This window comes from Agelaius phoeniceus, chromosome 1, assembly GCF_051311805.1.
Source record: "Agelaius phoeniceus isolate bAgePho1 chromosome 1, bAgePho1.hap1, whole genome shotgun sequence".
NCBI lineage: Eukaryota > Metazoa > Chordata > Aves > Passeriformes > Icteridae > Agelaius > Agelaius phoeniceus.
In genome coordinates this window covers 134,765,551-134,909,729 of record NC_135265.1, presented here as the reverse complement: position 1 = coordinate 134,909,729, position 144,179 = coordinate 134,765,551, and the positions used below count along the sequence as shown (strand labels likewise).

At 40.3% G+C, this 144,179-nt stretch overlaps 2 protein-coding genes and 1 long non-coding RNA gene across 3 annotated transcripts; 1 reads left to right on the top strand and 2 right to left on the bottom strand.

Annotated features, from left to right (window-relative positions):
- Nucleotides 1-39,552: 39,552 nt before the first annotated feature.
- TMEM64 (transmembrane protein 64) lies at nt 39,553-51,747 on the bottom strand. Its single transcript, XM_054632858.2, has 3 exons — nt 50,830-51,747; nt 44,920-45,075; nt 39,553-42,230 (listed from the first exon to the last, which is right to left on the bottom strand). Exons 1-3 carry the CDS (start codon nt 51,595-51,597, stop codon nt 42,036-42,038), a joined length of 1,119 nt encoding a protein of 372 aa, XP_054488833.2. The 5' UTR covers nt 51,598-51,747; the 3' UTR covers nt 39,553-42,035.
- A 4,204-nt stretch (nt 51,748-55,951) lies between these two features.
- Nucleotides 55,952-83,629, bottom strand: LOC143695479 (uncharacterized). Its single transcript, XR_013184699.1, has 3 exons — nt 83,244-83,629; nt 83,046-83,094; nt 55,952-58,313 (listed from the first exon to the last, which is right to left on the bottom strand). It is a non-coding gene; the product is annotated as an uncharacterized LOC143695479 (long non-coding RNA).
- Nucleotides 83,630-84,279: 650 nt separating this feature from the next.
- On the top strand, nt 84,280-138,629 carry NECAB1 (N-terminal EF-hand calcium binding protein 1). The gene is given in 16 exon segments (XM_077172619.1): nt 84,280-84,439; nt 87,798-87,822; nt 97,486-97,594; nt 109,840-109,865; nt 112,221-112,275; nt 112,277-112,316; nt 114,018-114,039; nt 114,999-115,170; nt 123,822-124,062; nt 125,042-125,156; nt 126,787-126,863; nt 130,577-130,630; nt 132,036-132,148; nt 134,152-134,229; nt 135,245-135,336; nt 138,266-138,629. Coding segments are annotated over 16 exon segments (1,287 nt in total). The 5' UTR covers nt 84,280-84,397; the 3' UTR covers nt 138,292-138,629.
- Nucleotides 138,630-144,179: the final 5,550 nt, after the last annotated feature.

Genomic DNA, 144,179 nt, shown 5'->3' with positions numbered 1-144,179 from the left:
TCTATACTGATTTAGGGAGATATGTTTGTACACTAGCAGTTAGGGGATTTTATAGCAGCAGGATTCAACAGCTTAAAGACGTGCAGAGTTTGTGAGCAGTAAGTATCCATTCTTAGGAAATGGCATTAGTGCCCTGAGAACAACACATCCACTGATATTACAATTAGGGCTCATTTGAATGAGTGTCATACTGGGGTCCATGCACAGCTGGATCCCCATTACTGCAGCCCCAGGTAAGCAAACAATATGGAAAATGTCTAAATGAGCCTATGTATAGGAACTGGACTGGTATCACCCACTTGTAGCATAGGAAAAAAAAACCAACAAAAACTCACATGTAGTGGGGAGCAGAGTAAAATAAACAGCAATGTTTCGTCTATTTCACTTCCTAAAACCAGCCAGACTTCAGGAATTTTGCATGAACTTTTGTACCTTCCACATTTTTAACTTCTGTCTTCTTTCTCTCCAGATGACTTTCATACTTTGCATCAAAACACAGGAATCAAACTGAGCCTTGAGAATTCAGAGGTAGATATATGCTCTGTGGACTTGAAACTGGAGTAATGGAAGGGTCAGGCTCCCTGACTGCCACTCTATGCCCATGGGCAGCTAGCTCATACTTAACTGAATTGTTTATTGAAGCTAACAGTAATATCAGTTTCTACCAGGAGAACCCCAAAGAGATCACAGTCCTAGATTTGGCAGAGGTTCCAGCTTTTGAAGGAGTGATTTTACAATACATATACTCTGGAAGGACCTACCACTTTCACTGTACCCACAACACTCAAGGGCAGGAACTCTGTTTCCTGACTTTTTTCGCAGTAACTGTTCCACATAAGTAGACCCCTTTCATATGGGTGATGGTGCAGCACCAAACACCATTACTGAGCAATAATTCACACCCACAGAAAGTCCTACCAATCCAGGAAACATTTCTTTGGAAGTGAGTATTCTATGAACACTTATTTCTGTGTTGACATGTTTGAATTTTTTACATGCCACGCCTAACTGAAGGACAGAGCACTCCTCTTTCTCTTCCCACCCATAGGTGACACCAAGACCCAACTCTTCTACGGCCTCACACTGCTGCTCTTTAGACAAAGGGCTTTATGAAGATTTAGGCTAGATTATTGCTTTTGACAGCAGCGTCAATATCAGATTTCACTTGTTTGACAATTTGGACACCAATTCACTGAAGGATTATAAAACACACAAAATCATCCAGTAACAACACAGCATGGTCTGGGAAAGGTTCTGATGGAGGGTTTCTTAGGCTGCAGCCTCCACAAAGGCTCACAGACACCCATAACCTTGGACTTCTGATCTTCCCTTTCCATTTGTCCCTCCTCCCACTACTTCAGCTGAAATGACTCCATCCCTCCTGATGCAGTCATCTCTCCATGGCTACATCCCCCAGTTTTGCCTTTTGACAACAGCACCTGTGCTCTCCTTAGAGTGCACTCCAAAGTCTTTTCTGCTACTCTTGCTAATTAAGAGGTTTCTAAATTGGAGTGATGGAAGTGGGTGGAACTGTCATGGTTTAACTCCAGCTGGCAAATAAGCACCACCCAGCCACTCACTCACTTTCACCCAGTGGGATGGAGGAGAGAATTGGAAGAGTAATAGTGAGAAAACCTATGGACTGAAATAAAGACAGTTTAATAGGTAAAGCAAAATTTTGGCACACAAGTCAAGTAAAGCAAGGAATTAATTCACTGCTTTTCCACTACAAGACAGGCGTTCAGCTGTCTCTAGGAAAGCAGGGTTCATTACTTGTAACTGGGACTTGGGAAGGCAAAATGCCGCTAACTCTGAATTTCCCTAGCTTTTATTTCTGAGCATGACATCACATGGTCTATGATATCTCTTTGGTCAGTTGTGTCAGCTGTCCCAGCTGTGTCCCCTCCAGCTCCAAGTGCACCCCCAGCCTCCTCAGTGGCAGGGCAATGTAGGAAGGAGAAAAGGCCTTGGCTCTGTGTTAACACTGATCAGCCATAGCTAAAATGTCCATGTATGATAAACACTGTTTCCAAAAAAAAACTCTGAAACTCCATATAAGCTACTATGGAAACAAAGACTATCCCAGACATACCCAGCACATTCTCCACCCCTCATTCCATACCATTTACATGATATTCAGGTCCCACACATCCTCATCAACCACCACTTTCCATCCTTTGATATGATATGCAAAAAACATTGCTTCAGTCTTGTGGCAGTCACATTCTGTGAAAAATCCCTTTGCCCAGGATTTTTCTCCTGGGAAGCTGAGAAGCCTCAGAGAAAAATGAAAACAATTATTATCTCATTTGATTCTCCTGTGTTTTGCTTGTCTGGAATGTGTTTGGAGATTGTTTACCAACAGGTGATTGCTTCACTGGTTTCTGCTGTGAATTGTTTTCACTCATTGGTCAATCAGGGCCAAGTTGTGTCGGGACTCTGGAGAGAGTCACAAGTTTTCATTATTATTTTTTTAGCATTCTGTAAGTATCCTTTCTATATTCTTCAGTATAGTTTAGTTTTAGTATATTAGTATAGTTTAGTATATTATATTAGTTAATAGTATAATATTTAGTATATTATATTAGTTTTTTTAGTATTCTTTAATATAATATAGTATCATTAAATAATAAATTAGCCTTCTGAGAACATGGAGTCAGATTCATCATTCCTTCCTTCGTTGGGGCACTCCATAAATGCAATACAGTCTATTAGTGGACATTTTGCAGGGCCACCTGCAAAATGCCCACTAATATCCACCATGTGCCCATTGAGTTAATTTAGTCCATGACTTCAGGCTCCATATGTTATGGGGGCACTCAGGGCAGGAGAGGTGGTGTGTTACATGGAGTTACTGGGCACCAAAGCAGCTCAGGTCAGGGCACTGCTGCACTTGCACCTCCTTGTAAGATTTGTGCTCCATTGCTTCAGGTGGTTCCTGCCACTGCAAATTCTGCAACATGCAGCTCAGGTGTTTTGAGGTGCTCCAGCCTGGCTTTCTGCATAGGCACTGATGCCTCAAGGTGTGGATAAATCCATGCTGCAGCAGGGTGCTCCAAGGTGTACCTTCCTCAGCATCCACTTATCCTTGGGCCACAATCCCTTTAGAGGTAGACCTGCTGTGACACAAATGCAACAGGTGCTTTGAGATGTTCCTGCTCTGGTGTGGACCTATCCATGACCCCAGATGTAGCCTCTATCCCAGTGACAATCGGCACAAGGAGCCAGAATGTTGTAAGCTACCTAGGGAAAGAAACATGAAAACAAATCTAGACATACATAAAACACTGCAGCTACAAAGTTTCATCAATGCTACGTTCACTATATAACACTAAAAAGAAAAATTTAATTCTGTTGACTCATGACCAAGAAAATAAATAGATTTTCCCCATCTCTCTGTTTATGAGTATTGGTCCCATTACACTGGGATGCTGTCCTCTTCCTCTTGTCATCCTACAACACCAATCACCCTTAGTCCCAACCATTCACGGGCAGGACTCTCATACCAGATCTATGAGAAATTCTGAGCAAAACTAGAAACTTCACTGATGTTCCTTAACAAAAACAAGGCAGAAATATACGGGATGTTTGCTCCTTTTATGGGAGCTAGGACTGCTGTGGAATGTAGACCAATCAGGTGTGCTAATTTGTACTAATATCTTCTCCAAGTGCTTTACCTGGTGCTTCTACCTTGCAAGGATAATGGAGCCAGAGATCCTGAATGTGCACCACTGCATCTTCCTGCAGTTATTTTACCTGACACAGTCTTGGCAGTGTTATTTCTCCTTATTCAGCTTCAAAAACAATCACAGAGAGCAAAGTAGTTGCCTTATATATTTTATTCTTTGCTGGTTTGTGGATTTGGGCTTTTTGGGGTTGTTTGTGGGGGTTTTTTTGTTCTGGTTTTGTTTTGGTTTGGTTTTTTTTTTTGGTTGGTTGGTTGGTGGTTGTTTATGATGTGGTTTCATGCATTTCTTTTGGTTTTGTCATTTTGCTGTTTTGTTTTAATCTGACTGGGTTACACTGCCCTATAAGCTCTCTAATTTGTTTAGGCACCTAAGCACTATTCTCTCTTCCTTTAAAATTAGTTCTGGAGGAGCAAAAGTTAATAAGTGATTTTTATATTTGCTACATTACAAGTTTCAGTTTGGGGTTTTTTTTGTTATTGTTGTTTTTTTGTTTGGTGTATTTTTGAGAAAGGATTATTTTGGCATGTCAAACTGCAAACATTTTAATGGAAAAAGAAATGAAAAACTGTCTGCAAAGGACAGCTGAAGAATTAAAGTTCAACCTGTTAAAAATATATTCTGACAGATATTTTCTGGCTGTTAATACTGACTTGATTTAATAACAACACTCTGTGGGGACCTGACAAAACTGTTGATGGAAAGCAGGCAGGGAGGCTGGTGTGACCTGTCTTACCTTCCAGGCTCCTTAGCTGTAAGGATGGACAGATTTTTGGTTACCAGCCTCATTGGGAAGGGAGCAGTCAAAAGTTCTGACAAGCTGTCTGGCTTCCTGGGCTCCTTCTCTGGCCAAGAGTCAGTTCCCTGCTCACAGAAGTTTTCAAAAATGCTGGTTTACATTAGTTCTCCTAAGGCAAAATGCTAAAACCTTTCTATTCCATAGAATATTCATAATTTTCAAAGTGTTGTTCCAAATCAAAATGTAAATAAATTGAAAATGGAAAAGGTTCTTTGTGTATCTAATCATACACAGTTCCTCAAACTAGTAATCTAAATAAAATTATCATTCAACCACTGAAGTCTGAAAGACACATTATTCCCTGCTCACTGTTCGTGATGCCCTGGGTGGTTAAATTGGGCCATGCTGCAGCTAGTAAGAATGCAAGCACTGGCATTTAATGGGGCTGAGACTTCACTTCTTATGTAGCTAAAACACTGTCTTCATAGCATAGCTCCAGCTACACACAGGCCACTGAAGAGACCATCTGTGTAAGACTGGCCTGTGATTCCCATGCTCAGCCAGTGGCAATTTTTCTAATGATTTCAGTTGAGGATTTCACAAGAAAGAGGAGAAAAATGGTTAAATGTCTGAAAAGACTTACATGGGAAAAGAAGGAAGCTCAAAACGCATACAGCTTAGCTAAGCAGTGACTCAGAGGGATCTGATTGCCATCCTCAGATATTTCAGAGAGGTTAAACACATGGGTGGGGAGGAACTACTCAGGATAACAAGGGAAAGGAAGCAATATGATTGCAGACAATTTAGACTGAGCTGGAGGCATATCTTCTGAATAGTGTGACTGGTTAAACTGTGAAACAATTTGCAAGTGAGACGGTGGTGGTCTCAGCCTTTTGGTCACTTACTGCCAGATGGGGAATCCACCTGCCAATGAATAATCCTATTGTAGAAGTACATAGACTTGGCAGATTTTTTTATGAATTATTTCTACTATGGTTTCAAGTTTCTGGGATCTGAGGATGGAAAATGTAGAAGCAGGTGAAGGTAGAGGCGGGCGCACTTGTACTGCTGATTGTTACTCTAAGTAGTATCTCTATGTAACCAGTTATTGGCTGGGACAACTTCCACTATGAGGCCTGAACAGATTGAGAGCAGCCCTGCTGAGTAGGGCTGGGGGTGCTGGTGTGTGAGAGGCTGGGCATGACCCAGCCATGGGCACTGGCAGCCCAGGAAGGCAATTGTGTCCCAGGCTGCATCCAAAGCAGTGTGGCCAGCAGAGCCAGGGAGGGGATTCTGCCCTCTGCTCTGCTCTGGTGAGACCCCACCTGCAGGGCTGCATCAGCTCTGGGCTCCCAGCACAGGAAGGACAGGGACCTGTTGGAGCAAATACAGAGGGAGCCACCAAGGTGCTTGGAGGAATGGATCAGTTCAGGCCTCATCCTGGAGGTTGTCCCAACCAATAACTGGTTACATAGAGATACTACTTAGAGTAACAAACAGCAGTAAAAGTGCACCCGCCTCTACCTTCTTCACCTGCTTCTACATTTTCCATTCACAGATCCCAAATACAGAGGGAGCCACCAAGGTGATTGGAGGAATGGAGCACCTCTGCTATGAGGAAAGACTGAGAGAATTGGGTTTTTCAGCCTGGAAAGAGAAGTCTTCAGGGAGACCTAATTGCAGCCTTCCAGTACCTGAAGAGAGCCTAGGAGAAAGATGGAGAGTGAGATTTTACAAGGGTGTGTAGTGACAGGACATGGGGGAATGGTTTCAAACTGAAAGAGATTAGGTTTAGATCAGACATTAGGAAAAAAATCTTTACTGTGAGGGTGTTGAGGCAAAGGAACTGCTTTCTCAGAGAAGCTGTGAATATCCCATCCCAAGAAATAGCATCATAGAATCACAGGATCATAGAACCATAGAATATCCTGAGTTGGGAGGGACCCATCAGGTTCATTCCTGGCCCTGTGCAGGACACCCCAAGAGTCACACCATGTGCCCAAGAGCATTGTCCAAACACTTAAACTCTGTCAGGCTTGGTGCTGTGACCACTTCCCTGGGAAGCCTGTTCCAGTGCCCAGCCATCCTCCAGGTGATAAACCTTTTCCTGATATCCAACCTAGACCTCCCCTGACTCAGTGTTGTGCCATCCCCTTAAGTCCTGTCTCTTGTCACAAAAGTGAAGAGAGCCCCCCTCCACTTCCCCTCGTGAGGAGGGGTGTTTAAGACCAGATTGGATGGAGCTCTGAACAACTTGCTCTGGTGAAAGGTTTCTCTCTCCATGGCAGGGGGGTTGGAACTAAATGATCCTGAAGGTCCTTTCCAACCTCAGCCATTCTATGATTCCATTATTTAATTTTTTATTCTGTGTCATTGTTCTTTTAAAATCAACCTATTTATTTCACTCCCTCTAATCCAAAATTTCCTTAAGTTTAATAGCATTCTCCAAATGGAACTAATAGAAGCATAAACCATGTGTATTTGTTCTTGCTTAAAACTAACAACCATTATGCCAAACTGATAATATTTAAATAAGCTTACAGAATGATGTAGTTACACCAGCACTAAAAACTATATATGCACATTTTCATCATGTTCTGTCCTTGGGTAATGACAACATTAATGACTTACATTTATATAGTACTCTTTTGAAAGGAGACCAATTGCTGCACAAACTGGTTTCACAGGCAAAACACAAGTGACATTTTGGCCATAAGTGTTAGGTGGTACCTAAATACTGAAGAGAGAAATAGCATTAGAAGTCTGGATTTATATGGCTTGGAGAGAAAGATGCCTCCAGATGAAATAGCAGCATCATTTAGGCCAGGGCTGATCAGTAATGGTTTTTGGGACCATGAAGAGCAGCACTATCTCAGCCTTGCAGGAACAAATGGGAGATTTTGAACTGCAATGTGCATTATGTTAAATGTATACTTCTTAAAGGAGGAAAGGAAAATACTGCCCCAGCTTAGGATTCAAAAATGTGTCCTTGAAATTGAACTTCAGTTACTGGAATCACACATCTTAAAGAGAGTTTTCTAGGGTATGTGGTGATGCACAGTAAAGGAAGTGATGCTTAGATAGAGACATGATTTATGCCTCAGACAAGATACAGGTCCTGACATATTCATATTACCTAAAACTTTTTCTGACTAATGCAAGCAGAAAGAAAAATCACAATTGCACCGGAGTTTCAACTTTGTGAACCAGCATGTTCCATATGCTCTTCTTTAACTACCCACACCTTTTCTAGCCCCTCATCACCCACATCTAAGCCACAGCAGAGCATAGAAATGTCATGAAGTCAGGGCTAGATTTTAAGAAACTGTAAATTTTACTCATGCACTAGTGTCCCTCTTCAGAAGTCTGATGTCCTTAGTCATGAAAGGTTTTCAAAAGCACCTACTCTGAAGTTTGGAAAAAGTTTGTAAGACAAAGTGTGCTTACAGCTCAGCACTTATGAAAATGTGAGAAAACCAGGGCAAAATCTGTCATTTGTATAATTCATGTTAATTGCAATTCACACTGTTGGATAAGTGCTTGATAGTAAACAACACAACAAAGATAGGTGAGACTAATATAACAGGTTTCCTGGAACAAATAATTCCCCAGCACAACAGTGAAGGAGATATGCTCTGTCCCAGCCTTTTTGTCTCAGCCATCCTGTAGTATAGAACAACACAAAAGAGGTCAAGAAACAGAATGAGGACAGAGGTACTGAAAAAAGCATTGAGCATCCCTGCAAACGTGCAAAAACACAGGGACCAAGTAGTCAGGGGAGAGACAGAAGAGCAGAAATGAGGGAGAGGTGAAGTACAGCTCAGTCAAGTTTCAGCTGAGTGTGCAGATTGCTAATGGAAGTGCAAAGAAAGCAGCCATGGTAAAGAGAGGGTTGTTGTAGTGCGTTTTTATACTTTGTAATACTTTGAAGTAGTTTTGTTGTGTATTCCCGTATTTTTCCCAAATGGTTTATCCCAAATTGTACCCCCCTCCCTTTACCTGTGTTACCCCTCTCCTGGGATGAGATCATCCCCAAACCCCCACCCTGACTCTCTGTCAATCACTCAGCCTCCCATCCCTCCATCCAGAAGTTTTGGTCCAGGTCGTTGAGTGATAACCAGAGGCCAGGGGTCAGCCCCCCAAGCCTTGCCCCATACGCTGTCCTATATGTCTATCCCCCAGTATCCATCCCTTAGGGTCACTCATTGGTTGGTAAAATGTTATCTACTTTTGGTTTCCACCTCCCTTTAAATGTGACCTTGGCACATCTCCCGGGGCTCTCGGCAGGAGGCCGCTGAGGTGCAGGAGCTCCTTTGGGACTCCTAATAAAACCTTGGATTAACCCCTGCTAGGAGTCGGCCCTTTCTCTTCTACCGATGTCTCTGGTGTCTCTTGTGCTGCACAGGCGCCCAGCCCAGGTGCCCTCAGCACCCTCGGGGCACAGAGAGTGTCTCCCTGCCAGCCCAGGTGCCCTCAGCACCCTCGGGGCACACACAGACAGTGTCTCCCTGCCAGCCCAGGTGCCCTCAGCACCCTCGGGGCACACACAGACAGTGTCTCCCCCCAGCCCAGGTGCCCTCAGCACCCTCGGGGCACACACAGAGAGTGTCTCCCCCCAGCCCAGGTGCCCTCAGTACCCTCGGGGCACACACAGAGAGTGTCTCCCCCCAGCCCAGGTGCCCTCAGTACCCTCGGGGCACACACAGAGAGTGTCTCCCTGCCAGCCCAGGTGCCCTCAGCACCCTCGGGGCACACACAGAGAGTGTCTCCCTGCCAGCCCAGGTGCCCTCAGCACCCTCGGGGCACACACAGACAGTGTCTCCCTGCCAGCCCAGGTGCCCTCAGCACCCTCGGGGCACACACAGACAGTGTCTCCCTGCCGCCAGCCCAGGTGCCCTCAGCACCCTCGGGGCACACACAGACAGTGTCTCCCTGCCAGCCCAGGTGCCCTCAGCACCCTGGGGGCACACACAGACAGTGTCTCCCCACTGTCGGGGCTGCCCCCCGGTGTCTGCCGACTCGGGACTGGCCCAGGGCTCCTGAGAGGCTCGCAGAGAGACAGAGACAGAAGGTTACAACAGTTGAACTGAGAGGATGAAAGTCGAGACAAGGATTTTAGAAGTAAACTCAGAAAGATTGCAACTATATTGACCCAAATTCCATGCTTCCTAGGGGAAAAAAAGGACTTAAAAATCATAGAACATCTTGGTAGAAAAGACCTTAAAGATCATCTAGTTTGAACTGTCATGGGCATGGACACTTTGCACTAGACCAGGCTGCTCAGAGCCCCATCCAGCCTTGCCTGGAACACTTCCAGGGACAGCCATGACTTCTTTGGGCAGCCTGTTCCACTGCCTCACCACTCCCACAGTAAAGAATCTCCTTCTAACATCTAATTTAAACCTACTCTCTTCTAAGTTTAAAATAATTCCCCCTTGTCCTTGTAAAAAGCCCCCTCTGCAGATTTCTTATAAGCTGCCTTTTGGATCTGGAAAGCTGCTCTAAGGTCTCCCTGGACTCTCCTTTTCTCCAGGGAGAACAACCCCAGCTCTCTCAGTCTTCTTCAGAAGACAGGTGTTCCAGCCCTCTGAGCACCTCTGTGGCCTTCCTCTGTACCTGCTCCAACAGGTCAATGTCCTTGTTATGTTGGGAGCCCAGAGCTGATGCAGCACTGCAGGTGGGGTCTCACAAAGGCAGAGAGGAGAGGCAGAATCCCCTCCCTCCACCTGCTGGCAGCTCTGCTTCAGATGCAGCCCAGGATACGGTGGGTTTTTGGGATATGAGTGCATATTTCCAGGTTGTGTTGACTTCACTCTTTGTACAATGGGTTAAAACCAAATTTCTGAGTGCTGGGTCCATCAGCCTCTACATGAAGGGAAACTCTTGTTAGGGAAACAATTTACAACCTCATGTTATTGGCAGAAGTGATTTGGAATAACTTATTTACTTCTTTCGTGCCTTGCCCATGGCTCAGGTTCTCCCCACGATGTCTTTTCAGCTGCAGCCACAGCATATTGCTGCCCACATCAGGCAGCAGCACCCTCTGAGGATTTGACTGTCTGGGGGGAGCCAGCCATGCCAGGTTGCCCAACAGGCTTGGCTTTCTAAAGGGCCATGACACAACTGTGCCTGGAGCATCACCAAGATGTAATACTTTTGATATTTTAATATTTCAGAAGATCAGGTCTAGTGATGTTGTAGAAATGTGGAGGGAAAAGCTGAAGTTTGCCACAGAAAACCACAAAGGAACAGGAAAGAGGAGCATCAGCATTGCATCAAACTTTATATTGGCTAAAATCTGCAGTGTGCATTTGGCCCACTGGATAGAAACTGGTCTACCCTCTGATTCTTGTATTTCTACCATGTACTTGGATAAAAGCACCCTGTATAGCTTCCCACCTACTCTTCCTGAGGGAAAGTGTTTTGTTATAGCAGGAGCAACATGACATGGGATATGCTCTGTGCCTCTCACCAACAAAAGCCAAAGACAAATGTGACCCTCTGAGATTTCACACTTTGCAATCAACCAAATGTGGAAAGGGCTGGAAGCCCTCAACCATAAAATGAGCAAGGAAAAACCTATTGACAGATGCCTTTGTTGCATATAGCTTTTCATTTTAGGCTTCCTTTAATCCACTATAGCATCCTATAAAATATATCTCCATTCTACTGTCTCTTTTAAGGGAAGTCTCTTGATGATTTTTTGTTCTCTATTTCTGCTCAATTGGATTGTATCATATTTTTGCTCCTCAAATTTTCTCTCCTCCTCAGGCTTTCAGTCTCATATCTCCTTTATCTATACCCATCAATTTATTTTCTTTTACCTACCCAATGTCTCAAATTCTATCTTTGAAACAAAGAGAGCAATTAAATCTTTTCAAGTCCTTAGGTTTATGAAAATCTGTACAAATTCATTCCCTGACCCTTGGTACCTTTTGTGTTGTCATTCAATTTGCATAAAATTTCAAGATGTATAAAAATTAGTTTAAATGGTAAATATTACTGTGTATTTTTGAAGGTCTAAAGCAAAGCAAGATATGAATGCTAAGAACCCTGAGAAAAATTAAAGACTTATCTTTGGGAGCAGCCCTGTATGGGATTAAAAAGTAGATTTAAGTTAGCAATGTGTGATTGCAACCAAGAAAGCAAATCATACCCTAAGCTGCATCAAAATAAGCAAAGATTTTCCCCCTCTACCTCTCTCTCATGAGAATTTTCTATGATTTCTATGATTCTGTGATTCAAAGTAAAGATATTTGCCAATGGTAGAGTGAACATTATTAAATATCTTAAAGAACAGAGCTTCTGCTACTCCTTTTCTTAAGCTGAGTAGTTGTCTTGTCTTACAAGGTCTAGCTTAGCTCCTTTTGGGGAGTGTCACAATTTATGGAAGATGTGTGTGAGGCAGTGCAGACCAGCAGTGTGTATATAGTAACAACAGCATAGGAAAAAAGCATCTCCACTGTTGTTAAGCTATGTCCCCATTTATCAGCTCTGATTCATGCAGAACTATCAGACATTTAGGGATTCATGGCTGGTATCCGTTTCAAATGCCTGGACCAACTGTTACCTGATTGTCATATAGTTTTCCATCTGAATTCTTATACTAATACAATCAAGGTCAGAAAGTGGCCACTCTAGAGCTTCTGCTTCAGTTAGCAAAACCAGAGAGGCAGTCAGAAAGTGGAACAGAAGTAACAAAAAAAATCCCTAAAACATATAAATAACATAGAAACAAAACCCAACATTTTTTTCAATTTCTTACTGACTCTCATAAGAAAAATGTTGGGTTTTTTGCATCTGAAGTATAACAGGCATTAGCAGTCAAACAGATTCTTTGCATTTAATTAATGAAAAGCCCTACAGTAAAGGAGAATAATTTCCAGTTGACCCAACATAAGAACAGCCTTCTTCATGAGCATTTGATATATAGCCTTGGTGTTGATGCAAATTACTATCTGAATAACAAAAATGTTTAATGCATATGTATGATGGCAATAGCAAACTTCAAAACAAACCTCAAAACAATTTTACTGTGAAGCTGTTACATCTTGTTTTGCATTCACAGAGTTGAAGATTTCCATTAAAGAGCAAGATGCTTCATTCCGCTCTAGCTATCCTGTACACACTGGTTGGGTTGGTTTTGGTTTATTTTTCATTTGCTTTTCTTCTTTTGTTAGAGTTATACCCAAAATCATAACATTTTAATCTCAAAATAAATCTTCAGAAAATGTGTGGGTTTGTTAAAAGCAGTGTCAACATGCCATGTGGGAAAGGATAATCTGTCTCTGTATAAATATTTGCTGTAACACTCCTACATGTGAAGACAAGTGCAACTGGGCAAGGGGAAATGGAGGGGAGGATATATCTAAGAATTTCACTCAGAATCTTCCTTTTTTCCCCCTCTCAAACAGAATGGGAAACAAAGCATTCTGAAATGTAGTGAGAAATGTAGATTTTCAGGTTTCTGAAAGAGCAGAATCATCAGTATCAGATGATGAGGGGCAGCTCTTAAATGCTTTCCAGTCATCCCAAGTGAAAACATTAGAAGTGTGTGCTTTGGAGCAACCTGAGATCATGAGATGTTTCAACATCATTAAGTGTCTGAATTTACCACATATTTTTAAGCTTACTCAAAACATTTTTCCCTTGTGTTGATGAATGTATCCTGTGACACTGAATCCTTCCTCAATAGCTTCAGCTTCTCTGGAGCTGTGACATCTCAGTCCCAAACCATTCTCTACCAGAATAAATGCAGATGGACACCTGGGTTCCACTGAAGAACCTGCCACTGGTTTTGGGCCAAAGCAAAATTAATTGGTGGTTTTTTTGACTCTGTGCTGTAATAATAGAGTATCTGGATTATTTTTCTGCCAAATAGATATGTTAATGCAACAAAATCAAATATCAGAAAACCAAACATCATGATATAAAGACTTCCATCAACTCCTTGGACTGTTTCAAGAACTCATTTCTGAAAATAATTTGTCACTATCTGGATACTCAGAAACACCAAAGATTCTTCATAATAATTTCAGCAATTTTGGATGCATAAAATAGTTTCAGTAGGAGCAAATGAAAAATATTTCTCACCACTACTTCCAACTCCTCTTCACTGATGAGGAACTCAGGCTGTCTGGTTTCATGTGAAGAAGCAAAGGTTTGCTGCAATATAAGGAGGATAAATCTTCCTGGAAAGAAGGACCTGAAAAAACCCCCAAGAAACAAAAACCAAACAAAAAACTCCCCCAAAAACCAAAACCCCAAACAAAGAAACAAAAAACCAAGCACAACAAAATATTCAAGGATTTTCATTGAATGTTTTGAAGGGCTTGTGACAATAACTCCACATATTATGTTCTTAACTGCTTTTTTCTCCATCAAATAGAATCTCTGACCTGAAATATGTAGCTGATTTCAAGACTAACTAAAAAAGAAAAGGTAATATCACCTGCACCTTAAAATGCAAAATAAAAAATATTTGCCTCTGCAAAACATACTTAAAGACTACATTTCAAACTAGTTTCTATGACTACCAACAATGTGCTTCAGGATATTTGCTTTAAAATGTCATCATTCTGCCATCGTGTGCCAATTTGAGGTACTGCTCACTAAGTGTACATTTAATTTTGAAATAATGACTCAGTTTTACAATTTGGACATTCTATCACTATAAAAATGCATGCTGCAATATAAAGATCAGGTTTCAAGGGCTTGCAATTATAAAATTGCTATTAGGCTGAATAAGAATGATTAGTGCACATATAAAAAGTGATACAATGACTGGTTTTGCTTCTTTTACTTCAGAGCCAATGCTGTATAATATAAAACAGCTGGGAAACCAACAGTTAAACTTATTACATTGGTAACATTAGCACTTTACATGAAGAAAAAAGAACAATTTCAGTGTTGGACTTTTCCTGCTTTGTCCTAGACTCATTCAATTCCAAGCTGTGAAGAAAATGGCTCACCTTGCCCCCCACTGCTATATTAAGTCAGCTGTATCAGCTATGCCACATCAGATTACTCAGTTTAGCAGACTCCATACAGCACAAGATGGGAAAATGAGGGAAGTCTGCTCTTCTTTCTGCTTAGGCTGCAGAACCCCAAAACTCTTTCAGTGTCTGGGTGCATAACCAGACAGCTCCCAGCTCTGTACCAGAGGCTGGTGTGTATGCAGAGGTGGGTATGCACCAGCCTCTCTCTCCTCTTCCACAGGGAGGTATTTGAGCACACACCCTTAAATCCCAATAACTAAGCACAGAAACAATGGGGTTTTTTTACTTTTGTAGCACTTAACAGCTGTACAACTTCATCTGTATAAGGTAACAACTCCTCAACTTCTATTCCAGCCTTGAAGTTGAAACCTTTCATGCCACATAAAGAGGCAGCAGCCTCTTTTCTCATCTGCTTCTTTAGTGCTAGACTATGTGGAGTTTGCATGACCCTGATCCCCCTACTGACAGATGCCAGTTTGCTGTGTAAATGCATTGCCAGCATGAAAATGAATTCACACAGCACTGATCTGTACTCCTGAGGGTGCTGGTTTTGGCTAAGATAGAGTTAATTTTATTCACAGTAACAACTACAGGGCTGTGGTTTTGATTTGTGGTGAAAATAGAGTTGACAATGCATGGATGTTTTTGTTATTTCTGAGAAGTGCTTACACAGCAGCAGGGAATTTTCTGTTTCTCACACTGCCTGGGCAGTGAGGAGGCAGGGGGTGCACAAAGACTTGGAGAGGACATAGATGGGACAAATGACCAAAGCCATTTGTCTTCCCAATTCACTGCTGTGTGCAATGGAGCCCTGCTCCACTGGAGATGGCTGACAACTTCTGCCTGCCCATGAAAATGGTGAACAAATTCCCTGTTTTGCTTTGCTTTCATGTGTGGCTTTTATTTCACCTGTTAGACTGCCTTTACCTCAGCCCAGAATTTTTCTCATTTTAGTCTTGGAATTCTTTCCCCATGCCACCAGTGGAAAGGGAGTGAGCTTCGTTGCCAGCTGGGGTTAAACCACTACACCAAGCCACTAAGTACATCACTTTAATGAACAGTGTAGATTTAAAAAAACAAAACCAAAACCAGCACCCCCCAAAAAACCAAACCCACAAAAAACCCAAAAAAAAACCCCACCCAAAGCAAACAAAAACAAAAAACCAAAACCAACCAAACAAAACTTAAAATAAAACAAACAAAATAAAACAAAACAAAAACCAGACCAAAACAAACAAACAAGGTCAAAAATTGTTTAGGACCCTGATGAAAAAGCCCTCATAACTTTCATAAAACCTCAAATTCAGAAGGTATGATTGAAAATAAATCACACAAATTGTCCAGGCAACTGCTACAGATGAAGCAAAACATTCCCTAGAAATTTATTTTAAATCTCCACAAGGAATCTGGACTATCCCTGCTCCAGCTGAGGTGGGTTATAACTGCTGTGTATCCATGTATAACCTTGTCCAATAAAATAATTCAGAAATGGGAAGCTCTGCAGCCTCCAGAGCAGAGCAACTCAATGCTACTCAGGCTGGTAAAATGTTTTACATCTGCTGCCATCCCACCATTGCTCATACTTTGGAGCTTTCTATGGCAGTTAGCCCCTGGTAAGCTCAGTACAAAGTTTTCTCACCAAAATCAGTCATTTCTTCATTTAGTCTTCTGCCCTTATTCCCTTTATGATCAGAAATGAGTTACCATTCATCCCTGGCTCTCTGTTAGGATCATTTAACAAACTTCTTTCAAGATATCAGCAGTAATGACCCTAACTTTTTTAGCAGAATTCCCTCATCCTCTCTGAAACTTCCAATCAAACAACTAAAGAGAAAATACTATATATCTGGACACATAGGGCTAACCCTCAAACAGATCCCAAAGAGATCCACTCAGCACAAACCACTCACAAACAGTCTGATCTAGAGACAGTGTTCTGGACTGAACATAGCCTGGCTTTAGGCCAAGGCATGGCAGAATATCCACCCTCAACCCTGGCATTATCTGAGAGCATTTAGTACTGCTGAGTGTAGGAATTATTGATCAAGAGTTGGGGCAGGAGACTCAGGAAATTCTTTAAAATGCATTCCATTTAGGAATGGAAGGAGCTGAGATCCTCCTCAATGGGGTCCTGGAGAGCTGTGCTGGCAAGCCACAGCTTCATCACCTGACTCAGAGCATTCTCATGAGTATCTAAACACTACAAACAGTAGGGGTACAAACAGCAGCATTTCCAAACTTCTCCTTGTCCTCCACCACATACAACAATCCCCTTCATTGAGTTGATTGGATCAATTAATAGATGATTACCAGCTACCTAAATCCGAGGAAGAGTCAGTAGAGGGAAGGAAGTATAATGAGAAATTTGTAGCTACTGAGTGAAAAAGCCAGTTTTGCTGAAGGTAGAAGCTGACTTTGAGTGTACAGGCCTTTTCCAAAAAAATGTATACCTGAAAAGACAATGTAAAGTTTCCACCACAGCATCCAGGAGTTTTTGGTCAACCCTTCAAAGAAAGAAGAGCTAATCCTCTGCAAGAGTAGATGCTGACCCAGCCCCAAGGCCAGCCTTCAACACTTACTGCCCAGACTGCCCTGGGACAGTAAAATACCCTGAACAATTCCCAGCATGTAACATGCTGCACAATCACAGTGTAACTGGCTGTGAATCATGGGGTGAATGATATTCAGGAAATATATTCTTGTAACTAACACAATCTCCCCCACTCCCAAAGAAAGAAAAAAAAGCCCAACAAATCCCAAATTAGTCTGAAAGCTCTGGAGAGCAATAAAAATGTCTACAATTTTGACATTGTTCTTAATTTCTTCTAAAGAACTGGAAAACAATTTCCTGTAGGCATGGTCCATGATTGAGAAAATAGTTTGAAGGGAATTTTTCTTTCCATTTGACTGGAAATTTTTAAATATCTGTCAGGAAACCAGCCTCAGCTCGGTGGCATCAGTGAGCTGCTTCAACCCCCTACAGTCCAAGCCCTCCTGGTGAGCTTAGCAAGCAACATGAGCTTCTTTCCTTTTGCACCAACACATGCTTACTGCTGGAACTGCAAAACACTTCCGACCTTCAGCCAAATTAAAAACACCCAGATATTTTGATTTTTATCTTGAGGGATAACACAGACAAAAAGTCACCTGAACATTCTGAATTCAAGCTGAAATGTGAAGCTCCTATTTCACATGCAATTAGTGCTGTCTGTAATACACATTAGCTTTCTTTTTGCTTTTGGAGGTCACAGATTATCTTTGTTGCAATTTATCCTTTAGTCCAGAGATATGCTGTTCTGTGAGATAATACACATAAACTTTATTTAATCAGTGGCACAACTCCCACTGTAGCTAAAATTCCACTGAGAAAAACAAAACCAAACCAAAACAAAAACTCAAATCAAAACTGCCTTAGGTCTACAGCATATCATCAACACTTCCCAGTAAAGTGATCAAGGAACAAAAACCATTTGACCTTTGTGGAGGAAAACACCAAACTTTTTGATACTGGCATCACTCTCTGTTTCTCTGCAACTGCTTGAACAATGGTATTCCTACTCTCTGACCTGCTGTCTAAGTCTTATTTTGTTTTCTGCTGGCTCTGTGTTATTTTTCTGTTCTGTGTTAATAGGAAGTTTAAGGTGTTTGTTTCTGGAACCATGTTTAAATGTGGTTTTGTTGGCACTCTTCCCTGCGGCTGATGCATGATGACTGCTACTCTTTGTTGTTTCAACCCCCACAGTACTTCATATTGCTTTAGTTTGTGGGGTGGTTTGACCCTTGCTGGATTGCTGGGTGCCCACCAAGCTACTCTATCACTGCCCTCCTCAGATGGACAGGGAAGAGAATACATAACAAAAGGTTTGTGAGTGGAGAAAAGGGCAGGGAGAGATCACTCACCAGTTACTGTCATGGGCAGAACACACCTGACTTAGGGAAATTGGTCTAATTTATTAATAATCAAAATCAGAATATGATAATGAGAAGTAAAACAGATCTTAAAAGACCTTCCCCATATCCCTTCATCTTTCCTGGGCTAAACTTTATTCCCAGTTCTTTACTTGCTCCCTACCAACAGCGCAGGGAGAGAAGGAATGGGTGTTACAGTCAGTTCATCACATTTTGGTTTTGCCACTGGTTCCTCCTCAGGGAGAGGACTCCTTTTCCTGCTCCAGTATGAGGTCTCTCCAATGGGAGACAGGTCCCCCACAAACTTCTCCACTATGAGTCCTTCCTACAGGCTACAGTTCTTCACAAACTGCCCCCATGTGGGTCCCTTTCCATGGTGTGTAGTCCCTCAAGAACAGCCTGCTCCAAGCCTGGGTCCTGTGGGATCACAAGTCCTGCCAGCAAACCTGCTCTACATGGACTCCTCTCTCAAGGGGTCCACAGATCCTGCCAGAAGCCTTTTCCAGCACAGGCTTCCCACAGGGCCACAGCCACCTTCAGGAATCCACCTGCTGTGGCGTGGGGTCCTCCACAGTCTACAGGTGCATCTTTGCTCCTCTGTGGACCCCCTTGGTTTGAGTACAACCCACATTTGAGACCTAGCACACTGAAAGGCAGAGAGGGAGAGCAATATTTGCACAGTCTGAAATCTGGACAACCAAAGAGAGTTGTACCAGATGCCCACAAGGTGTAAAGCCAGAAGACTTGGTGACAAAGTGGTTACTCCCTGCAGCGACGTTCACTTGAAGCTCAAGAAGAAGAGAAGATGCACATTTGAAGGAATACTGTGATATATGACTTTTTATTCATATTCACTGAGAGAAGATGAATTTAAAGGGAATGTGGAGGCCACAAACCATGGGCAAACAATAAAAACTGCTGAAGTCCTAGGCTTATGGATGTCAGGTAAAACTACACGGTAAAACTGGTCTATTATTGCATATACAGATCTGCAAGAAACCAACTCTCTCTTAGAGAAACCAACTCTTCTGATTTATTCAGGTATTTTTTTTTGGCTGAAAGACTGAATAATGTACTACATATAATTCAAAATCAAACCCAGTGAATGAGCCCACCATACTGCACACTTGAATAAACTGAGCAAGACATGCACAGCAGTACAGAGGAACACAGCCTGGGGCAGCATCAGTGTCCTACTAACTTTTACTACCATGGCATCTCTGGTACGTGGAGTATAACACAGATAACATGCAAAACTTCTCATGCATATTAAGGAAATAAGGATGGAAATTATTGATTTTGTGAAAACACCATTTCCCAGACACTCTATAAGAATTACTGCAAGTGTAGCTTTTCTTGTTGCTGGGATCATTTCTGTTATAGTATTTGACATAAAGAATAATTTATGAGAGTTCTAATATGCATACATGAGTGCAGTTGTATAATAGCATTTGCTGAGCATTTTCCTTTGTTGTGCTAATGGAGTTTTTGGCTTTCTTTTATTTTCATTGTCAAGTCACTCAGCTAAGACAGTCACAGCAGTCATTTACAGGGACTAAGTTTACACAGCATTATGTGTCATGATGCAAGGGATCCTATCTAGTGACAGCTGCAAGGGGAATTTCTGCAAGCAGAATGCAATCAGTGAAGAGAAACATACCCAGCAATTTGAGCAATGATGGTTATGGTTTCCCTGTGATTTACAGTGACCTATTTTATTTCTGATTATAGCTGCTTAGAGCAGCAGTTTCAATGATACAACAGCAGAGATGCTGTCACTGGGTGCTTCTCAGCCTCAGGGTGCTCCTAGAGCACTCCTCACACCAGCACAGAACAGGTCTGCAGATCTCTGTGTGGGTTTTGGGCACATCTCTTGCTTTGTCCTTTGTGGCAAAAAAAAAGCCAGTTTCAACACTAATGCTTCCAGGATAAGCTATGCAAAGATTTGGTGACCATCACAACAGCAGTCTATCTGTGCCTGTGTGAGAGGTGATGACCAGGACATGCTGTCCTGGCTGACTGCTGATGCTCAGTACCTCCTGGCTTCTCTCTCCAAAGTTACTTTGTGTAGACCTCTAAACTCTGCAGTCAGTGGCTGAGTTCTGTTCTGCCAGCAGGAAAATTACTGCAGTACTTAGACTGCTGCACAGTCCAGCGGTGCCAAGGGCCCCACAGTCCTTCTGCCAGGCTGATGGATAATGACAATGCAAGTGAGAGGGAGCCTTGGCACTACTCAGCTTGAGGTAACTCAGAACCTGCTGCCTGCTCCAGGAGGCTGGTCTTCTCCTGATGTTAGTAAAGAGAGGGGCAAATCTTTCCAAAATGCAATCTGGAAGAGGAGCCAAGCTGAAATACATAGAAGTTCTTATGTCCCTACCAGCTGTTCACTTTGGAGAGAAGTCTACAGTATTTTACCTTCACCAGCACCTTTGTGTCTGAGGTAACACTGAGTCATTCTGAGGGAATGATGATGGCCTTTTTTGGGGATGAAATGAGGCCGTTTCTCTAGCAAGCATTGTTATAATAACATTGTGCAATTGCATATTCCCTCCAAAACCAGCCTAATCTGCATCCAAATATCCAAGTCTCCAGATGTAATGCTTCCACTCATATTCTCCAGTACTCATAACTATATATATACATGTGGGATGAATATTCAACACTGTAATCTTGGCATTCCCCAGACTAGTTTAGGGATGACAAATATAACTTTTGATCACACTCTGTTCATGTGGAAAAGTTAGAGCAGCTGCTGCTATTTCAGTTCTCACAGGCATGGGGTTAAATTACCTACAAATAGACACAGCAAGTATAACCCAGAAGGCAGAGAGCCCTGGGAGCTGTGCTGTGCCACCTGCCTCCCTGCAGACACCAGGGCTTGCAAGGGGATACCTGGGAGACGAGCTACAAAGCTGCCCTCTCTAGTGCTCACATTAGGGAAAACACCTCCCTCTCCCCCCTTTAGAGCTGGAACAAAGGTTTCTGGAGCTCCTTCATGCTTTTTGTTTGTTGTTTTGTTTTATGCATCTTTAAGGGCTAAAGAAGTAGAGATGAAAATCTTATCCAAGAACACTATTTGACCATATAAAGAACTCAAGGTCAAAATGGGGTGAAATAGATAAACCTTGCTGTAAAAATTTTGAAATATTATTCATATGGGTTAAAGAATGGGAGAGCAAAACACGTTCATCTTGGCATTTAGAATTTTATTATGTTCCCCACATTTCCTTGACAAATCTCCTGGTCCTACCTCATAAACTGTAAATATTCATCTGCATAACAATAGTAGCTAAACTCCAGCAGCTGGGCAAAGTAAAAATTCTTCCACAGAGTCAGTAAGCTCATTTTTAATGGTATGTGGAATATTTTATTTCTGAAAAAGTAATTTATTTTGTTAGCAAAAATATGAAGATAAGGTCATAGAAAGCACAAAGCTACCTTTTCACTTCTGCCCTTTTTCATTTTCCTACTGGCTTCTCTCCTGGCAGTCAGCAAAAATATCACAGTATTTATACAGCCAACAGCACTATAGGCAATGCAAAATGAATTGCAGTAGACGAAAAGAGAAAATCCTGAAAAAGGAAGTATATAGGACCCTTGGGGAAAAAAATTAAAGCAGAAAACAATTTTAGAAAAGAGCACATTATAAAGAAAATAATACTATTCTGTAAGACAAAAAAAGGACAAGACTTTTTGGAGAATTGAAAGGAAAATTATTTGCTTGACAATAATTTGTGTCTTGAAGAAATTATTAATCATTAATAGACAGTTGGAAAATAAAGAGAGAAGAATTTTAGGAGGTCATCAACTTAGTTCCTTTATTCCCTGGTAGTTTGAAGTGTCTGAGCTCTTTCAGCACAAGAACCACCTTTGAGATGAACTTCTAAGATTTTCTCTGCCAGAGATGATCATGCAACGCATCTGAACAGAATTAAAGAGATATCCAAAACTAAGCTGAAGATTTCTTCCCTGGTGAGATTTAATTTAGAATTGCATGTGTCCTACCAGGCAGGTCAGAAAAAATGTAACAATTAAGCAAAACATTACTCAGTTTTACACCCCAGCTGTAATATTATTGCTCTAATGACTGTCAATTTGTATCATCCTACATGGATTGCGAAAGAGTGACCTTCAGCTTGTCATTTTTGTAGATCACTGGAAGAGCTTGATTGCAAAGGTAAGAAGATGTGTTTCTCACTACACAGCTCCCATTTTCCCATATTTCTTTGAGATGACAGCAGGTAACTCAACCTGGAAAAATGAATAGGAATACAATTCATACAAATGTCAACCAGGTATTGCTTCAGCACATTTCTGCAGCATCAGTGTTAAGAGCCATTCATTGTAAATGTTCTGCAACTCACTGGACTGTGAAACTACTTGGAAAGCAAACCTTGAAATTTTGCTTATGAAACATTTACACTGATAAATTTAATTTAGTATGTCTTTCAGGTAACAAGAAATGTACATTAAAGTTTTGAAACAATGGCAAGTGCAGCAGACATGACAAGATCAACAACATAAATCATATTGACAGTTTCCTATCTGCCCTAATTCTCTGCTCATTTTAGGTCTATTTTTCCGTTTTGTGGAGATTGATATTTAGAAAATAACTTTAAGCTTTAATTCCACAAAATATATAGACAGCACAAACTGTTCTCAGGGATGCAGTTATTCTATCAGGGAAGATATCAGTGGTTGGTTTAAAGTGTTTAAACACTGCCCATTTATTCTTGCAGCAGAGAACAGAATGCAGCAACATAAATACTTGCATAAACATAAATCAGTGGAGACATGAATTATTTTAAAAAGCAATCTTTAGAGGCAGGTAGTATTTTGCTTTACTTGTTGTTTCCCACCCTTTAATCAAAGAATGCATTCCAGAAATCTATATTAGATTCTGATCCTGCAAATATTTGCAATATGTTTAAGGTCAAGCACCTTGTTGCACTGCTTAGTCAATTTAGTTCTGTGTAGAATGAAATTGCACAATGGGAATCCTTCCCAGTGCTCATCTTGCTGTTCTCTCAGGCTTTGATACAGAGATGAGACAAAACCAAGTGCAATACAGCTCCAAGTCAGCATGTTCCCCCTGGAGGTCAAGAAAGAAAAGAATTTTTGTTCTTATGAGTAAAAGCAAAATTAAAAGTACTCTTAAATCATACTACTGTTTTAGACACCTCCCCTAACCAAAGACTAACTACAGAAGATGAGAAGAGAACCTTTTGGGTTTCCTGTTTATCTTGGTGTCCTAAATTGATCACTATCCCCAAAACCATGGAGAAAATTTATAAGAACCTAAAATGTTCTCTTATAGACTGGAAGCACTTTTAAAAGTTGCACAGTCCATAGTTTAAAGAAACTGGACCAGACTGATCAGAGAAAAAAGACATCTATACTAACACCCTGATTGCAGAGGCACCAGAAGGCAATGAGCTGGAACAATGTTTTTGACTCTGTGACATCCAAGTACTCATCTGAAAAATGCATGACATGACCTTTAATTAAGAGAAGGCAAATGGGTTTAAATTTACTACATAATGATCCATAAGTTCTCAGTCTGAAAATCAAAAAATTGAAACTCACTACTCTGGAAGTGTCCAGGCAGAAATACATCAACCACATATTCCAAGTTTGACAGAAACTGTCTGTCCAAATCACTACATGAAAAAAGTTAGAGTTTTGACTTGGACCTCACTCCAAAAATCAATCCAGTGTCCAGATATGAAAACTTCTTTCTCCTAATTTGCCTGACTTACATAGATACAAATATATTTGTCACTGCCTAATTCCCTGCCTGCTTAAATCTACCATGGTTTCCTCTTGGACCTCCTTGGTTTAGACTTTCAAAGGATTATTCTAAGAGGTAATAAAAGAAGATGTCATAAAGAAGATGTCATAAAGAAAATGTCATACTCCCTATCCTTATTTGTTCCCTAGAGGGTGACCCTTACATTATGGCATTGAGAAAACTGTGTAACACCAGAATGCCTTGATCCATAGGCAGAGCTAAAAACTCACTTGAACAATCTTTGCTCTGCATTACTGCTAATGTATAGAATGCATCATGAGCATTCATGCTATTACCTGTGCAGAATATTAAGAAACATTTTACTGGGTTTGGTTTCCCTGGGATGGAAAACCAGCTGGTCTTGGGGCTATGTTTTGGATTTGTGGTAACAGCAGTGTTGGCAGCACACCAGTGCTTTGCCTGTGGCTGAGTGGTGCTTACACAGTGCTGAGGTTTTTCTGCTTCTCATGCTGCCCTGACAGCAAGCAGGCTGGTGGTGGGCACAAGTCTGAGAGAGGACACAGACAGTTCCACTGAGCCTGACTGGCCAAAGGGATATCCCATTCCATATGGGATGTTGTGTGTTTGTCTTCCCAAGTCACCGTTGCGCACGATGGAGCCCTGTGCTCCTGGGGATGGATGAACATCTGAGGGCCCATGGAAGTGGGAAATGAATTCCTTACTTTGCTTTGCTTTTGGGCATAACTTAGCTTTACCTCTTAGTCTGCCCTTATCTGAACTCACACCTTTAAACTCATCTTGAATACTGTGTGTAGTTTTGGTCAACACAATATAAGAAAGACATTAAGTTACTAGAGTGTCCAAAGGAGGAAATAAAGATGGCCTTGAGGGGAGGCTGAATGAAGAGCAGCTGAGGGTCATTTGGTCTGTTCAGCCTGGAGAAGACAAGACTCGGGGGAGACCTCACTGCATTCTGCAACTTCTATGTGAGGGGAAAACAGTACTTTGTTTTGCTGCTTCCTGCAAGAAAATCTTCGACATTTATCCTAACAGGGCTGTAACAGCCTTGCTGAAATCATGCTGACTGGAGAATGCAAGCAGTGAAGCTCTACTGGCTGGAGACTCACAAGAGCTGAACAGAAAAAAGACAATTTTAGAGCTGTATCCTGAAGTGAAATACCAAAGTTACATACTTAAAAACTAAACTTGAGAAAAAAGTTAAATTACTGACATGGAGAACATGTGAAATGGACAAATCAGGACACTGGATTCCTACAGTGTTTAAATTATTAATGTGTAAGGTTTTTCAGAGAGTAAGCATCATGAGTTTGAAATTAGGTTCTGATATATAGAAATATATCAGAAATATATATATAGAAATATATATATATTCTGATATATATATATCTATATATATATTGTTTTATATTGTTATATATATTGTTTACATATATATGTATATATATATGTATCTCTATATATTGTTTTAATCCGCAGTGAAAATTATCTTATGCTTTTCAAAGCCACAAACATAAGTCACATATGTAAAAAAAAAGATAATGAAAAGGCATGATATTGGTTTGACCTACATCACTTTGAATCAGAAGTACTAAAAGTGACTTTAAAAAAGAAACAAACAAAAAAAAAATCAGACAAGTAAACAAAAAACCCAACAACTAACAAAACAAAACCAAAAAACCCCACCCAAACAAACAAAAAATCCAAACCAAACCAAACAAAAGCAGAACAAAACAAAGAAGCAAACACCACAAAAAAACCCCCAAACAAAACCACAAAAACAAAACCAAGAACAAACAAAAACAGCCTAAAGTCAGAAATATTCCCAGATGAGAGCTGGAAAAGGCTCTCACAATACTATCCAAAAAAGTATGCAATATATGGCTGAGTTTAAAAAAAAACAAAAACCAACAAAATCCAGGCAAAATCTAGATACCACCTTGCTAGTGGAAAGAAAAAGTGCTGTAGTTTGAGTAAAAACCCAACAAAACTCACGGTGATAAAAGTTATATGTCTACTGGAAATTATTAAACAGCATCAAGAAAAATTTCAATCTGATGGAATTCAATCTTTTGAATGTTTAAACATTAGGAAAGTTGCAAGCATTATTTTGACTTGGACCAACTAGCACCTTCACAAACAATTTACAGGCACATCTCAGAAGTTAGGTCCTACTATGATTATTCCCTATATGCAGGCAGATTGGATGCAATCATCCCTTTTTTGGAGATTAAACTAGTGTAACAGTTGGACAAGGGCTATTCTGTGCTAGTTGGTCTCAGTGTTGGAGAATATTCCCAGACATGTTTGTTTTGTGAATACCAACATAGCCAAATATTGCAAGTTATGGGTGGCTGAAGCTGAAATTATTACAAGAATGTGACCTGCAGAGATTTAAAAGCAGTTGATAAACAACAGGAGCATATGAACTGATAAGCAGCCCAAGCGATGGAAGACACCCAAGAGAATCTACAAAATGTTTTCTCCTGCAAGAACAACTTCTTGGCAAACCATATATTTAGCTACAACATTGATTTTGTCACTGCAGCTAAAAGGCAACGGATTAGGCTGTATTTGTGGAAATAGAAGAGGAAAATTAAGTCTCCTAATGACCAAAACAGAAATTTTGTATTTATCACATGGAAGGAAGGCATTACAATCTTCTTAAAAATGCTTAGAAAAATACTTTTTTGTTGCTGTTGTTGTTGTTAAATTATTGTATTATTCCTACTCTCCTTTTTACATGTGAGAGCTTTTTTTCCATATGTGCTTAATTCCTGGTAATTTCTATCCTGAGTGACTAGGAAATCTGTGTCTATGAGATTGCATAAACTGCCAAGCAATATATCTGCTTAGTAAAGTTTCAGGACAGCTTGCTCTGTTGGAGACATTGGTTCTATTTAGAGGAGACTAGTGAAACATAAACAGCACAACGTATTTACCTAGAACATCAAAGAGTTCCTGCTTATGATGATGGCAGCCTAACCTTGTCTTTCAGATTGCTGAAAGCTATTGGCAGAAAAGACAGGATTCAGGAATGTAGGTAAAAATTAGTTTGAATCAGTCAGATTAAAGAGGAGACAGGACTGGTTCCATTTCTAGTGGCACATTTACTCTGTGTTTTCAGCAGGTGAGCCCAGAAACAGGATCTCATGTCTTTGATGATGATTAAAAAGTTTACTCTACAGATCTCAAAGCTCCAGACAGCAAATTATGGATTCACTGAATCAGGTGTGAGTTATGTCTAGCACACATCTGGGCCAAGTCACCATAGGATCCTTCCACAGTCCTGCAGAGAGGAGGGAGCTAGGCAGGAACAGCAAGAACAGGTCAGGCACTGCCTCATTACCTCCTCAAGGAAACATCTTTCCTATGATCAGATGAACTGTACTTGAATTTCCACTGCTGGGACTCTGCTGGGAACCAAAACAACCAGACAATTAAAGTTAGGTGAGCTCAACCAGAGCGATGTTCTGGAGGGTCACTGCAGTGCCCAGCTGAGCCCAGGGCAGCAAGTCAGACCCTAGACCATGCTTCATGCTGCCCAGAAACAATAGAAGGTTAGGCACACCCTTCCTTAGCACAGCTCAGTTTAACTAGTACTAAGCTAAAGCTCCTAACCTGCAGCCAGAAAAGTAGACAAATAGACTGAAAATCCTGATCAGTGTGAGCACTGGAAGTTTCAGGCACCTCAAGCAGTTTCAGACATTTGGAAAACAAAAATATTCCTGGCTTTATGAAGGGTATGCGTTTTACATAAGAAATTTCTCATCTATAAGCACAAAGAGACCCTGTTTCTTCAGGCACTGGAGTTTGCAGTGTCTGTACACAACATGCCCAGGTAATACTGTAACAGTGGATCTGACCTCCCACAGTGGTTGCTTCACCTGCATTAAGTCCAGAGATATTTGAAACCAACCAGCATCTTACAGGAACAATTAGTACCATGGCATGTGCAGAAAGGTCAGAAAAGGGCCAGAGAGATAGTACTGAGCTAGGCCTGCAGAGAGTACCAGAGAGCACACACTGTGAGCTTTTACAGCAGGAAATGTACCTTGTGCCACAGAGCACACACCATGAGCTTTGACAGCAGGAAACCAGGCAGGCTGGGACAGCTGTTTGCATTTTCCCTTCATATTCCTGTGACTGTTTAAAACAATGTGAGAGGTGTTAGTACCATCAATGTGCATTCTGCTGTACACATGGCTGACACTGTTCATTATGTGGGTTTTGTGTTACAGCCAAAACTCAAAATACTTTTGTTTGCAAAAAGTCAACAAAACGTGGAACTGTGAAGCTTCATCATCTGAATCACACAGCACTTATTAAATCTGGTTTTGGGTTGTCACACAGGAAGACTGCACAATACTGCAAGGAAAAACAAGCTAGAGAAAGCAGATGCCTTAACAGCTACTAATTAGAATCTAATTACTCTTTCAATTACCTTTACTCAGCACTCTAGGTCCCCAAGCCACTCCTGACAGACATCAGCTGTCCATGTGGCGTCCTCATCTGGCACAAACCGTATTGAGTGCAAAATCTAACGAGGCACTGTAACCCCAGCGTTAGCAGCGAGCCTTTCAAACTCCCTGCAGTAGCAAGGCGTGCTGAATATTTCATAGCACACATTTAGAGCTGGTATCTCCTTCCTGAGGCAGTACAAATACCATATTTCTGCAGGATTGCAGTGCTGCAGAACTGTAGGCCAGTGATTACATTCTATGTACAAACACAGAGACCAAATCACAGTCATGCTGGACTAAACAAGCATTCCCCCATCCTTTTATGTGAGTTTAGATCCCTGCTGTTACAAGTCATTTTGTCATAGGTTAATATCTAGCATTAATGCTTTCCTTAAAAACAGAGAAGGTTCCTTGCACACTGAAGGAATAAAACATAAATATAATCCTTATTCTCCAGAGTTTTCTTCTATATATTCTAAGGAATTGAAAATCACCAAATCCCTGTCATCTAGAGATCTCTGTGTACCTGTTATTATTTTTCATAATTCATACAGTGCCTGGAGTCCTCCCACAGCTACAGAATCCCTCCAAAGTGGGTCTGTAGATGTTCACGCTGTGAACAAGACCACACTGCCACAAGCACACAGCACAAGTGCACAAGAGAACAGAAATAATCTCTATTTATAGATGAGGAACAAAAACTGAGAGACACTTCTCCCAAAACACGAGAGACTCAACCTCAGATTTGCTTTCTTCAGCACAGCATTTATTGTGGGTCCACCCTTCTTTCCCCAGAAGGATGGGCCTCCTTTCTTGTAGATAAACCCATCTTAATTTTGTGGGAATGTGAATTTTTGAAGCACCCTGAGCAGTAAGACATTTTGAGACATAAAGAATTAGTCAGCATTAAAAAGAGTATCTGAGTGTGGTTTTATCATAAGAATTACCATGGGACTGTGTCAGAGACTGAATGTTATAATTTAAATTGTTTATTACAGCAAAGCTGTATAAAAGCTGCAGAGAAGACCACCACACACTGAATAGGCCCTGACTGAGGCCCTGAACTCTGAAGAGAACAAAATGCCTCAGGTCTGGGCTGGGGAAGAAGAACACATTCTCAGAGGAATCAAGCTCAGCACCTTCGGGTGAGACCAGAGCCCCAGGGCTATGAGCTGCCAGGCTGGAACAGACCCTGGTGGGAGGAGGAGAGGTTTTGGGTGTGTGGTGGAAAAGCCTCTGCTCAGAGGCAGTGAACACCCACCCTCTGCTCTGTGCAGAGCTCAGCTCTGGGGCCCCTTCACCCCGGGACAAGCTGCCTCCACATCAAGGACAGAGGGACATCATGGCCCATCCAAGACACCCCCAAAGGGGTCCCCAGACCCTGCACCAGAGCCCTGCAATGGATCCACAGTGTTGCAAGGGACAGTGTCAAACTTGCCCTCCCCAGAGGAGGCAGGTGGGCATTCCCACCTGGCCAAAACGTACATTAACCCCTGAGATTCCATACTTTTTGGTGAGGGACTCAGCACCAAGAAAACCAGATGGAGGGAAGCTGTGAGCTGTCATTAGGACCCCTGGAAAGGTGATATGTTTCCACCTAACCCCTGTCACTCTCTCCCTGTGCCCCCACCCTGCCATTCACAACCTGCCCTTCCTTCCTTCCTTCCTTCCTTCCTTCCTTCCTTCCTTCCTTCCTTCCTTCCTTCCTTCCTTCCTTCCTTCCTTCCTTCCTTCCTTCCTTCCTTCCTTCCTTCCTTCCTTCCTTCCTTCCTTCCTTCCTTCCTTCCTTCCTTCCTTCCTTCCTTTCCTTCCTTCCTCTTTCTTTCTCTCTCTCTCTTTCATATGCCACAGACCACAAGGTCAATAATTATGTATTTTCCTGCACAAATCCCTCTTTGGGTAGAGGCAGTCAGGGAGACTACAAACTGTGTACTCTAACTCTTCATCCTGAGCACACTAATCAATCTCTCCTGTTAAGTAGCAAACTCGGTTATCAATATAAGGAAGCTCCTAACAAGACACAGAGTTTTCTTTTTAATTCTAAACAGAAATGATTACTGATGTGCACACAAAGAGGTCAAGCTAATATAACGAATACAGATAAAATATAAAGCAGTTTTCTATCCCAAAGCCACCCCTTTAATAAACCCCCACTGTCAGTCTTGAATCAGGTTGTTTTCTTGTTACAGGCAAATGTGCATGTGGCAGCAGACCAGATCTTTGCCTTTTCTCCTGCTTCAAGTAAAAAGCCAGGCAAACAGCATTACAAAAGGAAAACAAACTGCCAGAGGAGAAGCTCCACTGAAGAGATGGGAACAACTCTTGCTGTCACGGGAGTTTTTAAAGATTCCTAACCCTCAGAAATCATTATCCTTTAAAAAACCAAAAAAAAAAAAACAAAACAAAAAAAAAAAAACCAAAAAAACCCCAAAACCAACAAAAAACCCCACACATAAAACCAGATATTGACCTTGCCAATACAAAGAATCCATTTTGAGAATAGGAAAAGGGGAAAGAGAAAGATGTTCAAAATAAGTGCTGTACAAAAAGCCGCCTGTCTGCTTCCATGCCACCTAAAAACTTCCTTATATTTTCAGTGAGCATTTTTCTTTTATTTATTCTGATCTAGACTATAACATACTGTTCTTCAAGAGATTGACAGAGTTTACTTTCTGTAAACTACAATGTAACACCATATATTTTTATAATTTTGTAAGCAGTCTTCTCCAGTGAATATTATTCTAATAGTAAAATGAGTAAAAATGTTTAATTTAATGTACCAATTAAGAAAAGACTTTTCTTTGGGGCATACTGCACTACTTTATTTAGCCATTGCTCTGTGACCATGCAGGAACTTACCTTGCTATACAGACCTCTCTGCTGAGTTCAGACCTCAATTATTTTTAAGTGAGACTTTAAAATTTTCCAGAAATGCTACCTGGAATTTTCTCCATGTATTCAAAGGAGAGGATAGATGAAGGCAGTGACAGAGGACTATTTTCTATTACTCTTTTTTATTAATTATTAATATTGACTAAGTATGTGATTTTATTTGCCACCTACGAAGATGACTGAAAAGGGAAAGTTTTAAGCAGTTTTTCTGCATTCTATTAGAATTTTGAAATCTAAAACCCGTTAACACATGAATACACTTGGAAAATTAGGGGGTTTTTTTTGGTTAACCAGAGCAAGGGGAGGATGTCAGATACAGTGGGGGAGTTCTCTCTCATCCCTCCAGTCTGAAATATTTAGCATACTGATTTTTTCATCTAAGTATATTCTTAAGCCTTTAAGAAAGTTGGAGATTACTTAAGTAAGAGCTAGAGATTTAATGCATATGATTATGCATATTTAATGCATATGTATGAACATACTGGTATAAAACCTTAAATTTATATAAGATTAAATTATACTGAAATTATAAAATACAACTAGTTTTGCTTTTATCTTCTCCAGTTCCAGTATCTTACAATGAGATAATCCATCTAGTTCCAGTGTGGGTGCCATCTGTATTTTAATTTATTATTAAATCCTGAAACTGTTAAGTATACATCAGAGGACACAAATCTAAATATAACACAGAGTTCTTGGAATCAATGAGAAGTTAATATTGTAATAATATTGACACAAGATAATAAACCTTCCTTATTGATACTAATTTTTTATTGCAAAATTTCATCTTTTCCAAATGGCAGCAGAAGAATATTCGTGCAAGCAGCAGACTTCTGAATTAGCAGCATGGCTTCTTGGCGTTCCTCCCTGCAATGAACTAGTGCAGCATCTCAGAGTTAGCTTCACAAAATGACTCTCTGAGACCAGACTTTTAGGCTGGTTTTGCAAGCATGAGATTTTGAGAAGTGGTTTTTGACCTGCAAGCACACAGACACAGCGTCCCACAAAACCCTGTGTGCAAAATTGTTTTATAGATTGAACCTGCACTATTGCTGAGGTACTTTGTTCAGATTAAGAAGAAATGGACTCTGAAGTCCAGAATGTCTGTGTGCCTGAGATCACAAAGCTGTGAGCCTGTTTAATCTGCAGTCATATATGTATACATATAAATATATATATGAATATATATAGTCATATATGTGTGTATATATATATATATATGTATGTGTATACATATATATATGAGAGCAACCAGTTTCCTGACCTCTTTGTTCCACGCCTCCTCTCTCTTCCTGTATGTAGTACAAAGAGTACAAGCAAAATGTGTCAGCACTACTTTCTTCAGGATCATCTCAGACATATGCTGAGGGATCTCTAGAGCAAAGTGAAACCATATATAGCAAGCAGTGCTTTTGCTTTGAATTGCATTGCAGCTCCAGCTAACAACCTACACATGATTTAAGTTGAGGAATTTAAGGTGATGGTAGGGAGCAGGTCTGGTTCACTGTCTAATATTTCAATACAGCCACAACCTTCATTTGTGATTTATTTTAATGTACTTCTGAGCTTGTTCTGCAGTCTGCATTTAGATGACATCTAGGTAGACTAGGGTTCAGCAAGATTTCAAGAAAAGCAGATAAAATTCTAATTCCTTTGTCCAAACTAGAGGGAAGCATGCCTGAGGCAACTTAACAAGAGACTGTACCTCTCCAAGAGGCATGACACATTTATCACAGTATCTTGATTCATCACAAGTGAAGATCCCCTAAAGCTGACAAGTTCAGAAATCAGTGGGAATCAGGATCAGGGAATTGCTGCTTTGCAGAAGACACCACAGCACTCCCATTCTGATCCTCTTGTGCCTCTCCAAACTCTGGACTGAGTAATACAGATGCAGCAGGTCACAAAAGGGCCCTTAAAAGCACTGGAAAACATCAGAAGTGTTCAGTGGAATTGGTGCTGAAATGCTTTGGAGACCCTTAGCACATGGCTTCAGGCATCTTTTAGGCACAAAGCTACTTTAGAGAAACTGTTTTCTGGGTATCTAATACTTGTTATACATAACAGGACTTCTTTGATAAATTCAGACAAATTAGTTCCTTCTCTTGTATTGACAGCATTGACTGTTGCCCTGCTACAGTTAAATACCCACTACCAGTACAAAATAGGAAAAATAAAACAGTTGCCAAGGCAGCATGAATCTGAAAATGACTCACAGTAATTTCACTGTACTTAAAACATTTATTTGCAAGTGTTTGGACATTTGTCTTAATTGTCATTATTGCAGATACCTCTAGGAAGAAAAACACTCTGCTCTGAATAGCTGATATGCTGGTATCATTTTTACCAATATTACTTTAATCTGACACTTTGAAAAGTACACTTTAATAATTACCATGGTATTTAAGAGAAAAACTTGGAATCAAACCATATACAATAGATAATTTAAGCATTTAAATGCAACAATTCAAAAATACAAGTTTTGAGGATGTGTCTAAGAAGCTACTGCATGAAATGGCAAAAATGCATATTCAGCAGCAGAATAAAACAAAATTAGTCTGAGATGTCATTGGCATGTCATATTCTCTTTGTTCTCCAGCTATAACTTAGCCAGGTCAGTGTTTGGAGATGCCTTTCTCCTCATCAGTGATCTTCATGCACAAATAACTCTTTTGCAACATAAATATTCAAGTGCATGCATATCATTTCAATCACAGAGAAACAACAAATCCAAGGAATTGTGCATTTCTTTGACCTGCAGGGCTGAATGTAAGAACATGACCTTTTGCACCTCTGTTCTCTTTCCTTGTTGCAGTACCCAAGCCCCCAGCACCAGCCTCCCACCAGCATCTCCTGCTCATTCCTGCTGGGCTCCTCCATAGCAGAAGTGCCTCTGAGGGAGTTGTAGCCCCCAGCTTCCACTCAGTTGCTGTCTTTGACTACCTAATGGGCAGGAAGAGAAGACAGAGTCATAATCTTCCCAGAGGTGTTCAGTAACAGAAGCAATGGACGCAAACTGCAACCACAAGAAAGTATGAGGAAAAATTCTTTCACCATAAGGTTGGTCAAAGATTGGACCAGGTCACCCAGGCCTCTGGATCCTCCACCCTTGGAGATATTTAAGCCTCAACCCTATATTGCCCTCAGGAGAGCAGATCTAACTCAGCAAGGGCTAGACTAGATATCCTTTCCAATCTTCATTACTCTATAATGCTAAAACCTGGAAGCAAACTGCTCTTCTGGAGCTTCAGCTGGTCAAAATGATCTCATTTGTTCAAGGCAGAAGTTCCCAGCTTGCTTATGTTAATTCTTAAATATAGGGGAAAATAAGAGGTAGTTTTGTTTTGTTTGGGTTTTGGTTTTGTTTTTTTTTTAGGAGAAAACTCATCTCTTATTTAGGTAAATGTAATCACACAGTGCACCTGTAAAGGGCTTCCATCAGAGGTACCTCAAACATTGTAAATATCATTATGGCCAATGATATCCATTACCAGAAAGTGCAGGTGCATCTCCTTTATCAAGTTCTAAGCTGGTTAGAGTTGCTGCTAAGGGGGAGGGATTATTTGCTAAGGCTTATGCCACATTATCACAGCTACACATTTGGCCAATTCTGAGACACTTCCTATACAATGTGGAGCATAGGAAGAGAACACCACCAGATACTTCTGCTCTGCAATAACTCCAAAGACTGAATACTCAAGGACTTTTCCTCAAGAGAATATAATACATGTGATACAAATCTACCCATGCTTCACTACATGGTTACTTTTTAACCTCTGTTTATCAGAGCAGATATAATGAAGAAAAGTAGACTCGTACCAACATACCTGCCACTTAAAAAAGCAAGTATCTGCCTTGTCTCAAGGTTAGTATTCAGTAATCTGTACAAGTCTGCATTTTCTGCATTGTTAATACATTCTCCTGTGACTCCCCTTCCTTTTCCTATTCAGGTTTTAACAAGTAAAAAGGATTAAAAAATACATTTAATCCATTCTTTCTTCAATGACTCACTGAAAAGGAGAGAATAAAGTCCTCTAATTATAGCTGCCAGGGTTTTTACCTCTTGCTAAGTATACTAATATTCTTTTCACTAATTGCAACTTTCCCCTTCCTCCTCTAAATTTTAAATTCTCAAAATGCTTCTTTATGGAAACATTTTTGAAACTCATTACTACAAGACTTTTCTCCATTGCAAATGCCAGGGCTCTGAAGAGTCCAGAGTTATTTCTCCAGACCCTGCCATTTTCCCACCTCCAAGCTTGTTTGAAAGAACACTACCATACCCAAATTAATTAAAGGAAGCATCCATTACAAGACGAATGTCTGTCATTAGACTGAGCGAAGTAGGTGGAAAAAAGATGGATAGATTCCTCAGCTGAAAGGAGACAACCACCAAAAAAAAACCTGCTTAATGATGGACCAGCATGTATACATAGCAGAGTCCTCTATTTGCCTGCAAACCAAATGATAACCATACAACATCTGAGAAACTGCTGTGGCTGCCCTGGGGGCAGGGGGAAAGAGTCATGCTAGAGTCAGAGAAAAACATTTCAACTCACTGCACAAAAATCAACTGTGCTCTGCCTAAGACCTGGAAAGACACACATCGTGTTCCAACCACTGCAGCCTTCCCACAGAACACAACACAAATACAACACAAAATGCTTGTAAAGCACCCAATCTATATGACCTTGGAGCTGCATATGGTTTCCACAGCTGTGAAACCCTGAAATTCAGCACCACGAGAGAATGGGTGGAAATCAGTGATTCTGTCCAGTGTTAGCTGCAAGGAAATGCCTGCACAGCTACCACAGCACTGGTCCCTCAAAGCTCACTGACTGCAGAACCTCACACAGGAGCTGCTGAAAGTGGAAGAGATTACTACAGCTGTCTGAACAGAAAAAGCATAATTTTGTACCTCAATATGCATCCATGGGAGAATATATAGAATATTAATTTACTGGTATGAATTTTACCAGTTCTGAAGCTTTCTTGGGTGGCAGTGTTTGGGGGCTTTTTTAAATTATCATTTATTTTGGTTTGGTTTTGTAACTTTTTTTTTTTTAGATCACAGGGAAAGGAAGTTACTCGTAGGGGTTTGGGGATGAAAGACAGAGCAACCTCTGGCTTCAGCTCAGCAATCTCTGCCTCCCCAGCTGGTGGAAAAGCAAATGGCAAGTGCACAGCTCTTCCTCCCCCAGCCACCACCTGTGCCAGGCAAAGCAGAGCAAGGCAAAAAGGAAGCCTTTCAGGCAGGCAAACCATCTGCCATGTGCTGCTGCTGCATAAGACATCAAAAGGGCAGCAATAAATGTTCCACTTTTAATGAGATCTAGCCATTACTTCTGGTTTGCACCTCTCTAGCTCAAATTAAAAAAGCAGGTCCTGGAGGCAGAGGTGTGCATCCAGCAGCTCTCCAGAATCCGAGAAACACTCTTTGAGTGTTTACCCCAGCTTCTTCTGAGGCTCTGTCCCCCATAACTGTAAAAGACACCTGGAACAGTCAAAAAAGTCAAGGTTTAAAGCTTCATACTGTTGCCATTTCAGTGTTATTTACTTCCAGTAGTACCACCCCCATCCCTCTCCACCCCCAAAAGTCCAACCGAAAACAACCCTCTATCATCTGGGTACTTCATAATCTATTCAAGCAAATTCCTACTCCCTCACAAAAATCAGAGAATTCATTAGTCTATTCCCCTCACCACCTACCATTTCTCACATTAAATGGAGAATATTTGTGATCTTAAGCAATCAAGTTTCTAAAGCACAGTGAAAATTTGGTATTAGAACAGTTCATCACCACAGGCCTTTCCGTCCTTCCTCCCACCCACCCACCCACCTACAGACTTTAAGGGAAACAGTTGCAGCTTACAGGGAACAGAGGGAAACACCTCACATTCAGCAAAGGGAGCTCACACACAGGCAGGAACACCACTTGGTACACAGATTTGTATCCCAGGTGATCTTACCCTGTTATTAGGACAAACTAAGCCTTTCTAATTTACAGAAAAGTCAGCAGAAGATTATTTCAGAAGTTAAGAGGTCTAAAAGTCAAAGCATGCTAGAATTCTCTAGAAGAGAAAATGTTGACCTGCCCCTAGGCCAGGCTACCCCAGCTGGTAAGAAGCAGAAGTTGCCAAAGGATGTGGCAATTACAAAACCAAGGCACGTAGGTGTATTCAAAGGTCTGGCAACATTATGGTTAATCTAACTCTTCAAACAGTGTCCACTGTGCCCAGATGATAATTTCCCCTTCAGCTTGAACAACTTGTAGCTCTCTAAATTCCTCCTCCTGCAGAAGAGCGATGGGAAGCAATGCACTACAGTCACCAATGCCAAACTGTGCTGGGCTGGAGATTGCATGATGTAAAAAGACTCGTCACACTAACTGAATATCCAAGTTTTACAGTCCTTTATTACCTCGACTGACATAAGCTTATGTGGGCTACATCTTGGAAACACTGTCTTCCAAAAAGGATGGCACCTAATATTCAAGTCTCAGAATCAGGCAGAACAAACCCTTCCACTATCTTGCTAATGACTTTTGCTCTAAAAGCAAAACCTCCAGTACATTAAGCCTGTTCTGTCAATTTCCTTAGCAATGCATCTGAAGCTCTAAATAATTAGAAGGAAAGTTAGAGGACTTTTCACCCTCACAACATCAAATCAGGCCCAGCTAACTTCCCAAATGAATTGAGAATCCAGAGCCAACCAACTACATATTAGTCACTTGGCTAGCAAGGAGGACTTAACTTACACTAATGAACTTAGGACTTCATTAAAATGTAATTTTAAGTTTAGCAATACACCAGGATAATATATTGTAGTGGGAAAGGGACAGGATTGACACCGCAGACTCAGCTTCTTGCTACTTATCACTAATAAATTAATATAAATTAAAAATCAATACAGCAGGGCAGTGCAAGACAAATGCTAATGTCCCTGAAGAGAGAATTTGTTAGACTCATTGCCCCTGTGCTGCCAGGCACATCACTAATTCTGCAGGACTGGAGAGCACAGAGACAAGCTGCTTTGCACAGCACAGCCAGAATTTGCATCAGCTCCACTTCTGCAATCGATTTGTATCCCCTCATGCCCAAACCATCATTACACAGACAGGACTAGTGCCAGCTTTGAATTACTGTGAGAAAGCCTGTCACAGAGCTACCCACGTTCTTTACTTGCACCATTAAAAATGACCACAGTGTGAATGGGAACTCTTATATTTCATCTTAAGCATCTTATCCTAGATTATTTGCAAGACAATTGATGACTCCAGTTATCTCAGTCAAAATCCAAACTGTATCAGCCTCCGGTGGAAAGCTGAAAATGAACACAAAGGATCCAGTATGGGACAAAAGCCACACACAATGTAAGAGCAGCTTTCCATTTTTCAAACTTGGCCTCAGCAATGCTTGCCCAAGTTGTTGAGCAAAAATAAGTATGAGAATAGTATATAAAGCTCTGGGACTAAAAAAAAGGATTTTCTCACAGATGCTTAGTCTAGAGTTAAATTTTACTGCACAATTGCACTTACCACAAGGCAGAAGAAAAACTGGTGCCATGCAGCTGAGAGTCTTTCTTCATGACCTGCCCTTTAGGTATCTTTCATATACAAAAAGCAGAAATGTCACCATCATGACAACCCAGAAAATATTCTTGAAGGTGACTTGCCACATACTGTTTAAACTAGATTCATACCTTTGTGGGTTTTAACTAGACTAGGTAGGGAGCCCATCTTAAAAAAATAATTACATCACTTCTGCTACTATTATGTTCAGAAATGTCAATCCTCTTGCAGTTTTGTAGTATGTTTCTCATAAGCACATGTATGCTTATTCTTCTATTAAAAAAGCAGCTGCAAATACCAAACCTTTAAAGTACCTAATAGAATTAAGCATGTATTTATTTAAATGAAAATAAAAATTGAGTCTATTTCCCTTGTCAGTAACTCCCCACCCAAGAAATTAATCCTTAAATTCTAACTTGTTTCTCCTTTGATGCAGACAATTATCTTTGTATGGCTGCATAAAGATGAGACTTCACTGCACCTTCTTTCCAACTAAGTCATAGCAATTTAAACATTTAATACATATTCCTTTAAAGAAATTTAAGTGAATTTATTGTATAAAATTATGATTGGCATGGTACAGAAAAGTTCCTTTTAATGCACATTTCCCATTAACTTGTACACAAATATTACAAGTATCAAGCAAAATGCAAAAGTCTTAAGAACTAATTCCATACTACAAAAGTGTTCACATAGTGAAGTTACTCTGGTTACAAAATGTCATGGAAATAAAAGCACTTCAAAATACATATTTGGGAAATGTTTCAAATAATCAATGCAACCTTAAGTTAGTTACAAAATGCAAAGAAAGAGCTACCCTCTTCAAAACACTATTGTTCATTTGGCAAGATAGAGCAAAGTTCAGATCAGTTCACTGAAGGACTGTTCTTCACAAGAAACAAACAAAAAAAACACCTTTAATTAAGAAAGGACTCAATTATACTATGATGACAAATAACGCCATCAAAAAGTTATCTGGCTCTCTTGTTTTCACATAGGAGCTGTCAGAGGCAGAGATGTGTAAATGAACACTTCCAGGTAGATACAGATTGCCTTTTCAAAAACCAACCAATCAAAACTAAACCCAAAACCAAATGAAACCAAAACAAAAAAAACAAAAAAACAAACAAACAAGAAAAAACCCAACAAAAACAAACAAAAAAAACCAAAACAAAACCCAACCAAAAGAGAAACCAAAACCAAGCCCCTAAACAACAGAAAGGAGACAATCTGAACTTTGTTGCTTTCACTGGACTAGCTCAGTTCTTTAGGCTGCAGGACCCAAGAACAGCAATCTGCAAAGGACAAGTATTTGAGGAACAAAACGGAACTCCCGCTACGAAGGACTGTGCAGATGTTCGGTCACGCGAGTGCTGCACGTCCTCTCGGTAAGGCTGTCAGAGGCTCTCGTATCTCTGCTTCCCAATGGCCTTGAAGACCCACTGTTCTTAAGACAAAAATGCTTGGACCCTACAACCAACCTTACGAAAAGGAGGCACAGTCATACAGTTAGGAAATAACACAAAATTTTGAAGACTGAAAGCATCCTTAAAAACTCACACAAAATAACTACAAAAGAAGCCATACTCTATTTTTGTATCAGATGACTTGCGTGTGTTTGAGCCATTGAACATTGGTATGTATATCTACATGAAACTCACGCATACAGAACATTGTGTTCAGGCATTATTGTTGTTTTTCTTTTAGACACACACACAAGTTACTACCAGGTTATCCAGTCTATTTAATGCAGTGAAAAACAGTCCACAGCAGGCGTAAAAGGAGCAGTGTCCAATATAGTGTTGTCTTGCAAAAGTGGAGTCAGAATTCCTGAGTCTCAGAGACATTGCTGTCCTCTCCATTACTGGATTATTTCTTTTTTCCAAGGAGAACCTCTAGTTTTCATTTCTTCACTCTAATGAAATTTGTAATAGATTGCATCTTTTAAAAAATGTAAAACTAGTACAAAAGATGTGCCAACCAAAGTGAATTTTTAAAGCTTTTTAAAGGGAGAGGGGATTCACTTACAAAATAAAGGCCACCTTCTTGTAAAATTAGTACTGCTAATATCCCACCATTCTGTTTAGAGCAGAGATTTAACTCCCTGTTCTAGAAGCCTTACAATATGCAGTCATGTGAGCTGAAAAACTTCATCCTTTAAACAATTAAAAATATCATATATAGGACTAATGTGGAACAGCCCTTTGTTACAATCACCAAGGTGGCAAAACCAATTAAGTGTCATTCAAATAGTCATTGCAATCCAACTTCTGTATTTTCCCTTGTACTTTGCATATTACACAGTGTAACTTAAAATGTAATTTAAGAGCACTTCAGTCCCACAATGTAGGATTTAAGCTTGTATGAATACATTTGCATGGCTCTGCAACATTTGTAATGACTTAGAAAAATACATTCAACCAAAACTTTATACAGGGTTCTATTTTTTTAAATAAAAAAAAATGAAGAAAAAGCCAAATGGTCCCATCATTAGCTAAATAATACACTCCAAGTTCTGGAAGCAATTCCTAAGCAAAAGCACATTCAAGAATAACACACATTGAATTGTATACTTTCTCATTCACCTTTATCAGTAATAAAATTCTACTGTATATAATTATTTAGCCTTATAAATAATGCTAAGCAGAAAAATATTTACCTCTGTGCTACTTTTTTGTTTATAGAAGCATTTCTCAGTTTATAGGAGCAAAGGAAAAAAAAACTACTTAAAGTGCAGATTACAGGCCATGACAGGCATAATAAATGACCAAAGGTGCAGCCAAATTTGCATTTACATCTTAAGTTACTTTGCCATCTTCCTTATGTTGCTAGAAGTCACCCCATGTGCAATTAAAGAGCTGGTCAGTTGGTTTGTGCCACAGTACAACCTGTAATCACTTGTAATTTTTTAAAAATCCATTTCAATTGTCCATAGATATTTCTAGGCAAGGTTCAAGATATTTCTAGCTCAGGTTCACAAAACCTTACTTAGTCATTAACACTTGAAATCACACAATATTGACACCCCCTCCAGAGAATGCTACTGTCCTCTTGTTGCAGTATGTGGTTGAGCCATTGATGCTTGGCTGAGTGTCTTTAACAAGTGATGTCTTCATTTCCATTTCACACGCTACAATTGCTGCATTGAGTTCCACTTGAGCCCGGTGAACGACATAAAACGAGAGTCCTATGCTTATGACAATCTGCAAATAAAACAAGAGTGTTGTAGGCTCCACAGGCTGTGGGAATGAATACAACTGATCTGAATGAAACAAAAAGCTGTCAATGTCAAGATTCATGAAGGCATCTGTTGACTCAAAGCTTCACATGCAAGACACTGGAAGGGAGATGAACTTAGCTCATGAGTAGCTCTAAATCTGCATATGTAACAATGTAACCAGCATAGTAGGACATAGACATCACACAGAGCTTAAAATATTTATATACATTGAAAAGATAAGTTTCTTTCTTTCTGTTGAATTCCTTATACATGTTATAAAGCAATCCTTGCACCTTCTCTCTTCAATACAATACCAGTCAAGTTTTTAGCTGAGATCCTCCTTAGGAAAAAAAACAAACATAAAATCTTCAAATAAAAAGCAAGGTGTCTCATGGTGAGAATCCCTTTGAAAGAAGCAAGTTCCTCTGCCTTTCAAAAGAACATTAACTAGCTGGAATCTGCAGCTTCCTTTCAAAAAGGCAAAGAAGTTATATTACTTACAACAGAACCTAGAGTTCTGAGTCTAAAACCTGAACTTCATTACTAACTGTAGGGCTGCTTTCTTTAACATTGAGTACTATTGCTTAAAGCACCTGTCAGCACGGCAGACAGTGCTGGAATATCACTAAGACAACTGACAAGTATGAGCACAGGACAACTGCAGCTGCATGGCACCCTGGCAGTCTCTAGCCCAAGCAGCTGCTCAGAGCAGGGCTGGCTGTAAGATCAGAACAGAACTTTTGTTCAATCAGGGCTTGAAAACTGTAAAAGAATAGAGATTTCACCAGTTCTTTGGGCACTGTGCTCCAGTGCTTGACTACCCTTGGGGTTTAAATGACGTTCCTCATCAATTTATGCTATACATTTCAAAAGCTGGCTAATGTAATATTCACAACAATATTATACACACTGATTTTTGAACAGATAGGAAAATTTCTATTCTAGAAGCTTACCCAAATATTTAAATTTGCTTTGGTTTAGAAATATTGCTACCAGTAACCTACTTCCCTAGATAAATAATTTTTAAAATATATTTATATACATAGACAACCATGAAATGTGAAGGATTTTCAGAGCTATTTACTAAATCAAAGTCCCATCAAAGCTCACCCAGGCAAAGCACTTAGCAGAAGCCTGAGAGACAGTGGGAGAATGTAAATAATTTCTCTACTAAAGGCCTCCCCTTCAGTTATTCAGTCACGTCCCAAGGACTGGTCTCAAAGAGGTCAGCACTCCTTTTAAAACATTCAGGCTACCCAGCTACCACTTACCTGAGCAACATTTATGTTACAACCTATATAATCTGCAAAGGAGAGTCAATGTCAATTAAAAAAAAAAAATATATAAATGGGAAAAAAAAAGGAAAAGCCCACTAAAAACTACTACCCTGAAATAACATTTCATGACTAAAATAACAGCTGATCAAGAAATCATTTATTTTCTCTTTGATTTATCAAGACTATCTACGCCACACTTACAAAGGCATTTTAACCATGTTTCATGAAAGCTATAAATTCTATAGCTTCTATTTCTATTCAGTAGAAATAGTTCTATTTAAGAGTGCACAAATTTCGGGGCAAGGGAGGAAGGTATGTCTAAAATGGTCCTAGACTTAGTTTTCTATGTTAGCATTGTTAAATATCAGCTTTATGACTGTAAAAACTGAGAAACTGAAATTACTGCAGTACCTACTGAAAGCCTGCAAACCATGGTAATTGTTAGTCAAACACAGCCTGAAGTACTGTCACCATCAGAGGAGGTTTTAATAGATAAGATAATTCAGAAATACCCATAACCTCTATGCTCATAATGGTCTCACACTTAAGGCTTATACCCAAAATTTACTGATAAATTATTTCAAGAGCTAAGGTCATGTAAAGGTACTTGATATACTTCTCATTAATTTGCTCACTTGTAAAATTAGGATATTCTGATTTAGGCATTAGGGGAATTGTACTCTACAGCATTTTTAATATCGTTAATATTTACGCAACATGGGTATGCTGAGTGCTAACGGTGAACAGTGCACAAGTCCTGGGTCTACACACACATATGCTTTTGTGTAGGGGTGATTGACAAGTCTAAAATTCAGCAGGTTACCCTAGAAGGCAAGTGTTTTTCTGAATTTTCAGTCCAGAACAGGACCAATCAGTTCCAAGAAAAAGAAAAGCCATAATCTGAGGAAGTTCTCTGCCTCAGCTAGCTAAAAAAAACTAACTAAAAGCAAAGGAGAGCTCTTTCCTGCTGTCTGGGCTGCAGACAACACAATCCATGAGAGAGAATTGCGGGGAGCAAGTGCAGCCTCTAAAAACAAACTGTGCCCTTCCTTCCCCCCCGCTTTGCTCTCAGAATCAGTCTTAAATGTGCAGAACTTAATATCCAGCATAAACAGAACAGAATACTGGGGATACAAGCATCATAAAGTCACCCTAGGACAGCAAGAGAAGAAAACTTACTGAAAACTGTATCAGAAAAAGAGAACACTGCTTAAGTTCTGCTTTGTGTTATGGTGAGGTGTGAGAGAATTACACTTTTCCCAGAGCATAAAACTAAATCTAAAGAAATCAGTACACTGGGAACTCATTTTTCTGGGTATCTAGCAATCAACAGAAATCACAGAGAGACAGACAGCACTGTTACCAAGGTCTATGAAAGCAGTTATTTTAACTGACCTGTAAACCGAATACAAAATAGCCACTAACACTTTGTTCTGCAATCACGTCCTCCATGGTGCGTAAGGTAGTGCCCAAGTACGAGTTCAGGAGCTGAGTAGGAAGCAGCCCAAGTGAAGAAGCCATCAGGTAGTTGGGTAGCGATAGATCTGTAATCTGAGTTTAAAAAAAAGAGTAAGAAATCAAAAGCAGCTTCAACACAATCTATGTGTACAACCAACCAGACTACCACTTCCCACAACCATCCCTGCAAAAACATTAAAGAATATTCTACATTCCTTCACTGAAACTTTGATTCATACACAGGGGAAGATAACAGAATGGTACAGTATGTATCTAGTTTTCATCTGGCCTTTTTAAAGTTACTAAGTTTGATTTCACCTTACATTATGCAACATCTCTGTGCAACAGTCAGTAACTAGGGGTGCAATTACCCTGTTCACTGAAGATATTTATTTCTACCTGGTGAACAGGTAGATTTGGATTTATGAGAATTTAATTGTGAGAAGAAATGATTTTATCGAATGTGAAAGTCTAACACAAAAATCTATCTATCTTGCATTTATGCGTATGGCAAATAATACAAGAGGTAATTGCTCAAAATGTCACTGTTTTAAATATGATCCAGGTGAACAGAATGGCAGATACAATTTGTCTACGCAGAGCAAGTTATGAGCTTACTAAGATACACGTCTTTCAGTGATCCCTATGAGCAATACCCATCTACATCTATACTGATATACAGGAGTATCATTAAGATTGTCTACCAAAGGTGTTTTGCATCTCACTTCAATTAGTGAACAAATAGTATGCATAGCTATAGGTTTTATTAATTTATCTGGAGAAAACACTAAGAAATACTTTGGTATCTTCTTCTCTTTGCTGTGAGGTTTCTGTTCTGTGTCAATAGGTGGACGTAGAAGCTTACACAGGAACAAAGTACACAGTACCAGCTAAATTAGCATCAGCAGCCATCAGGAAATATTAAAGGCAAGTGTCATGAGATCAAAAGATATTTACAAGAAAAAAGAAAAGAGGAAACTGGATTAAAAATGAGTATGAAAACAATGATTTTGAAAACAAGCAGTCCAAAAAATTTTCCAGATTAATTCAGTTGATAATAACAGAGATCTAATTAAGAACAGCTCTAACACTGAGAGCCTACATGGAAATTATTGACCTTGCCAGTTTTGTACAGTGTTGAAGACCAAAGAATAGCAGCAACGTTACTCATTTCATCATGCTATTCTTAAAATAAACTTCAGTTACCGTGAAAGTCACAGTGCTGAATTCTCAGAGCTCTAACTACCATCAGTGGAAAGTTTTTGGGAGGAAGGGCAATGGAGGAGCAGAATGCAATGAAGCATAAAGATTAAAAATAATTCACTGGAACAAGATCCAATAAGCCATTTCCAAACTTCACACTGCATATTATACTTCCCACAGACTGAAATATATACCAGCACCACAAATATTATATTTCCTTCTCTAGATAAGATTAATTTAGATTTAAAATGAAAAAGGATTACATAATTATGTCAGAACTTCACATTTGACCAATACTTTCAAAAGACTTTTTTAAGCATTGTTGTAATCTGGGCCACGTAATAAGAATGCATAGTCCAAAGTTCCCATATTGCCAAGGGAATGAAGGAGCTGCTATTAAAAGTTTCTGAAATACTAAGCAGAGGAAAGATTTGCTAAGTAGGACACTATCACTACATCTAATGGAGCTGGGAAAGTTCCCAAAGATTGCTTTAACACTCTTGGCACCTCTCTCATTTCTGTAGATGTATTAAGGACACTTCAGTTGCAGAGCAACATGGCTGCACACCTGGATGAGTCCCGAAACAACTGGACCTCCTGAGTCATGAGAGAGACTGCTTCCAAATGAAGGGGAGAATGCCCCAGTGGATACACTTAATTGCAGCTTGTGCTTTCCACTGCAATGAAAGCTAAGGAGAGGGTGAAAAAATTTTCGACGTGTCCTTTTAATTGAACTGTAGGTTTAGAGCTACAGTTGTATCCCTTTCCCCAGAATGCACAGGAAGTGGGCAGCATCCCTGCCTAAGAAACTTGAGAAATCATCAATAAAAGTTGTATCCCTTTCCCCAGAATGCACAGGAAGTGGGCAGCATCCCTGCCTAAGAAACTTGAGAAATCATCAATAAAAGTTGTATCCCTTTCCCCAGAATGCACAGGAAGTGGGCAGCATCCCTGCCTAAGAAACTTTATAAATCATCACTAAAACTTACAGCTTTCCATACTTTTCTTTCTAGGAACTTTACTTGTTCTATGAACTGCCAAACTGGTATCTGCATGGCCAGGCTGCCTAACAGAGCCTACCACAGCTCAGTTTCTGGTGAAAGCTCAAGCCAGCAAAAATTAACACTGAAATCCCAAAGTAAGGATGGATGTAATTGTGTTATGGGCCAAAACAGAAACACATTTAAATTGTATTCAAATACAATTAAGAACTACCTAATTACACTGATAACAATAGTCAGAATCCCCCCACACACCCTCATTAAGCCTTGGATGGGCTTTGTCCCATGGAACTCTTGTGCATTCTTTGCAGCTGACAACTTTGGTTCAGCACTTTCAAGGAATAAATGCTTCTGTCAAGACTTTGCTGGGGGCTGCAATGCCTTTAAGAATTGCAGCACAATCTCTCTTCCCTCACTTTACAAATTCCTGTGTTTCAGATCAGGTAGGCTTAGTGACCAAGGGCAAAGGATAACTGGTGCTTTTTTTCCTCAAAAAAAAAAAGTCCAAAACAAAAACCCCCAGAGACACCTCTTCCTGCCCCCCCAAAAAATAGCCAACACCACCCCCTAAAAAAAATCCCAGTAATAGAAAAAAAAACAAAAAACAGCTGTGAACTTTCCAACAAGCAGAGGAAGTAGTGTGCATGTTCTTGCAAAGCAGGTACCATTTCTTCAACTCTGACTTCATTGTATGCATTTCTGAACCCAGAGGTTCCTGAACCCACTTGAACACTCAGATTTTTTAAATCAGATTATTTCTTTCAAGTACTATTCCCCTTAAAGAGGAGAGGGGAAGTATGAAATCCTATCTAACCTACATCTGGCACTGCAAATAACCAGGCTGAACAAATCTCACTCCAAGAACAAACTCGTGGGAAGGAGATGATAACCTGCATACCAGGCCTCCTTACACACCTGCCTTCAAAACACTCCAGAGCTGGCAAGGTGAGAGAGCTGTGCATGGGCAAACATACTTTCAAACCCGCCCCAGCAGCCCAGGCCACTCTGGCATCAGGAGTTACAATTAAACAAAACTTAAAAGAGAAATACAAACATACTTTCAGTTAACAAGTGCTATATTCCAGAAAGGCAAGCAAATGTGTTACCTCACCCCTCTACCAGCAGAAAGACCTTTTAAGAAGCAAGACGTTCATGTCGGGCTGGTGAGACACTAAGGAATTTGTGTTAATTTTCTCCTTGTGCTGTTTCAATTGATATGATTCCCTCACTAATCAAATCCTAAGAAGCTCTTCCATCTTTCTCTACACCCCCTACAAGTCAACCTCCCGAAAGCCCTCAGCAGATGGTACATGCCACCAAACAAGTGCTTGTAGAAATCATTTAATCCCAGCCCTGCAGATGACCCTGCTCACATCAAGGTTATGCCTTTCCCTAAATCTTATGTGTCACTTCCTTCCTTCTCTCTCATTTAAGTATTCTCGGTATCTCCAGTTTACTTTAAAATATCCACGCAGAAAACATGCATAGACCAGACCACTGGAAAGTTAAAGATATGTACTTTTTCTTAAGTTCACTGTTGTTTAAAAATTAATCCTTTTAAAATTCATTGCTGAAGTTGCTAGCATGGGGAAATGCATTTTAAACTTAAAACGAGCGTTAAGTTTTCAAATAAGTGAGATTTCAAGGGAATGACAGCTTGGTCTGTGTAGGCAGAAAACTGTATTTTTTACGTAACTTAAATTTGACTCAAAATGAGAAAATGTCTTAAATTCCTAGATTTGTATGCATCACTTTTCAGTGATCTAGTAGCTCATATTAAATGTTCTGAGTGAAAAATTGAGTATACACTGTGCATTATTTGACTATGCTATAAAGCAGTAAATCAGGAGTAATAAACATAACCAAACTAAAATTAGCCAAAAAATCCAAGTTACTTAGCATAACTCAAGCATCTGGTTTCATCTCATTTCCTATCTATTATTTTAACACTGAAACCATCCACTTGGAAAGAAAATTATTTAGCCTGCAGAATATGGAGAATACAAACCACAATGATTTACAGCATCATTTTAATATTGAACTGGCCTGAATACTCTGCTGAATTGTGTTTCCAACAGAAGGGTTATGCCAGGAAGGAAATAATTTAAACTTGGTAATTCTCTGGTCTGTTGTTTAGATCCAATACTACTCTGTATCATCTGCCGACTACTGCAAGTGACTTCCCAAAACTGTAAACAACCAGAGCACAACAGCTCTCCCCACTTTAGGAGGGTCACAGCACAGCAGAAGCTTCATCTGCACCTGGACCTTGGGCTCCAGAAGGGACTCTGCTCTCCCAGCTGGACAGGTCTAAGCTCCTTCAGTAATATAGGTAATATAAGCCTGCAGAAATATAGGTTAACAAATAAAATAGCAAAGGTTCAGCTGTTCAGTTTCTCATTCTTAACAAGAAAATGGTTAAGGACTTTTTAAAAAGAAATTACAAGTTGCTACAGTTCTTATGGATAGAGATTACAGCTCTGGAGATGAATGCTCCAGTTCACACATTTTTATATACAGCAATTTAAAATATTTGGTGTGGATGTTACACCCCAAAATTGAATGGATTAAATTTTACTTAAAAAACAAATTTGGTATTTGGTGACCTACTAATTGCAGCTACATGATTCTGTCAAAATTAAGCAAATGCTTTGGAAAGGTACAGGATCAGGACTGCAGATAGAGTGGGCTATAAAAAAGTGGCAGACCAAAACGTGTTTAGATAGTCACTTGTATTAAAGAATATACAAATTACTGATAACATTTGAAGTATTTCACAATCCGGTTTGCTTTGTTTTGATGTCACCAAGTTAGTAGATACAACTGAGGCATAACACAGCCAAAACCAGATCCTTCAAACAAAGTACTCAGGAAGAAAGGAGGGTCTGAAATTGTAATCAGCAGCAAAATACTCAAAAAACCACCATCCATGTTCTTTACTTTTTTACTTTAAGATGATCAGAGACCAAATGAATGTACCAATCTTCACCTAAAAGTAGAAAGAAAAGCAAGACTAACCCTTTTCCAGACTCAAGTTTACACTAACTTTCAGTGCCACTCCAGAATACAGTCCCTTTTCAGGTCCGAGGCTACATGCTGCTCTGCCCAAAACCTGCAACCTATCTTGTGTGCATGGACACAACATCCTGTATGGATTTGCCAGATGCGTGGTACAAACACCAACCACACCGAGAAAGAATTTTAATCTGTCTACTTCTTTTTTTCCAATATGATTACGTATATTAAGTAGTTTAGGAAGACCTGGCAAGAGGTTTCCTCGACTCTTGCCATGTTTTAAAGTGGATCACTTTAAAAGCAGAGACACATCATAACTGTTGAGCTCTCCACAGATTTTGCTATGCGGCACCTTGGTGATTCTAACACCAGGATATGGTTTTGAAGGACAAGAGACCAACTCTAACACAACGCCAATGAGCAAGGCATCTCAAAATCTGCCTGTGTCCCTCTGCATACACAGAAGAGCAGGCAGAGAGGGTTGTTTTTACTGTTGTTAAAAGAGAGAGAAATCACGGCTTGTTCCCAGAAAAGGAGACAACCTCTACCACTAAGAGCAGCCACTGTACCGAAAGACATCCTTCCAGCACCTGTCTTCCTTGGCCGCACAGCCCAGGCAGGGACTCACCGCGAAGACGGCGTTCTGCAGCCCGAAGGGGATCAGCGTCAGCCGCGACAGAAACACCACCTTGAGGCCGCTGCCGCCCTCCACGACACGGACGATGGCACTGAGCGTCCCGCTGCCCTGGATCCTGGCCCGTGCCCAGCGGGCCAACAGCCGCCTGCAGGCCACGTGGGCGACACAGGTGCCGACGAGGACGCCGAACACCATCAGCCCCATGCCCAGCACGAAGCCGTAGAGGTAGCCCGCGGCCACGTTGAGCAGGATGTAGCCCCAGCCGCATGGGAAGGACACGACGATGAAGCCCACGGTGAAGAGCAGCACGCCGGCCAGGCTGTCCAGGCTCTCGGCCCAGAGCAGCAGGTCCCGCAGGTACTGGCGCACCAGGGCCAGCGAGGCGAAGCAGACGGCGGCCAGGACGCACAGGCTGAGGCAGCTCTTGCACCAGCAGGTGCCCAGCAGGCAGCAGGAGCAGCGCCAGCCCCGGGCCTCGGCCAGCCCATGCCCGCCGCCGCCCGGCTCGGGCAGCTGGCAGAGCAGCAGCTCCGCGGGCGGCAGCCCGTCCTGGTCCGCGCAGGGCCCCAGCAGCAGCCCGCCGGCCCCCGCCGCCTCCGCCGGGACGAAGCCGATGGTGTTTCCGCTGCCGCCGCCTCCCGCTGCCGTCCCGGCGGCTCGGGACAGCCAGCGGCCCAGGTCCTGCCGGGCGCCCGGCGCCGCCGCCTGCTTCACGGCCCGGGAGAGGAGCTGCAGCGCCGCGGCCCCCGCGCCCAGCATCCCCCCGCCCCGCCGCCCGGCTCCAGCGCCGCCGAGCCGCGCAGCCCCTTCGCTCCCCGCCTCCCCACGCAGCCTGCGGGCAGGGGCGGCCGTTCCCTCATCGCCCCGCCATGGCCCGGCTGCCGAGCCCGGCCAAGGGCCGGGCGGGGGCGGGGAAGCGGCGGCGGGGAGGGCGGGGAGGAGGGGGCCGCGCTTCGCCGCCGCCCGGCGGGCGGAGGGGCCGAGGAGGCCTCCGCGCCGCCTCCCGCCTCGGCCGCTCCGCCGGGGCTGCGGCGTTAGACGGCGGCGGGGCCGCTCTCTCCGTCCCGGCAGCGGCAGCAGCGGCCCTGGCGGAGCGCGAGTCCCGGGGGGCGGCGGCGGCGGCAGCACCGCGGCTCCATCTCCCCGCGCTGGGCTCCCGCTCCGCTCCGGGAAGCGCCCTCTCGGAACGGCGGTGCCGATGTGGCAAGCCCGGGGGAGGAGGCCAAGCGAAGCTCCGGCGGCAGCAGCGCCCGGCCCCGCTGCGGGGCTCGGCCGCGGCTCCAAGGCTCCGCCTCCCGCCCCGCCCCGGGAGCGCCCCGGCGGCCGGGTGTGCCCCAGCGGGGCCCCGCCGCCCGCCTCGCCCGAGCCGCCCCGGACCGCACACCCTCCCCTCGGCCCCGGTGCCAGCAGCCCGCATTCCCGGCAGAGCCCTGACCTGCAGGGTTTGGAGGGAGCCGTGATGGAAAGCGAGCTGTTTTCCGTCAGGGGAGCGCGGGGTTCAAGCATCGCTGACTGTACTGGTACTCCTGCGCTCCCTTGACACGTCTCCCTCTCTTACGTGAGGGCTTTGTACCGCAAACACCCCGGCTTGCCCGTCTCTGTCAGTGCAACGAGCCTTCCCCGACCAGCGAGCGGGCTTTGAGCCGAGGGGCGACAGCCGGTGCGCCCGGGCTCCGCGGCACCTCCGCGCCAGGTCAGCGTGGCTCACATGCCCGGAGGCTCGGACCCACTTTGGCACGGTTTGAAGTTGAGGTTTGAGGCATTGCCAGAAAGAAAGAAACAGCCTGGACATGGAGTGAGGGCTCCATTTAGAGGGGTGTTTTCTCGGGAGCCTCGCTGAGGCTCGATGGCTTCGTAGGTCGCTTTTGCTCTGGTGTTACTAATGGCAAGGTGCAGAAAGGGTTTGTTTTCTTTACAACGCTTATATATACAACGTGCTCCAGTGGAGTTATACTCCCCTGCTGGGAAATTTGCAAGCGTGTATTAAACGAGAATACGTGTAGGTTGTAAACGTTAAAGGCTGACTGGAAACAAACAAACAGATATCAAAATTAAGAATATCTTTAAGTACTGCAATTATACAGTACTTGCAAAATACAGTGGTAGAAACAATATAATCTGGACAATCCAGCAAATCAGCCTAAGAAAATGACAGATGTCTTTGAGAGCCAAGAGCAGAATAAAACCTCTGTACAGCAGGGAAATTGCAGATAAATGTCTCCAGCATAACCTGCTTGCTTGCTGTTACCTTTATCTGAGTGAGAGCATTTGATTTTGTCTTCACTCTCTGCTCGCATGCAAACACAGGCAGGGCGTACATCCGGAATTGTAATAATAATAATAATGTCAACATAACCCTGCACTAGAGCTTGTAAAGGATGATGGGTGTGCTTGCACATTCAGTAAGGCATTTCAGCAAACAGGGCAGCTGGAAGGTCAGGTGAACAGGAAGACAAAATACTAATTTCTGGTTTTATACTAAGAGCACATATGTCTTTGATGTGGATTCAGCTTGTGTATATTTTTATTCAATATATTATACTTTCATAAAACAGGAAAAAGACTGTGTGGAAGTGTCTAACAGAGTTACAGCTTTTCACTGCCCCTCCATTGCTATACTTAAAGTGCAGAACCTTATACTCTGAGCTGGAATGAATTTCTGGCTGTCACTCTAAAAGCTACAGGGTTCTGTATTTATAATTACAGCAAATGTACTTGAAAAGTGGCCACAAGAGAGTATGAAGAACATAATGGTCTATCTAAGTGACAGTTTTGATATTACACTCTAACCTATAAAAAAAAAAAAACTGGTTAGTGGATATGCTTTTCCATTCCCTAGGAATATACAGGCTGAATCTCCTTGACCTTATCCATCATCTGGGCTCCCAAAAATAGCTAATCCTGGCATTCCTCTGTTCCCTGGAGCAATAGCTCAGGAAGGAAAGGCAACAAATAGTCCGATTTTGAGTGACACAGACCATGGTCATGGAGCATCTTTGGATAAACATCCAAGTGAGGCCACAGGAATTCAGCAAGACTTGGGTGGAGCTGGTAGCTGCTCCCTCATGCACAGAGGATACAGCTACAGAGATGAGAGGCAGTGTCAGCTGGCTCTTCTGAACCTTCCCAGCATGCTCTTACCATCTGAAGGGAAAAGCAACAACCTCACACACCCTTGGAAATGTGCCAAATTGGCACATTGCTAGACAAAATGCCGGACAGAATGGTCTGCCTTTCAGACTTACTAGTCAGTGAATCATAGGATATTCCTGTACCATGGATGATGCAGTTGCAATGTTACAAGCAAGGCAAGATCTGTAGGGAAAAGCAGTTATCTTTCCAATCACTACACTTAAAAAACTAGGCAAGCTCTTGAGCACACAGTTCCTGGACAAACACTTTGTTCTCAAAAAAAGATACGGCTTTTTGTTTGTTTTTCCTTTTTCCCCAAGTAGATAGTTGATTTAGTGAATAATTTGCAGCAAATGCTGTCTAACCTGTTCTTTTAAAAAGCACAGCTGTTACTTTTTGAAATTATTTGAAGTAACAGGAATTAGAATTATAGGTTTAGTTCATATGGGTTTAAATTATTGCATTACATCAACTAATACTGCTCCTATACTTCCTTAGATGGATCTAATTACTTAGATTTTCATTATCTCATCTATCATGTGAGCTGTTTTCTTACCTATCTTAATATTTAATTTTGGTCTTTCTCAATGAATACATGTAGAACCTGAGAGGCACAGGGTAACAGCTGGAGTAGTGTTCTGCTTCAAGAAAAGGTGTTTCTGTAGAAAGATGCTCTCACAATTATATAGATGGTAGTGGATATTAAAGAATTTTTGCCAGAGAAGTGTTTTTTCCAGGCCGGCATTGTAGGCTGAGGATATTTCCTTGTCCTGGCACAAGCAACTGAGAAATGCTATTTTGTGTTTTGAAACTATGATTCTTCTGTCTCATTTTTTATTTGAAGGGCTATTATCATGCAAACACACCCAACTAAACATGTGAGTCAATTTGAAATGAAAGGCATGACTCATTTAGGTCCATGCAACTGGTCCATAGTGAATAGGGATGCTGAAGATGGGAAGCAGGATACATTAAACCACAAATCAGGACCTAAATTAATTCTGAAGCTCCTGAAAACTTGCCATAGTTATTTCTGCATTGCTCTTTAGGAGAGAGAAGCAGGATTTTTTTAAGAAAATGATATTAAGAACCATAACGCTAGTGTACTTCTAAATGCCTGTTAGTCTGCCAGCATTACTGTGAAGATCCTTTGGTGGGAAGTGCAGCCTTGACTAATCTATGTTTATCTATCTATGTCAGTAGTAATGTTTCTTAGGCCACAGCAGGCTCACTGAAAGTGCCTCCATCTGGCCTGCAGTCTTCCTTGCTATAGATTCCTTTACATCCACTTGAAGGAAGGGGGATGTAAACTCATGCAGGGAATACACTTTTTGCTGTTAAACAGAGTATGAGTTGCAAAGATGTGGGGGACAGTATTAGCAAGGAGCAAGTGATGACCAGAGAAATTATTCTGGTAGACCAAGTTAGGTCTGCAAGCCATTGTTTGGGCCCCACTGATTTGGATTGTTGTGTTTCAAATACACGTGCATTCACAGTTTTGTCAAAGTGAATGACAGTTGTGCTGAAGGAAAACAAGGTATCATGTAGCATTTTATGACATTGCTTGAATTCCCCATGAAAAGTGATAGCTCTGAAGTTACTGCATCAGAACAGGAGATGTAAGAAGAGAAAGGGCACTATTTGCAGCTTGGGATCATCTAATATTATAATTTTTTGGACCAATATCAATCAAGATAGATAACCAATTTTGTGTTACTTTCACCAGGAGCTACCTAGTTTAGAAAAAAATCTTCATATAAAATATACAAACATAAAAAATTAAATAGCATAAACCTTATTTATCCCTGAAAGATTTTAAGTCCTGGGGTGAGAATCCAGATTGTGTTATTTTGCAGCTTGATTTATTAGGTGTCTACAGAAACTTTATTACTTGATATATAATCCCAATTTCCCACATAAGTGTCATATAATCATGTTAAAAACACTGAAGGATTTGTTATACTATCATAAACTCGTATAATTCAGAAAATGAATCTGTTTATTTTCATACATGCTTCTACTTAAGAAATATGGTTTATACAACGATTTTACAAGAAACATTTCAAGCCAATTTGATTACAACTCTATGTAAGGCATGAATAAAAATTAAATACAGTAAACAATGTGCTGAAATATTTACATTGAAGAGAAAATTCTGAGGCATCACTCTAGTATGACTTACTATGTAAATAGTGACACATCAAAAAAAAGTCCATTTCAGTGGAAGTGAGGATTTTTGATATTCATTAGAGTGTCCTAGACCAGAAAGAGGAAATGAGAAACCTTTCCATATACATAAGGCAAAAATACCGCTGCATACTTGATCTATCTACAGTTGCCTTCACCTATTGCAGCAATGGAAAAATTAAGCTAATTAATCTGAAAGACTCACAAGGAATTCTTCCTTGGACAAGGACATCCTTTGGTTGGGAGAAAAAACTTCTGCCGGTTTTTCATTCCCTGAAATTACTGCTTTGTTGCCCAAAAAATGCCTTAGTCAGGGGCTATTGGTGTAATGCAGAATAGCCTGAAGTTTGGAAGTTGCAAAATTCCTCTTGAGGATTAGACTAACATTGGTTGCCCTAGGAATGGCATGCTATGGAAAAAGTCCAAGTATTAAATTAATTGTGTCCTCCTTAATTGCATAGTGCAATCATTAGATGCACCTCAAAATGTTAGCCAAGTAATTACTTACTTCTACCAGGACCACAAACTAGGAATCCTCATTTTCATGCAAGAGAATGCTTGAGGCAATTCTTGGGAGCACTAAGATCTAGAAAGTGTATTTTCAAAAGGAATTTTGGGTATCATGAAACAAAATACAGTGAGAAAAGCATAGATGAGGAACAGGAAATTCTCTTGGTGAAGTAGTTTATTGAGGCTGTTTACACCCAGATTCTCCTCCACTTTGAAGTGACTAAAAGAGGAACTGTAGCTAAAAATATACCATGCTCAGGGCACTTTTAATGGGAGGGCCGTAAGTAAATGGAAATGCTAGCACATCCTTAGTGTCATGTTTTCATCAGTTCCCACACATCTGTGTCTTTTAATATAGTTTGATATTCTTCAACAAGTTATGGCATTCCCTTTGATACATCTGCAATCCCATATGTAAAAGATATATCTATCTCTTTCATATATTTGCTTTTAAAGTGTATTTCAGTAAACTGCAAAGCACAGAAAAGTAGCCTGCATTTTCACTTTTTCCACAGCAAGGGTACAGTCCTTGCAGGTTATGGATTGGAGATCAGTTTCACCTAATACTTTTGGTTTAGTGATTTTGTAAAAGTATTTAGCATGAAAGGATAACCCAAGATGCAGAGACTGTTTTAATAACACAGTAACATTTGACTGAGTTTTACTATTAAGCTTTATTAAGCAGCTTTAAGGTTGGCTTCAAGTCAGCTCTGAAGCAGACAATCAAGTTTGTAGCTTGGACAAACAAACGTATTCAAGTTTGAGGGTATAAATCAGGCCATCAGTTACAGCCGTCTTAGATCAGAAGAAAAAAAAAGCTTATGGATTAATTTCTTTGTGGTTTCGTGGTTTATAATTGGTTTTTACTGAGCAAAGCTTCAGCAGTCCTTCTTCATCTTTGTTGTTATTTCTTTATTTAAGAAACCACATTATGGTACTGGCAGGCATTGAACATAGCAGGGGTTTATGCCTTTGTAGAAGCATGAGGATTAAAAAAAAAATCTCAGCTTCCAAAATCAAAGGCAGAGCTCATCTGAGTGTTTCCCTCTATAAGGCACTGTTTATATCACTTTGCATGTTTATAATCCTTGTTGTAGCATATCTACTAAATTATTTATTATTCATAGTTTCAAGCTAGGCTAACTGATGAGTTACAAACATCCTCTGAGAGAACATTCACATTTTTTATTAAACACTGGTGAAAACATGATTTTAAGCCTAATTTGCCTCCCATTCTGACTTTTATGACCCTAGCCCCAGGCAAAAGAGCATTTTAACTAGAAGCCTCCAAAATCAGAGTTCAGTAGACAGCCTGGCTCTTCTCTACCGTGTAGTTTAAAGGAGATGTAGATTATGACTGGGCTTGGAAAAGTCTCTTCTTAATGGTCTCACCTCCTACGTGCCAAGACTGTGAACTGGAAACTCCACTTCTTGTCTGTTTTTTCTAGGCTCTGGTGTCTGCACCCCTACTCCAGCAGCTGAGATTGGGGACACAATGTAGTTGCAATAACAGGCATCCATTAAATTTGCAGCAAAGATTTTGCCCAAGGCTTGGAGTGTCCTGTCTTTCTTTTGAAGCATTCAGTAGTCCTCAGCAGGCTTGGTGGGCACACAGGAACTTGTAAGAGGTGCTCAGTATCAAGCATCTGGGGAGAGAGAGACGTAGAATACAAATAAATGAATGATCAGATGAGATGGAGAGGGCTGAAAGGACTTAAAGGATGTTAGTCTTGATAGGGAATCACATGAAAAAGGGCTGTGTGTTCTTTTTGGTCCTGTTCCTCCTCTCCTCCAGTCACAAGAGATGCTGTAAACATAAAAATGCTTTCTAGTCCTACTTGAGTGGAGTTATACAGAAGAAGGATGAGAAACAGGGTAGAGGGACTAGGTCTGTGCATGAAGGAGCCTGCTCCCTCTGACCCCAAACCTGTTCTATCCACGGCAACCCCTGTGCACCCTTTCCTGCACTCGAGGGCAGCTTTTCCATAACAGGAAGAAGGAACCTGTGATGCTGGAAGAGACAGCCTTGCACACAGTAATTAAGATTAGGGTGTTTGCTAAATATAAGGCCTGTGTAGAGAGCAGATCTCTATTATAGGGCACACAGCTTAGGCAAGTAGGAGTCCAGGTGCATGGTATTTTGGACTTTTGAAAACAAATATTTCCAAATGGTACCTCTTAGCTGTTCAACAGAGACAAAATAGCTGTGTTGAAAAATATTTAGATGTGTTGAAACTGTTTATTGACTTTGAGACTGACTTAAAATGCTCATATATTGATACTCAAAAGCATGTGTTTAAAATGAAGTTATTTAGTAAACCTGGTTCAAATGATATCATTAGATAACATCAGAAGGAGGTTTCCAAACTTGATCTTTCAAAGACTTAGCAGCACATAGATGTTAGTCATGTAAGTAGATATATTGGTCTGCCCTCTTTGATGGTACTGTCATCAAAACTGTTCTCTCTACAGCCAATAAACTCCAAAGGAATGTTGTAAATAGTTGCATACAACATTATTAAACACACAGGAAAGGTAGACATGTCACTGGTAGACATTTTCAGGCAAAGACATTCACAAAACCTGAAGGCATACAGAAATTTCCATGGATAAGCTCTATAGCTCATCCCTTCTTCAGTTCTTTACCTGGATTTAGAGTTTGTTTCTGAATGTTTGTTTGTTTGGAGGCTTGAGCCACCTATACCATTGCTTCTTAATCTTTATTATAACAATTTCAATTTTACCAGTTTTCACTGGGCACAATATTTTTTTTTCAACTGTCTGGCTCTTGTGTACTTTCCATTCTCAAAACACTGTATAAGCATTTTGTGTTGGATATATTGCCTCCAGCTGTCCCTTGAAGCACTTAAAATTGCCTTTATAAAATATGTGTACTGTAAATCAAGCATATAGTCCCTTTGAATGAATCTGCTCTAGAGTGCTTTCCAAGTCATCAGGCAAAACAGGCAGTCTGCAAACCCAGGTGTTGCTTTAGAAAATAAACACATCAGCAGTATATCAAAGCCCAGGAAGAAGTTCTCAGTCTCAAAATGGAGTCATTCCCCATTATTGCTCCCACAATAACAGAAATGTTGATGTGAACCATTGTGTTGTGCTGCTCATTCCCTGATATGCAGCACCAATTCACACACCAAGTTGAGGTATTTCAGTTTTTTATTCGGGTTTGCACAGAGTAGGGAGATAACCCACAAAAGGCGGGCTCCCTGATTATCAAGACTATGCATTTTAACAAACAAAGGCATCAGCACTCACTGGTTACAGAATACATATTTATTTTACTAATTAGTACTCAAATTCCTATTAGTTGTATCTCTTGCTCCTCATGCTAATTAGTCTGCATATGCAGTTCTTCCCTCCAGTTGAGTCTGGGGTCTGCTTTAAGTAGGTGGTCAGTGAGTCAATGGTCACAATCTGTCACTGCCAGAATTGCCTTTCCCCCAGTTACTGCTGAGTTCTGCTGACTTCACTCCTGGTGGCTCTCATCCAGACAGCCCATTCATCCTGGGATTGTCTTCCTTTTTTCTTAAAAGATTAGCCAAGCATACAACATTCACAATGCAATTGCTTAATCATAACCATCCAGCTAGAGCTACTGGGAAACAACCAAAAAACAAATTGCAAAGTTTCATTCAAATCTTGAGCCACTCAAATCTTGGGGAGCTTGATATCATTTGTAGAAGTCCTGACTTGACCAGAGAATTTCTTCTTCATTGAAAGAGCACAATAAAAGCTTTCTACAACATTGAACTAGTTAGCTTTGTAAAACCTTTGAACAATGTTTGCTTTCTTCACACTTCTTGTGATCACAAATAAAAGGGTTAAATATGGGAAACTAGTACCAAAACTGGGATAAAAAAACAGATTTTTTTTTCCTATTATGCATATTTCTACTTTTGTGGGTACTTTTTTTTAATCTTAAAAGATGTAAAGATTATTTTTTAAAGTAAGTTTGTGCAACAGGAAGAGTTCCCAAAATTTTCTTCCTATTTTTCACAATTTTATTAGCATATTCTGAAATCACTCTTTCAGTGTTGTTTGTGTTCCTTCATGAAACATTTTTGAATATATAAACACCTTATACTGCTCCATGTTTAGAAAACTGTTAGCTTTGTCATTCTGTATGGTCCCAGTGGTAACACTTATCCTCCTTTATTCTGTTTCCAGTCAATAACAATGGGAGGTTCACCCCTGTTTCCCTCCCTCCTCTGCCTTCTTCCTGGCATTCTGCCTATGGCCATGGAGTAGCAGGTGTGTATTATCAAGCAGTTACACCAGTTGCTTCAGGCATGCAGATCTCTTCAAATTACCTTCTTCATGCCCCTCATCAGCTGTTGCTGCTTTATCACTTTACTGTCAGATGGGCAGCAAGCACCAGTACTAATCCAGGACCAGCTGAGATGCCATTCTGTCCCTACAGCAGCACCACCATAATATTCCTTACTGGAAACTGGATAACTGAATAAGATTTTTTTTTAATTTAGTTTAATTCTTCTTTATGTGTGTTATTGATATTTGTCAAATAATAGAGGAATCATTTAAGAGCGAAGGAAATATTGAAGAGCTATTATGCACAATTTTTAATGAATTTTGAATGAAACTCCACATCACTCCAGCAAAAACTTGCCTTAATATGAAGTATTCCTAATTTTCTTCTTTAGGCATCAAGATCTTCCAGATTAGTCTCACATACAAAAATATTGAAAAGGTTTGCTATGAAATTCATGCATTTTAAAGTGTAAATTCTACCTCACCCCCTATACAGTGCACAAAAATTTCCATAAAATAATGATTTGACTAGATAAAAAGACAAAAATCATTTGGAGTTGACTGTGTGTGATACTTAATAACTTAAGTAAGTAGTTACAGTGTGTGATGCTAATGTTATCCTTCAGTACAGAAAGCAACCAAGTGCACCCAATATATGGACTTAGATGATAGTCTCTGACACACTATATGCTCTGTAGGAATTAACATGGCTGGAGTAAGACTCTGGCATGACCATAGCACCTCTGCATGACCCTTTCCATTCCACAATGACTCATTGCAATCGTAAGAAAAAGGATATGGTGCCTTTTTCCTTGACCTGTGAAGCTACAGACTTTTTCTGTATCACATACCTTGACCTAAGGTGCCAAAAGAGAACTGCTGGATTCCAGGAGAAGCCTTTATGGCCCCACAAAATCAGATGTTAGGAATTTCCTTCATCTAGATCTAGAAAGATCTCCTCAAAGGATAGACATGCACACCAGTAATGACGGAGACATAAATTACCTCTAGACTGAATCCATGGACAAACTGCACCTGCTGTCCCTAAGGACCTGTACTGCCCTGAGGAGCACTGACATGCAATGTGCAGAGATCCCAAACTGTGAAGACTTGGTTTAATATAGGTAACTGTCCTGGTTTTAGCTGGGATAGAATCAATTTCTTTTCAGAAGCTGTTACCGTGCTGTGGTTTGGATTTGGAATGAGAATGGTGTTGATAACACACTGATGTTTTGGTTCTTGCTAAATTGTGTTTATCTAAAAAGTCGAGGACTTTGATTTAGTTAATGGGGTTTTGGGTTGGGATTTTGTGGTTTGTTTGTTTGTTTGTTTGGTGGGGTTTATGTTAGTTTGTTTGTTTGGTGGGTTTTTTGGGGGAGGAGGTGTTTAGTGTTGGTTTGTGAGGGGTTTTTTTTTGGTTGGTTGGGTTGGGATTTTTTGGTTTTTGGGGTTTTTTTGTCTTATGCTCTGCCAGACAGGAGGTATGCAAAAGAAAATGGGAAGGAGTATAGCCAAGTGACTTGAACTGGCCAAAGGGATATTCCACACCAGAGAACATCATGCCCAGTATATGAACTGGGGGAGTTACACAGAAGGGGGGACCAGTCAGGGGGATCAGGAAGGGGGATCTGACATCACTGGATGGTGAGCAATTGTACTGTGCATCATTTGTTCTTCCCTTTTTATTGCCATGATTACTATAATTTACCACTATTACTGTGTTTTACTTTGGTTTTGGTTATTAAACTGTTCTTATTGCAACCTGCAAGTTTTACTTTGATTCTCCTCCCCATTCCACTGGGCTGGGGGGAGAGAAGGGGCTTTGAGTGAGCAGCTGCATGGTGCCTAATTTCCAGATGAGCTTAAACTATGAACAATGTAACTTAATTGGCTAATTCCAGGGAAAACTGTGTTAAAAATACAAACTACTTTTCTCATTTATGCGTAGTTATTATGCTAACAGAAGTTGACAAGTGTAAAAAAGGATCACATCTTTCTTATTTGAATCCATAGCATTAAAAAGTTATTTGGGGTTTTCATGTTTTGTGGTTGATTTGTTTTGCAGTAGCTATTGTTCTTTCTTTCTTTCTAAAATATCTCATGAAGAGTCTAATGAAGCAGTTCTTTAAAGAAATCAGAAAACTGGCAAGAAAACTGCATGTGAGGTGTTGAGTCTCTGTTGAGAGCAAAGATTGTGTATCTTGGGTCTCTGTAACACCTTTAGTCTTTATGATTTCACCCTATTGTTTCCTAGTTGCCCCTTTCTTTAAAAGTTGCCATGCACTTTAAACTTTCAGCCCTTCAGATGCCTCATGTTATTTCACTGGTCACTACTCCTCCACTCCTCCATTTGCTGGGCAGAAGGCAGATTACATTTCTTAGGCAATACCTTTGAAGATTGCTTCAGAATTAAGACATCTGATCATAAACTTAGTTTGTAGTGATAAAGTCAATCCCAGTAGGGACTGACCTTAACCCAGGACACTTCTCAAGAGATATGAGGAAGCTTTTTTAAACTTACCTTTAGAGACACACCAAATTAAGGAACAATTAATTGCACTGACATTCAGAATCCACAAAGCATTTTTTTTATTGTCTTGATTTTTTAATACCACTTTACTTATTTAAGTTTAAGCAGGCCTTTCCCATCTTTGTTGTTATTACTTTATTTCAGAAATTATAAATTGAGTCTATTCAAGGTAATGGAGTTGCTCAGGCAGGATTTTCCTTTGGCAAGTCCATGATGACTACTCCCATATATGTTCTTCATGTTCTCAGAGCACTTTATTTGCAATTTGTATCTTTCAGATAACATATAGAAAATATTTATCTGGAATATATTTCTACTTTGAATACACTTCTTCCTCATTTCTCTGCTACACATTTCTCACAATATATTTTCTGGCTCAGTACATATACCGTGATCATCATGTTTGTGGACAGCAAACACAAACAGGGCTGGATCCAACCCTTATCTAGATCTGGGGACTGTGTTGTGTGTGGGGCTTCACACACTGTGTCTGAATCCATGTCCATGCTGGAAGAGGCTAAAGAAGGATGGACCAGGAGAAGGTTAAGGGCCATGTTATCTGTCTCCCCTCCCTGCCTCTTCCTTCAGGGTATTGTCCTATCATTAGGAATTATTTCTCTAAACAGGTAACAAACTGGAGGAGGGAGATTAATAAAATTCTATACAACAAGTAGTTACATAGCTGAAAACTTGATCTGATTCAATAGGACATTACAGTAGCTATAGAAGAAATTATCCTCCTAGGCATCAGAGATTTTGCATGTGCAGAATAGGAGACACAGAAGCAGTCAGGCTTACTTAGCCTTCAGTGTAACAGAAGGCTGCTTCAACAGAGGTAATAAAGTAGTTGTAACTCTTCTGCATCCAATTACAAGGTTTCTAATTATGCAGAATTATTTAGGATTTCCCCAAGGAGTTAATTTTAGAGAGTACCAGAGATTGTCTCTAAAGACCTCTTCTAACCTGTCACACTTAAAAGCATTCCAGCTTCTCAGATGTGCTGCTCAAGGGAGCTCTTTCTATTTTATTGGTATCCACTAGAGAAAAATAAGCAACAGCCAAGTCATAAAAAGGTTGGGGTTTATTACTTAACATTACAGCAATTTGCTGTTTCTAACCTCGTTGGGAAATTGCAGGGAGGTGAAGATGAGTGGATGAGCTGATTCACTGGGGAGTATGATTGATTGATGGTGGGAAATAATGAAAAGTCCCAAGGAAGCACACAGGAGAGAGAAACTTCAGCAAAAGGAGAGCTTTAAAGAGAAGTGTTCTATTTTTCCTTTTTTTTTTTAACAAAAGCACCCAGTATCTTTATGATATGCTTTGATGTGCAAAATTTTGATGAGGTTATTTTCAGAGCACAGGAAGCTCTCCTTTCTTTGGGAATGTGAAAAGGCTGTGCTTGCCACCCCTGGAAACAGCTGTGGGATTCACAGTTCACCCAGAACTCCTAGGAAAGTAGATTCACATACGTAGCCTGTATTTCCTTTTGTTAACATAAAACCAGCTGGTTTAAAGTCGTTTGTTAAGACGAGTCTAGACTAGGTCACCTGTGGCTGGTGGTGGTGGGTCTATAGCACACCTGAGTGGAGGCTGAACTGGTCCTCTTCATGCCAACATTTAGTTCAGAACAAAGTACATGTAAAAAGCCCGAGAATATTTCCCCATGTTTCCTGCCCTCCCACAGACTGTAACCATCTCTGTGGTTTGGAAGCAAAGTTGAAGAGGGAAGCTGTGATTTCAAAGCAGCACAACAGGAGGGAAATGATCAGTGTGGCCGCAGGGTCCGCTGTGCCTGTCTGTCCTGGGGGAGAATGATGGAATTGCTCTGCTGGTAGCAAATACTTGCAGATGCAGCACACGGATCTGCAAGAGATCTCCACTGTGTCTGCAACAGCATCTCTGCCCTTAGCATGAGGGCAAAAGAAGGGAAAATTGGTCAACTGGGGGGACAAACTACACAGCCAAGAGATTTCTTCTTTCTCAGAGCTCAAGCAAGAGGAAACCATAGCAAGGGAATAGGAGAGGGGAGAGGAGAACCACACTGAGGGAAGCCAAGCAGCCTGTCTCTAACACACCTTTGCTTTTAGGGGAACTCAGGACATGGGTACATTTTTTGGGTCTTCCTCATTTTTGGCATATATGGCCAGTACAGCATTAAGTCCTCTCCTCTAAGATATGGATTATCACATAAACATGATCCTCCATTTTCAGATTTTTTGGAATTAAACTTACACACTGTACTAGCACGGGTAATGTTGCTACCACAGTAGTTATTTTTTATTTCCTATATTTCTGCAGCAGCACAATTCAAAATTGAAAGAATGAACATGACTTTAAGACAGAAGAACCCCCTGTAAAGGAATTAATCTTTTCAGGCTTCTGAAGTGAAACAGTTCTGTTTCTGCAGAACTGAAACAGTCCTGTTTAAGTGCAGAAGAGACCAAAACTAGTATGTGCAAGAGAGCCTGTACAGCTTATGCAGCTTCAGGAAAGGGGAGCTGCCACAAAGGGATCATTCCTGGTGCTTACTTCAGACATCACTTTTCAACCTAGGTAACCAAAAAAATTATAAAAAAAAATTAAAGAAAATGAGGACTGTATCATTATTAAGATTTTAATTAAGGAATGAGAAAGGTTAAAAATAAAACAGAAAATTCTTCTTCTTTTTTTTTACTTCCTGAGCATTTATTAGGCAGCCAACACAGCCAGCTTCTGGAAAACCACTTGTTTAACAATTGGACAAAAATCAAAAGACATATTTGAAGGACATCTCTTTGGCAGCATGAAGTAAGGCTCCTTTAAAAATGTTACAAGCCAGTCAATCTAAAGATGCCACGTATCTTTTAGGAGAGATTCAAAGTGAAACTAATCTGCTTAGTGGCATCATGACCCCGTAATAATGTATATTGTCTGTCCTTGTCTCATGTTCAGAATACCAGCATGACAATCAGATTTTCCTAGAGAGCATATTATTAATCTTTTCCCTTTATAATAAACTGTTGGTTTTATCTGTATTAGATACAGTATGAGCCCAGGATCCTGTCAAATACTCATCCTTTATGGAACTCTCACTGCCCAGCGACGTGGGAGTGGGAGTCTCTTCTGAGACCACTGAAATTATGTCCATTGTGATTTCCCTTAGCTCAGGAGAAAGAAAATGCAAATAACTCCAGAGAAAGAAGTGCAAATTGCACAGACTCCAGTACCCTGCATGGGACCAGCTCTGTGCTGGTTTCAGGCAGGCAGTTGGATGGATGCACACACTGCAGCAGGTGAGACTCCCTCCCCCTTGGCTCTGTGGGTGGAGCTCCGTCAGTTCCTGAATTAGGCCAGGTTCCCTCTTGGGAAACCCTCAGGAATTAGCAACTCTAATTGCATTACCCAGAGAGATTTTGGCCACGAGTGAGACCTTGGTGAAAACTATCTGTCTTTTGCCCATCTCCAGGTACTTCTTAGCAAGTTTGCCCCCTTTAAGTATATATAATTTAGCAAAATTATAGCTCTTTATAACCTGTATAGCTTTAAACAGCCAGCTTGAGGACCAGGGACTCAAGGAAAAGGCAACAGGAATACTTAGAGCTGAAGAGCCTAAGAGAAAGAGCAATGCAAATACAGCCATCCAATAAAAGAAGTGCTTGTGTTTTATCTAGATTCTCTTGCCATTTATGCTTAAAATAATCTGATTAGTTCAGGTTATAACTTGGAATGTTCCCCTTGCTGCTCGCCAAAAATAAATTATTAAGCTTTATTCTTTCTGCTAGAGGGCATTGGAAAGGGAAGCCGTGGAGAAAAAGACAAGAGAGTGGGCTTTTCTCTATTGAGAAATACTCAGAATACTCAGCATGTATTTATAATGTGTTTATAATTTTTAAGTACACCTGAAGCCTACAAGAGATCAGAATTTTGAGACCACAAACAGGAGAGAATCCAGAAGCTGCTTAGTCAGAAATGATGGGAAGAACATGTCTCACAAGAGTGCCACAAGGTGAGGATTGCTGCACCCTGCTCAAAACCTTAGCAAAGGAGAAAATGAATATTTCTGTAATTTTGCCCCTGATTAAGTATGAAGTCCTGAGGGAAACAGTGTGTCTTAATGCTGATTCCCTGCTCACAGAAGATATTTCTATGCCTAATTCTGTTCATATTCACTGCTATGCCAACAAATGAGCATCAAATTCCTTTCCACTGATGTTTTTTTCAGAACCTCTGCCAAACCATCCAATCCATGGGGGTTTTTTTCTGCATTGATGTACAGTTTGAGAGACTATAAACTTTAGTTCCTGCAAGATACACACAAAAGCAAAGTGAAGAGAGGAATCAAAATCTCTTGCCTGCTTTGATGGCAAAATTGTCTGTACAACAAGGAAGTATAAATTCTTTTGTTCTTTTCTTTTAAGTTTCTACAGCTGCCAAACTCATCCTCTGCTAAATTTCAGTATTTCAAAAATGCAGTGACATAACTCCAAGGGGTTTTGCTGATGAATTGAAATCCCATCCCTCTGGTTTTGAAGCTAACTTTTCCAAACCAGCACATGCAGCCATTTTTGTACCTGGGTGTAGAGGTTGTCCCAGTTCCAACCTCAGACCCTGTCTTCTGTATGCAATGATCTTTCTTCATATTCACTTCCTTACCCAATCAAGAACCACTTTCATCCTTCAAACTAAAGATGGAGCTGTTAATGAGTACTAGTTAGATTAATCTTCTTCTAGTATCTTCTAAGTAGATAAAGGACTTGTCAGTGGAACCTGGGGAAAGGAAGGGGGAAGGAAGAAGAGGAAAAGAGAAGAAAGAGTTTATTTGGGAAACCCACTTCATAACTACCAAGGATACCTCTGATTCCTATTTCTGAAGCACAAAACCAAAGCAAAAACTTGCATTTAGACCTATAAGTTTGAAACCAGTAGAGCTACCAAATAATTTGGCTGGCTTGGGAAAATTTCATAGGCAGCATTCTCCATTATGATGTTGTTTCCTCATGTGAGTTACATTCTCAGTAAAGTGAGCAGAAGAAAAGTATCACCGAGTTAAAGAGAGAGACAATCTCCAATAAGAAGAACTCAGTTCCCATTATTACTGTTAATTGATATATAGTGAAAATGGATAAACAGTTACCATCTTGATAATTAAAAGGTAATTGTCTAAACCTGTGGCTGTAGTGGAAATGGAGATGTGCTAACACAACTGAAATTTGTGCAAGTATCATCAGCAGCTAATCACACCCTTCTTCTCTATAGGCTTGCTTGAATTTGCTTATTTTGGAAACAAAGCAAAGCTTTAACCTCATTTGTTAAAACTGTATAGGCAGCAGAACTAGCCAGTGTTTTACTCTGTCCCATGACCTGCTAGTAAAGTTCCCAGAATCAGCAGATTTCCAGGTGCAGAAGGTTTCACTGGTGGCAATATACATGATGGAAGTGACTCATGGGTTGTAAGATTAATAATGAAGTACCTAGCTCTGATGTGTGTCCCAGTCATGTATTCCAGTGATACATATTTAGCATTTTACACCAGCACATTTCTGTGAGGTGGCCTGAAGGTCAGCAGCATTAAACATATGGTGACACAGTCAGGTCCAATCAGCATTTACAATAATATAGATCTAGACTGACATCAGTATTAAGACATCAGCAAGAGTGAGAGAGCACTTGGATTTTCTTCTGGAAAGACACAGAACAAAAAACATGGCACTACTTTTCCCACAAAATTTTAAATGTGCAGAGGTGATGGAAGCATGTAGGTACTAATTCATAATCCTTGGAATTAATTTCTAAATTTTCCTATCATATCCACTGAGACTCTCAAATTACTTTTGTTATAACATCACTCCAATTATAATATGTAGAGAAGTTCTGACTCCTTGAAAATTGTGCTCATTCTGAATGAGAAGAAAATCAACTTTTTATAGTTTCTTAATAGACAGTTTTTAGAGGAGATGCTGTTTCAGGAAATTTGAAATGCATTGCTCTAAGATAATTAACTAGTAAAGAGGTTTGAGTTTCAGTCATGAAAAAATTTATTCTGAAAAGGATCCAAATTAATCACACTGACATTATTAAAATGCTTTTCAATTCTTTTCATCATAGAATTTCATGAAAAGCAGTGCATTTTTCAGATAGTTTAGTTTTTAATGAAGCTTCATTTCCCAAAGGAGAAATTAAAATAAATTTCTCACCTTTTAAAATTTCTTACCTTTTTAACTTTATCCTTTGTTTTCTATACTCTGTTCATCTGACACAATTATACAAATGCTGGACAGACACTTGCACCACTACCACTACCACTACCACTACCACCACTACCACCACTACCACCACTACCACAGTTTCTAGGCATGAGTCTCTTACTCCATCTGTCAGTAAAAAAGTGTATTACAAGACAGACATTACAGCTTAATGTATTTTACAGATGGAAGGCTGTCTAAGGGTTAAATATTGATACCAAACTATACTGGTAAATGCTATAAACCTAAACACACCCCAGCTTTAATCTAGTTTTTCATATTGGATGTGAGTGCTGGCTAAATGAGGCCCTTCTGCTTTTAAAGAGGTGATCAGAGTGAAATGGGTAGATTAGGAAAAGAAGCTTATCTAAAAAAATTAGGAGGGAGGAGTAAGGCCTGAAGTTGAAAAATACATAGACAGTATCTCAATTAACAAGAAAAAGCTTTCCAAAGAATGGATGTACTTGAAGTATGGTAAAAAAATTAATTGGTTCTCTTGAGGTTAATAGGGAATTAGAGGGAGGATGGAGTCGCATTGCAGACCTGTTGTGTAATTTCCCTGCCTGCTTTTACAATTGAAGTGGATGGAGATTTGCTTTAGCTGGAAGCCCATTTTCATGAACACAAAGAAAAGAACTAAAAAATATGCTCAGCTTGCAAGGCAGGCAGGACACAGCAGGGCCAAAGGGAGATGAAGCAAAAGATTTGTGGGTAGGAGACTGTCAGAGGTAACTACTGACAAATATTTGTCAGACTGGTTTTGGTTGATTCTAAAAGCAACAAACGTTCTGAAGGACGGAAAAAAAATGTAAAACAAATACCAATACGAGAATCAAGGCTTATTTGCCAGAGATTAGCTTTTATTAGATATATTTATTAGACTTTTATTACTGAGAACACACATATGAAAATCTGACCTTTGGCAAGGAAGTGTAATTAGACAGTGTGCACACTGCAGGCAGCGTGGCTTTCCCCCAAAGGACAGCACAAGAAGCAGCAGGGGCTGAGGTGCTCCAGGGTTATAATGAGGAGACCTGCACATTCTAGGCAGATGTCACCTGTGTATCAAATATTGCCCATGTGGGAGGAGAAGAGGGTGCACACACTCTGTGCAGCTCAGGAACCTCACTAGGTCAGTGAGACAAGATCTGGCTACAGCCTCTCTAAGTCCTCAGTCTTCTGCAGATGTACTTTTGCCCCTTCTCCAGATAGTACAGAGTTGGCAGATTAGTTATTCCCAGGCTGCAGGGGGCTCTGGTAATGTTCCTTTACTAAGGGCTGCTTTAGTGTCTTTGACATGTCTTACACATAACTTGCTTCCTTTTCAAGTGAGATCCATCTGATAAATACTGTTTACTGATAAATACTTCCTCATTGTTGGCAACACAAAGCAAGTAAGGCTGGTAAATCTTAGCTGTTAATTAAGGCTATGCTGAGAGTCAAAGACTCTGTCATAAATACCCACTTTATTGCCACGTGCAAGAAGCTAGGAGAGCAGTGCAGACTGTTTGAATGTGAGCTACAAATCAGGAAGGGAGAATTTATATAACTCATCCACGAGCTATTATTAAATTCAGCACTGATTTTCCTCTAGTGCATGCCACCTCCCAGGCAGACTCCTGCTCCCCATGTATGTCTGCTGAGCAGGGAGGCAGGATAGCCAGGACCAGGACGGACCATCCAGTGCTTTGTAAGGTGCAAAGCAAAAAGGTTTGTGGGAAGGAAGCTGCCATGGGCATAACATGACTGTAGAGGCAACTGAAGAGAAAGACTACTCTGGACCAAGACCCTGGGGCTATGAAGATCTTGTCTCTTAGAGATAAAAGAGACCTCAGCTGGGTTTCTGTGAATATTTACAAAAATAATAATAGAAGGGGAAAATTACATCTGCTACGCATCTCCATAAATGTTATTCTTTCTACAAAGGTTTCAGACTTTAAATCCTCGCTCAGTCAAAAAACTGGAATTGCCTAAGAATAATCATATTGACAAATCAAAGACAAATGGGGAATTTATTAAATCTGCCATATTTTTAATATTTTTGTGCATTGTATCCACCTCAGGATTTCATCTCATACTCATCAAAATTAAAGCTACCTCCTTGTAATCTCTTCTGAAAATAAATCACTTTCTACCTTAAGAAACAGAATCGAGAGCTAACAGCTTGAGTTGTTAAAGATGCTGCAGTTAAACACAGAGTGCTGTTCAGCAGACAGGAGTGTTCAACAGACCGTGCCAGCTTCTGCAAACACTGCCCATGTCTCTCTCTCTTTCTCTAAGCACTTTCCCTGCTTTAATTTGTGGCTTGCAAGAATTGATAGCCCATTAGTAGGTATCTTTGGGCATCATCCTGTTAATAGCTTCCATGGTTTAATCAAATACACGACAAATGCTACTAACCCTCGTTAATTCCCAAATTCTTATCCATGAGAAAGGCTTAGTGTGGGCAATGCTCTTTGTGCAGATGGAGTTTGTACAAGTATGCATTTTATTTCTGCTGCTCTCATTTAACCCGTTCACCCCCTTTGAATTTTAGGAATTGAAATACAAAATGGAGGGAAAGAAGATAAGATGGGGACCAGATGTAACTGGTAAACCTCTTTCCATCCACTGCAGCTTTCTAAAGACTAAACAAAATTGCTGAATGTCGTGCAGAGGGAAATAGGAGACTAGCTTTGCACAGCTTTAAATCTCTAGTTTTAATGACTTGTTAGGCAAGATTCAGAATTTCTGAAGTGTTCCATGTCAGAAACTCACTGGCAGTGACAATGCAAATAAACCAAAGAAGAATGTTATTGAAGAATGTTATAAAAACCACCTTCATGCTGTTTCATCATATGACATTTTTGATTTTTATCTAAATGTGATGAGTTCAAAATGAGTTAAAATTAATATAGGCATCATGTTTATTCTCCAAAATATAAATAATATAAACTCTCTTTTCTAAAAAAAGTAACAAGTATTTTCTGTCCCTTTTACATGTTAAGGTAGAATATTTGTCAATGTTATTTTTATGTTTTTAAACTTCTCTCAAATCATTATTCACAAATATCTTCGATAATTAATTTTTTTAGTTCTGAGCAAATGCTTTAATGTGGAAAGTTGGAAAGATTATTCAAATATTATTATTCTATTCAACTTATTCTGGTTTAGAGCCATCAGAAGGCATGTTTGCTGAAAATATACTGTCCTAGCACTTTAATTCAGAGAGACTGAAGAAAATTACCTAAAGCTTTTGGTTATATAGTATTAGGCTGTAGTGTAAAAAATAAAATCTATAATGAAGGGGGAGTGTTTTTCTCCTGGCAGATTTGCGTTCAAAGGGGAAACCAGAGTGTGCCGGCAGCTTGGGTCATTTTGCTAAAAGGTGAAAACCTTTAGGATTTTGTATGCTTTTTACAGCAAAATCGCACCAGATGAGAAGAGAAAAATAGCAGATCCATGAAAGTTAAGATAAGAGTCAGGTACTGAAAATAAAAACCTTAGAGCCACATGCTGTTCTGACTCCGCAGCAGGGCCCACGAGTGCAGAGCACCTGTCCCCATGGCCAGAGGACAGCCCATGGCTGTGCCCAAGCCACCCAGCTGGGCAGGGGAGAGCCCTGGGTCTGGACCCTTTGCATGAGCTATTCCTGTCCTGACTTCTCCAGAGAAGCAGCATTTCTGAAGGCTGTATTTTGTGCTGCACCTGATCTGTAGATTAATGGAGTTCAGCAATCTCAGCTGTTGATCTCCCGCTTTTCAGGAACATGATGTGTATACTTATTTACACTTGCATTGCTACTCATGAATGTATAAGCAACTGTGAAGGGAACAAAAATAAAAATAAAAAATGAGACTCATGGGAACTCTGAATTCTGATTAGAAACACTGCACATCCCTTATCATTTTGGCTCGCAGAAGTTAATAGAAAATGACATCAAAGGCAGCTTGTGTTTACCAATGGTAGATCACGCCAGACCAAGCTTCTTTGATGTGCTGAGAGATCTGAATAGGAAATGCAGATCTCATCTATCTGAACACCAGGAAAACATTTAATGTGCTGTCACTTGGGACCATATCTGCTAGATAAATGGTAAAGGAGCTCACAAAAAAAAATGGAAAAATGCATGAAGTTTGGAACAAGACAGATGACAAACTGATTCTGTTGAAAATCTTCTGTATGCTGGAAGGAGGTTAGTAGTAGAGACTCCTGTGGGTTTGGGGTGGGTTAGTCATTTTCTGTACCAGCACTTATGTTGTTACTCCCCCCTCAACCCGATATGTTCCTGAGGGATTTTCCTGCCAGGTGCTCCAGGGCTGCACAGCAAATGAACACAGTGCTGCTCTGGATCCTGACCTGCATTACTCTGCATTACAAGGCAGTTCCCTTCCTTCCTCCAGGGCAAATCCTCTCCTGGGCTGCAAGTGTGTGCTCCAGGGAGGGCTTCAGTAGCCAGCAAGTGCAGGGAAGGGGATGCCTCCCACTTCCCTTCAGCATGGACACTTTCAGAAGAGTTTGCAGGGCTGCACAAACACCACAAAATCTTTTGGACTCAAGTCCAATTGACAGCACTGCCAGGTCATCTGCGAACTCATTAAGAAAGCAAGTTCCTTTGCTGAGCAGAAACAATAAACACAGAAGGAGAGTTTTCATCTACTTTGTTACTTTTAATTGATATTGGCATGAGGTGACAACTCAGAAGGAGGCAATATCATTCAGGAGGATCTAGGAAACTTTAGGGCATGGAGTCAAAATAGTGTGATGATCTTTCATCAAAAATGTTGTAAGATCCTGCCCCTTGGACCTGCAATGAGATTTGTGTTGCAAACTGCAAGTGGACCATGTGAGGAGATGATGAACCAGGAATTTATTTTCAAAGAAACAAAAGTATTGTCTGAGCTCCTGGAGCAGGTCCAGCAGAGGATGAAGATGATGAGGGGATGGGAGCACCTCACTTATGAGGAAAAGCTGAGAGAGTTGGGCTTGTTCGGCCTTGAAAAGAGACAACTGAGAAGGGACCTCATCAATACCTATCAGTATCTAAAGGGAGGGTGTCAAGAGGATGAAGCCAGGCTCTTCTCAGTGCCAAGCCAGGGCACAAGAAGCAACAGGCCAAAAATGATGCACAGGAAGTTCCACCTGAGTCTGAAGAAGAAATTCTATACTGTGCAGGTCACCTTTCTGGAACAGATTGCCCAGAGAGGTGGTGGAGTCTCCCTCACTGGAGATATCCAAGAACCATCTGGACACAATCCAGTGCCATGTGCTCTGGGATGGCCCTACTTGAACAGGGAGGTTGGACCGGGTGACCAGCTGTGGTCCCGTCCAACTTGACCCATTCTGTGATTCTGTACTAATTTTAGCAAAGAGGTCAGGACATATTAATGACATTTTTCTGGTGAGCCCTTTCTGGAAGGTGGCATAAAAGCCTTGTCCCTTACTTTGAAAAAGAGAAGCAAATGAGTACCAGTGCACAGAAGCAGACATGATGCAGGAGCTAACAGCTTCTTTTAATGAGAGAAACATTAAAAAGTTTAACTTAATTAGCTCAGCAGAAACAAAGCTGAAAGAAGAAACAATTATTCTCTGTAAAGCTATCAAGACCAAACCTCAGGGAAGGAAAAGGACTTTTAGCTGACACAGCAAGACATGGAAATAAACTGGCCATGAATATGTTTAGCCTGGAAAATAGACGGAAAGATAACTAGCAGGAAGCAGGGTAGTCTCTCAGTGAAGGGGAAAAGAAGCATATGCAATTTTAGAACAGCAGCTACTAAAAATATGGAAGGGCCACCTGGAGCCCCACCATCCTGCAGCAGGAAAAAGAAAACATGAGTTGTCAAAAGGCACTTCTTGTTTGCAGCTGGACATACATAAGCCAAAGGGATACCAAATTGCATGGCATTTAAATAAAACCACTTCATCTCTCAATGGAAGAGACTGCTCTCAAAGCAGTATGCTAATGCTGGGATTCAAAGGCCAGTCCTACATCAGAGCAAGCAATTCCTCGGCTCTGGGGTCATAAGTGAAACTGTAATCATATCTGAAACTGTAATCATATCTCTCTGGCCCTTATTGGCCCCACCTCCTCCTGTTCCTAAAAGCAAAGAAGGAAAAGACTGGCAAGAAGAGCAGCAAGCCCACGATAAGGAACTTCAGCCAACATTCAGATCCACAGCTGAAGCTGAATTGCAATGGCAGAGGGTTGGTTATCAATCCTCTGCATTGGAAAATGAAGGATCTTATAGAAAATCTTATATATACTTTTGCTATGAGTTATTGAAACTCCAGGTAGGAAATAAACACAATTTGAAGGTGAAAAGAGCTCTGGACATTACCACAATGACATCCTGACATTCCTTGCTCTCTGTGCCTGCCAACCAGCAGCCTGCAGACCTGAAACATTGTTTTGGGCATGTGTCTGTCTGTGAAGCATCCTCTCCTTAGCAGAGCAACTGGACCACTGTTTAGGGGGTGCCATTTGAGCCATCCCCCCCTTGGCTGTGGCTGAGGATGAGCTGTTGCACTTCTGATTAATTCCCAAAGTAAAAATCATTACAAGCTTTGTGCAGACCACAAGATGGCACAGATGCAGTAGCTATACAGAACTGCATGAGGCAGCCCAGCATGAACAGATTAGAAATAAAAATTAAGATAGAGGATAATATCAATTCAGAGTTGGAGTGGAGCAAAAAATGTCCTATTTTGATTAAAAAAACCTCTAATTTATACATGAAGGACAGTGTTCTCTGAGCCTATAAACAACAATGCTGAAATCTTTTATTTACAGTAAACAACTGCCTAGATATTTAGAACTAAATAACTGAAAGCAAAAAATATTTTTGAACAAGGTAATCAGTTTTGTTTGAGATCTAACAGAATCTTGTGAGTTTAGATTCTTTTCAGTCAAATGGTACAATCATTATAGAATGATTTTTGATTATTTTCTTAAGCTTAATTTTCTTAAAATTCTTTAATACCAACAAAGCATGTCTACCCTACAGACAATTCAATTTACAACCATTTTCAATTTTTGAATGGCAAAGGAGTTTGAGAACAATCCCTAATTAGATGTCACATACAGATGACCTTTTGAAAACAGCCTTTTTATGACACAACCACAAGGCAATGAATGCACTCCATGATACAATAAAGTAAGTGATATGGATTTATAGGTTTCAGATTCACTGATCTGAAGGCATGTCACAAGGGACTGGACAGTATAGGAGTACTGTCTGCAGGATATTTGTTTTTATTATCCCTTAACTACTGAGGACATTATTTGAGGTAAAGAGATGCAGATGTATATCAAAAACTACCCAGGGAGGAGGAATTTCATTACATCTCTGTAATGGATCTTTTAAACAAAAATTATGTGATTGATATTATTCACCAGTGAGTTTTGCCATTTGTCTTGCAGCTGTTAAGCATCAAGCATAACGAACTGATATTCCCTGGTTAAGATTTCTAGGAACGCCTGCAATAAAAATATTTACTTTCTATCTATGTGCTGCCATGTTTGTCAATCACTTTCACAAATTTCAGGGATTTTGGGAGGTCTCTTTATGGCAGAATAATTGAAATGTAAACATAAAGTCATCTAAATAGTGATATGTATCTATATATAGATATAGATATAGATATAGATATAGATAGATGATATAGATATGCTCCAGAAAGATCTAAATCTAGTCATCTAATCTATATCCAAAGAGAAGAAAAATGATAACTTTATTATTCATTTTTGTAGTAAATCAGAATTCCTGATTAGCATTCAAATTAAAAGCTGGCCTTTCCAAATTTGCTACAATTAACTGTTCTCTGACTTGGACAGTAAGGAGACTCACAGAAGCATGTGTTTTTTTTTAAGTGAGATCTGAAACTTTACTTAACAATTTTTTATTTGGGTTGACGGCCTTCCTTATGTAAGTAACTCGGAAATTCCTATGACTGCTCTTGCTATGCCTGGAGTAATATTTATAAGGAATATCCTAGTAAGTGATTTGTACAATCAGTCTCTGAAAGTTAAAAAAAAAAAAAAAACTCTCACAGTGAAACACATAGAATGTCCCTGTCATTTATTGTATCCTTTGATGGTTGTGTTTTGGCTTTGGTAGAGAATACACATCCTAAAATCTTGTCTTTGAGTTGGGCTAGCACTGGGGCATTGAACCAGGCCCACAAGTCTGGCACCAGAATTATGGGATTAGTGGGATATGTCTGTCCAAATCACTTACTGTTATGCTCCATCTCAAATCCCATCTGTAAGTAGAAATTCTCTGGGAGTATTTTAAGTAGAATTTCTCCAAATAAGCACAATGTTGAGAAGCAAGCCAAAACTTCAACATTTGTACCCAGAAATTATTTCAGTTTCTCATACAGAGTTGCATTTGGATAGAAATTTCTCCAAAGTTATGCTCTGTTTGGATTAAAGCTTTTGGCTCTGTAGAATAGCAGAAGTGATTCCTTATTTCAAGTAGACAATTGTAAATTCTTATATTAAATATTTAACTCTTAATTATTGTTAAAATCAACAACAGATAAAATCACATCTCTCCCTCCTGTTTTTACATTTATTTGCATTATTCTCCTTAGCCTAGGACTGAGCACAATAACAGCTGGAGAGCAGACAGTACTTGGCACTGAATTCACTGGCTATATAAAATTGCTAGAGACCTTTTTTTAAAATAGATGGTGACATGTTTGCTCTTTCTGCACGAATTCAGCTCCCCCCAAAGATCCACTGAAAGCAAAACAGAGTCTCATCTACAGTTGTAGCAATATGATCAAAACATCAGTCAGAAAGGCCTTGAAGAGCCCTTTGCTTTCCTTGAGGTAAGAAGCAGCAGGAGATGTTCCACGAGGCTGTGAGCACTGCCAGGCTGGGGAGAGGGGTTTGCCTGCATGTTCTGAGCTGTCAGCATGGCTGCAAGAGATGAAATCACTGAATTGGTGTAAGCCAGGAGGTCATTTCAGAAAGCAGAATTTCAACAACTGACAAGGATTTTCAAACTGAAAAGCAAAGAAAAGAGCTGGAATCATCACATGAGGTGCTGTTTCATGGGAGTTATATATCTGAGGATCAGCCTGGGAAAGGTAGGGAGAAAATTCTTCAGTTCAAAAAACTATTGGATAATACAGTTTTTCTTTTAAAAAAATCTCAAATCCAGCTACAGAAATGAGTTTGAGATAATCTTATCAGATCCATGATCTTTTTATTGGATTCATTTAATTAAATCACAGTTGAACAGGAAGGACAATGGCCAAGACTTAGTGAAATATTTGGGCACCCAAAGCAGAGCTCAGGCATGGAGCTTTTGCCAAAGTCAAAACCATGACTCCATGTCACAGGTCTCAGACACTCTCCCAGATTGCTGTACTGTCTATTAGAAGTGTGTATGTGCTCATTTCTGGCCTGGGAGTGAGGCACTTTTTGGCATTTTTCTCAGTGACAGCCACAGTAACAAAATATGTTACACATAGGTTGCCGTTTGTCAGGAGGATACATACACATGGAAGAAACTGTAGTTATTTACACACTCCAACTAGACTCAAGACTTTGAATAAATTGACCAGACTCCTAAAAGTACTCTGTAGTCAATGGCTCCTTCTGAGCTCTTAAAGACCAGGACCCTTAAGACTGGAATTAACTCTTTGTGGGAACCTCATTCCCCATCTTCGGCTGTGTGGGAAACTGTTCTTCCAGGCTTGATGAACAATGAGTGACTAAAGCTTTGGAATACCTTATGATTCTCCCTCTTAGGGGGAACAGAGCAGGGATGGATGGACTGCTCAGGACTATTGCTTATACCTGAGCATGACAGGTACTGTGAACTGAACTTCTTTGGGTATGGATTAATATCTGTCATGGTTTAGAAACAGTACTTCCAATCACTGTCCCCTCCAAGGCTCTCCAAAACCACACACCCATTCCCCTTTGCCCTTCCTCCCTTCCCCTTCCCTATTCACTGGAGTGGCATTGAGAATTGGAAGCACAAAAGGCAAAGGTCATGGGTTAAGGTAAGAACAATTTACTGGAAAAAGAGATGAGATAAGAAAATGAGCAGTAACGGTGACAATACTGTAATATATGGTAGGAGATAATTCATGCTACATAGGTATATATATGTGTGTATGAAATATTGTGTAGATCCAAAGTTATGTCTTTGACCACTGTGGCTGGGAACAGAGTTCTATTTTCATGTAACCAGTTCCTGGACAGCGTTAAGATAATATCAGGTCTGTTATGGTATCAATGGGACAGTCCCAGGCCATCCTCTATGATTTCCCTGGCATCTGCACAGGGGAGACAGCATCTCCCTTCCTGGACCATGATTGATGGAATGTCTCAGATACTCACCAGACCTGCACCTGGAATGATTACATCTGCTGTGCTCAGGAACCAGCATCACTCTACTACACATGAATACAGCCTCTGCCTGGACCCTGGACACTCAGACATTCGTCTGGATCTCCAGATTCATCTTTGTCTGTTCCTGCACATGTATGGAGCCAGCTCTACATGTGAGGAGACACAAAGAAACGTGTGGTCAACCCTGCCTCTGGCAGAATAAACTGTGTATGAGCTGGCTGCTGGAGGCACTGGGGTGAACCACTGGGGACACGCTGTCACTCTGTCAGTTGAACCCTGGTTCACCCAGAGCCCGCACCCGGGGCTGACGCTGTCTTGGCTGTGGTGGTTTTTCAAAATTCTATTTTTTGTTATCGATTTAATAAATCTTTGTTAAATTTTTCATAAATTTGGCTACCGATTTGATAATTTATAACAAATACTAATGACAGAGGTTATAAGAAAAGAAACTACTCACATGGGAGAAAAAAGCCCCAGTTATAGAAAATACTATGTTTTCTCAATATGAAGGAATCCCTTCTCCCTGAAAAAGTGTCACTTTCCCCAGCAATGGCATGAGGTGGTTCAGAATAACCTCAGTGCCCTAGCCATGCCTCCTCCCAGCTACTGCAAAAAATTAACCCTGTCCTGACCAGAATATGGACATCATTAAATCATTTTAGCTGCAGACTAACAATAGCAGTTTTCTTCTACCTTTTTTTTTGGTGGGAATGTTGCAAATATAAAGAATAAAAGTAGCACTGTGCTTTCACATTGTTTTGCTTCTGACCCTTATGCTTTGATACTCCACTTAATTCTTTTTCTAAGATCTTATGAGTAAATATCTGCCTTATCCATCCAGTCTCACAGCAGGCTTTTTCTCAACATGAGCCACAGTTGCTTCTGGGTGCCCCTTTACCTTCCCTCCTCCCCTTGGCCAGGGGTGCAAACCCTGCCTCAGGAAAGCACCCTGCTGCCTCCACAAATGGCTGATTGTTTTGAGTCATTAACCTCTAACATACCAGTTTCTCACAATGGCTTTACATTCTATTTATTCTCCTGGTGGTTTAGGAAGGAGCTCCAATCCATGGAGCCTGCATTCAGGCTCACCTGCTGGTGCTCATCCCTGTTATCTGCACTGGCCTGCCATTGAACTGCCCTGTGGGGCTCCAGTACTGCCTGTGTCTGGCTTTCCTCTGCACCACCAAGTGAACATGGGGCCAGAGGGAAAGGAGGAGGGCAGGAAATCCATGGGAGCAGACTCAGGCCTTGTCCCAGGAGGGATCCCGATGAGGTTCCCAGAGCTGGGAACCCTGAGGTGATTTTCATCTGATGAGCTGTACCTAGCCACACCCTCCTGTACAGGTGGCTGACCTAATGGTTTGCCAGGCACACCAACACTCCTTCTGGGATTTTGTATATCCACCCTTGCTGTCACTGGCACAGTTACCATATGTTATAGAGGAGGACTTACTTTTTCATCATCAGAGTCCAATTCCTAGGAACACCGAGCTGCAGAAATACTGTGTCCTCCCTTGGGTCAGATTAGTGCATGTGTGAGACACAAAGGGAAGGAAAAGAAAGGTGGCCTTTTCCTTCCTCTGTTTCTGCCCACAAGCCATGGCAACAAACATACTAAATCTGAATTTTCTCTGTTTTTACTTTATGACCAAGAAAAGTTATGAGGGAGCAACCACAGGGGCAGCATTTGAGAACCCAAACCAGAGGCTGGTTTGGGGTTGGCCTATAGAGCACCAGACCAGATGGTCAAACCATGACAAAACAACAGGTTTTGAAAGCTGAAGGGGGATTCTGTATAAACTGACTCAGCCCTTTGGAGACATACCAATCAGCTCCTGCAGCAAAGAAAAAAGACCATAAAGCAGATCCATTCCCTTAGCCAAGTGCAAATAGTACTGTTCTTCTGCTGGAAAGGTTATACTTTGACATAAGCATTACAAAGTGTTTTTCCTGTCAGTTAGAGGCCACACACATAGAGAGTGGAATCATGGAGTGGTTCAGTAACTCAATTAGACACTTGGACAGCTTGCATTTCCTCAGTAAAAAGGAAGTTTTGCTGTTTATCTCTCTCAGCACTGATGGCTCTTGCACATCACAGTCCACTGCACAGTAAGTGGAAGGTAGCTCTTGCTGCCAGCTTTTAATTTGTTTGTTTTTCCCAGATTAAAGGGCAAAATCATTACACATTGGCTGACCAATTCATTTCACATGAGCAAAGATGCTAGTTAAGTACCTGGTTTCTGAATAAAAGTTTAATGATTTGACACACAGCAAGAAAAACACAGGCTCTTTTAGGTTTTATCCTCAGACACACATGGAACAATTTTTATTTCTTGTAATAGGAGGTGAGCAGCACAGGTCTGTGGCTGCAGAGGGGAGCATGTCACTGAGTGCTGACCTTTGCTAACCTCACCTGGGCAGGTCACAAAGCCATCATCCTCCCACTAAGGCAGTACCTGTACTCCCACATCACAGGGCACCACAGCAGCATTACCCTCTCCTCATGTCTTCTTGCTCAGAGACAGAGGGAGATCATTGAATGAATATGAAACAGAGTAAAATTCAGAGCTCTGGTTCTGCTTGTGGTGTTAAAATTGAGGTATTGCTTCAGGTAATTTTAAAGCAGTACAAAAACTATCATCAGTAAGTTTCACATGTACTCTACTCACAACTTTCTCATGTAATAAAAGTCCTATGAGACATTTTTGATTCTTATGTTTTCATTTTTATCCTAAAAATATCAAGATAGCACAATATTTTTTCTTACAATTTTGAAGGAAGATTTCTCTAGACAAACAAAATATTCTTGGTGAATGTTAAGGCTAATCAAAAAGGAAAGATACTGTGTCTTCATCAAAGGTCTTTTTATAGATAGAAATTAGTCAAAAAAGTTAAATATGTAAATTATTAATGTTGTTGCTGTAAAAGTTAAAAAACCAAGCCTCTCTATAGTCTAAAGAAACTTGTTCTTATTTCTACTCACCCCCCTGGCTCTTGAGACTACTTTTGGAATTTCTTCTTCTTTCCTCTCTCTGGAAAAAAATATATTCCCATATTACCATCATAAAAATCAGATTAAATAAAAGCCTTTCAGTATTATTAAAAAGCAAAAATAGCCTGAGATGATTTTCCATCTCTTGTTTTAAAGCCATCTTTATGAATTGAGATAAAAATTGCTCACCCTGTGAAATGCCTTGTCTTTCCAATTGGACAGTTCTCTCTTCCATCTCTCAGGTTTTCCTCTGAAATGTTGAAAGCAGAAACTTTCAAGTCACACCACGGCCGAGGCTTTTCGTCCATGAAAGTGTTTTAAAACAAAAACTTCACTCTGGTATTTGTTAAGAAGCATAGTATTGATGTAGTGATCACTAGCTGCAGTATATAATCTATCCCACTGTTGTAACGCATGATGTAGAATTGCGATGCCGTCTGCTCGTGGCGGGAGCACAGAGTCACAGCCGCTGTTACAGGATGTCCATGCGAGAGCTCCTTGGCTCGGGTGTGCAATAGCTCGGGGAGCTCCCCTCAGAGCTGCCTTCCTCTCCCTGGCCCCGGACCCTCCTCCTCTCTGCCCGGACCCCGCCGAGCCCGCTCCTGCCCCATCCCCCTGCTCCCCGCTTGCTTCCCCGCAGGAGCTCAGCGCTACACGTCCCTGCAGCCCCTGGTTTTTGGCCGAGCCACTTTGACGGATATGTTTTATCCAAGCATCATCTTATTATCAAGCCCGAGGCTTTTGCGGGGCGCAGCTGCTGGCGGTGCCCGCAGCGCGGTGTGGAACACAGAGCCGCCCCGTCACCCCTGCACTGCCGTGACTTCATCTTACACCTTGTATCTTATAGCCCATCCTCGGAACGGGCTCTCGTGGCTTTCCTGAGAGACATCTCCCCAAAGTGACTGTGCTGAAGGGGGGCGGCAGCCAAAACGACGGTGCAAACGTGGCCTGACAGACCGCAAGACCCAGGTTTCCTTCATGGAGACAACGCAAGTGTCGCCAGAGCCCGCCCTAATTAGGGATGCAACAGGGAGCGTGTGCCCCGCACGGCACGGCCGCCCCGGCTCCTGCCCTCGCTGGGCCGGGCTCCCGGGGCCGGGCGGGGCGGGGGGGGCGGCCCGGCCCCCGCAGGGACCCCGGCCCGGCCCCCGCAGGGACCCCGGCCCGGCCCCCCCCAGCTCGGCCCCCTCAGGGACCCCGGCCCGGCCCCCCCCCGGCTCGGCCCCCGCAGGCACCCCGGCCCGGCCCCCCCCCGGCTCGGCCCCCGCAGGGACCCCGGCTCGGCCCCCCCCGGCCCGGCCCCGGGCGGGCTCTGAGGGCGCTGCGGCGGCTGAGGCGGGCGGATGGCGGCGGAGCGGGGAGCGGGGCTGCGCATCTTCCGCGATGTGAGTAGGGCACGGAGGCCATCCTTCGCACCGGCCACCTGCCAGTGTTTGGGGAGGGGGCACCTGGTTTGTTATGCTTTGCCTTTTTCTCTTGCCTTTTTTCCTCTCTATACTTCCCCCCTCCCTCCTTTTATTTCTTCTTTTCTTTCTTTTTTTTTTTTTTTTCCTGACCTGTTATCTCCTCCCTCGTGGAAGGGGGCGAAGCCCAGTGAGACCGTGAATCTTCCCCCTCCCCTTTCCCATTCCCTTTCCCTTTCCCATTCCCTTCCCCTTATCCTTTCCCCTTCCCCTTTTGTTTCTAATGGCTGCATGTGTTAGGAGAGCAGGTTAGTGTGTTTGGGGGTGGCTAGAAGAGGTTCTGTCACCATTCTAAATGAGTGAAAACAGTCTAAACAGGCACCTCTCTAATAAGTTACTTCAAATTTTATTGTTTTTATTGGGGCAGGGGGATGGGGGTGCCTTTCACTAAAGTTTGTCACCCTATAAAAGTTTTTGGGTTTTTTTTCACTAACCATGCAGGTTCTTCCCATCCCTTAGACCCTGATGAATTTGAGGAGCCCAAGGTCAATGTGCAGAGAATCCTGAGCCCCTCAGCCCTTTGAGGGTGAGCCCAGGGAGGTGCCCTGATGAGCGTCTGGCCATGCAGCCCCGAGAGGTGCTGTGCTAGGCAGTCACCAAGGGCATCTTGCAAGGTGCAGCTGTAAAGTTTTTTTGTCTAAATTTGTGCAGCACAGCGTATTTCTTTGTTCCAAGGCAAACTCCCATCCAAAGATCTTCAAAGTATCCCCTGACCTTGGTGAGACCTGCAAATCTTGAGACCAACTCTACCACCAACTCTGATCCACTTCAGACCAGCTCTTGTGTTGGCATTATTCCACAAATCAGCTGAAAATGGCATAGCCTGTATTAAAGGACTCTTTATCTAGATGTTTTCTCTAAGATGCCCACTTCAACTTCCCCAACCTTTCCCCAAATTATTTCAAATGAACCTCATCTGCTCATCTCCTGATTTCTCTGGCCTCCACAGAAAATTGTTTAAATAAGACTTTTTATTGACTTTTCAATTCAATTCCATTTTCATTTCAATTCAAGTGTATATTGAAAATACAGGTTTTTTTCTTTGGTTGGGTATTTTTGTGGGGTTTTTTTTCCTTTTGTCTCAGAGATACCACTTGTAAAAGAAATGGGAGAATTACAGTCATACATCACAAAAACAGAAGAGAAATCCAAGTTGTCAGGAAAGAGTTAAAAAACATTAAATGCAGCCAGCTCCCCAATTTAACTTAACACACTGGATTGGGAAATTGCACATGGTCAGATTATCTGATAAACTGAAAACTTTTGATTTCACTAAAGTAGAAAAGATTTCAAAATAAAATTATTTGTTTAATTTTCAGCACTTTCTTAAACCAGTGTCACGTTCATATTTATAGGAGAGCAGATACCTTTCACAAACCCACAAATAGGAGGAGGCTGTTTCTGTGATTTTCCTCTTATATCTGGAGGAAAACCTTAAATCCAAGCCATGCCTGCTTCAAAGCAGGGACTGGCCCTTCTGCTGCAAGAGTACAGAAGTGTATCATGTCACAGATATTTTAGATATTTGGGGATGTGTAGGTATGTGATTATTCCTCAGTGAAGTACCCCACCTATATAAACACATTTAAATTAGATCAGGCAGCAAGAGGTTGGCTGTAAGGCTGCACAGAAAAGGCAGGCACTGAGGTCCTGATTCCCCTGGGGAATAGAATTATAAAATTATAGAATGATAAAATGGCATGGTTGGAAGGGATCTTAAAAATCATCCAGTTCTAAAGCCCTGCCATTGGCAGGGACACCTTCCACTAGACCAGGCTGCTCAGAGCTTCATCCAGCCCGGCCTCGAACTCTGCCATCCACAACCTCCCTGGGCCACCTGTACCAGTGCCTCAGCACCCATACAGCAAAGATTTTTTTTCCAAACATCTAATCTAAACCTATTCTCTTTCAGTTTGAAATAATTTCCCATTGTTCTGTCACTAAATGTTCTTATAAATAATCTCTCTCCAGAGAGAGAGACCAAAGGAGAGTGATTTATGATTGCTAAAATAACCTCTTCTGTGGTCTTCTGTCAAACTCCCTCTCAAGTGTCTAAAGGATTTTAATACTTGCTTAAGGTTGGGGGCAGGGGGGGTTAATTAATTGAAACAAATTAAATAATAATTAAATTATAATTAAATTATAATTAAATTAAATAATAATAATTTTAAATAATAATTATAAAAATAATAAATACATAAAATAATTTATTTCAAATCATTTTTTTAATTACTTAAGCAGAAACTTTTGCTACTCTTGACCAGTGGTTATGGGACATTTCATTTGATTGAAACTCCACTGCTACATCCCCTCAAAAGTTCAAGCCTTATACTGAAAATTGAATGTATCATTTATTTGAATAAATAGGGAGAGAAAGTGTCATCTTACTAAGTATATTTCATATTTTATGTGCTGTAAATTTGGTTCAATGCAAAGTTCACCATCAGTGAAGTCCTGGATGTGGGTCACAGCTCTGTTGGTTTCCCTGCCAACCCCACCCTCCACAAAACAATCATGAAGGTGCTCCAAGAGAGCTGGACACTTGGATCCATCTTGTCTGGTTTCACTTCTAGGAGCAGAGCAGCCCTGGCATGTGCTGGAGAAGCTGTTTAAATGCTACTAACATTTTAATAGACCAGAGAATGTTTCCATTGCTGTCAGCTCTCAAAAATATATGTGCAAAAACATATTTTGAAACACTTCAGTGATATTTGCTGCAGCAATAGAAACTACGTTTGGAAGATTTGCTTTCTTGCCTTGCCTACACTTGTGGCAGCATTCCCTGGATGATTCCCCATTGCAGTGACACCGAGTCTGATCCCTTTGTGCCACCCAGCTCCTCTCCTGACTTACCCTTTGCTTCCTCCACCCACACAAACCATGAGTCTTTCTCACCATCTCAGATGCTCAGCACATCCTCCCAGCCATCATTCTTGCTCTGCTTCTTTAAGCCACTTCTCTCAAACCTGAGTCCAGTATCATGGTAGCCATATGGTACCAGGTTTTGTGCCTGAGCATCATCCTTGTAATCCATAAACAAACTAGAAAATAAAGCTGGTTCTTGTTATGGTCTTGGTTTTCAGTGCACACAGCAAGGGAGGAGTTAAAAAAAGCTCAGAGGGATGGATGAAGACATATTAAGAACTTTAAAATTCTATGCAGCTTTGTGAAAATGTGATGTAGAGCCCAAACTATTAATGTGTACTAAGAACATTGCTTGTTATTAACCCATACAAAAGAAAAAAATGACTCTGTTCTTTCTGTCTCTCTTTTTGTTTAGATATTAAGAAGAGCAGACAAGAATGGTAAGATTTCTTCCACATCTTGCCTCTTTGCTTTGGAAAAAAGAATCCATCATTAATTCAGCATTTTATGTCATGTTTTAAACATCCTAACAGGAAAAGCAGACATCCCTCATGTCATTTTATGTTTCCTGCAGATTCAGTGCCATATATTATGTTGTGTTGTGATCTGATCTTCCCTTCTTTAAGGACAGATCTTATGCTTTCACAATTTGACATTTGTGTTTGATTTGCACTTTGGGTACATGTGAGTGTTTTCTAGTGACACTGACTCAAGGTCTGAAATACTTGTAAGAAGCTCCATCTTATCTTTTTTAAACCACCATAGGCTACATCCAGAAATCAGCTTGTTTTTGTATTTTTTCAGTGTCAGTTGGAAGAATAAACCCTTGAATCCAATGCACATATTTATACTACAGAAGTCATAAGGTTTTTATTAACAAGAGAAGCATTGAACAGTGTCAAGCCCACAGATCAGACAGGTTTAACCCTGACAAGTAATTCCCAGTCCAGTCAATCCTCAGAAAACAGATACTGGGTGCATTCAATAAAGAGAAGGCAAATGGATACCATTGAGAAAATCAGTGATAACTTACAAGGAAGAACTCTTGGACAGCAAGTGGCTACTGTACAGTTTTGTGGTATAACTGAGTATGTTGAATAACTGTGTACTGTTTCTGAGACAGAAATCTCACCTCCACAGCCCACTTCTGGTTGCTATTCCTGCTCCAGCTCATGTGCACAAGACCATGGTAGGCTCCTTCAGAGAGCTCAGGAGCCACAGAATCCACCACTGTGAGAGTTTTTTGGTAGTGTTTTCTTTGTTATCTCCCTCAGTCAGCTAGCTTGCCAGTTGTTTGCATGGGCAGTGATGGTGCAAGGTGAATTCCAAGGTGAGGGCTGGCATGGGATGAGGAGGAGGACTCCCTGCACCTGCAGTGGTGCATCTCTAGCTTCATTACCTGTCAACCACAGCACAGCTCTGCTGGCATCCCCCTCAGACCTGCTCATGGTGCTTGGAATAACGTGTGTTCATCTGCCCTGAAGATTGATGAGGGTCAGAGCACATGAGCAGAACTCATCAACCCCCTGGAGACTAAAAGAGACCCTGGAGCTTTGTGTCCCTGCCCTGGACTTTGGGCTCGTGCTGTGCCAGCCCTGGTGGATCCACTTTGGTGCTTAGGAGCACTTCAGTCCTCATTTGGGTTTCCCCACAGCTCATTACTGTACATCACTGTGAAAACAGGGGGAATAGCTCCCAGTACTGGGGACAAACCAGAGCAATACAAAACCATATCAGCCCCAGAGATTTTGGTCACTGGTATTCCTACCTGTATAGGTTTCTTTACAACATATTATTGGCAGAAAAGTGGCTAAGTTCAGTCACTTCAGTTCTGTTAATGTCCATGAACTTGAAATTATTTCAGCTTTTAGGTTTTAATTGTGTTTGCTCAACCATCAATTGCCCATGGGACTTCCACTTTGATTATCTAGCAATGCACAGGCTTGTGCCACATTGATAGGGAGATTTGTTTCAAGGCTGTGAAGTTAAGTTCATTTTCAGCAAGGTTATTGGATATGTGACCACTTACTGAAAATGCTTACACTGTTGTCACCATAAATTATTGGTTTTGGTTAATGACTGGTCTACTTACACTTTCAGTGTCTCCTTTCTGTACTACAGGAAATCAACTATTGGCTTTCAGTAACAAATACTACATTACTGTCCATGACACAGCCCTGTTAAATTCTCTCGTATACTTTTAATAGAACCTCCTCTGCTGTATTCATTCATTTTGTGAGATTAAAATACCTTCAGAGAAAATATCATCAAAAACTTTACTAGATTCTTGCTAGACAGCAAGGAAAAAAAATATCAAAAAAAGTGGATGGAGCTGATAAGTAGGAGTATTGTATAAGCATTTTTACTGTGAATTCGTGGCCTGTGGGACTTCAGGTAAGCCTTCCACCACAAGGAAAGATAAATATTCTTGCAAAGGCAGTATAAAATGAAAGACCAAAAGAGCCAAGACATTCCACTGAACTGCTGGTACTCAAAAATGCTACAATAATTTATGGCATTTGTGGTCAATTAAGAAAGTCCTTTAGCAAACAGCCATGTGAATGAAGTCATACAAATGGCTTCTTTCTTTGCCAGCCAGGTGCATATATCATTCTGTTACTGTCCTATTTCTGGAAATACCAGCTATGCAGAAATTCCATGAGAGGATCAGCTTCATAAACTCTCTCTGTAGTTCTTATTTCATGGCTCTGCTTTTTGTGGAGCTGATCCATATATCTCCCATAAATGAAAAGGTCATATGATTTTTTTTTAAAGGGAGAACAAGGCACAGGGAAGGATTTTAAAGAACTATATGGTTCATAATATTGACAGAAGCAACAGAAAATCCTGAGGGGAGAAAAAAGCAATTTCATAAAGGTGAGATGCTGCACATTGACCTTTTTGGAAAGGAGACGTTTCAGGTCTGTATGTCAAAATGAAATTTTGGTAAGGTTTACTTTATAGAACACCACATGCTCAAAGGAAAGCATGTGGATTTCACACAGAACTAATTTGGAAAAAAAAATCCAGCTAAAAGGAAAAATCTTCATTTGTTTAATTTCTTTTGCTATTTAAACCAAAATCAAATTCATTAAATTCCTCACGAAAAATAAAATCTTGTCCCTAGCCTTCAATGGAGGGAGCGAAGAAAAAATGGGAAACTGGAACTGCCAAATGCAATCTTTTCTAACTCCCCCCAAAAAAATTCACTTCCCTCATCTCTCAAGCAACAGTGGTTGCCTCACACATATGTGAATGCAGCACTTGCACGTGCTTGTCTACATGAAATGTCTCTCTTATCCCCTGATATGCCAGGAGGGACGTGGGGCATCCCATCAGCCTTGCAGTGACCTGCAGTCAAGTGAAATTATTTCAGTTGTTGGTGAATGTCACCCAGGGGCCTCTTGTGACCATGCAGCTGTGACATGTGCCCAATTAGAATTGCCTCCTGCCAGAATTCCCTCCTCTTAGCACAGGAATGGAATTTCAAATACAGACAACATTGCAGAAGTCCAATCACAAACAGTCTGACTGTCAAATAGATGGGGGAAAAAAAAAGTAATAATCTACTGAGAATGCAACCCTTGATCTTGCAAGAGTAACAAGGGGAAGGTGCCTTGACACTGATGGCTCAACACAGACCAAAAGCAAGGAGCACCACAAAATAACTAGAGAAAAGTGCCCTGCCTTTGCTGGCATCGTGGCGGGAGCCATTTCTCTTCCCATCCCTCTGGGGAAGAGGACCATTGCCTTTGCCTTTTGCCAGAGTCTGTCTGGATCTCCTCTCCTGCTCTGGAAACATGGCATGCTCTGGCATTTGAGACTCCCCTTGGCACTTTGCAGTGTCCATCCAGTCAAACCTGGAGGCAGTGACTCCTAGCCCTGTCCCCCAGGAGGAGTAGCTCTCAGCTGTCTCTCTCCTCCACAAAATTCAAATTGGTATTTGATTTGGCCTTTGTTAAGGCCATAACTTAACAGCTCCTGCCCCCAAGCTCTTGGATGTCTCTAGGCCCTAAGGAAGGCAACTCTAATATGACAGGTTTGGAAAAGATGTTTGTATATAGGTGCTTTCATTGATTTGCAGATACAAGTCAGCTGTAAAGAAAAAGCACTGAGTAAAACTATACCTCAAACATTCTTAAAGTTCCTAAGAGGAAGATATTTGGAAACATCATTGGTAATATCTGCCACAGAAGCAGACATTTTCATAAAAACTCAAAAGGCCTGAACCGTAAGGAACACTGTAAACAGAATGCTTTGGGCATGACTGCAAACAAATGAGGGAAAATTTTAAAAACTGACTAAACAAAAGAAGACTAAAGCTCCATAGATTGACAAACCTGAATATCAAACAACCAGCAGACTTGCAACAGCATCTTATTAATGTCAGAATCACTGCATTTATGTCTGGTTTAATTTTTTTTCTGTGACATTTCAAACAAGCACTCACTGAAAGCTTTTTTTCCCCCTAAAATATATATATCTTTTTTAATGTATTTGAACTAGGATCTATAAAATGAAAAATAGTCAGATGAGATAATCTTTGAATTCTGTCGTATTCAGTACCCCTGATTTCATGATACAGAGCAGGCACACCAGGCTTTTGTATGTAGAATTCTGAAACTGTATAAAATACTGTCATTATATATGCAGCATATTGATTAAAATAATCTGAGGATTTCAGCCCAGCTCTAAAACCATGCTAACAGTAGCTTAATAAAAACTGTGGGTCATAAATAAAGGATTCCTTAAAATAAGGTGAGTGCAGCAGTAGCACCCTGTCCCTTTCACTGGTGTCAGTGACCAAAGGGATTGATTCACAGATCATAGGCTTTTGAGTGACCAACAAGATTTCCAGAAAATAACCAGAACATTTCTGATGTGCACCTGTATGATCATCAGGAGGAAATCTTGCAATGCCTACTCCAGAGTCAGCTTTGCAGAGACCAGAATAGGTGTTTTCCTATTCATTATTTATTGACAGTGCCTTTTCAGAATAAACACTGACTTTGCAGGTGAGTCTTCTACTATCTGTGCTGGCTCATGTGTCTGTAGGTGAGCTCTGTCAAGGTGAAAGCTGCCTCACTGCAGCAGTTCTCAGACTGGGATTTGTCAGTGGTTCTAGTTTGTTTACCAGAGTGCTAGTTCATACTGTGCCTGAGGATTAAGGGAATATGCCTCTGAGAGAGAACACAGCTTGGGAAGGGGATCTCTGGAAGCTTCCCTAAAGTGAACTGTCAGAGCTGGCCTGCAGGCTCTCAAGATTGCCACTTAGTGGGTTAAACTTTTTTCCCAAGAAAAATTTTGGAGTTATACCAAAGCACAGAATGCAAAGTCCTTGATTTCAATATTTTGTATCTAGGCCAGTATCTTCTAACCTGTGTCTATAACATCCTGTCATCTCATGAAGTCTTCAGCTAGCCCAGAGACTGCCCCAGAAGCTCTGCTCAGTGGCAGCTGCATCAGTGCACAGGCTCTCCCCACCATATGGTCTGGCCAGAGAGGTCACAGCATGATGGGGTGACACAACTCCTGTGTGACCTCCCTGGAGAAAAACAGCAATGTGCAGGAATCCCTTGGGGAAGCTCGGTGCACCACGATACCCAGAAGAGCCAGGTCTGAATGGCCCAAAGTGGCCATGTTTGAGCTACAGATTTACTGAATGACTTTGCAGAGCACATTTCCTAAACAGAAGCCAGAGGACAGAAATTCTCTGAACTGTAGCATCCCTGATTTAAGCTCCCAGCTTACTCAGTGAATGGATTAGTAAGGCAAAACCCTTGGAGTATGTCCCATGAACTCTCACCATGTTGCTGTTTGCTTCCATCTGGATGCACTGCAGACATCATCCTGCATCCTGTTCCAGAGCCCAGGCTCAGCCTGGGGTGGGATTCCCCATGCACCCCCTGCGTCCTTCAAGTGCTGCATGGCTGGAGTCTGTGCTACAGATCCCCAAAAACATTTCTGTAGAAATAACCTAAACCCTCTCCCTGTTAGCCTTGGAATCACTTGGTTACTTCTGTGAAGCTTTTCTAGCATAAAAGATGGAATAATGGCTCAAAATGCTTATTTCTGATTTTATCAACATACAATATAGATCAGAGTCAATAAAAGCTTAATGCACTTGTCCAGACTCTCTAAATTTTCATCCACGTCTGTGCTTTCTCTGATGCAGCCCCCTTATGATTGGGACCCAGTGGATATTATTGGCATGCTCGCCTTGGCACACTGAAATTTGTTATTTTGGCAGATCTTTCTTGGTCCGATTCCAGCCTGTGTGCCATGTGTTAATGAACCACGTGGGTTTCATCTTTTTGCATCTGGTCCAGTCCATCTATGTCTGTTGTGATGTGCCCCCCTGCACTACCTTGTTTTCTCTGTGCATAGGGCAATAGCACACAAGTAATCTGTTCCAAACCTTTTACAGCAGGTGGGGACTGTCAGTGCCTTCCAAAGGACAGGTCCCACAGGGGGTCCCCAGGAGCAGGTGAGCTGGGAGGAGGACCCACGTTCACACTGCCTTCCCAGTGTGTTTGCTTCAGCCACACAGGCTCTGTGGCTCACGTGAAACACTTGAAGGCTTTAGGTTCTAAAAAGGCAGATGGATTCAAAAATCCATAAAGGGCTGTCACAACACCCACAAGAGAAACTGAGCTGCCATTGAGAATTGCGAGGGCCTGAATGGGTCTGTGTTTTGGCCCTTGGCTTTCCCATGGCAGAAGTGACTTTGAGCACTTTGAGTCATTTCCTAGTCCCTGTTGTACCTTCCTGGTGAATAACTACTTTCTGCCACAGGGAGTTTTTCCATTTATTAATATCATTTGTTGTTATCTCTTCTTCCTTTGCTAATTGTAGGTCTACAGGGGCAGAGATCTGTTCTTATTGATCTGTGCTTATAAACAACCTCACTGCCCTGGTAGTGTGCATGCTGCCAGCCTGGAGGCGGGTTTGGTGTGGCCACAGCTCTCTTCACAGAGAGCAGCAGGCACAACTTACCAAGGATTTTTCCTGGGAAGGCAGTGAGAAACACAGAGAGAAGAAGAGAAAACAATTCTTATCTCTATTCACTGCTCCTGTTGTTGCACATGTGGAATATGTTATGGAGATTGCTTACCCAAAGTGATTTGGTTATTGGACACCGGTGAAGGTTGTTTTGATTCCTTGGCCAGTTGGGTCAAAGCTGTGTCCTGGCTGTCTCAGTCACAGGTTTTTCTGTAGTGTAGTATAGTATAGTATCTCTTTAATATAGTTTTAATATTATTTTAGTGTAATATAATATCATTTAATAAAGCAATTGTTCAGCATTCTGAATCATGGAGTCAGAGCACATTATTCCCAGCTTCAGGGGCTCCCCACAATAATAGGTTTGGCACTGTCTGATTGGGCCAAGACAGCTATGAGGGCTCAGTTATCTAAATCACATCCTTCTAAGGTGAACCCCAGCATGAGCTTTAGCCAAGAGTGGTTCTCCCCTATGATTGCCAAAAACTCTTGCATGTGGCTCTTCCAAGTTCCATAAGTGCTAGGGCTGTCAATCAGCCATATGAGCTCCATCTGATGTGGCTCCTGCTATGAAAAGACTCTTCTTAAACCACTTAGAAAGACTCAGAACCCTAACAGGATGCCCAAAATAGGAGAGAGTGGAAGTGGTTTAATTGTCCTCCAGCATTTGCTGGCATCTCTGTGAGACATCCTTCTTCTCCACATCACTGTAACTTCCTTCACCAGCTGTAGTCTCACCATTTGCCATTATCTTTGTGCACACAGGCTCCAAATACCTCTGTGCCCTTGTCCATTCTTCACTCGATACCTTTTAGCTTGCTGAAATCACCTTTCAACTCAGAGACTGTGTGTGATTTTCCTCTGTCAGATATGCTGTTCTCTACTGAAGGCATCAGCTATCTAAAGAATATTCTGAAGATTATAGTAGCATTTCTGCAGCCGACTGGCTGGGGGATATCGCTTGGGCGTATTTTACACAGAAAAACATCTACTCAATAGACAGGTAAATGTTACTGAAATAAATGTGAGAATGCAATTGTAACAAGAATGCAATTGTGGAGGAAGGCTCCTGTAAACCACTGTGTGAATCTGTTTCTAAATTTGCAAGTGCAATGTGGGGGAATTCGTTTTATTGTTTATATTTTCATTTTATTTATTTGTCTGCCAGTTGGGAGACAAAGGAGAACAGGTGACTGTGCCTGCTTATAAAGAAGCCCTTCTTTTGAAAGATGTCAGAGAAGACAGACAAAAGCAAGCAGGTCTTGCAAAACAGCTTCTTAAATAACATTGCCAAGGCAAATACAGCTGAAGGTTGATTTCCCTGATGGATGCACAGCTTCAGAGAAGTTTATTTCATTACTCATCCTTCCCCTGTCACTTTGCCAGTGGCAAGGATTGAAGAATCTCTAATAGAGGTTTCTGCTCAGCACTTAAACCAGATAGCGTTTATCTGGGCACTCCAAGGGCACTGAGGTGTGCCCAGGGCAGTGGTGCTGAGGACACATGACACAGCCTTTAAAATAAAAGCTATTCTTGACACTTGGGGGGGAAAAAAGCTAAACTGTCTAGGCAAATGCATCTTCAGTTTAACAGCACAGGGAGCACTTGTTCAGCGTTGGGTCTGAGCTTCATCTGAGCACTGAGGAAGCACAAGGATGGCCGCTGGCAGTGAAGCCCTCCCCAGCTGCTCTGGCAAAACAGTTACACAAAATCAGAGAAGTGCCCTGGTTAATCAGAGCTGGTTTTTTGGTAAAAGTAACTCTATGAAGTCTGTAAGTACCAAACAGGTTCAAAAAGTCCTTGTGTTTTGCCAGAAACAATCTCAGTGATTTGTCACTCAATGTCAATAACATTCAGAATGTTATTAAGAATAAACAGCAATGAACCAAAAGGCAATGTCTGCTCTTGGATGACAAAAAAATAAAGAAAATAGCTAAAGTACCCAGTCTGTTGGTGGATCAGTGATTTTCTGGATTGAGATAAAGCCAATGATCCTGAATGACTGAAACAGACTTTTTTTTGTATTTTGTGTCATACCCCAGGCTGTTCTATGGGTAAACTCATATGTTTATCTCAGGAAAGTTGCCAAAAGTCATTGAGTATTCTCAGTCACAAGTATTCTTGAGTATGTGTATAACTTGCCTGTAAATCAGCCTTCCCAGCAGAGGTAGTTTGATTAAGCAATTGATTGTATCTGTAAGAGCCAAAGGAAGCTTATCTGTGAGAACACTCAGCTCAACACACTCAATATTTGATATTCCTTTTCTGTAACCAGAGCCAAATGGCAAATGTATTTAGATTCTCAACTAGGTAATCATTGCAGTTTTGTGCCATCTTGGTCTCTGGCTCTTAAAGATCTTGACATTTTATTTTGATTTTAATGATGATCATCTCCAGCTACACTCTGTCTTTTCATATTAAACATTTCAAAATGGTTTTGTTGAAACAGACGTTTAATTTGTACAATTTTGAAACCTCTTCACAATATCTGAAACCATATATTCCAGTCAAATTATGAAATAATAGCAAGTAAAAGAAGGAGGAAACTTCTCAGCTCTACTCTTCAAATCTGCCTGCTGTAGTACAGCATTTAGTCACAGGAATTAGAGAGTGCCTTTATAATAGGTTCTTCACCACTATAAAATTAAGTCACAATACACTGTAGATCAGTCTGATGCTTAGAACATCTTAGTCTTATCCTCTACAGTTTTGGGGGTTTTTTTTGTGCCCTGTGAGGGATTCAGTATGTTACTGTGGGAAATAAAGAAACATGTGAACTTACATTTAGTGCTACCCAAAAAAAGTTGTGAAGTGTTAGGCTATAAAAACATTCTTTATGCTTCATGCAAAGGCTCAATCAATTTAGATAAATCATTACTTAAGTACAATTTAATCTTTCAGATTTCTTCTAAATAACAGGAAAAGGTGTATCTTTATTTGACTTTTGTTTGCTGATTATTATCCTTGCATTTAAAATATAAAGTTTCTACATTTAAGCTAAAGACCTAGAAGCTTTTAATACTTTCCTCTTTTACTGCATGAAATAAACAAGAAAAAACATGAATTAAATTAAGTCAATTTCCATTTCTTCATTGTTTCAGATGATGGAAAACTGTCCTTTAATGAATTCAAAACTTACTTTTCTGATGGAGTTCTGAGTGGAGAAGAACTGCATGAGCTTTTTTACACCATTGATACACACAATACTAAGTGCACCCTTCTTACAATTCCAGTGCCCCTTTCTGTACCTGCAAATGGAAAACAGACCTCAGACTGATTTTAAGAAACAAGTTTATGTAGAAAGGTGCTTGAAGGAAGCCAGGCTGTGTCATATGGCTATAAACTGTATAAGTGAAGAGTTTTGAAAACTCACTGAAATATTTGCATATTTCAATGTTCATATTTCAATAGATGTGATTTGGGTACTGAGAACACAGGGTGGAAATTGGATGCTTTCTGCATTCCCCCACCATGGAAAGAAAAGGAGCTCGGGCCTCCTTCAGGCTTAACTGTGAATTCCTCAATTCTCAATTCCACTGAGTCATACTGAGATGAATACTTGGAGCAGATGTTGAGAAGGAAATAAAATAAATGAAGCAATTATATATAGCAAAGAGTTGTGCTGGTGTGTCCCTTGGGATATTCCCATTATGGTTGGGTTTAACAAGGCCAAGGGGAAATAAGCTGACAGGAACTTCATGAAGTTCAGCACGGAGAAGTGCAAAGTCCTGCTTCTGGGGAGAAACAAGCCCCAGCTTTTGTGGGAAATGGAATCAAATTAAATGTAGTAGAGTTCACAAGATTTTAGAGTTTTTACCAAAATAATGTCCTGAAGTAAGCAGAAGAAATGGTATTCGATCTGTTGGACTTGTGGGGAATAAAAAATACTACAGGATTTATGAGGTGATTAAGGGATGGGGTGATGGAGACAGGGAGGGGGAGTCACCACCCTGGAGATATTTGGGGGATTTGGCAGTGCTGGGTTAACAGTTGGTCTCGATGGTTTTAGAGGTCTGTTCTAACCCAAACAATTCTATGATTCTATGGTTCTATGCACCAATAAGTACTGGGGCCCGCTCAGCTGCAAAACAGCTTGGCAGAAAAGGATATTGGGTGGATACCAAGTTGAAAATGAGCTAACAATGTGCCCTTATGGCCAAGGTCAATGAATGACCCAGAGTCAAAAACTCATTTCAGAGCCAAACCCATTCATACAGCTTTAGACTTCCTCATGTGTACCACATATCTGTGTAAGTGGTTTTATTTTAGCATAACTCCATTTGTCTGAAAGCATCCTGATAAGGGCAGAAATTCTTGATACTAAGCAAGATTTCTAAGAAAAAATACAGATATTCTCCATCTATTTTTCCCTCCTTTTTATTTGTAAAGTTTTAAAAATAAATTGATTATGATGATGGTTATTATTACTATTATTATTATTATTATTATTATTATTATTATTATTATTATTATTATTATTGATAATAATAATATTAATAAATCTGAAAAATATGTAGAAAAGTGAGGATAACATTATGTTTTTCCTCCTGGTAGATAGGCACACCTGAAGAATTGGTGCAATTGTTGAATGCTGCTGCTATTAATTGAAAATAGGTAATTAAACTATCATGGCAACCATCTGAGAGAGAGGTCATTTTCACTGTCCAGAAAAAGCCTGGCAAAAATCTGGGCACAAAAGTTTCAGAGTAAATGCTGTGAAGAGTTCAGTTTTCATGTATTTCAGGGAATGGAGCAGGTGGAAGATTAAGACAAGCTACTAAAGTACCTTTTTGAACCAGAAGAAAGGGTGCTCTGTATTGATGGATTAACATTTGTTACAGGAGGAGGAGGAGAACCTAGATCTGGGTAAGAAAATGTACTTGAGACTTGGATTTAAAACAGCAACAAGAAGATTTTGAGTGTTTTTTTCACGGAGCCTTGAACTGATGAAAGGCTTTAGGGTGACTTTGCAGCTGAAAAGTATTATACCATGCTTGATATATAACAGAGACAAATACACTCTAAAAGCTTTCCTCTACCCCTTTGTAAGCTTTTGAGGAAACCTGTCAGCAAGGTGTCATAGGCCAAATATCAGATGGATATAGCAAAGAGAGACAGCTTGGCCAGTATAATATAATTTCCTTGCTAACATAACTTTCAAAAGAAATAAAAATCACATGGAGCAGATATGATGAAGCAAAAACTTTACTCACTGGCATTTCCTGAAAAGGGCAAGTTATGGTAAAATGTCTCAAATTAATGAGCTAGCTAAGAAAAGTAGCAAAATGTTCATTGAACCTTGGGAAGTGTTTTAATGTAAGCATTAGGAGAACCATGTACATATCAAACAATCCCCAGACCATCTATTTTAAGATTATTTTTACTTCCAAATTATCCAATGGAATGAAATGAAAATTATGCAACTCAGAAGTATTTTATGGCTGGTTTTCAGGAGGGGAGGGCAAAGAATTCTGCTCAATTTTTTACCTAGTGGGAGGAGATTTGCACAGATTATTTTTGCCTTTCTTATCCAGTTAAAATGCAGACACTGTCAAACTCTGGGCAAATATTTTATCTTCTCTCTGCTTCACTTCACTATTTACAAATTGCAGACTGTAGCTCCCTATCCCAGGAATACTTCATAAGCATTGTGATTATTCAGTGATTTACACTTCACATGAATGCCTGGGACAGATGCCTAGGGAAGCATGTCATGATCCCTTTGTTCATTTCTTGGAGTATCTCAAGATTTTGTAACCATCTTGTCACAAGAGCAGACTTTGGGATGTTTCCACCTGCATTAAATCCTTTAGCTCTGACAGTATTCAAAACCTCACTGTCTGTGTGCACAAGTCTTTGTACTTTAAAGCCTCAAGATGAAAAAGGAGATGTGGCCTTGGGGTGATAGCCATGGACCACAAACTCAGGCAATTTGAATTCCCTTCTCAGCTGTGCTGCAGCAATTTTCCAATAAAAGATTCAAAGCATGAATGACTTACACTGGCTTAACACTTCTAAGGGAACTAAATTAAGCAGGTATTAAACCCCACTATTACACAGGCCCTAATGTCAGTCTGGTTGAAGTGAGATTTAGATTATTAACTTTTAAAAAGACCAATCCAAGCTAATGCAATATGCTTGTCACAAAGCAGATAGGCTGTGGAAGACTGCTGAAATGAGTAATTACCATTTCCAGTGTGATAGCAGGGAAAATAACAGAGGGTTTAACTTCCCAATAATTCAGGTTGTGTATGCATGACTGACTAGGATCTCTGCACCTTGGTATTTGAAGCAGTCAGGTGTTCTCTTTTTACAGAGTAAAAGGAGTCAATTAGTGCCTAATCAGCAGGAAAAACACAGATGAGTAAGAATTAGTTACTGCCGCACCAAGTTTCCAAGACATAGGTTGAATAGGAGTTTGTTATGACAGGATGAATTTAAATGTACATTTTTTTCCTAGACCCTAAAGTAGAGGTTATTAATTCAGGGCAGATCATTGCTTGTACTGAAAATTTGCATTAGCTGAGGGTATTTCCTCAGTTTGGAATACATAACTTGGACATACATTTTGCGGTTTTTGAAGGTACTTCCATGTATACTATTTTTCTTTCTATTTAAAAATATGTACCTTACCTTTTTATGACATTTGATATATTAAATAATTACTATTAAAGACACAGTGTATAAATTGATTGCCTCAATTTTTTAGCTTCTTTTTTCCTTTGGACACAGCCAGAAACAAATGCATAAGACAACCGAATTAGGTGAAGTAGCGTATCGACGCAAAAAGGAAATTTTTTTCCATCTTTTAGTACTGCTATGATATTTTACCTTTCTTGAAGGTAAGCTTTGATTAGGCCATACAATGAGCATTGCTGACATGTAATTGCAAGGTGACTGTTTTAGGGGAGTAGCAGTTAACCATTCTCCTGTAAGTGCTGTTTCCAGTATTGTTATTACTTCAGAGTGAAGCTGAAAGCCAATTAGGCATTTGACTGCCCCTTAGAGCCACTTCTATTTGTGCTTTCCAGGAGCTCATGAAACCTTTGGGCAATCACATACCATTAAATGGTATAAATCAGCAGCTGTGGAGGGTCCACACTCAGATGCCCTCACACTGCCAGTGGAAGGAAAGGCTTTGCATTGATGCAGAAGGGATCAGGTCGAGGCTGTTACAGCCACATCTCCAGGTTCTTGTTTCCTAGCATGCATTTTCTTCTACTGCAGTTTCCTGTTCTTAAAGAGCCATAAAAAAACCCCAACCAAACAAATACAGGTAGGAAATCAAGAACTTTGACTTAAGCTTCAGCCTGGAGTTTGTACAGTGATTCTCCTCCCCTTTTCATAATTGTTTGCAGGTAGCTCCAATATAAACACACTCTAAGCATCTGGGCAGCTTAAGAGCATCTTAGGCTCTTCTTAAGTTATCAGGAAGCCAAGGTAGATCCCCACAGTTTCTTGAGTAGAAGCCAGGCCCCCAGAGTAAGAGTTAGACCAACATAAGTGCATATCTGTGAGCAGGGAAGGGGCAAGAGGAAGAGTTTATTTTTCTGTCCTGATTTGACATATATTTGACATGCTATCCATGTTACACATCTGTAATGTCAGTTTGGAACTTGGTCAGTGCTTGTCCTAACACTTCAAAAAATCTCAATGCACTCTATTTGAAATCTGAGTTAACCTTTTTGGAGGTTTGTGAGGGTGAAGGACACCCAGTGTGGTTCCTCACCCCTCTCTCCTCCCCCAGTCTGATCTCCAAGCTCCACGTGCTCAGTGAGGCTCTGCAGGGCTGGTGGGAGCAATGGGAAGGCTGTTGGAGCAAATGTGAGTGCTGCAAAGGCACCAGAAGACTTTCTTTGTGCTGACAAGGAGGGTCATGAGGAACATGGTCTGCAGGTTGTAGTCATTTTGGAGCTGAAGTAATTTTGGAGATGAAGACCCACTGCTATACTCTGCTCTATCTCAGACCATTTTGGTTATTAAATGAATGCAAAACATCCTTCATGTGAAACAGTGTTGAAGCACAGTTGAGGGAGCTCTGCGGAAATGCTGCTGTTTTTTTTATATGTGTTATTGTATGAATAATTGTACTGAAAGTAGAGAAAGGTATCAGAAGCACAGGTCTTTTTGTACATGGAGAAAGAAACATACAGGAAAAGTTTGAAATTAGTGGTTTAAGGGGTGAAGGCTGTTACCATTCATTTCTTTAGTAAATCATCTCCTACCTAATGTTAATGTGAACTCTGACAAGCTTGTGTTTCAGCAGAGCAAGAATCCTTGACATAGTTAATGGTTTAGAGAATAAGTCTTCACAAAAATCATTGCAAATGTAACCTTCCTCTTACCCTAATCCTTTACCCTCCCCCCACTCATGACTTCCATGGAAATTGTTTTAGCATAATGGCATCCTCTGGGAAAAGGTGTCAGAAGATAATGAGAATATTTGGCAAAGGTACAAACTAGGAGATATACAGAAGGTCTCAAGGGGATTTAGTCTGCAGCACTGCCAGAGAGATAGTGCAATAAATGCTTCACTGATTACTGACTCACAGGAGTCTGTGGGGAATCAGACTTATTTTTCTCCCTTTACACATTGGTAAAATAAAGTCCTTAGTCAGGATTCTAGTTACAAGGCAGGAGGGATGCTAGAACTATTGAGGGCCTGGGGCACAGGCAGCCTCCCAAAGGTAGGGAGGTCCCATTAAACCTTTGTGTGTGGCCTAAGTTAAACTGTGCACAGACTACAGATGAGTTTGGTGAGGATCTGAGAGCCTTGGCCAGCTGCAGGCAGCACTGAGCTTATGGTGGGCATTTGGGGAGTGTGTCATGCTGCAGGCACAGCAGATAGAGAGGGATGGCACATGGCACTATGGAGACATCTACACTTGCATGCCTGTGTGTCAGCAGGGTGTGTAAGGCTCCCTCATGCTTAGGGAAGTCACTGGCACCTAAGATGTGGTACTGTTCACATGGGCTTCAGCTCAGTTGCCCAGGCTTTAGGCATTTGAGATGTCCGCCCTTGAAAATCAGCCCAAGGTGGAAAGTGTAACACAGCAGAAGTAGTTGGGACAGGGATGATGGGAGAAATGCTAGAGCATTTGAAGCAACACTAGATGCCTGTGTTATATCAAATTACTTCTGAGTCTCCTCCTAGCTGGTCTGTTAAACCCTCTCACTCCACTGAATTCCCTGGGACTCCTTTGCCTGGCAGGGAAGGTTGGACAGCCAGCGCCCATATGGACATCTACATTTGGGACTCATCCCCAGAGTGAATAAACCTTCCTCCCACCTGCCCAGGTCTTCATTAGCAGAGCCCTAGTTCCTCCCTTGGGTCAAAAGAGAAATGCTGAGATCGTCTGCCCTAGCAGCAAACTCCCAGAGGTGACAACTGGGTGTTGAGAGGCTGGTTAGCAATCCTTGCAGCCATGGGCACCCCTGAGCCTGGAGCCCAGTGCTGGGCACTGCAACTAAAATAAAGGACATGTTTATATGGACCAGAATGCTTCCTTCAAGTTTCTGCTTGAATTATGTAAATTCCATAATGACAAGTCCTCAGCAATTTAAGGGTATTCTAAGTGTACTAATTATCTCTGCCTTGGATGGTTTCGCTTTGTTTTAGTTGGAAGGCATATTTCAGTCTCATGCTGTTGCTGATCTTTCACACTTCAATACAAGAAAAGAATAATTAACTTTTAAGTAAAACAAGAAAAATAAAAAAGTATTAAGAACAATATACATACAGACAGGATCTTTTATTAGGGGAATTGCAGGTGAGTAATTTTTTTAAAGGATTTTTTGAATGCAAATTTGCAAGAGGAAAATAATATATTAGGGTTTGACCATTTTTTAAAAACTGGTTCTTTTAGATTTAATTAGAATTTCAGACACATGGTGCAGCATTGGCATCAGAAAGGTGTGTTTGTTAATATTTAAGACATGTAATTGCAGCTATTGGCTTTAACACAGTTTTCTCATTACCATAGCTATAGAAATCAGTTTGGAAATGAAGCACAGAGACAAAGGCAAGATACTGGTCAGAGTGAGCTGATTATACATTTTAGCATTTCACAACTGATCAAACAAGTTTACCAAGAATGATTTACAAAATCCTGATGCTAACAGATCTTCTGGTCAGACAGACAAGCTGCAAATAGAATTTTGCTTGGAAATTTTCCATGTGAGTGGTTATTTTTAATGTGAAATTCAACTTTCTGCAGAAACAACTGGCAATCCCTCTCAGTGAAAAAATCAAACAGTAATGACTATTTTCAGTTGCCTTTAAATAAATGGAGCTGACTTAAAGTGCTTCATTTCAGTTCTGCAGTAGATAACATTGGCTTCTCTGCAGTAAGCTGGTTGCTTAATGGTAGGTGTAGTTTGGAGGCCTGGTCCCTTCTATAACTGGGTTTCCCAGAGAACCACAAGATTTTTCCCAGAGAACCACAAGATTTTTAATACCACTCAAAAATCACTTAGAGAGGTTTTGCAATGACATCAGATAGCTCTGGGGATTCTTATATGAGCCCCACCAGGCTCCATAGATCTGTAGGGATTCAGCTGAAGGAGCAGATCCCACACAATTTTAGGGTCTACTGGGAGTCAAACATTCTCACAGCCATGGTCCTCCAGCTCAGGGCACTGAAACTCCCTTGGTCCATCATCTGTGTTGAAGACAGAGGCAAAGGATGCATTAAACACCTCTGCTTTGTCCATGACCTTTTCGTGAGGTGCCCATCCACATCCTTAACAGGTGATGTTATTTCTATGCTGCCTTTTGCCATAAATGTATTTAAAATAACTTTTTATTTTCTCACACATTTCTGGGCAGCTTCAACTCCAGTTGATCTTTGGCTGTATGAATTTTCTCCTACACTGGCAAGCTGTGTTTCTGTATTCTTCTCATGTCACCTGACTTTGCTTACGTTGGGCACACACCTTCCTTTTCCAAAAGAAGATGCCTGTTCAGAAAAGCTGACCTTCTGCCTTGTTCGCTTGATTTCTGACATTTTGGAATTGCCTGCTCCTGTGCATTTCCAAGGAGTATAAGAAACCAAAGTAAACATTTTATTTTGTCTAAGAATAAATAATTGAATGTCAGGGTTGTTTTGGTTTTGTTGGTTTGGTTTTTTTTAATCATTTTGTGACAAAACCAGAAATTGAAACATTATCCCCTCCTACGAGGTGAAAATTCTGAAATTTGCTCTCTGTGGCAAAAGAGCCAACGTGATGCTGCATTTCATTTCCTCATTTAGGTTTGTGTCATTCAGACTCTGCAAAAAAAAAATCATAGCTCTGCAGCCCTTGTACAGTGTTCTACAAATTTTAGCATATGCCACAAGTTTTAATAGCATTATTAAGCCTCTTTTAGCAACACAAAGGCTGTTACAGCTGGGATGATTAAGGTGACTTGTCAGCTGTGTAGTCATCGCATCCCTCTGAGTCACTGCTGAATGCAAAGGACTGGAGGGTTCTTTTGTCAGATGAGTTCTTAGTCAGGAAAAAAAAACCTTTATTCTCTCCTTCAGTCCTGCCACAGGCAGAGCAGTAAGTGATGATTCTGAAGTAATCACTTAGCCTGGAGCTAATCAAACTAGGCAATTATTGAGTGAAGCAAAATGTGGGCTAGTAAAAGAGCTGACCCCACTGCCCATGTGAGAGCCCAGAGAGCCAAGCTGGCTGCTGCCTTTGGGAGCCCAGAGGGTGCACAGTCCAGCCAGATCTGGGATTGGAGAGCAGCAGTGTCCTCAGGGCAGCAGGAAGTTTGTATCTCCAGGGACAGAAGCTTCAGAAGCTTTGTCCCACTTCTGGGACTCTCACTTCCTCCTCTCCCTTTTCTGTGACCAGAGGCCAACGCCTGAGCTTCTTACAGCACTGCATCCTACTGGAAGCAGTTTTGCCTCCACTGGTAAGATACCTTGAACAAACCTGAACAAAAGGTGTTGTTTGCTGTTGCAAAGGAGCTGTGAGGCAGAAAATCCTTAAAATGGAAGTGCACTCATAAGACTCCTCTGCAAAACACCCTCAGCAGTGTTGGAGCAGTTAACCTCATTTTGCTGACAAAGTGAGATGGTACACAGGTCTTCTTGTTGCAAAGACTTTACAGCTTTTTGGCTGAGGTTGTCCATGGATTCCTACTCAGTTACCCTTGCAGTTATTTCCTTTCACTCACCAATTATATGCTTCTACTAAACAATAGGCGATACTAGCTTCAAACTTTCATCCCTAAAACCAAATTTAGCAAAAAGACATGCAAATGGGACTGAAAAGATAGTTAGTTCAAGCTTTTGAGATAAATCCTTCTCATATCTGAGAATGAAGAGAGATCTTAAAAGAAAGTGTTATCCTTCTCCAGATGCAATTCATGGCAATGATTTTCCTAAATTAAGTTAGTTCATAAAGTCTTTCATATAGTATTGGATTCTTCAACAAAATAAGTGCTTTATATTTCAGACTCAATGCTCTATAAGATATTGCCTTTTCTTGTGGTCCAGGGAAAATGCATAGATCTTCTGCTGGTTCCCCTGCCTAGAGGTGCCTTTTGTGCCATAGAACAGTGTGTAAGGTCAGGGGATCCATGGACCCACAGCAGTGATGAGTGGAATAGCTTTAAACTTCTCCTCCCTGGCTGCCCCCAGCACAGCTGCTTTGCAATTCTGCATTTTGGACCACTTCCAGAGGTACCACAAATTAGCCCTTTTGCCATGGTTCAGTCAAGTGAATTTGACTTATTTTTTCTGTCACTGACCAATAGCTATGATCAACTTTTCAGTGATCAGGACTGCTCAGTGTATTAGTCCTTTAAAAATAGCTCATATTTTTTAGGTAGAGAACATTTTCGACACAGACAGGTAGAAGGACTGCATCTAGTAGTCAGAAAGAAAATTGAGAATTATCATTCTGATGTGATGTGAATGCATTTGCCTCACCCTATGCTTTGGTTGCTTATCATGAGTGGAGGGCTGGAGCCTGGATGTGAGTCATCCAGCAAATATTGTTAATAACATGTTCAGCATTGCCAGACTATGGGTCTAGGCAGAAGCATCCTTGGCATATGTACCCACTGAAATGAGGAACATGTGCTGCTGTAAACCTGAGTACTGAGTTACAGAAACAGTCTTCTGGTGTGCACCTCATTCCTATTATTAAATACTTGCCAAACTTCTTTAATTATTTCTGTAATGTCTCTCAGGGAGTTTAGAATTGTTTGTATGCAGCAAAAGAATTCTGAGGTTTATTTACACCTCATTTTTGAAGCGTCATGTCATTATTTCAGAGAGAATGAAATAATGACTGACAAAATTACAGCTTCCCTGCCTAGAACAGCATCCCCTTCAAACAGGATGCTGAGAACAATGAAGTCTCAAAGGGTATTTATAACAGAAGGAAATACTGAGTATGCTAGACAGAAATCCATGTTCTTTATGTCTTTTCTGTGCTTTTTCACAGGCCTGCTGCACAAAATGTTTTGGATAATATTTTCTGGTTATTCATGTGTCCAGTTCTAACTGAAAATGAATTCAGCACCTGAATACTTTTCCATTTTCACTGGTAGTCCATTTGCAGCTGTGCCACTCCTGTCAATGGGACAAACAGCATGTTGAAAACAGGGATGCTGAAAGCCTCTGAGCCACTCCCTGTGTCACTAACAGGGGGCTGAGGATGTTACAAAAGAACACGGACCAGAAGGGATTTAAATATAAAATTTGAAAAGAGAGCATGAATTTGACTGGTTAACAATGTGAAAGGCTGTTTTAAACACCATTATCAAGCTGTGCATTAAGAAATGCAGAAGTCTTTTACATTAAATCATTAGGGCAGATGATGTGAAGGAGCAGAAAATGCAGGGATAATGAAAAAAGAGTAGGCATTATAACAGCAAACTCCTGTCCTTTGACCTCATCATATCCTGTCAAGGCTCTTTGGCTCAGGAAATTTTCCAGCTTTCAGGGTTTCAGTCGGCATTTAAGAGGTGAAATCTGGACTGTTCCAAAATGGGCTGCTGAACTGCAGAAGAGTTGGCCAGACACATTAGATCATAGATACCATAGTGATCTGTGGTAAACAGCCTTGAGGGGTTGCAGACACTTCCCCATCACATGGTTTCTTTACCTAAGAGTTGAATTTCACAGTTCAGCACCAGTTCTTACAGACTGTGAGTTCCTTTAACCCTGCCACCAAGGTCATTGGAGAAATCAGGTGAAAGCCTCATTTGCAGCCATCTCACTTGGCCTGTTTGAACGCAGATAAGAATCAACTTCAATTAATAAGTGTTGTGTGAAAATCTCATTTACATTATCAATTAAAAGTGTTCAGAAGTTTTTATAGCCCTGAGTATGAAAGTTTGTGATAATCCAGGATCCTGCAATTTCTATCAGTTTCTCTCCCTTGTGAAATAAAAGCCAGATGTATGGAAGTTAGCAGTGGAGAAAGTGATTTTAAGATAGTACTGTGTCATCATTTTATTAAAAGGTCAATTAAAAATTCCATTAAAAAGATAAGTGAAAAAATACTAAGTGCAGTCAGCCGTTCAATATTCACCCCTCAGCAAGATTCAAAGAGGACATTCATGCTTTTAAGTTTTTTTAATAATCTGTATCTTTTCCTCCTTGGAAGAAAAGCAATGTGCTAACTTTCAGTAATGAGCTATTTTAACTATTAAAGCCTTGCTTATGAGAGAAAATATCTCTTCAAAGTTGATCAAGATGAGATCTGCTTCAAGCAAACAGGTTTGAATTGAATAGAATACTTCCCTGCATTTATATATTTATATAATGATGGCATGGGAGTATAGCATCTATATTTTTCACATTATTAATTTTGCCAGAGTTAGTAGTGGTGAAATGGTCTGGCATGGCCAGAAAGTCTTAGGAATTATGTGTGCTCTTGGGCTATGTCTGGCTTTGTCCTCCTTCTGCAAGGCTCTCCCATAGAACACTATTGCACATCAAGGATTGCAAACAGGAGAAAGTTACTGGGTTTTTTCTTCTTCAGCATGGAAGGCCAAGGTCTCTGAGCCTTGCTGTCCAACATGACAGCCACAGAAGGGGAGTACAGGCAGAAAGGTGGAGGAAGAAACCCCAAACCAAAAATTTCTGGTGTTTAGATGTATTTCTGCAAGAACTGGGGCCAAATGTGTAGGGCCTGAGGAGCAGTGACTGCATTGTGGTGCACAAAGGCTGAACTTGAGAGTGAGCTTGCAATGAGTAGGAAGGTGCCAGTGGGAATGGGCCCAGGAATGGAGGCTGAACCTGCAGCCAGCTTCAGGAAGGCTGCAGCCTTCTGACTTAAGGCAGCAGAGCAAGGCCAGCCAGAGCCAGGCACTTGCATCTTCTGCTGCAGCCCAAGCAGGGGCTTCATGTGCCAGTCAGGCTAATATTTGAGTTGCACTATTTACCAATACAACAACAGAAAAACATTACTAACCTCACTAACCTTCTATACTCTTATCTTTCCAGCACTCTTGACACAGAAGAGCTCTGTGGTAAGTTCTTTTTTGGGGAAGAACAAAATCTGCCTACAGCAGCCCTGTGCAAATAAACATGCCATGTGATTATTTTTTTCTGTTTAATCTTTGTAGCTCAAACAGAAAATAATTTCCACTCAGAGAACTCCTGGGAAAATGCAGATGGCTTATAATCTTTTCAGGCTCTGTCATCCCCTATGTGCAGAATTTGCTTTGAAAATATTTTTCCTAATCAGTATTTCACACTCTCTGAGACTCAAGATCTGTTCTGACATAAAGATAGATAGATAGATAGATAGATAGATAGATAGATAGATAGATAGACAGATAGATGGATGGATAGATGACTTGTATTTTATTTCCCCTTAGTGTGAGTTATCTTTTCTAGTTAGTTTCTCACTTTAACACTTGTCATATACCCCCACTAAGAGAAAATTCATTACTTTCCTCCTACTTGAGCCAGGGAGAACAGCAAGTTTGACAAGCTCTATCATCCTTTGTCGCAATAAAACTCCTGCAAGGCCCAGATTTTGGCCCAATTACCCATTTCTATACCTCATTCTGAGCTGTGAGTCATTTCCCCAACACCCTGTTTGCTCTCCAGCTTATCTAACAGCACCTGATTTAGGAGTGCTTCTTGCAGCAGAAAACAATTTACAAATGTTTTTGCAGGTTCTCCCACAAAATGTCAGGAAAAAAAAATCCTACTTGTCAACACCAGACAGTTTCTGAGGGAAACATGGCAGCCTGGTAAGTTTTCCAATGGTCAGCAATGTTGAACACCTTTAAAAGATGAACATTGTCAATACCAGCTTGTTTACCCATCCACAGGGTGACATGGCCAAGAACCCCCTAAAAACCACCTCACCCTGTGGCTTATAAATATGTGACAAGAGGCTTATCTGAAGTGAACTGGGCTGTTACAATTTCTGCTGGTTGAGCATCTGGCCAAAATTGTATAAACCTGGCTGAGGAAGAGAGGTGGTTTTGTTCCACGTGGGATTTACTGCAGCTGATGTTGCACAGGCTTGCTGGCCTGAGGGTGTCAGTCCAGCACTGACTCTGTTTATTGTCTGTTTTGATTAAGTACAGGCTGCTTCAAATGCCTTTTAAATCCTTCAAATGTTGCCACTAGGGTGTTTCTCATCTGTGAATCTGGTACTGAATTTACTCAATCCATATTTAAGCTTGTGATTATACATCTCTTTCTGAGCTATATGAGTTTATCTCAGAAATGAAGCTAAAAAAAATCCAGGGTACTAATTAATAATACATTTTAATTCTAAATAATTTCATTCAATCTCGCAGCAATATGAGGTCACATCACAGTGTTCCTGGTAACTTATGTTTTCATGATTCCCCTGAGAGCTCATGCTGACCTCTTAAAAGCCCTGAAGGGTTGCTATTTATTATTTCAAAAAGCTCCTATCTAATCTTGTTCTTCCTGTCTGCCACTTAGATGTTAATTTTTGTGCTCTTCCAGGTGATCTGATGTTTAAATGCCTTGTCTAACACAGTCTCTAAGCTTTAACATAATTTTATTTATTTATTTATTTTTCTTTCTTCTCTCTACACTACTTCTTTCCTGTGCTTCCCTCTGTTGTATTTCACCACATCAACCAAATGGGAAGTCGGGTCATCATTTCCCAGGTTTGTTTCCTCCTCTTGCTGTAATCTCTCTGATTTTACATCAGCTCTTTCTGTTAAGAAGTCCTTTGCTTTGAGAAGCTACACAGGGACATCCTGCAACTTGTTATTTCCATGATTTTCATTAAAATTAATTTTGCATGCATTGTATTTGTTTGAAAATGTCACAGCACCTGGGACTAGAAGCTTATCTGGCCAACTCATGGTCTCTTCATTTCTCAGAGAAACAGCTTCTCTCTCCCAACCCTGCCCCACAACAGCCCCCACCTGATATTATCTCCTCTAAGGGCTCTACCAGAATTACTCATTTTCATATCAATATAATCAAATTCACCACATACATATGAAAACTTCACTTGCTGCTAGCAATTGAAGACTATTAGACTGAAATTTCAATTTACAAAGAAGATGTAGATATTTTGAAAATAAGTTTGTTTCATCTGTAAAATGATATTTACATTTTTCGTGAATTTGACAGATCACTTATTTCAATAAAATATTTTGAAATACTGATCTTGGTATTTTAAGAATGCCAGGAATGATTTTGCAGAGAAAGAATACAAAATTTAAAAAGAAAATTATCCTTTTCATTGTAACTCCTTTTCATTTTGCATTTAGATATTCAATAATGCTGTAACTTAATTCAGACTTGATGAAGCTGATATTTAATGCGACACTGATTTTTGAGGTCATTTGTAGGTGATGTGGGGTTTTTTCTTCTTTTAGATTATTTTTCAAAGCATTTAGGAGAGTATGAAAATTTTCTATCTGTCTTGGAAGACAAGCATAACCATACTGAAGGCAATGGACAAAACAAAGAAAGTAAGTAAAGATTGTGAATTTTTTCTTACATTGTATATTTTGTTTGTTTGGAGTATTTCTTGTAGTTTTCTTATGAGAATTTACTAATTTATATTTAAGTTCTTCCAAATATGCATGTTTGTAGCAAAATCCAGTCAGAAAAGGCTTGTCAAAATGGTTGTATACAAAATCTTTTAAGTCCTGTCTGCAATCTATTGCAGTTTGGATATAGCCAAAATGTTTGTGAATGGTCTGAAGAATGTTCTTTGCACTGTTGTGTGAAGAGGGTTCTATGTCCCCTGCCAAGTGTGGGTAAGTATCAACACCAACATTTGGAAATAGACCAAATTTGAAAAAAAAATCTGGTGGGTTGAGGGAAACCTCCTGGCCAAGAACAAGATTTCATTTCCATTTGAGGCCTTTTAAACAAAAGCAGTGGTCACAGAGCCTGCCAAGAGGAGGTGCTAGGGCTGTTGCCCACCAGCACAGCAAGAGGGCCTTTAGCCTGGAGGGAGGAGATGCTTCTCAGGGGAAGAAGGTTGGTTTGTCCACCTGCACATCTCCCCAGGGAGGTGGCAGGGCTGCAGGACATGCCAGGCAGCCAATCCAGCGGGCACTCAGTTCACTGTGGCTGTACCTGCTCCTGTGTTCAGACCCCATCCCAGCTGTGTGGCTGACCAAAAGTGCATCAGTACATTGGGTGATTCCCTCCTCTTCCCTGGCTGAACAGTTAAATGTCCTGTGCAAGGTGGAACAGCTTCAAAAGGTGAGGGAAGTGAGCCAAGATCCTCCAAACCCAGCCACAGATCCACACCAGGCTAATCACCAAAATCAGAAATTTCAGCCAAAATTATTCAGTGAGATCCCCTGGGGTCAAAAAACTCTGGGGTTTTTTTTCAGTCAATCAGTGGAGAGATCAATGTGGAAAAAGCTGTGCTTCTTTAGTGAAGCTGTTATCTTTGGTATTCAGGTGTTTGCAGGAGTAAAGTACTCATACATTTTACATAACCTGCCAAAATAAAAACCCAAAAGTGTACATTATTTATTTACAGCTTGAGCCAGGAAGCTGAATGTCTGTTCATTCATGCTGTGCATCTTCCACTCATAATGAATGGGCACTGACTCACTGTCATGTTGAGCTGGATATTAAAAAGCAACAGATTGGTTCATTTTAGCTATGCATAATGTTTTTAAAATAGCCATATGTATCAAATACTGCTGCTGAAGGGCAGGATGTCATCTCAGCAACTGGAAGTAAATAAAAGACTGCATTTGAGAATTACTTCAGAAAGTTAATTAGGAGAAGTCCCAGCAGACTAATGAGATTATAAAAGATATGTACTGGCCTGACTAGAAATATGGATAAGAAAATCTGGAATATTAGTATTGCATATGTCTACTTGAAGAACCCATCTAAAATATAACCAAACCACAATTTCTTTGAATTTTATTTTCTTAACTGAGGATTCAAGCCTAATGGGTTTTCTGTCTTTCAGGAATACTTCAGCTGACTGTTTGTTAGAGGTGGCAGAAATAGAGCAAGGCTAAAACTGGAAAAGCACTTTTAATTCCATTTAGTAGAAACTCTGTGTGAACACAGTCAAACAAAAAAGGTGTTCTCAAATATTCTAAAATAGAGCTTTCTGCCAAGGATACGCTCCGACACTACATCTTTGTATGGAAATTAAATGTTCAATTCAAAGTTTGGATTGTTTTCAACAGGAACTCAGTTCTCAGGAAACAGGTAGGTTATGACCTCATTACCCGATAAACCATTGGAGGGCAAATATTAAAATTTCTGTCTTAAATAGTTCAAGTTTTACTTAAGTTCGTGGTCTAAAATCTGGACTTCAGCCATCTAAAATCAGAGCTGGATGTGCAGCAAAAGTTAGTTAGCACATTGAGATAGCATAATAAATGATGTTCCTCACCAGTGACACACAAGATGTGAGACAGCTCATAGCTCAAGCTGCTCCCTGCTCAGGTTTGTGTGGTTTTAAATGGCCATTGACGTACATCCCAGGCTAGACTTGGGTTTTCTCTCCTAGTGGAGCATAAAACTTTTTGTCACCAGTCTGCCAGTGCAGCCACTGAGTCCCTTGAACAGCCACTGAGTACTAGCAGCATTTATTACTCTCTTCTAAGTGATGTGCTAGTTGGAAAATTCATGTATAGAAAAGAATTCTGGAATCGAAGACCTGCACTGTGGGACCCACCTGCACACAGTGTATCTACAGTGGCTGAGTCAGTTTTCAATGACCCAGAGCAGCATGATTTCTGTGTACTTATTGCCCTCTGTAGTTTAGAAAGAGCTGTCAGCCCAGCTTTTTTGAGCTGAGTTTTCTCCACCCTTCCAGTCCTCTGCTATCTGAAAGTGAAACCATCATAATTTGTGGCAGAAAACATTCCAGTGTGTTAGCAGGTTCAAGAAGCTTTGACTTCCTTTCACTGTTCTGGGGCCAGATCCCTCCTGCCAAACCAAACTAAACCACACCTGGGAAGCTCTCAGGAGTGTAGGAACTGTTCATGCCCCATTGCTTGATGGGAGGTTCGAAGCTAAAAATGCAGAGGGTTAGATTTCTCCAGGAACATCTTTCAGATGATTGAGTTGCATTTGGAAGCAATATACTTCAATACAAACCCCATCTAACCAGAAGATGACTTTCTGTTCCAGTACTGTTTGCTTGTGCTATATCCTCACAGCAGGAAGGAAAGTGGTGACCTCTGAGTGCGCAGTGGTGACCTCTGAGTGCGCAGTGATCACCTCTGAGTGCGCAGTGATCACCTCTGAGTGTGCAGTGATCACCTCTGAGTGCGCAGTGATCACCTCTGAGTGCACAGTGGTGACCTCTGAGTGCACAGTGATCACCTCTGAGTGCGCAGTGATCCCCTCTGAGTGTGCAGTGATCACCTCTGAGTGTGCAGTGATCACCTCTGAGTGCAGTGATCACCTCTGAGTGTGCAGTGATCACCTCTGAGTGCAGTGATCACCTCTGAGTGTGCAGTGATCACCTCTGAGTGCAGTGATCACCTCTGAGTGTGCAGTGATCACCTCTGAGTGCAGAGTGATCACCTCTTAGTGCACAGTGATGACCTCTGTGTGCACAGTGATCACCTCTGAGTGTGCAGTGATGACCTCTGAGTGCACAGTGATCACCTCTGAGTGCACAGTGATCACCTCTGAGTGCAGTGATCACTTCTGAGTGCACAGTGATCACCTCTGAGTGCAGAGTGATCACCTCTGAGTGCGCAGTGATCACCTCTGAGTGCAGAGTGATCAGCTCTGAGTGCACAGTCATGACCTCTGAGTGTGCAGTGATCACCTCTGAGTGTGCAGTGATCACCACTGAGTGCAATGATCACCACTGAGTGTGCAGTGATCACCTCTGAGTGCACAGTGATCACCTCTGAGTGCACAGTGATCACCACTGAGTGCGCAGTGATCACCTCTGAGTGTGCAGTGATCACCTCTGAGTGCACAGTGATCACCTCTGAGTGTGCAGTGATCACCTCTGAGTGCACAGTGATCACCTCTGAGTGCATGAGTGCACAGGGATCACCTCTGAGTGCACAGTGATCACCTCTGAGTGCAGAGTGATCACCTCTGAGTGAGCAGTGATCACCTCTGAGTGTGCAGTGATCACCTCTGAGTGCAGAGTGATCACCTCTGAGTGCACAGTGATCACCTCTGAGTGCAGAGTGATCACCTCTGAGTGCAGAGTCATGACCTCTGAGTGTGCAGTGATCACCTCTGAGTGTGCAGTGATCACCTCTGAGTGCAGTGATCACCACTGAGTGCACAGTGATCACCTCTGAATGCACAGTGATCACCTCTGAGGCACACACTACTCCTGTAAATACTGAGGTAGAGCTCTACTTTTGGAGACAAAAAAATAGCAGGCTTGCATGGGAAGGAATGGCAGACAACAGAGGAAAAGAGGGATGGAACATTGCAAATTTTCCTTTTTTCAGACTCTGCAAAAGTCTGATTCTTTACTTTGGAGGGACTTTCTTCCCTCCTTTGCAGCTCTTTTATGAAAGACACCTAATGATCTATCTGTGAGAGCAAGGGACCAGACTAGGTGAACAAGAAAAATGCATTTGAGCAGTAGTGATCAAAACTGATTTATTTAGGCCTGGTTTTAATGCAGTACTTACATACACAAAACATAAACATTAATTTTAAGATGAAAACAAGACAATTCTTCAGTGGAGCTACAAAGTTCTCGAATAGCCTTCCAAGTCTTTTGGGGGGCAAGAAACCCTAACTGCTTTTTACATGTTGCTTGTAAAAACATAGAAAGGGGGGGTGTGGTGTGCAACACCAAGGATTCAATGACAAACACAGCATGTCCAATTATCTGCTTCTATGAAATCATTAATTTTTCTGCTTTGCTCAGAAAAACCCAAAGCTAAAAGTCAGTGCAGCCTTATCATTACTTGAAAATTTCTTGATTACTCTAAAAATAGGAGCCAGTAAAATAAAAGAGAAGATTATAGGAGCTGAGAGAGTAACACAGGGCTTGAAATTTAGTTACTGATAGTGCATTTATGGTAATTATGTAAATCACTGCAATCTTGAGGGTTGATACCCATTATAAACCAGAATGCCTAGATTTTTTTTTTACTTGCATATTTGACTAATAGTAACAGTAGCATTTATGTAAATTTTATCTCAAAACAAATTATCTTGGAAGAAAGTTAGATAAGTCTTTGTTGACAATGGTGTTCCACAACTAACATTATATTTGAGCAAAAATGAAGTTTTAAATTGCTTTTTTGTTTTCATAAAAACTGTGTTAAATTGGCTGGCACCCATTTTTCCATGAGGTTAGAATTTATTAACATTTTTCACAGAACATAGTCTTGTTCTCTTTGACATTACACTTCTTACAAATGCACCTTTCACAGAATTAATGCAATGAATAGCTGCTGCACAAGAAAAACAGGTATTGCTCTGTTTATCCTGAGTATTAATTTTCATGCATTCACTTGGAAAACAGTTCATTTGTTCCTTTAGATTTATAACTTCTTTTTTTTTTTTTGTCAATCAAAAATCATGGCATCATTAAGGTTTAGAATCATTCAAGGTGGAAAAAATCCTTAAATTCATCAAGTCCAACCATTAACCTCTTGACACTGCCAAATCCACCACTCAGCCATGTCCCCAAGTGCCACATCTGCACATCTTTTAAATACCTCCAAGGATGATGACTCCACCACTTCCCTGAGAAGCCTGTTCCAGTCAGTAACTGAATTGACTGTCTCTCAACTGAAGAGAGAAATGCTGGTGATGATGCTAAATATATCACCAGGTCCACCCTGCTACAAGGCATAGAGGACCCTACAGGTAAAAGCTATTTTTATCTGGGAACATTATTAAATTATGTTTTGGACTTTCTATTTTGTTTATTTTTAAGATTGTGACTGTTAGTGCAAGTCAAGTCAAACTAAGATAAATGCAAAATGCAAGCAATTCTGAGGAGTCATGCAAGGATATTCCAGACATTCATGCCTTTCCTTTCCTCTTCTAGCTCCTTATCAGAGTAATGAAAACTCTTGGGAGCTTCTTTGATCTTTTTTTGGGGAATTTTATACCTACTGGTTCAGAAAGACACAATGCTCAAATTTTTGCCAGCAGCAGAGATTATGTGTTTAGTCAAAAATAAAGATAAAACAAAACAAAAACCCCCTTAATTTAATATTCATACCTCTAAATAGAAATTATTAAACAGCAGAAAAATAAACATTTAACTAGCCATTCTCCTCTTGATACCTATCAAAACCACCAGAGGCTTTGATGTTTTATGTGTAGCAGTGCAACCTCTCCCTGGAGCAAGGGTGGTACACATTTCCCTGCTACCTGATAATATCAAACACAGCCAAAACAGTTTCTCATCTCTAAGCTACCTGATGCACCTAGTAGCACTTAAATAGGAGTTACTTTTTACCCATGCATGGATTTTGTACACGCTATTATTGCAACAACAGTGCATTACTCCTTCAGCAATGCCAGCAGAGGAGAGTGATAGAGTGTTCTGAGAGGTGCTATTACAAATGTGTGACAATCTTCTTTCTAATCAGCCATGGTTGCCTATTTTATTTCATTGCTGCTATGTCAGCACTGCAGATGGTTAGTAGAAATTGTCACTGTTCCAAAGAATTTAAAAACATAATTTATGCTAAATATAATATTTGGATAAACTTGTAAAACTTGTGCCATATTCAAAGTTGAATCTAATAATTGGGCACATCTGCCTTTTACAGTGAGGATGCTGTAAAAGTTACATTTGTGTGACATCAATACATTGAGCATCTCTCAATATGGCTTCTAGTGAAATTATGATTTTATTCTGATGCTGTTTTGATTTCTTCCTACAGTCTGAAGAATTAGATCTTGGTGATTTCATTTTAGTGAAGTTATTCTGACTAATTTTATATCCTCATTTAAAGTTGTAACCCAGGGCATTGTCCCTCTAATTTGGGATCTAAACATAGCAGGGCAGGAAATATTCAATGATAAAGGGAAATTTGAATAGATTATTTCTTACTGAGTTCTACTCAGTGATAACTGCTTTTCGGTTGACTTGAGGGTATTTTCTGTAAAGATAAGAATAAATATTTTTAGAAATTATGTTTAATATGACATATAGATAGGAAACAGAAAATTGCTAATTAATACATCAGTAAGAAATGTCCCACTCCTTCTCCATCTCAAGGAGCTTCTCTTCTGATAATGGAGCAGCAGGGTCAAGGGGAGAGGGGTGAGGCTGGCACCAAAGACTGAGAGGATCAAGAGTTGCTGAACCTTGGTAACCCTGAGATGGGGACTGCACTAGGAAATTCCTAAGCCCTCCCTCCTCTGCCTTTATAAAAGAACCTCTTCTTCACTTTTCAAGATGGCCTTTAGACACTTTTAAGGACCACAGTCACCTTTTCCACAGTGAAATCACTAATTATGTGCATTTTCAGTTTCATTAAACAAATCTTTGCTGCTTGCAAAGGTCACAGTTGCCTCTTGATGAGGAAAATGTGGAAAATTACCCTCATTCATTCACACTCAGTAAAACTAAAAAGCAGAACAATATGTTAACACAGACTTATTTCATCTGGACTGCCCAGAGTGTGGTGCAGTGTAATGTGTATGCTAATGAACAGTAACTAACAGCTAATGAAATTCAAGAAATGGGACATTTTCCTAGTTTATGTTCAGATACCATCCATGGGTCCCATTACTGATTGGTGGCATGATGCACTGGCAGCACAAATGCTGGGCATGCCAGTCAAGCTGATTCTACCACAAGACAAACTTAATAATTTGATACAAACATGTTGTACCAGTGTGCCTCTAGTAAAACACAAAATAAGGTACTTTTCAAAGGAAATAGAGTGGTGAAATGATGGATAAGCAAAGCATGGCTACTAATTCCTCAGTGTTGAGAGCTAGGTTTGAGGTTTAAATTGAATTGTAATGGACAATCTTTTTCCCTCCATGACTTAAATTACAATTATTGCAATCATTTATATATCCTGAATACCCTCTTCTGTGATCTTTGAAGAACTTTAGAAAGACAGGTAGTAGCTATTTTTCACTGGGCAGGAGTTGAAGCTGCCCAACATTGCTGTGAGCTCAGAATTCTCAGAATTCTTGACTCATAAATTCTTCAAAGAAAACAGTAAAAAATTTGTAATTATTTGCTCAACTACGTGCATTAAGAGAAGTAAGTAATTCCACATAGAATAGTTGTGAGCACTAATATTTGGTTAAGGAAAGGGTCTTTGATAATTCTAGCCTGCCAAAGATGATGTTAGCATCCTGCCTACCTTTCCCATCTTCAAAAATAGCTCTGTAAATCTGATAAGGTAACTCTAAAACATATCTAAAGATCACAAGGACCTTTTTCATAGGGAAGCCTTAAATATAGAAGTTATGGGACAGGAATATAAAGAAAAAAAGACTAAATCCTATAGTAGAAACAGGCAATCCCCCAGATAGGGAATAATGTGCTCTGACTCCATGAATCAGAAGGCTGAACAATTGCTTTATTAAGCTATATTATATGACACTAATACTGTACTAAATTACATACTAAAGAGATACTATACTAAGGAATACTATACTAAAATACTATAGATACTATACTAAAAAGATATTAAAGAAAAACCCGTGACTCTCTGCAGACAGCCAGGACACAGCTTTGACCCAACTGGCCAAGGAACCAAAACAACCTTCACTGGTGTCCAATTAACAATCACTTTGGGTAAGCAATCTCCATAACACATTCCACATGTGCAAAACAACGGGAGCAGTGAATAGAGATAAGAATTGTTTTCTCTTCTTCTCTGAGCTTCTCACTGCCTTCCTCAGGAAAAATCCTATGGGAAAATTGTGCCTGCTGCTCTCTGTGAAGAGAGTGGCGGCCACAAAATCCCAGTGCAATGCACAAACTTGGAGTAGTTCTAATGAAAAAATCTTAGTAACTTTAAGATGCAGGAAAGTTTTTCTAGGTAATTTTTTTCTCTAGGAGTTAGACAGCAGAAGCCTCAGACAGCAGCAAGTATTACATAGCTAATGTTTATATGATCCCCATATCTGTGAGAACCCACCTGAACTGTTCGCAAAATGAAACAATACTGATGTTACATTTAGGTTGCAATTCAGCATGCTTGTATCAGATTTACCATGAGTATCATCAGGAAGAAATATCAACATATTTGCAACATTTACTTTCTGAATGCCCAGAATTTTAAAACACAATTCAAAAACTTACAAGAAATAGTCAGTTCTGGGATGATTTCTTCACTTACTTCCAAGAGCAATGGCAAAAGCTGAAAAACAAATGAAAGTATACCTTGGATTTCCACTGAAAGGTTTCAATTATCTGTCCATGCTACACAGATTCACACATGTTGTTCTAACCTGCCAGAAAATCAAAATTTTTGGAAATGAAATGATCTCTTAGGTTCACTGAAGTTTTAAATCAATTACAATGGAGACAGTTTAGAAGAAGAATAAAATAACAGCTTTCCTATTGCACAAAAAGATTAATCATAGAAAGGTTGCCCTAAACATTATTTTAGACTGGTATGAGTCCTTCAGGTAGACTGACAATCTCTCATGAGCATCTATTTTAAAATTGTATCAATGAAAAGTTATTTGTTGGAAAGTGACTCACAGCTGATTAGTCTGAAGACAGAATAAGTAAATGTAGAAGACCCTGAAGCTTCTGGCTACATAGGTAACTTCTGATAATTCATGGGTGGTTTAACACCTGAGATTTCTGTAGCAGAAGTCTTCCACCAAGAACTAACTTAATAACAAATATCGTGAAAAGATTGCTCTCATTGGAGAGCAAAATGCTTTTAAAGCTATTATCTGACAATCTTTCATTTTACATTCAAATTTCTAAACATCTTCTATTTGTGTTCTGATTGCAAACACATACATGGAAAAATTCTAAGAGAAGCCTAAAAATCAGAAAGGCATTTCAGCTGTAATTCACATTGGAAAGAACATGAAATACCTTAAGAATACCAAAAAGACTCAAATGGATTCTCAGATAATGTAGGAAGCCACACCATTGAAGTGACAGGTCTTCTTTAAAGCTTGGAGGTGGGGGACCAGCATCTTTCTTCAGATGTGGTGATTAAAGAAATTTCTCATTGAAGGCCCCTCATATTTTATGAAACTGCTTTAGATGGAATTTTGCCCAATGGTTTTCAAGATCAGCTGAGTGAGGAGCCAACAAATTCATTCAGAGCATAAGAGATCTATTTTCTATCTCTGTTCCTGATGTGACCTCAACACAGTAAGTAGAGGCTCTAGGGGTCTCTTCTATTCTGTTACATTTATTAATGAGAAAAAAAATAAAGAGGGTGTTCATATTATTGTAAAGGTGCCCCCCTCACAAAGCATTACCTACGTATTACTGCAGAACTGCCAAATCACAGAAACACCTACTGAGCATGGTTGGAAGGGAACAGTGTGTTTTTGCAGATTTGGGCTTGCCAGAAACATCAAATTTGACCCCAGTCATGGAAATATGATTTATTGGGCCAGGGAGACAACAGGCATAAAAATTGATTTCTGAAATTATCTGAACAAACAAAAAAAAAGCATAAATACTTTTTGATACATACAATAAATTGGTAATGTCATTATTCAAAGAACCACTACAAATTGCTAAGCATAGGTGCAAACTTTTATAATAACCAAACTCTAGTTTAAATTACATTTAGATACATTTTTTGAAATTGTGAAATATACAGATATATCGTTTCAAAAATAATTAAACAAATTAAAGGAACAAAAATCAGTCAAAGAGTGTTATATTCAGAAGGCAACCTCTCTCAGACAGCCCTTCAGCCAACTGCTGGTGGGATTTTTCAGGGGAGTATCTTAAGCATGTGCTCTGCTCCAAGACTATTCCCATAATCAATGTCTGAGACAGGCCAGTGGGCTTGAGAAACATCTTTTCACAAGAGTGGATCTGCATTAAAACTTTAAATTCAGTTCTGCAGCTGGAGAAATAGGGATACACTTTTTATTCCCTGTAGGAACACACTAATAGGAATTTTCCTGAAACTGAATGCATCTGATGTGGGGCTGCCTGTAGGACAGTAATTTAGGTACCTGCTAGGTTCTGCTGACTTATTTTTAAATCCCTGGACAGTTTAATATGAAATGTAGAAACCAAACCACTGCAATATAAAGAGCTCTGAAATTACTAATTTTCTGATTATTTTGTTTGTTTTTTCCAGCTTTATAATTTATCTTTTTTTGATGCACGATGCAAAAATGTTAAAGGAAGAAAGCAGCCAGGCTTTTGCTTGTCACAGCTTCTTCCTAGAATATATGGCCATATTCTTGGTTAACTTCTAGCTCTGTAAACTCTCAATCACCTGGGTAGCCTTCATCCCTCCAAGGGTTTTAGCTTGATCTCCATAATGAGGTTTTGTAGAATCAAAGGTCAAAATATTTTTGAAAAGTTACTTGGTTATATGGAAATTTTTCCTTAGTATGCTATGTTAAAGACAATAGGGAAAGCAAAATACAAACTGTTGTATTTTATGGACGAAGAAGATCTTAAGACCTTTCTGTTGGAAATGTAATTCTTTTTTCTGTTGGAAATGTAATTTTCTTGTTTGTTTTGCTGTTGGGTTTGAGATCCCCTGAAGTACAGGAGTAATACCTGGTTTTGTGCCAGCATCTTGACTGTAGGAATCAATCAGGTTTTGAAAGTCTGAGGGTGCACCAAGCATGCACAGTGTCTGTGCACCTCTATTCATGCCAGTTCCTCTGCAGTGATGCTACAAAACTCCTGTGAATGAACAAACTGAATGATTACTTAGGTCAGGTCAGAACCACAGTATGCACAGATACTGACCTTGAAATTTGTCTCCCTCAAAGATTTAGGTTTATGCCAGCTTAACCCTCTTCTTTTTTTCTTTTAACTTCTTTAATGACCTAATCAAAACTAATGCGTAATAGTGAAAATCCAGAAAATAATTCAGTGCTCTCAACAGGTATTTCTTTTTATTTAACTCAAAAGGGAACATAATAGCAAACTTTTTGAGAACAGAGAGAGAAGAGCTATCCCACATTTTTTTTCTTAAGAAGTCTCCTGTGTTTCTGTGCGGAAAAGATCCAACAAAACCAGAAGTGCTCTCAGTTCAGTGGCCAGGAAAATGCTTAGCTCGAAGGCTTCAGAGGAACAACAGCCTGTCACCAAATAGCCCTTATTCTAGCACAGATATGGTATTTCACATTTTAAACACATAGACATATATACAGAAAAATACACACAAATCTTCCTCTCTAAGAATTTAATTTAGACATGTAACTAAGATACTTCACTGGCAGAAGACAATTTCAATTTAATACAGAAGATACTAAATGAAAACTGAGGAAAATTAATGCATATCCATAGATCTGAAATTACAAAAGATAAAAACTTAATTGTGGGCCAAAGTGTGTATTTTGGATTGATTCAACATTTTTTAGGTAATCTGTATTGCTTGCAGATATGAAAATGTGAAGGCATGACTTATATGCAACCAAGTTGCATATAAAGTCATTCATGCATTGCAGAATGAAAATGTGAAGGCATGACTTATATGCAGCTAAGTTCTCTGCCATGACTCACATCTCAGCTGAGGGGAATAAATAATAAACAGAAAAGGAAAACACAAAACCAGAAAGAAAAGAATATTTCATTTAAGATAATGCACACAAAAAAAACATCTGCAGCAGCATTTCTGCTTTGGAAAATGATGGAGTACTTTGGTAAATGGGATTATTTGGAAGCTGTGACATTAGGCATGAAGCTGCAGTGAAGACATCTCTGTGCTTAGTTACATGTCCCAGAATCAAGGCATGAGGATGACTGAAACAACAAAACATCTAGTGAGTCTATCTCTCTTCTTGACCATGTGCTGACCTCTTCCTTTTAAACCCTCTGCTGAGGACCTTTCTGTCACTCACATTCAGGACTCACTCCCTGCCACTCACCAAATGATGCTGGTCTTTGAGAGCAGTGATGCAGGATGATGTTTGGTCTCTTGTGGGTTGGTGTTCCTAACAGGGAAGGTCACAGAGCCTTGTAGCTGCACTCCTGATTCAGAAGGAGCCCAAACAAATGCAAGTTCTACCAAATCCACTCACTGTATTGGTGTAATCTTAAAGAGCTAACATTTTCCTCCACAGCTCTACTAATAGCTGACAGCTGTCCACTTTCCTACACAAGGTTTGTGTTTGTCTTGGCACTTGGTCATCCTGCTTACTGCCAGCTGCCCACGGTAACACTGTGGTGTGCACCCAAGGCTCAGGCCAACATTCCTTCAGCCTGTGTGCCTGCTCAGGTAAAGCCACACCCTGTCTCCTGTACAGAGCACAGCTGTGGTATGTTCTCAGCATTAGGATTTCTTTCTTTGGTCAAAATATATGCAAGTGACACAAGAACTCTCAGCTGGGAAATGAGAAGGTTGATGAATGTGGATAACAAGAGCATTTATTGAAAAATCTTCCATTTCTGATAAATAACCTTCCTCTCTCCTTAAAGCAACCACTCATTTACACATTTACATGATGGGTGATGTCAGAAACTTCTTTAATAATGCAAATATTTGTTTCCTTGAGTACTGTCATTTTCATTTGGCAGACAATTTTCACAATACTTTAGCAAAGCAAAACTTTCCAGAGATATTAGAGGGACTCACAGAATCACAGAATATCCTGAATTGGAAGGGACTCATAGGGATCATCAAAGTCCAACTCCTCACCCTGTATAGTGTCATCCCCAAGAATCACACCATGTGCCTGAGAGCATTGTCCAAATGCTTCTTGAACTCTTGATGCTGTGACCACTTCTCTGGGGAGCCTGATCCAGTGCCCAGACACCCTCTGGGTGAAGAACCTTTTCCTGATATCCAACTTAATTCTCCCCTGACACAGCTGGATGCCATTCCCTGTCACTTGTCACTCTCACTAGAGAGAGGAGATGGGTACCTGTCTCTCCTCTGCCCCTCACAAAGAAGTTGCAGACTGTGATGAGGTCTCCCCTCAGTCTCCTCTTCTCCAAACTTGAACGAATCAAGTGACCTCAGCTGCTCCTTTTATGGCTTCCCCTCAAGACCCTTCACCCCCTTCATAGCCCAGATGCTTTTGCCTGTCTAGAACAATATAGTCTAGCTCCAGCCTTGCTATATGACATCAGATTGGGTTGGATGGGGCACTGAGCAATCTGACCTAGTGGAAGGTTCCCTGCCTGTGGCAGGGGAGTTGAAATCTGATGATCTTTGTAGTCCCTTTCAACACAAACCATTCTATGATTCTGTGATCAGGTCACTACACAGACAGGAATGGAGTGGAGATGGAGAACTTTCTTCTGTTACCAGCATTATTTCAAAAGCACTGGCATTTATAATGTAGTTTTCATTCTGTCTTGGATTTCTATTGAATCTTAAAAAGAAAGAAAATAATTCATTGAGTCAAATCATGTTTTCCTTTAGTTCCACCTGTCGCAGTGAGGGAAACTTGGACGCTCAATATGAGTGTTTGGCAAGCTTTGTTTATTGAAGAGAGCATCAGGCTTTTATGCACAACAAGTAATAAGCTCATACATATTCTGCAAGCTAAGCAATCTACTGGCTATACTACAATATCAGCTCTTCCTCATACCTTAGGGGTTACATCTTTCTCATGTCTCTCTCACTACTTGTTATCATACTACAGCTATGCTCAAGGACACAATGTTTTGCAGGTGCAGGGACCCAGATTAGCTGCATCTTCCCAATTCTTGGTCTAGAACGTGGCCCCTGTCACGTAGCCATTCTTCCACATCCACCTAAATGAACATTGAACTAGTTGCAGCACAATCTTTGAAAAGCCAAAAAATTTGCAGGGATATTTTTTTTATAAAATACAGGAATGCACTATGTACCAGCAACTTAGCAACATTTTATAAAGGTTAATCTTTTCTCTTTTTCAAAGGTTGGATTGAAGAAGACAGCCAATGGGTTGTCCAGATAAACAGACTCCAGAGGCTAATTGATAGACTGGAAAAGAAGGTGTGCAGGTTTTTCACCTGTTTCTTCTTTCACTTTCAGTAAATTAATCCTTAAACTACAAATGTTTTCAATGCCCCAGTTGCAACATTACCTAAGAGACCTAACACTCATTAAATGCCTACATTTTCTTCACCTTCGTCTTTCCTATTCATGACATTGCTTTTCCATGCTCTTCCCTTTCCCCCTCCCATTTACACAGATTGAACTTTTCATAAAGATGTGAAAAATTGTATTATTCTATGACTGGAGAATGTTAATGTATTCAGTAGTGCTTGTTTGTGGGAGCATGTTACAATCTTCCTCTTTTAGGATCTGATCTTTTCCTCTTCCTCTCTAAACTTTTACATGAAAGCTTGGTAGAAAGTTTTGTTTCCTCCTTTCCCATCAGAGAATACTCATTTATAAAGATTAAACTGCTTTGCTTGTCAGTACAGTTCAACCAAAGTCTGATGCAAATATTTTTGGGAGCTGGCTGCAGCAGCTCCCAGAGCCCAGAAACCACCTGTGTTTCCCACACCAAAGCAGAGCCCTCCAGGAGTCTGACAAATCACCCATCTGATCAACAATGCCAGGGCTTCCCAGTGCTTGTAAAGTCCTGAGCCACATCTCTCAGTACAGAAAATATCTATTCTTCATTATTACTCTGACTTGATTATTACTCTGGTGTTCAAAAGTTGTCTTAAAATCTGGATGTGATGATTTCTTTTTTTCTTTTTTATTTTAAGAAAGAACAGCAGAGGAAAAAGTAAGGTTATGAATTCCTGAGTTTTTCTCTGCATTAAATTTCCCTATTGAAGGACAGACAGACAATTTCAGACATGCCCTAAGGGAGTGGCCGAATTCAGTGGATTTTGGGACCCAGGGTGTTTCTTCCTCCTTGTCCGCTAGAGGTGAGGTTTTGAGTTGTGCTCTCAGACCCAGGAGGAGCTCCAGTCCCAGTGCAGCTGCTGCTGTTCCTCCCCACAGGTCAGTGCTCAGCAGCAGTGAGAGCACTTCAAAGACATTGGCATGGGTCTCTTCACCAGCACCCACACAGGCAGCACTCACAGGGACATGAAACAGTCTGATCCTGTTCTTTTCTTTCTAGTTGCTTGGGATATTCCCCTGTGAATATTGTCATCTAGTATTTGTGGCTGGACCCATGCCAGGCACTGGCTCAGACCTTGGGTCAAGGCAGAAAAACATCTCCTGTTACTCAACCACTAGTCCAGCTTGAGTTCAGTAGCAAGTTACACACATAGAAAATAGTTAAGTGAGGATTTTAACAAAAAACCCCAATAAATGGTGGTGACTTGGCACAGGCCTCAGCAAGAGAAGCACACTGACCTTTCCTCCCTCCCAAAGGAAAAAAAATGCCCCTAACTACCTTTCCCTTTTGGTCCCAGTTTGGTGTTTCTGTTATCTCAGCCTCATTACTGATTAGCTGCATGTGGCCACCCCCAGCACTGCTGGCCTTGCTCCAAAAGGAGCCCAGTGTTCCCTTTGGTTATCCCAGCAGTCTGACAGTCTCTCACATCACTTCTCCTTAACCAGCTGTGAAATGGGGCCATTCCTTGTGGCACTGTCCATGACTCTGTCAGCTTCTCACTCTGCTCTTGCCCTGCAGCTCCTCGTGGTCTGCTCAGTGCAGAAAGCTCTGCCCAGGGGTACCCGTGAGCCTCTGCCCAGCCACTTCCTCCCAGAGGCCATTTCTGCATGGGAAAGGCAATTACACAGCAGTTGCCACATTAGGGACATTTTAGTAGCAACTTGATCTTTTTCTGAATAGATATAAATTGGATTTTGAAATGTCAAAGTCCACCATGAAAGGTAAGTCTGGCTTTACTCTCCACTCAGCTTTGGAAACAGCAGCTCACTGCCCTGCCACAATTGCCACCTGACATGGACTGATGCCAAAAAAAACCCATTTAAAAGAATGTTACTTTAAAAAGAAATAAACATGGCATTCAGTAATAATGCAGTTCAAATGTTACAGAAAGCAGCCAAACATTTTGTGGTAAATAAACTTATAACAAGGGTGTTATAAAATGATCAAATTTTTTACAGACAAATAACAGAAAACCTGAGTCTGAAAAGGAGCTTGGTGCCAAAGGGAAGCAGTGGCAGGGTATAAACCTCCCATAATTACCTCCCTGTCAATATAAAACTTGATTAATAAAACATAGCAATTACATAAGTCTAATTTTTCCAGTAGACAACCTATCTATATTCACCTTTGTCTAATTTTGCATCTACTTGAATTTGTATCTCACAGCCATGTCTGACTGGGAGAGGCATTAAATACCAGCTGCCTGTCAGACTAAAACTCCTCTTCTTGACTTTGCCCTGAAAAAGATGAGAAAGGATTGCACAATCATTCTAAAAGGCAATTTCAGAAGCCACCACTTCTCAGCAGAGGTGAGGTAGGATCACAAAGGCATTTTAAAGCCTCTGAGCTGCATCCATTTTTATTTCCAGGCTTTATTTACATATACTGGCAAAGAAAACAATTATTTTCTTGCTACATTTAGAGAAATTTTGCAGTACTTTCTGGAGTCATTCCTTTCCTCTCTTTTTCCATATGTTTCCTGACCAAAACAAAGGCAGTGCAAGTGAACTTTCACTTCAGGAATACACTTTTTTTTCCCTCTTTTTTTTATCTGAAGTGTCTGCACTGACAATAAAGCTGGCTGTCTTTCCCTTCCCACACACATTTCATGACTTCAACTTCACAGCAGCTTCTGAACACTTCACTCCTGCCTTGCTCTGCCACCTGCTGCTGGTGGAGGTGCTCTGCTCATTTGAATTCTACCTGCACATCTCTAGTTGGTTTTCAGTGAGTACAGCATCTGTGCTGGCAGAACAGCTGCTACCTGAGGTTAATCAATCCTCACCCATGCTGGGAGTGGAAGATTTTTCTCTTTGTTGCACAAGAACTGTGTTCAGTGAGACGTGAAGCACCACTAACAGAGCGTGTTTTGCTCCAGCTGCTTATTGCAAATCAATCTGCTTTTTTTTCTCAGGCACATGGGTATTTTTCAGAATATCATAATGGCACTGGGTTAGGAGGTACTGCATCTGCCTGGCAAGTAAAGAATGATTTTGTGTGTGTTACAGGTTGGTGTTGGTGTGAATCACTGATTCCTGAAGTGCACATCCAGTTTGGGTACCAGGTGCACTCACAGATGCATCTCTTTGCTGCTGCCCAGCCCATTCTTACAGCAAGAGCTGAACAGAGGTTCAGAGACCTGACTTGGACCATCATGCACATCTCTTTCAATGCTAGAAAACAGCCCCTTGGAAACACAGATTCCCTGCAGGGAAGTTTCTTCTGTGTAAAATTTCATGACTGCACAACAGTAGCTGATAGTTCATTTCAAATTGCCATTCTTACTCATCTCCACAGTCCATGAGACAATTTGAGAGGATGTCTGTCTTTTCTCAATTAAATCCAACATACATTTGGGAACAAGCAGATTTGTTAAAATGAAAAATCACCTGCCAAGCACTATAAATAAAACTTTACAAGACAGCCTGGGCTGGAATTAACCACTGAGGCATGCAGGACCATGTAAAACTTGTGTTTGACTTAGAACTAATAAAGAAGGGATTTAACTTCTTGAGGTAGAACAGAATCTAGGTTTTGGAATAGCTTGTAAAAAATGTAAGAGTGGAATACATCTGTATTATTGACTCTTCTTACAATTTCTATTTTCTTTTCAATTGCCTCAAAGGACCTAAAGCTTGAGCCACTTGAAGAGGAAGTTTTGGAAGAAAATGCAAGATCTGTAAGTACTGTTCAAGATAATGATTTTGACATTTTATTTTAAGCACCAGGCATTGAGACCACACCTGGTCTCTTGTTAAAAAATAATTTTAAAAATCTTTATCCTCACTTTTTCCAGTGATAAGAATCCATTTTAGTTAGCAGGATACACTGTGCAAAAGGCAACAACAAAATTTAGAATATGTGAGTAAAACTTTTATATTAACTTTTTAAAGGACAGAGTGAGCCAAAACCTTAACACACATAAGGAGAAAAATTATTAAGATTTATCAAATTTGGCAGCAATGTTTATGGGGTGGTAGCTTCTCTGCTCCAAATGCTGAATGCATGCTTTAACCATTGTTGTACAGCCTCCCTCCCTCCCAAAACTGCTATAGGAAATCTTATGAGGTAAAATGGAAGAGTAACTCGTGCTCATTACAATCTACAAAATCAAAATTGTGACCAGAAATAAACTTACTGTTAAACAAGCTTAGGTCCCAAGATTGATAAACTAGCATTCCTAAATTCATAAACCTAACATTCAGTCATTTGAACTTAAGAAAATGCAAATCAAATATACATGAAAAAATCATTTAATCACAGGAGTTGATTAGATTTTTTTTAAATGAGATTATGCAGTATTGCTACACAGAGTGCTAATAATCCATGATTTAACAGTATTCATAATCAAGGCAGAAGCAAGTCAAAAACCTGCATGAGAAATTAAGTTGTACTCATTAAGAAGCACATAGTATTGCTTTAAATGTTCCATTAGTAAAGTTGACAAGCTTCAATAGATTAATCAGTAAATAAACAACTTGAAAGAACTAAATGATAATTATTTTAATTCAGGATAGATAGGATCTTCTGCACTGCTGAGTGTTTCCATAGTCCTGTTTAAAAAGACTGTTCATTTTCCTGCAGAGTTATGGAGGGAAGACCTCTCTTAATCACTTAATGTGGGCTATCTTAGGCATCTCAGTCAGGTGAGGGGCAGGGCTCTAAAAGGTAAAAACTATGAAAGCACCTTAACAAAAACAACAATGCATCCAGTGCAGGTTGTGGGGATATTATATTATCCCAAACCTCACACCTGCTGGCACACAGATTCATCCAAGGAAACACACAGACTTTATTACTCAGCATCTCAAAGACCAACCTTTGCTTTGCCCTCTTCTGAGAAGACTCTCTCCTCCAGAGTTAGGACAACAGGCTAAAGTGGACACTCATGCCCAGAAACAAAAGCCATGTTGAGCATTTCTACTTCTCCACTCCAGAGCACTAAAACAGGGACTGCAAACCTCAAGGGAACTTCTGTGGGTTTTCTTCTATGATTGTGGTTTTGTTTCATTCTAGACTTTTCTGAGTTTGAAGTACAATTCAGAGGAAGCTGTGGCAGCAATATTGTCATGGTTTTGTATCAGCAGATAATGATTGTTCAGCACTAAATGTCTGTGAAAGAAGAAAAAGTGGAAGAATTCCACCTTGCCCTGAAGCAGTACCTGGAATCTGCTTCTGCTCAAGGTGGCTGCTTGCAGTAAGTACAGGGTTATTGTCCTTGGGCTGAAGGAAGAAATGTAGTCTTTTTTCTTTAGTAACTCGGATTATTCATGAAGAGAGAACCTATGACACCTTTCTTGGTGTGTCGTGTGGGTGTGTAAGACAAAGCTTCTTTAAAGACACCTAGAACTAGAAATAGATGTGGGAATGTGCAGATTTTACCTACTATCACAAAATGACTGTACATCCCAAAGATGCTAAACAATCTTTTCAGGCTTGTTAGCTCTGCAGGTCATCAATTCATGACTTCTGGAAGCTTCTAGGCTGACATTCTTTATTGGAAAACTCATTTGCCATCCTTCATTTATGCTCACCTGGAAAAGGAGCAACTTTTCAATTGTTTACCAGTTCTCTGCTTGGAAGCTTTCAGAATCTTCCCTTTAGGCTGTCACTGTAAAATTTTAATTCATAATAAATAATTGGAAAAATTAAAAAGCAAAATTTTCAATGAAAATGTGTTTCTGCTTTGCTCCTTTTAGAATTAATAAAACATTAGAGCTGGGTTAAGAATAAATTTTAGTGGCTTACCAGTGTACTTAATATTGAATTTAACATAATAGAGAGATCTACTATCATACATACTACAGACCATTATGAAAAAGATATTTTGGTAATGTGTACATGACGCAGAATCTTCCCATCTAGTCAAGGGCTTCAAAGACTGCCTATCACAGCCCTAATTTATGAGTCTTGTTGCTATGAGATTATCACAATTAGGATTTTATCAGTAGTGTTCACATAGACCAGAAAAATTAAGCTGGAAGAGTGACCTTTCTGCAGTGGTTCACTTGTAAAGGCAGACTGATGAGGAAAATAAAATTCTCTTGTTGGCCAAGAGATGGAAAAAGCCCCCAATAAGAAGTCCTCCCAGCCTCCTCCCAGAAATGAGCATCCAGCAAAACACTGTAGTGACTGCAGATTGGTTGGGGAAGAGAGGTGACGTGACTTCAGAATGCAAGTTAGCAAATGCTGGCAGAAAGTTCCTTTCTTTCCCAAGTTTGCAGGCATTTGTTAAGTCTGTAATGCCACCTAACGATGGGTTTTGCTGTAGCTATAATTTACAGTGACTTGTTTTTTCCAACAGCTTTTGATATTTTGGCCATTTTACCATGCACTTTCACATACAGCAGGAAAAAAACAATAAATCACAAAACATTGCTGACTACAATATGAAGCATAAGCTGAGACCAGTTTTCAAACACATCATTGGTGAAGTCAGCAATATCACACTTGGGCACATGGAAAAATCTGTATATATACTTTCTGTGCTATTTATCTAAACACCAATTTGAGTACCCAAGTGAATAAATACCCTACACACTATAAAGCTTTTATCCTTTATGCTCAGGATAATAAGCAGGATGATGCTGTGTAGAGGATCAACAGATATTCTGTGGGTCACTTTCCACTCCTGAGAAACTGTTACTTGAGTAACTTAAGAACAAGTAAGTAGTAGGCAAAATATTAATTTAAAAGTGTATCTGCACCAGATGTCAGCCTATGTAGCTTTTTACTCTATAATATGTACATTATTTCATCTACTCCATTTGCTTTCAAAGCACCTAAATTCTATGACACTTGGATGCATCTCTCATACAAAAGGATAACTTCTACTTATTAGATGATCTTCCCTGAGCAGCTGTTTGATTAATTTTCTGTTTAGCATTTGTTTAGATAAATTACACTATTGGAGCAATATGAAAAATGATTTTCATAAAATATTACATAATAAAAATAAATATACAAGGGTTTTTATTTTTAGAAGCTCAGTTAATTTGAAATATGTGATCACTATGATCACTCATTTGTTAAGTTTATTAATTGGGTTTGTATTGTGTTTGGTTTTCTTGTTTTGTTCTGTGGGGTTTTTTTTCAAAAGTCACTGCATCTGTTCCTACTGATAAACAGTTAGGAATAAAATGTATATGTCCAATAATTTTGTTTTGTTTCATTAAATTAGTTTTATTGTGAAATTCTTAGTGTTTCCATACAGAAGATTCTGAGTAATTTCCACTTCATTGTTTACAAGTTCTGGGAAAACAGCAATGCCTGGAATAGGTAAGTGTCAGGACTGTGGTGGCTTTCTTTTTTCTTTTTTTTTTTTTGGTAATGCATAAAGTTTTGAAGGTTATAAATCAATTGTGTGGAAAGACTGAGTACAAATTACTTTAAATATTGCTAACTGATGTTTTGCTAAATACATCACAATTAATACTTCAGAACAATACTTTGGTTGCTAAAGACTTGAATATACTGAAACATAAATAAAAATGCCAGAAATACAATGGTGATTATTCAAAGCAGAAAGAGTCCAAAAGCAAGTACATAAAGATATAGCATCAGGTGGATGTTAGTTCATCAGAGACAGAAAACCAGGAAGACAGCAATAGCACCAGTTTCATGATAAGGAAGAAGAAACAAAAAGTCACAATTATTGAAACAGAAGATGTGCCAGCCTGTAGCACACATCAGTCGTTATGGGGAACTCTCCCAAAACTTCCCAATCTACATCACAGGAACCCATCCAACAGACTTCCAGAGTCTCTCTTTTGGGCCCAAAATAGAAATTATTAAACATCCTACCAGCTGAATGCTAGCCTCTGGCAGGCAGATGACAAAGGAGTTGAGTAGAGACAAAAGGATTGTCCTTACCTACATTTAGTTACAGCACTCAAATACACCAACCCTGTGATCCTAAATCTGTAGAGAGAGCTTGTTCATAGGGAGATGGAGAAGTCTCTTGCAGCTTTGTTGCTTTCCTGTCAAACAAAACCCCAGTTTTACTGGGTTTCCTATCACCAAGACTCAGGAACGCTGGTAACACATGTCAACACTGTACTGGGTCACAACCAAGAGATGAGCATCAGACTGACAGCGAGCTGCACAGAGAAAACCTGGGTTTCATATATCTGCAGGCACTTCATAGCTTATCTGGTCTCCTCTCCCACTATCACTGTAAGATTTGAAGCACAGAATCTCTATACAGCATTAACTGTGAAATTTCTTATGCTCATTTAAAAAATTGAGCCCCTTTAAAAAACATGTTACATTTTTATTTTTTACAATTATTTAGCCACCTTCAAATGAATTACAGCAAGACATTCCAGAGAACTAATATGGATTTCTTGGAAACTCCAGAGCTCATCACAACAATGCTAGTCCCTGGTAAATATCAACTTTTCACTTCTTTTTTTTTGTCTTTTTTTTTTTTTTTTGTTACATGTGAATGGTTCTATTAGTGTGTTCCATATGCAAGACCACTGCATAATATCACCCTTATTCAGATCTTCTTTGGTAAAGTATAGAGGAGAAAAGGACTACAAATATTTCTATTTTAACAACATAAACATAAAATGCATCAGCAAGGAGAAGACCCACAGTGCTTTATTTCACATAGTGTGAAGTAACACTGACATACTATTTAAGAAAATATTTAGAATAAACTTAAGAAAATATTTAGAATAAACAATACTATTTGTGAATGGTAAAATAGATCCCATTTAAGATTTTCAAGGAAAAAAAATGCTTTCTGATTAGGACTTCAATTTATTCCTATTTACATTAACTGAAGGGAGCCTTATTTACCAAAAATTGATATTCACTAACGAACTTGATGTACACACTTCCTGCTATGTTAAAAAAAAAAAACAAACAAAAAACAGGCTGGTAAAGATTCCAAATTTTTATTCTTAATAGAAACCAATGAGCATGTAACATCTTTCTCCTAGAAATAAGAGTTAAAAGACACAGTGCAGGTGCAGGATGAAGCAAAGAAAGAAAGCATCAGTCCCATATTTATAGAAAGAGGACAGTAATTTTTTTTTTTTTTAGAGAACACAATCTATTACAATGAAGCCCTAATTTTCTATGTGTCTGAGTACAGACTAAATTTAAAATAATAAAACCTCACTTAGTAGAAAAATAAATGTAGTCCTGTACCTGGGATTTGTCCTTAAAAGAAACCAGACAAGACATCTTCAGATCTCACGAGCCTGACGTGGACAGTAAATTATATGCCAGGGACTCCTGCAGAATTCGGAGATTGAAGTTAATGAACCAAATATCTCTGTAAATCTTGTATCTACTGGGATGCTGCTGGATTTAAGAGAAACTTGATTTGGAAACAGTGGAGCCTTTTTCAAAAATTCTTTTTGTCCAAGAGACTGCACATGATCCAGCAGTGTTCCAGGGTAGTTTACACATGGGTAAAGTGCAATTTACATAAAATAAAATGTAAACATAATTTTTAAGTGCCTAAATATGGAAGTGTTTGAAATTGGATTCCAAGTACTCATTAAAGCATTTTCTCTGCCTGCTAAGAAGGATTTCAGTCTGCAGCACTCTGTCCTGGCAGACAGTTACCATAGAAACAGCATTTCTCACTGTGCACTCCTTGCTGGGGCAGGGGGGCAGTGGGAATTGATGCATTCACAGTTCTTTGTACAATATTATACATTACCTGTAATTTAGAAATCTGTGCAATGATTTGAACTCTGTTTCATGGAGAGAGCTTCCCACAACTGATCTACACAAACCGTATTTGTGTTTGAAAGACAGAAAATGATCTTGAAGTAAAAAATGATGGCTGCAATTCCACCAGTACACTTTACAAAAGAATTTTAGACATATTTTATCACATAAAGTGATATCGCTGTAAAATCAGAAGGAAAAAAACCCTAAACCTGTCTGCAGTTAGAACACAGATAGGCTCTATTCTAAAAACAAATTTACCCTAGCTGAGAAACTTCCAGACTTCTTTTACACATCTGGGTAGATAAGAACTGAATCAATTGCAAATTGTAATCTGAATCTGATTCGTTCAAAGTTTACAACCTTTAAGTCTTTACCAATTAACTAAAATTAGTAAGGATGCACTTCTGTGGCCAAGAATGATTCAGAAAGACAAGTTTTCAAGACCATTTGATTCAGTATTATCCCAAAGATAATAATTTATCCTCAGTTAAGAGGAACCACAAGCTATTATAACCACTCATACACCTGTTAACTCACCCAGTTGCTTCAGCCAATCTACCAGGGTGGCATGAATCATTCAGTTCACATTCAGTGAATGTCTCATTTTTATACAAGATCATCTGGACTTAAGGACTCTAGAGAACATTTGGGTGAAGAAAACAAGATAAAGGGAAACTACTGAACACTTATAACACTATAACCCATGAAATAAATTGGTAAATTGGCATTTTTGGGGGTTGAAACATCCACTGATGTTTCGAAGACTACTACCTCATAGCCTGAATTCAGGTAGGACTCGAGTATTTTCTCATGATGTTTCTTCATGAATAATAATTTTCATTCAAAAACCATTAATGGAAACATTTATGGATACAAGAAATATAGAAATAAGAAATAAGAAATAAGTTCTGTTAATGAATTTGTGTAGTGTGACACCTACGTAGCCTAGTACACTCCTTGGCATCTCAGATACAGTCCCAATTCCTTTCCTTCCTTCCCATCTCTCTCCATAAATCTTGTGGCTCCTCTCTGCATAAGGTTCCATTTCAAAAGGTCAAAGGCTAGAGATTGTGGGGAAGAAATACAAATTGGTTTCACCCCAGCACTGCCTATAATATGGTGATTACAGAATTTTTTATGGGAATGACATTTTGCAAGTCCATCAATTCTCTTACTTTTGAGGACAAAAAGTTACTAATTCCTAGAGTTGTATAAAAAACCCATAGATTTGAATAATGTCACTAGAAGAGCAAGTCATTAAAGCTAACACAGCCACCCAAGGAACACAGTGCTTGGGTTAAAAACTGACACACACAGCAGCACAGGACTGAGGATTTATTTGGTTTGCTCTCAGGGCGCTTCATTCTATGCAGCTGCACCTATGACACAATGATGTTTCTTTGGATGTTATCAAAAAGGGATATAATTATTGTGATAAAGCCACCTTCCCACCAGTTAGCTCTCCCGGTATTCTGAGTATTTTTTGTCACCAGTATTAGCTGCATATACAAACAAACATTTAATTATATATATTATAGGTATTTTATTTAGAATTTTTACCAGAGGTGAAAAAAGAAATGCAATTTATGCTAAAAAGTAAATAAACTCTGCTCTCTTTCAGCATTGTGGTGGGTTCTCAATAACTAGAAGCTGGGGTTCCAAGTAATGTTAATGTTGCATTGTCTTTCATTACACTAACATTCATATTGCAGTGTACAGGTGAAATTATGATGTGATAAAGTTTGTTATTATGGATGGGATCTTTCCCACTTTATCCATTCTAAGATCTGGAAAACTGTGCATTTATTACCTTTTCTTCTTGTGACTAGTTCAGTGAAATGATGCATTCTAAAAACTGAAATAAGACAACTATGATGAATTATTTCTGTGACAGTCCAAACTGTCACAGAAAAGTGTGTCTTGAATGTATGACTAAATATTTGTGAAAAGTTTTATTACTGCATTAATAAACAACCATTACTTAATGCTGCTGTGGTCTCCTTTTACAAAAGAAAGAAGTATGAACCTGAACACACATGTTCATACATGTCTGCAGAGAAGCTGTAAGTCATTAATGAAAAGAATAAACATAGGGAAAACTCTTTGTGCTAATACAGAACTTCCCCAGGATATTTTCTGCTCACGACAAGACAAGGCAGCACTACCTTCTCGTAACAGACTCCACCCTTACCCTCCCAAGAGGAAACATATCTGCCTGTCTCTCGTCACTGTAATCCCCAGACTGAACACTGCACAAGCTCTATGTCCTGATCACTCAGAAAATATTTTCTTTAGATCTCTGGCAGGTCACTGCAAAATCATTAGAGAAACTGCAGTTACAACATAAATAGCCATAAACCTTGAGCTTGTTTGGAAGTTGGTTCTAGCAGCGGGCAGGGCTGCTGTATACCCCTGACCGATGAACAGCACCATCTCCATGGGGAAGATCACCCTCTTCAACCAGGGTGCAGCTTTGGTAGGGAGGCACATGGAGCACTGAGGGGGAAGTGGACACCCACCAGGCCAGCTGGGTCAGCTCAATCAACTTGGTCATCAGTGGGTGACAGGAGTGGAGCCAGACTGCCCTCACATCCAGGGGTCTGGGTCCTGGTTGATTGAATATCAGCCAGCAGTGCCAACCCTGGCAGCCAGGAGGGCCAACCCTGTCCTGGGGTGCATCAGGCAGAGCTTCACCAGCAGGGCAAGGGAGGGGATTGTCCTGCTCTGCTCTGAGCTGGGGAAGCCTCACCTCGAGTGCTGGGGGCAGTTTTGGGCACAAAATATAAGAGAGATATAAAGGTTTTTAAGAGTGTCCAAAGGAGGGTCATCAGGATCATGAAGGGCCTACAGATGTAGCCATACAAGGAGTGGCTGAGGTCACTTGGTCCAGCTGGAGGAGACTGAGGGGAGACCTCATTGCAGTCTGCAGCTTCCTCATGAGGAGAAGAAGCAGGCACTGATCCCTTCTCTCTGGTGACCTGTGACAGGACCCAAGGAAACAGCATCAAGTTGTATGAGGGGAGACTGAGGTTAGGCAATAAGAAAAGGTTCTTTATGCAGAGGGTGGAGGAACACTGGAACAGGGCAGTGGTCACAGCACTAAGCCTGACAGAGTTCAAGCAGCATTTGGACAATGCTCACGGGCACGTGGTTTGAGTCTAAGTGTATCCTGTCCAGGGCCAGGAGCTGGACTCAATGATCCTTTTCAGTCCCTTCTAGCTGAGGATATTCTGTGATGCTGTAAGACCTGGAAGCAGCAATACTTGATTCCCTAGCAAGTCATGGTGTTGTCTCCTGCATCTGAGGTGTGCCCTCCAGCCCAAGAATGGGCAAGCAACCACTGTAACCTCACACTCCACAGCAGGTTAACAAGCTCTACATGCTACATGACCACTGTCTCCATCCATTTAGCAGTCTAAGCTTACAAACAGTACCCAAAAAGAAACTTAAATGCCATGTTCAATAAAATACCGTCTTGTTTAGTTTTATTTTTTCTCAACAAAAAAAGTTACCATACGTAATTGAAAAGGGGGAATTCCAACTACAAAGTCTTTATTGCAGTAAGGTCCTGTATTCCAGAAATCACAAGGTCTAAGCTCAATAAGTTCCTATTTTATCTGTAAAGTTCTGAGGCAAGTTATTTGCCTAAAAAAAGGCAAATGTAGTGCACATGAGTTACTGTAGAGGACACCAACTGTTCTCCAGCTCCCAGCTGAGCATGACACGTGTTACCTGTAGTTTGTCTGTCATTCATGCCAGGCCCATGCAGCATGTGGGCTGGAATTCCAGGTGAGTCTCAGATGACACCAGATGCCTACCTTTAAGCAACTGAATCAAGCCCTTTGCCAATAAAGTTCATGAGGCCTTGGTTATCCACACAAATGTGGATGTCAGAGAGGGATACATGCACATCTGAATTTATGTGCCCACAGTACAGAAAAATTTCACCTTTATCTCTCTCACAGTATCTCAGTGAAAGTGAATGCTTTTAACACCGAAGTCCAAGGCTTTCCTGTATTGACATGACCCAGATCCTACAGATCTGTCCATTTGTAAAAGGGCACTGAAATTACCCTCACAAATGACATCAGTATAAGTTTAAAGGTTTCTTGTCTTAATCAAAGTAAATCTACACATACTTCTGAACAACTGGCTGCTATTTTTACTATGCCAAGATGTTAAGCTACTGTACAGCATGGGGTTTTTTTGTCACTACTGACCTACCAACAAAGGAAATAGTGACATGTGACACAGAATCAGGGAAAAACCCTAAAAATTACATACTACACTAAGGTTTGTGACATTTTTTCTTTTCACTGGGAAAATGTATTAAAATCATTCTTACAATCACCTGCTTTAGAACTTTATGTCAATTAGGTGCTGGAAGGGTGAAAAAAGTTGTAGCAGGTCCTATATCCTTATAAGAGTTACTCACCTTTGTATATATACTAGTTAAAAACCACTTTGATGAATCATACACAAGAAGTTTGAGAAGTTTCACTTAGGAGTTTTGAGAGCTACACACAGAAACCGTCGGAAAATATTCCCCAACATATTGGGAAAACAGATCCGTATGACTCACTCTAAGAAACTCCCAGTGATTAAAAACTAACCAACAAAAAGATTTATTTGCATCATTCAGGAAAAGAAATCCAGTGCCAATCCAGTGCAACTTGACAGGTTTTTGCATTACTGCAATTGCCATTTAACACATCCTCATTTAGCTTTCGTTAACATTTGTGACAGAGGGTAAAAAATTGCCTGCAGTACCCAAATGATATTATTATGGGTCTAAATAGACATTTATAAGTTAATTATATTCATACAAAATATTTATTATTGATGCCTGTCAACTGATGGATGCTTTCAGGAAGTACTTGAACTACTGCCTTCCACTTCAGTATTGGATACCAGACTCATTGAAGGAAAAAAGAGAGAATTAACTCTACACTGGTACATCCATTTACCCATATGAGACATAGGATTAAAATCTGTCTTGTTCCTCAGTTTTCCCAATTACTTTCACTTTTCAAAGTCAAGAACACTGGACAATTATTTACAAAGAACTTTAAGGAATACAATGCATATGCAGATCTCCTGTTCTGATGCAGGATGAGAGAAAATGTCCCTTGTTAGTGAAATTACTACTAATAAGAGACTTCATACCTTGAAAAAAGGTATGGGTATCCACAAGATATTAAAGAATATCTTGTGTCAAGATGAAGATTTCAAATTAAGAAGAAGCAAGTCAAGTTTTGTCAAAAAAAAAAAAAACCTAAAAAAATCTCTCTACTACTAGAGGAGTAGATACCCTAAGACATCTGAGATTTGACACAGCCAGTAGTTGTTCCATCTTTACTTCTGAGGAAGGGAGTTAGGAGCAATCAAAAAGTCCAAGTGAAGTATTTATTTGGAATTTATGGTCAGGCAACATATCTGGCTACATAACACAAACAATTCAATGACAAAATTCTGCCACACCAATATGCAAAATTATTTATTTTCACTTTAATCATATTGCCATTTCAGGCATTACAAATTAAAGGTTTGTCTCTTAAAGCATTCAGGCAATTACAGGAAGAAACAGGCATTTTCATAGGTTTCACAGGGTCGTACTTCCATCTGCAGGCACCCAAGTACCTTCAAAAATCTTGAAGACCTACATCAAATGTAGGTCCCTCAGTGACAGACTTTGGATCTTCCAAACAACATGTCACTTCTTGCAGATGTCAATGAAAGGTTTGTTCTTTACCTGTGAGACAAACCAACCCTCAAATTACTTCCATTATAACAGATCACTTAAAGTTTTCATTTCAGTCTGCTTGTAACTCTTTTTCACTCCACATACATTTCACAATTTGAAATTTTTTTTATTATAGCAAACAGTTCTATTTTCATTAATCATAGAGACTTCATCTAAAAGTTTCCTATTGGGTGTCAAGCACTAACAGTACTAACATCTGTTTGAATGCTGAGCTATGTATTGGTAGCCCAGATCCCCATATCTGAAAAAAACCCCAGTGTCCTTTGGTACAAATGCAGTCCACAGTCCACCGACTGTAACAATTGTATCTTCCTTCTACAAGTCATTCTAGGAAGTTTTCTTCATCTGACAATACAACTTTTACTCATAAATGGGCACACACTTCTTCAGCAGTGGCTTCAAAAATTCAGAACAAGTGAAGTCTTAGATAGGCATGAACTGTCTGAATACTCAGTTCAGCAGCAAACTGTTGAAAACCACCTGCTCCAAAATACAATCTCACTGACACTGTAGGATTGTCTGTCATTAGAAATTTATTTGTAGGACACCTTCTGCCACTTTTAAGCATCAATTATTTGATTTACACATGCATCTCATCAATTCCTCTGGTTTCTGTGCAGAAAAACAGATGACATGGTCAACCAATAGCCCGGAATTTTGGCTGAACTAGGTGATCTCACTGATTTCTGTATAGGGACCCTCCTTTTTCCTAGGAATGTAAACATCTGGAAGCACAGAGATTATCAAAATTTGCCACTCTTAGAAACCCAGGTGGTGGGAGAGGGGGGAAAGTTAGGAAATTAAAGAGCTGAGACTTCTGAATCTGAAAGCAGATTTTCAAACAAACAAAGCTTTCATCTTGAGGGTAAATAGAAAGATACAAAAAGTAAGATCAGGGAAAGGTGATTATGGTCATATATTAGTTAATTTTTGTTTTTTTCAAAGGACAGAAATTTTAAAAGTTTAAAAATGCCTCCAAATGTGGCCAACAAACTAACCATGTGGACATACTTTTCCATAATAGGAATCCTATTTCTAGCAGAACTACATCCCAATGGTCTCAAAAGCAGCCTAGTTATGTAGCCTAATTTAATATGATGTTTACACAGATTTTCCCACACTTGGGGTCCAGAATGTGATCCAGTAGATGTTTTCTCCTAGCATATGAAGTTTTTGAGGATTATTTCATCACAAACATTAATGTAGCACACGTGGATGGATATCCTTCACATTCATTTCTATTAATTTCTCCCCAAAATCAAAGACCAAAGATAATGATAATACAAACTGCAATGAGCTCATTAATGGTTTTGTGGTGGATGCTGATGCATGAACAACTCAAACAGTGGATTAAGATTTTTACCAAGCTGGAAATTTATCAAGATTGTTCTCTTCTATTTTGAAAACACGGAAACATACCTGATTTTTTCCTGAAAGCAAATTTAAAACTCTTTCCCTTTATAGGGTAATACCCAGGGTAAGATGTCAAATATCAACTGCAGAAGTTACATACAAAAGTTGTGTTGAATTGCTCAATCTGTCCTTGAAAGGTTTTGCCCATTTGACAGGCCATTTTGAAGGTGTTTCCTGTCAAATGGTTTATCAAAACTTCCATGATGATTTTATAACTTCATTTACCACAAAAGAATGCACTTACTGGCTTTTCAAGTACAATTGGATGATCAGGAAGAAACTCTGGTTTCTTCTGAGAGAGAGAAACATTTGAAAGCTTCAGAAGGAAATCTCTGCTGTATTGGATCCTTTCTGTGAA

Coding starts and splice junctions, on each gene's coding strand:
- TMEM64 (XM_054632858.2), bottom strand. CDS start 51,597: ATGCTGGGCGCGGGGGCCGCGGCGCTGCAGCTCCTCTCCCGGGCCGTG. Junction 45,076..50,829: donor TGCAGAACGCCGTCTTCGCG/GTGAGTCCCTGC, acceptor TTTTAAACTCAG/ATTACAGATCTATCGCTACC. Junction 42,231..44,919: donor ATTTTGTATTCGGTTTACAG/GTCAGTTAAAAT, acceptor TTTTATTTGCAG/ATTGTCATAAGCATAGGACT.